The 144,179-nt window shown below is 46.4% G+C and overlaps 1 protein-coding gene, 1 long non-coding RNA gene and 1 pseudogene across 2 annotated transcripts; 2 read left to right on the top strand and 1 right to left on the bottom strand.

Moving 5' to 3' along the window:
- Window positions 1-10,709: 10,709 nt before the first annotated feature.
- Window positions 10,710-78,766, bottom strand: oprl1 (opiate receptor-like 1). Its single transcript, XM_040009768.1, has 6 exons — window positions 78,630-78,766; window positions 68,978-69,198; window positions 29,394-29,481; window positions 29,079-29,261; window positions 28,530-28,614; window positions 10,710-12,813 (listed from the first exon to the last, which is right to left on the bottom strand). Exons 2-6 carry the CDS (start codon window positions 69,163-69,165, stop codon window positions 12,266-12,268), a joined length of 1,092 nt encoding a protein of 363 aa, XP_039865702.1. The 5' UTR covers window positions 69,166-69,198; window positions 78,630-78,766; the 3' UTR covers window positions 10,710-12,265.
- On the top strand, window positions 38,701-41,420 carry LOC120720147. Its single transcript, XR_005692817.1, has 3 exons — window positions 38,701-38,712; window positions 40,140-40,317; window positions 40,870-41,420. It is a non-coding gene; the product is annotated as an uncharacterized LOC120720147 (long non-coding RNA).
- Window positions 78,767-116,857: 38,091 nt separating the features above from the next.
- On the top strand, window positions 116,858-117,956 carry LOC120720150 (annotated as a pseudogene).
- The last annotated feature ends 26,223 nt before the right edge of the window (window positions 117,957-144,179 follow it).

A 144,179-nucleotide genomic window follows, 5' to 3' on the forward strand; every position in this document is an offset into this window, starting at 1 on the left:
GATCTCCCTGTTGGAGCTCAGTCTGGGGGGAGTTATTTTTTCTCCTTATCTTTCCTCATGTGGTGCATTTTCCATTGTTATACCTCTCTGACCTGTCTTCCCCATGTGATGTTTGTGTAATGTATGTATGGTCGGAGGGTAAGATGGCGTCGCCATTGCGTGCAATAGGTCGGCAGCCTTAACATATTAGTCCAAATCCTGGGACTAATAAAGGTATATCTTATCTTATCTTAACACCTCAGAGTTCGTTCTGCTGCTTCGGTCACATCATCGTAAACACTCGTGTCCCAGTGCCACTGGCACTGCTTTGGATCACGAGCTGTTCCACGCCTTCTCCATACTTTTCTCTTGATCTTGGCCTCATCTGTCCAAAGAATGTTTTCCCAGAGCTGTGCCGGCGTTTTTAGATGTTCGTAGCCGATCGAGCCTTTCTATTCTCGGGGCTTATGAATGGTTGCACCCTGCAGTGAACCCTCTGTGCTTTCTGTCATACAGTCTGCTCTTTATGCTGCACTTGGGTATCGACACGCCTTCCTCCTGGAGAGTGTTGTTCCCTTGGCTGACGTTGTGAAGAGGTTTCTCTGCACCGTGATTCTGCGAGCATCCACCACCGTTGTCTTCCATGGACGTCCAGGTCTTTTTGCCTTGCTGAGTTCACCAGTGCTCGCTTTCTTTCTCAGGGTGATTTTGTCACTCCTAATATTGCAGCAATTTCTCAGATGGTTTGTCTTTGTTTGTTTCAGAGCTGCTTTGACTGCAGGATGACTGTTCACAGCAAAATCTTACAAATGCAAGAACCAAACATCAAATCAAATCTTTAATCTTCTTCACTGATGATGACATGACGAAGGAATTGCCCACACCATCAAACTGCCTTTCAGTCGATTGTCCAATTACTTTTGGTCCCTTTAAATAGAGGGTGGCACATGTTAAAGAGCGGAAACTTTTAAATCCTTCAAGTTTCAAGTTGTATTGTCATGTATAGATAAACAGTGTAGCCACGTTTACCCATAATGAAATTCATTAGTGCTCCTCAGCTTTACATGAGCATATAGAAGTGTGCAGTTCAATTATGAAGACAATAACAGAAAATTGCAGCAATAATAATGATAAAGAGAAAAAAGACAAAAAGTATTGAATATTTAGAGAATTTAAGACTAGTATTCATAGTTTGTGCAAGAGTATTTATTATTTTTCATCCAGTTTGAATGTAGATACCCTCGAATGACAGCTGAGAGTGTGCACATGTATATGGAGCTAACAGAGAGACAGGGTGGAGAGGAGGAAACCTCAGCTGGTCTAACAACACTCACAGCAGAGGCTGCTCCTCCTACGATGCCTGAGCACATCTGGCACATCACCAAAGACCTCAATCATTTTTACGGAGCCTTGTGTGGAAGCTGCAATGTTCAGACACCACCGGGGTCATCATGAGGGCCCGTGGCACACACCCACAGCACCACCTGTTCACACCCCTGTCCTCAGGCGAACACTGTCTGAATCACAGACAAAAAAAGAGCCTCAAACAGCTTCACAGGCCATCAGACTCCCGAATCAGAGACTCCCGAATTCTCCTGAACATCAGGACCATTACGGCTGCTGTGCAAATACTAGGTCACTTCTCCCAGTGGGGACAAAACGGCCCACTGGAGACATAATCCTCAGACATCAGAAAGTCATTCTTTCATGAGCTTTGCACTGGGTGGCAGTGCTTACGGAAGATGCATTGTTTGAGTGTCATAATAAGTCAGTGAGACACCCTGATGTCCCTGCGGATGCCTCGGTCTCAGGCCCTGTTGGTTTACAGTAAATATTTGCAGACGTGTGCTGCAGAGGAATGAACAGACTGAAGGCCAGCAGATGATTTGGTCCATTATTGAAAGCCCACACACAGAAACATAATCAGGCGGTAGCAGAAATGTCATTTGGGTAAAGGTCAGCAGGCTTTTTCCTCGGCGGCAGCTCTTTGTCTCTTTTCATCTCGTTGTTCTGACTGCACACCAATGAAGACCCTCATTAAGATTCCCCGTGTAGCGATCAAACAGAGGAAACAGTGCTCACTCGGCAGCTCCACCCACACTGGGATGGATTCATTGTGAGAAACAGACATGAAGCTCTGTGCAGGTATCTGCTGCTGGTTTCTCTCTGAATGCTGATGAAGGTAATGCTCAAGCCCGTTCCTCCTCACGCTGACCCTCCACCTGCCTGGAAATGATGTTGGTGTAATTGTTGTGCACTTATTATCTGGTGGTGTCAGGCTGCGGTTTCCATTATGGATGGTTTTTGATCTGTGCTGGCAAACACACACACACGACAGACCGGCAGGACCCAGGGTTCAAAGACTTCCAAGACACAACAAGATTTTTAAAGAAGAGTTTAAAACACAAGGAAACCAGGAAGGTGAAGACAGGCGAGACAATCCTTCACAGGAAAGGAAAACAGAAATGTGTGCTTAGACACTGGGAATCGTGACAATGTGTTCACCTTCCTCATCTGCCTTTGTCGTTGCAGCATGTGTCATCGTCTAAAAGGATGTGTCTCCTGATTGGATGCATGAGGGTGGTGGGCGGGGCGCATGGCGGCGTCCTCCCACAGATTTGTGCTCAGGATTCTTTGAGCGTCTCCTGCGTTCAGCCTGTGATTATATGAAAGACACAGATTGAACCTTTCCACAGTGTCTGCAGCAGCAGTGCTGCGACGTTCGACACACACCGAGGACGCTGAAAGGTTCGTCACTGTCTCATCATAAAGTCATGGCTGGCAGCGTTTCACACGATCCTCCATCGTGCTGTCACGGCGTGGATAAGAAAAGACTTCCTGCCCCAGAGTCGCTCCCCCGCTGCAGTGATTGAATGAGGCTGTTACTGAGTGGACGTCCGTGTCATAAATCAGTGGCGAGTACACAGTGCTGCTGGCTCACAAAGGCCCATCTCAGTCACTGATCCGTCCAAGGCTTATTTCTGGTTTGTAAACTGATTCATGGGACTAATTTTATTTTAAAGGTTCAAACTCGAGCAGAGCAGCCACACAAAACTGCAGCTTCTTCAGCCCGTAGGCACGAACCACGTCAGGGCCTGGTGCTGTCCAACTCTTCATGCTGGAGACACTTTAATGTTTGCCTCAGTGATGCTGATCAGATCCTGTTGGTCTGGTCTTAGCTCCACTAGCCCCTGAGCATTGCTGTTTTCTGCTGCGTCTTTCCCCATATGCTCTTCCAGTATTCCTCCACCTGCGGTCTTGGTGGGGCTGTTCTCACGTTGTTCCCGTGTCACTAAGAGTACATGTGGATGGTTCAGTGCAGAACATCCTGTTCATCTTTGTGCAGTGGCTCCCGGCTTGCTGTCCTGTCCCTGCTCTGGTTCCTGATGTGATCTCAGTTCAATAAATCACCTTTAGCTGTCGTCAGTCGTTGGAGTCTGCTCCGTGGACCCTGACAATGCTCTTCTGATTCCACTGTACTACAGTCTATTAATCAATTCATTTATTTTAAGATCAAAGAAAATTAATCAGCAAAATGTTTTGATAATCAATGAGCCATCTTCCAATTTAACAAATGCACGATGTTAGGACCTTTCCAGGAGAACACAGGAAGGATCAGATCTGAAACTTGGGTTCAAAAACCGAATGAACAACTTTTCAGTGTGTGCAGGACGGATGATCGTCCTTTAACATCCAGTCATTTGGCACACGACAGTCACTCACTTATACACCCGCCAGCACAAACGTGCTCATCAGCCTTCAGCTCCGGAGCGACACAGACTCCTGGGTGAGAAATGCTGAAGGCCAAGAAAGAGGCCAAGCGGATCATCATGGCCTTGCCATATTGGTCCATTTGATTGGCCTTTATTATAATTATGTATTTATTTTATTTTATTTTCAGTTGTTACAGACGGGACAGACATGACTGGGAGAAAGAATTTAAGAAAGAGACAGAGAGAAAGAACAACAGAGGGGAGAAGAGAGTGAGAAAGGGGGAAGAAAACAAACAAAAACAAACAAAAGTAGCAGAGACATATTTTAATAAGAAGCCACCTTCTCAGGGTTGGACTCGTCTTTGTGGTTCTGGTCATATCCACCCATCAGCAGGCAAATAGGTGAGGAGGTCAAAGGTCTTAGCTGACTTAGTCACAGAGTCAAAAACTGTCAGCCTCTTTGACCTCTCTGAAGGTCAGAGGTCAGCATGTCATGGAAGCAGATAAATATGATGGAACTTAAGCCTGGGGGGAGGGGCACAGCTTGTGTGAGCTGATAACGACCTTTAGTTCACACTTATCGGCACGACCTTCCCCCATCAGGTCCATCGGCTCTCAGCCACTCGCTTGGTAACGTTAGGCTGCTTTTCTCAGCTAATGTTAGCTTGTGTTGCTAACTGCTGATGCTGGGAGCCGAAGGAGGCACCGAGGTCCAAAGAGCTCAACCAGAGGAATCGGCCCATGGGTTGTTAGAGGGATGCTGGGATTGTCACTGTTTAACTGCAGAGAGTTTTTCGCTGCAGCATCTTTGACCTTCCTCCACGTGAGCAGAGCACAGCGGAGCAGCCTGCACATACATGCTGGATATACGAACTCTTTTCACCTAAGAGGCATATGCACTATGCGTAACCTAAGCAGCGGGTCGATGAAAGCAGATGCAGGTCAGAGTGCAGATAGGATGAGGGTGAAAGACGAGCTGAGTGGTCTGAGGGCAGGAAGAAGAAGATGAAAGGAAGCACACATGCACACACACAGACGTCACACTCTGCATAGGTGAAGTGACGTCTGAAACAGATTCTTTAACACGTGCCTGACGTTTCCTTTGGCGTTTATCTCTCCTCAGCGGCAAGCTGGAAATCAGAGATCAGTGAATTTATCAGCAGAGTGAAATCTCTCCGATTCCACGTTTTTCCTTTCTGTTTGGAAACCAGAGTGGGATCAATAATGCGATTTATTTTTCTGTGAGTGTTTCCAGCAGTGTGACACGAGCACGGATCAGCGACTGCTCCGACACGAAGGTGACGAACGCTCTGAGAGAGGCTGCCGCTCGTGCACACGGAGGCCGTCGTGCTTGGTGACCTGCTGCTGCTCGCTGCGCCTGCCACACTACAACAATGTGTGAAAGAGAAGTCTTTTGTAGTTCATGTATATTCAGCTCCAGTGAAATCATTTAACACAGTGCAGTGGGCTGAATATAAACCCAGCACAGACATTCTGGAAGTTTGTATTTGGATGATTTCCTTGTTGTAACGATGCTTCTTGGCAATAAATCTCACAATGTTGGAAAGGCTATTTATTCCCCCATAAAAGGCGGCACATTTGTAAGAAAAAAATGGGCTGTGCATGACAAACTTGCCAAATCTTCTCTGCCAACAGCTTTTTCTGCTACTGCTAATCGAGTGCAGCATTATTTGGAGTGAGCCCCAGTTTCCTTTTCAGATAGAAGGCCAAGTTTCATATAACGATGTCAGAGACAGGCTGTGAAGTAGAGGACACCACAAGAAGACCGTTTCCTGAGCAGCCTTTAGTGCAAAGAAACTGTTACATCAAAGAAATCATTCAAACACAACTTCCTTTGCTCTTTGAGCCACGTTTATAAGTTACGGTGATAAAGGAAGAAGGGAAAACTCTGCACGTCCATTTGCTGGGCAGACCTTTTGCTTTGAAAACATGTCCGATGTGTTTCTATTAACATTTCCCACTGCTGGATTATGGAGGTGTTTGGGGGAAGGGCTCCTTGCTACTCCAGTGAGGTCCTCATCACCTGCCAGTGTGCAGCGATGAAGGCCGAGAGTTCACGCTCTAAGCATTTACTGACGAGCTGAATAAGAAAGGAGTGCACGCCGTAGGCTCGGAGCTCATCCAGCTAACTTCAGTTTCAACTTGCTGTTCTCACTGATATCAAAGTGTTGCACTTCTTAGCAGGCTATGTTGCCATGGTAACTGTTGCTTTGGAGCAGGTTATGCTCCTGATAGGAAATCAGCGGGGATGAAATCACTGCTGACTGACCAATTAGATCTCTGGAAAACAGCAGACGCTCAGACAGTCACAGGGTCTGAAGGTTCGTCTTTATCTGGAGAGCCAGGAGTACCATTCAGAGAGAGCTGGAGACTGCTGCAATCACAGCATTGTAAGAGGGTGTAACGTTATCCTTCTTCTATCCTGGATCGCCCCGAGTCTTCCCAGCTTTGACAAATGTCCTGGGGTACCTGCATTTACTCAGAGCCTCTCTGATATGTAAATGTAGTGTTTGTAACGTGGGGAAACCTGAGAGACAAGATGTTTAACCCACCGAGAACACGGTGTCCAGATGAATAGGATTTCCTTACCTGGATGAGCAACTTTTATCTTCCTTTAGAAAATGTTGTCAGTATATGTCCATGTTTCTGATTGGTCAGAGGCTGCAAACTCTGTTATGTCAGTGTGCCATAGCTGGACTGATAAACCAAGTTGATAACAACCTTTATGTGACCTGTTAGCCTCACTGATGATGTCTGACAAGCCAGATAAACAGAAGATATCCTGGATAAATATATGGATATGTTGAAGTGGACTGAGATGAAAGGAACTGGCCCCAACAAACACGAGGCGTTCATTATTGAATGAAACTGAACTGAGATCAGCAGCTGCCTGTTTAAATCTGAACCTGCACTGTGACTGCTTCCTGAATGATGAGCTGACAGAATGATGATCTCAGACCGACTTAATCATCATATCTTTATTCATTTAATAAGCACTGAAAATATACAGTTTAAAATTCAAGCTGAAGCAGAAGGTCTGTCTGCACTGACGACAAGCGAGCGAGCGTAAAGTTCGGTCTGTGAGTGCAGAACGCTAATATGGCTGCAGCCTGGGTCACATGACTCAAACCGCTCCAACGTATTTACGATATGACCAAATATGTGCGATTAAAGCACAGGATCGTCATCATCAGGACGTTTTTCCTCCAGCTGTGTCGTGTGAGCGGCGTGGGGCGGTGTGGGTCAGTCACTCGGGTGCTGAGCTAAGTGCAGTCCACAGTAAAACACAGAGTACATTTATAGATATCTATCTATCTATATATATATATATATATAACAGACTCTGCCCACCCCACACATTAGAAAGAGTAACAACAGAAAAAACAGAAACACCAATGAAACACTTTTTTCCTCTGTTCATAAAGATATAGAAGAACAACAGCAACACGTTAGTTTTCTCTTTGTCAGGTCAAACATTCATGTGGTCTGTAAATGTAAACTAACACGAACCGTTACAGCTGGTGACGAAGAACAACCAGAGAGGTCACATGATCGTGTTTTACACGTTCAAACAGAAAGCTGTACACGCTCCTCTCTACGTGCTACGAAAGAACGGCGAACAGGAGGAGAACGTCACGGACAAAGAGCTCACGGCAGCGTTAAAGCTCCAGAAACGGAGCCCTCGATGCTCCTACACACAGTCTGCTAGGTTTGTACGAAAGGTGACCTGTGCTCAGAAACCACCTGAGAGCAGCACACGTCCACGGAGAATGCTTTCAACCACGCCTGAGACAGACTTTTACGCCGATGACTCTGGGTCCTGCTTTGGACCTCCAAACCAGCCTTCAGCTGGAAGGAGTCCTGGAGGTGCTACTGCATTACAGTCACACTGATGCAGCGTGTTAAATACACTTCACATTCTGATTCATGCCGTGGACCTGACTTCATGATGGAGATGTTTGGAAAACAGCAAACAAACTCGCTTCAGTTTGAGCTGTGGGTGGAGGTCACAGACTACCTTCATCAGTCCAGAGTAGCAGGTATACATCCACCTGTGGCTGAAGGCACCGCTGCAACCGTTCTCTGAAGGCTGATCAGTGTTCTGCATCGGCACCGGGGCCACGAAGGCAGACATGAAGCCTCATTTCTTGTCATACCAGAAGACACTTTTATCCAGTTTACTGATGACCTGAATCGTGCTGCTTAAAACCAGACAGCTTTGTTGACATAAAGGAGTTTGACAGATGGCTCCCTGAGCCCGGATGTGCGAGAAGTTTCTTCTTGTTAAAAGGGAGGTTTTCCTTCCCACGGTTACCAAGTGCCTGCTCAGAGGCAGTCGTCTGATTGTTGTTGCTGTTGTTGTGATTTCGAAATGAATATTTGTGAGTAAACCGGTGTACCGTGTGTGCATCACAAACATTATTATAAGTTTCATTGTATATTATGTATTTGGATGATATGGGGCAGGAATTACTGTTTTTCCATCACGTCTGGTTTTATCATGTGATCTGAGACAGTGAATCCAGATGCACAGGGCTCAATAATGAATGTAATACTACATATTGTGTAGAACTGGAAATTTTTCATAAATATTAAGTATTAGTACTAAATATGTGATTTAAATGTACTGAAAAAAAATCTAAACTGGATTGAGATCCACATATTTTCAGTTTCTTACACTGGTTTCAGGATCGACCTGTCATACAAATAAGAAAAGATATTCGTCTCCCTTCAGATGAGAGATTGGCCATTTCTGAAGAGGTCATATCTTCCGTGAGAACGAGTGCTGTCCACAGACTGTTTCAGAGTACAGGTCTGAACTAGTATAACTAAGAGCAAAGCACCATAAAACACATTGAATCCAGCCAGAGAGCGAGGTTTAGTGACAGACTTCACTTCGTATTTAAGGCAATGTAAGTTAATTGAAATGTTTCTCTCATAACGAAAGCAAAAGTAAACCAACAGAAGCAATTAAGGTGCTGCTAAGAGTGGCTGCAGCTAACGAAACCAGGCAAAACCAAACTGTCATAATCGTTCTGAAAAACCTGTCTATGAAAAGCGCTTAATAAATAAACTTTACTTTACTTTACTTAAACAGACCTGTTTCAGTCTTAACGAAACGAGCAAACCCAACTTCATAGAGAGACACAAATATAAAAGCAAAGAGGATACTGAGCCGCGAACAGAACACGCAAGTTCTCAAAGGCCGCACAGTTTACAGAACAACCAGCATCCAGCTAAACGTAGAACCCATCTCATACAGATGAGTCTCAACGTCTGTGATTCATCCTTGCACTTCTGTTAGATAAACTTCAGGAGACCAAGGACTCTTTAATCAGATTTAGTGACAGCGAATAGAAATGAAAGTTCGATTTAAAGCATCACAGTAACACTGATCAGAGTACAAACACCAACCGATGAGCGTTTCATAGGGTTTGTTCTGTTTTTGTCAGTGGTACCTGAACGTCACACCAACATGCTCTGTGCAGTCCAGTGCTGTCTGAAACTGTGCAGGATGGTAGGAATGCTCATGTGTTCCTGTTTCACAGCTAGTTTCCTCTTTAAGAGACCAAGAAGAAAGAGAGAGAGAGCCCCTTTGTCCCTTGGATTGGGGTCGGGGCACTGCAACCCTGTCCCCATGCTCCGCCCCTGTGGGGCTGGTAACACCCCCATTGTTTAAAGACCCACAGTTCAACTCTCCCGAACCCGACCTGCCTCTATATCCAAAAACCTGACAGCAGTGGCAGTTCAGTGTCCAGAGGTGGAATTTCCTGAACATCTGGGGTCATCTGACCCCTGTCAGGCCCACTCTGATTGCACCTGTGAGGTGTTTGAAGAGGACTGCTTTTGTGAGGGGGCGCTATTTTATGGCTTCAGTAAAACTACGTTTTCCCGTTTCCACCTCGGTCCGTATGTACAAGGACGGCTGTAGCTCCAAGTCTGAAAAATGAAGACAGCGCTGAAGTACCTCAAACCTGCATTGCCTTTAAAGTCCAGCAGGGGTTGACTGTTTGGTCTATAAAAGTCTATGTGAAAATGAACATCTTGTTCAGTTGATCTCTGAGCTCAGTGAACTCTTTAGTGATGAGTTTATGGTCTCAGTCGCTACTCAGGTCTGACTAGATAAAGCACAATGTTCGTTTTGGGAATAGCGGCCCCAGTAGAGTCACAAAGAACCGGGACATCGGGGTTGGGCTGCTACTCTGAGTGACCAGTGTACCTGGTGTTCAGAGTCAGATCCAACCCTCGCTCATCACTTCGTCTCAGAATGATGAAAGATAATGAAAAGTCAAGATTGATCTTCACATCATCCATCTTTTATATTAAATCTGTGACCAGTGGCACAGGGTTAGATTTACTGAGCTGCAGAACTCAGGGGCACACACAAACGTTTACAGGGATCATTTTCAGTGTTTATGAAACCGAACCTTTACCTTTTAACTTTTGTCCTTGTGTTGTCAGGTATCATATGCCTAACCCTTAGAGATTGAAGTCGTTGTTGCCGATTACCCTCATTAACCCTACACTAGCAAAACATGTCATTAAAAAAAATGTTCCTCTAAGTCTTGGCTGAAGACAAGGAAATAATTCAACTTATAAACATTTGTAAGCAAAAACCTTTTTTCTTTTTTCTAAAACACAGGGTAAGGGTAGCAGTCAGGGGCAGGGTAGGAGTCGAGGGCAGGTTAGCAGTCGGGGGCAGGGTAGCAGTCGGGGGCAGGGTAGGAGTCGAGGGCAGGTTAGCAGTCGGGGGCAGGGTAGCAGTCGGGGGCAGGGTAGGAGTCAGGGCAGGGTAGGAGTCGGGGGCAGGGTAGCAGTCGGGGGCAGGGTAGGAGTCAGGGCAGGGTAGGAGTCGGGGGCAGGGTAGCAGTCGGGGGCAGGGTAGGAGTCGGGGGCAAGGTAGCAGTCGGGGGCAGGGTAGGAGTCGAGGTCAGGGTAGGAGTCGGGGGCAGGGTAGCAGTCGGGGGCAGGGTAGCAGTCGGGGGCAGGGTAGGAGATGTTGTCAGGGCAGGAGTCGGGGGCAGGGTAGGAGTCGGGGTCAGGGATGGAGTCGGGGGCAGGGCAGGAGTTGGGGTCAGGGATGGAGTCAGGGGCAGGCCAGGAGTTGGGGTCAGGATTGAGATTATTTAGACCTCACACTGTTAAAGTGTTGAAACAGTATTCACAGATGCTCAGGTAAGGCTGTTTATGTCCCACTTCAAGTGTGAGCTGCAGTTTTGAGTCTTTAACCTCAGATCAAACAGGTATGTATTTCACTTTGTATCTGCCAGTAAAAGTCCATCTGAAAGGCAGCGTTGTCTGAACGCTGAATCTCAGTTGTTGTGATTTTTTCCATCGGGAGCCAAACAAAGTCATTTTGTCAAAGCTGCTGGTGAGTCTGTTACACACATGTTGTCCTTTGGTTTCCAACTCCCGATTTTCATCACAAAGGCTCACGAGTCTGGTGGACACATTTTAACCTAAACCACAGTCAACAATCCTAAACCAAAATGATTTTTAGCGCCTAAACACTGAACAAAATGAACAAATGGCATCTCCGAACACAAAAGGTCATTAAACCTCGACGCGTTTCTCCACCACAGATCCCAAACAACACCTTATCTAACTGTGAGATACATCTGGCAACACGGTGCAGTGTAAACCCCCAACCCCCCCGCACACAAGCACCATGTAGAAAGTCAAAGGAAACGTGTCCTTCCATGGGTGTCTTAGGTTTGTTGAGTCTCAGCTGAGAATGTCGCTCAAATAAGAAATGACATTCACCTGACCCCCATATTTAACAGAATCTGGTCTTGCTCTTTTACTTCTACAAGCTGCAGATTTCACATCAGTCCAGTCACACTTCTGGCCCAGTAAAGTGCTGGCAGCAGCATATTACATTATGTGGCCTCCATTTACCAAAACCATCACAGCAAAAATGTCCTAGTTCTCCAGACTGAAAGCATTTCACACTTTAGGAATGATCTGCTCCTTCTCTGCATGTCTTCGTGGTCCACAGAGTTTCCGATGTTCTATTTATTTATTGTAAAAGCATCAGAGTTTCTGATTTGGCATCGGCAGCTCCTGTTAAACTCCTCCTGATTTTCATACATTCACTTCACCTCCTGCCTTCTCGTCACAGAGTCATCTCTCCAGGGACGCCACAGATCCAGTTTCTTTTCACAAGGCTGTTGTTTTGGAGCTCGAATGAATATTCATCACCTCTCTTGAAGCTGGATGAGAGTTTTTCCAGAGGCATTTTAGTATTTTATGTGTCTGTCTTATCGCATAAAATTTCAAAACACGAGTCTGGGCATCGGACATCTCTGCTACTCTTCACTCTAAACTTGTCCCCACATCCCCTCTTTCCATCCCTAAATCCTTTTCCTTTCAAACTCATCCTCCTTGTCGCCCTCCCCCCCGCCCCAGGCCAGTCTCCTCGTTGGGGGGCGGGAGGGCTCGTGCCGCTAGAGAGCTGTAATCTGAGTCAATTCTGTGTTGGAGTTCCCAGTTCCATGGGTCTCTCCCCTCTGTGGGGGGTCCACCCCCACCAAGGGGAGCTCCACGCCTAGTCATGCTGGATTCGGCGTCCCTCCCCCTAGCCCCCCGCCATCTCCGGCTTTGCAGCTGTAGGCAGCTGCCACCTCCCTGGCGATGCTCCTCATCCTGCCAGACTGCTGGGGGTCGAGGCGGAATGGAGACGGGTGACAGAACTCTCGGAAGCAGCGCTTGAAGTTTTCATCGAGGAAGGCGTAGAGCACGGGATTCAAGCTGCTGTTGACGTAGCCTAGCGCGATGCAGAAGTGCATGAGGACCACTGTGAATAGGCTACTCAGGTTGAAGCCCAGAAACTGAGCCAGGACCATGATTTGGATCGGGGTCCAACACACCACAAATGCCGCCACCACGACCAGAACCATCCTGGTGATGCGCCGCAGGTTTCGGTCCTTTTCCTTGGAGCCAGACAGGATGCGGACGCTGCGCAGGCGTTTGACCATCAGGCTGTAGCAGATGCTGATGATGGCCACAGGGATGAGGAAGGAGAAGACGAAGACACAGGTACCAAAGACGGGATCCCAGTGGCTCTTTGGCTCGGGCAGAGCCACTATGCACTCCAAACCTACAAGTTCAAAAGAGAAATAAAGAAGAAGTATTAAATACGGGAGAAAAAGGGGGAGGGCAGGGGGAGATGTAGGTTGGTCGTTGTATGTGTTGTTGGCATGAATGTCAAGGACAGCGGCTAATGTTCTATTAAAGGTGGAATATGTTAGTGTGACGAGTTACACTTTCAAACAGAGAAGTACGCGGCAGGGTTTGTTTTGAATAACGTGATTTTATGAGTTCACAGTGAGAGATCTGCTCTTGCTCTTGACGAAGGCGGTCGCACTTTTCTCCTCTCCTCCTCCTCCTCTCCCTTAGCTTCCCTGCTTAGCCTCTTATGTCCTTGTCTAGTCTCGTGTTTTTTGTATTACTTTCCCTGGAACACTCTCTCACAGTCTGTTCTCTAAAACCTAAAAGAGAATTATGGATTGGATCAACTGGTCCCTCAACACCCCTTCTCAACGAGAAGTCTGGGCTCGGGTGAGCCTGAGTGCTGAAGATATCTACCTATTCGGAACCATGGTAACAGGGTTCTGGCTGATCGGAGCTGGCTTGGCCCTGACTTATCGAAGAATTAAGGAAGCGGAACCGGCTGTTCAAACCCCCACAAGGCTGTCCGCTGGGATTGAAATGATGGGACGAGGCGTGAGTTTCTCAAAATGGGCTCATTGAGTGCAGCATGGAGAAGATCTTGGAGAACGCACGGCTGCCGTGAATACTCAGAACAAGACCTCTGAGTGAAAAACTGGATTACATCTGGAGGGGCTAGCTCGAACAACAACTTTGAGCGCAAATTCGATCACATCTTGGGGGAGTGCACTGCGGTCGTGAGTTCTCAGAACCTGCTCTTTGAGCAAAAAGAACGACAACATCACGGAACGTAAGTTTGGATAACATCATAGAAAGCTCACGGCTCTCCAACGGGAGATTGAGAGACCAGTGTTGGACTGTAGAACTGCTTTGAAATTCATATGAGTTGTTCGCACTAAAGTAAAAACCATCATCACTTCATGCGGAGACCCTCTCGGCTGGAGCCGAACAACAACACCCTGATAACGACTGTGTTTAGTCTGTTCTTCCCATTCCATGCAAGGCCACCTGGGTTGGCTGGAAGACTGTTTACTTAGCCTGGCAGGGCGAAGGACACTGTGTCAGCTGAACTCTGGACACACACACACACACACATATACACTGATATGCACACACTCATCCCCCCTCCAAACGCCTTCGACGCTTATTCCCCTCCGATGCTGACGGTGGATCAAGGAGACCAGCGCACGCAGGCCTGGATGTGCTGTCTACATCGGCTGTCTCTCACCCTTTACCCACCCCTGTTGCTTGTCATGTGTTTCTTTGGTGTATTAAGAGTTTTTTTCATGTGCAGAGGTGTTTTTTCTGTTCTCAAACTGATCTCCCTGTTGGAGCTCAGTCTGGGGGGAGTTATTTTTTTCTCCTTATCTTTCCTCATGTGGTGCATTTTCCATTGTTATACCTCTCTGACCTGTCTTCCCCATGTGATGTTTGTGTAATGTATGTATGGTCAGAAGGGTAAGTCGGCGCTGGCAAAGGTCGGCAGCCTTAACCCAATTTCCTTCGGGGTCAACCTTCAGGATCAATAAAGTTTTATTGAATTGAATTGAATTGAATTGAATTGACGTCGAGTGTATGGCAGCGCTTTGTCCTCATGAGTTCCTGGTGGAGAATCGTGTGTGTTAGACTGCTTTTGATTGGATGTATGCTCCAGTTTTAGTTCAAGAATCCACAGTCCTGCACTCAGAGAGGAGTAAACCTCCAGCTACTCATTTGCAATGCAGCCGGCAGGATGGAAGAGAACCTACAGGGAACAACATTCCTGATATCTGCATATTAATGTGATTATTAAAAATGCTAATTAGTATGCTAATAACAGAAACAGGCACATAAAAGCGAAAAGAAAAATGGGAGGTGCAAAGGATACAAGGTATGAATGTATGAATGAGCAGTGACAGGAGAGTGAGCTGGTTTAATCAGTTTAATCATAATACAGTCTGCAGCTGGAGAAGGCAGACAGGAAGATAAATGTGTCTGAGCCCATGGAGAGATAAGAAAGTAATGACTGCAGAGTTATGCCACAACCCAACGGAGGAGACACCAGAAGGAAAAAGAACAAAAGTTCACCGCAAACACCTGAAAATCCAAAACCAACACACTTCCAAATCAAACACAGGCATGTCAGTGGGACATCACAGCGAGAAACAGCCACGGTTCACAACTGCACCTTAAAACAGCTCCGACCTTCTTCAGCAGGTCGGATACCTGATTGCAGCGCACCCTCATCAGTTCACCTTCATCACCTGCATTCACTAAATAACTGAAAACTGCACCTTAAAGACTCAGCTTAGACCTGAGCTCACATACTAGTCTTTTAAGTCCAGCACTGAGAACGATGACCACAGCTCATCCTTCATTTGGAGGAAGAGCCCAAACTCACAAAGATCGGAAAAAATTCCTTCCAGAAACGCAATGTTTCATACCGGAATCGAGTCATGTGACCCCAGTTACCAATCAACCTCGATTAACTGACCTGTCCATTAAATAAAGGTCCACCTTCATCCTCCACCCTCCCTCCTCCACACATGTGCAAACCATCTCAGCCTCTCTGAGCTGTTCCTCTGATGGACTCGTCCTACTCGCACCCTGTGAAGGTCTTTACTGAGATTAAGATGCTCAGACCAAAGTGGACACGGTCATGTTCATCTAGAACTTTGACAGGGTTTAGTGTTAAAGTGCTGGGAGGAGTCAGGGGCAGCACCTGACTCTGTTCCTGCTCAGACGAGCTCCGAGCCTGCCATCGATTCGCCAAAGACGCCACAAACGGGCCTAAAAATGATTGATTACCTGTTGGCAGGTAAGTTTGCTGACATTAGCTGGATTTGATGTTTTATTAATATGCTTGAAGAATGCAGATTACAGGCAAATCTTTTTATTCCTGAGGCCTGTGTGCAGGAGCACGAGCCACGGCCGAGCTCTGCACCAATCAGACGGGTCCTAATCCAACAAGTGTGTTTGTAATGAATTAAGAGCATTTTACAGTCCGCGGAGACTTCACACTAATTACAGCCTACTTTTAACTACAGGGTCAGCACTTTGTTTCTAATTCCTAACCATTTTCACACTGCACAGTTAGCAGAAACACTTCCTGTCATCAATAATTCAGCCATCCCTGAGAAAATGTCCTAAGAAAAAGTCACAGCAAACTCTGCAGAGCCATGACAGCGATTCAGCAGCGAGAGCAATAACCACACACACTTCCAAATATGTCCCACTGCAGCCTCTGCTTAACCGTCTACATGATGTTAAAGCTGTTAACACAGAGTTTTCTCACCCTAAACAAAAACCAGATTGAACTGATTGTTTTTGGAGGCCACGCCCCTTTGGATGAGCTAACTCAGAGCCTCGGTCCTCTCGGTTGTCATCATTCTTAGACTGTTAGAAACCTCAGAGTGTCTTTAGTCGGATCTTTAAATGAGAGAACCAAGCTGTGAAAAACAGTTTTCATCAGTTCGGTGAAATTGCCAAAGCGATGTCTCATCTTCCTCCTAAAGACCTGGACAAACGTATCGATCACCACTAGACTGGACTACTGCAGTTCTCTCTGTTTGGGTCTCCAACACTCGTCTCTCCGTCGCCTGCAGTTAGTCCCAAATGTTGCTGCACGTCTTTTAACAGGTGTTAGAAGACAAACTTACACCGGCTCCCTGTCCATTATCGTGTCGGTTTTAAGATTTTTAAAGTGTTAAACGGTGGCAACCTCCTCCACATATTTAACCTCAAAACAGCACTGAGATCATCCAACAGATGCTCTTAGTACAGCCGAGGTTAAAGCGTGGAGGAGATCGGGCCTGGACTCTGGAGTAACTTGATATTCGTACTTCAGAGTCTGTGTTTAAAATCCCGTCTTAAAAGTCACTGTTTTATGTTCAGTTTGACTACTATCAGGTTTTTTATCAATCTGCTTCTTCATTTCTAAACCCGACGTGAATGTGTCTCAGTAAAAATGAAGCGCTGCATTGAGCAGAGGAGAGCACTGATCACCTACACAGGTGTGTGAGTTCTGCACACAGGAAAAGGTTTAAACGACGGAGGGTCAAAGTTCATTCACACTGGAAGACCATAAATTAATGACCACGTCCTCACGCCCGAGGACAGTGCAGCCTTAGAGACCCACGACTGGGGCACTACATAGGGATGATTTCCCATCATGCCCACATCTGTGGGTCTCCCAGATGTGTGTGTCAGTTACTAAGACAATGTGCCAACAGTAGTGCAGAACAAGCCGAGCGTGCTCAGAGGTCATGTGACGGTGGACAGGTCTACTTTTCGGTCTGTGATTGGTGGAAATCAGAGACACCGCTGCAGTGTGTCGCAGTTCTGGAAAAGGCCAGCCTGCACTCACTTAGTAACGGCTCTTTGTTACTAAGTGACTGATCTTTGGACACGTCTCACATTTTTAAATGTGACGTAGTGGGTTGACCCCGCCCACCCCAGTTTGGACCTGGTGTATTTTATCTTATCTTTAAGTTCAAGAGACGGAGACAGAAGAGAGGGTCTGCGTCTGCTCGAGCGTTCACCCATCAGTGCATCACACAACAGTCTCAGCACTCTATGTCGCTAACAAGACTATGGAGATTTTTAAGCCTATTTAATGCTGAGTTTAAACACACCACTCTAGCTCCACCCACAAACCACCCTACAATCTCGTTCACGTGACCTCTTCTGTTTCTGTCGGCAGCGCCTCACGTCTGATCCTGATTCTTTCACTATTTCTGTCAGTTTTAATTTAAGAGATATATTGATATCGTCGTGACAACCTCTGATTGTCTCTCGCTCAGAGTGAAAAAGCCTTCCTTGCGCGTTCCCTCATCGCTTTCTCCTTTCTTTGTTACACAGTATGGGACCTGTAGCTTTGCTGTGATTGGCTCTTGATGTGCTGCCACCTGAACACGCGAGAGCAGTTAAATTCCCACCTGTGCAGCTCGGTCCAAACCTCCGCGTGTCGATGTTTGACAGATGGAAGCTTGCAGACAGAAAACCCAAGAAGCCTGATCACTGTTCAGTCTTTGGTCCAAACCTGCCACGTGTTAGGACTCAGATAATTCCACGTCATCCCAGTTTTTCTCCTTTAGTGCCGTAAAAAAGCAAAAGTCAGGTTAAACTATCAAAGTGGAAAGCTGTGATCTTCATAGAGAGCAGCATCAGTGTCAGGTCTGAAGATCCAGATGTTGCGATCTGTTTGTCTCTCTACTCTGTACCAGATACAGATCTGCAGGTAGCACGTCCTCAGTAAACCCTCCCCACTGGTCACGTTGGGTCTGTAACATCATCACACAGTCACTTCTATTTATGCTCGCTGTTAAGGTGCTGCAGTATTCTCCTGAACCACAGGTGTCGCCATTCAGTCACAACCGCAGCCAATACTTGCTCAAGTTTTCTCGTCTTTCATCGGGACCGTGGTCCTCCTCAGGAGACGAACAAATGTGCCGTGATGTTTCGTATCATCCATGTCATAAAAACTTGTTGGTTGGTTTCCGGAAAACAAAGCCACGCAGAAGCACCTCTGCCAAAATCCTATCTGATGGCCACCAGATGGCGATAAGTCTTCCTGTAGAAGTGTATGTGAAACAGAACCTCCGTAATGAGTGCTGATGACTTCACGCTCAGTCATCATGGATTGGCGGTATGAAACTGCATGCTGATTGGCTAACACCGTGTTGCTCTTTTCGTATCTGAACCAAGATGGTGGCAGCAGTAAAACATCACAAACCAGCGGGGCATGTCACTGAAGCTCCACCCACCTTTCTGTGTTTGTGGATAGTGCGATAACTCCACCCTCTGAAGAGTCTGCAGCACCTGTCGCCGTGTTGTTTTGGACAGATCGGTCTGACAGCAGGGAGCTGCTGATTCTGGCCTCCATCCTGCCGCCCTGTCCTTGTGCAAGGCTTTTGACCCCAATTACTGTGAGCAGCGAGCTGTGACGGCGCCTGCAGCCGTCAGCTTTGAGGCTGCTCGACCCTCTGTTTGTTTGGAGGAGACACAGCGAAGCTCCAAGAGCAGGTCAACGAGGTGGAATTAAACAGGAAGAAGGAGAGCAGATGGAGAAGGAGGATGGGAACGAAGATGTGAGACAGGAGGAGTTTGAAATTAAATGCAGCAGGGGATAAAGACAAAGATCTAAACTGGAAGTAAAACTAAACAGATGAGAATAAAGAAGAATAAACTCACGAGAGATGAAAGAGAGACGGGAAGGAGAAATGTTTAGTGATTGAAGCTGACAGGTGAGGAAGAGGATGAAAATAGGACTAAAACAAATCAGAGCAAAGCTGAACAGAGGAGGAGAAACAGGCAATGAAGAGGAGAAGGAGGCAGCAGAGGAGGCGGTGCAGATGTAGCTCAGACTAATAAAAGCGATGATGGGATTAGGCCGTCGCTGCAGGCCGATCAATAAGGAGCTGCCGCACTCCGGATCTCTCTGCTGGAGCGCATCGCTCCATTCAGCAGCTAATAAGTGTGCTGCGTGCGGCCACGTGTCCCAACGATTAGTTCAGCGCAGAAATAAATGTCAGAAAAGTTCCAGCATCGATTCGAATCAGCGAGTCACGGCGAACAAAGAGAGCGGCATGCACAGAAACTGTTTTAAGGATGGATTTTATGAGGCTGAACACCTTTCATCAGCTCACCCTGCAAACACGCCAAAACCAACTGCAGAAAAATCCATTTTTTGGGGGGAGGGGCAACCTCCCTCTCACCTGTGACCACGAGCTTTGGGCAGCGACCACAAGAACAAAACGGAAGATATGAGCAGCAGAGTTGAGCGTGGGCTCAGAGCTTCTTAGCCGTCGTTCCTCATGGCGGCTACAGGCTGACCTGGTGTCAGCTGACACACCTGGTCAGGATCAGCTGACTCATAGAGAACAGCAGAGTCCACCAATTGCAGTCATTGTCTGACACGCCGCTTTGTCGTTTGATCTCTGGGAGCAGAAATCCTGAATGGGGACAACATGTTATCGACATGGAGCACAAACAGGAAGTGAAAGACACACAGGTGAGTACAGGTGAGCCGAAAGAGTCTGTGTGAGTCTGTGTTGGTCTGTGTGAGTCTGTGTGTCTGTGTGAGTCTGTGTTGGTCTGTGTGAGTCTGTGTGTCTGTGTGAGTCTGTGTGTCTGTGTGAGTCTGTGTTGGTCTGTGTTGGTCTGTGTGAGTCTGTGTTTGTCTGTGTGAGTCTGTGTGTCTGTGTGAGTCTGTGTTGGTCTCTGTGAGTCTGTGTGAGTCTGTGTTGGTCTGTGTGAGTCTGTGTTGGTCTGTGTGAGTCTGTGTGTCTGTGTGAGTCTGTGTGAGTCTGTGTTGGTCTGTGTGAGTCTGTGTGAGTCTGTGTGTCTGTGTGAGTCTGTGTTGGTCTGTGTGAGTCTGTGTGTCTGTGTGAGTCTGTGTTGGTCTGTGTTGGTCTGTGTGAGTCTGTGTTTGTCTGTGTGAGTCTGTGTGTCTGTGTGAGTCTGTGTTGGTCTCTGTGAGTCTGTGTGAGTCTGTGTTAGTCTGTGTGGGTCTGTGTTTGTCTGTGTGAGTCTGTGTTGGTCTGTGTTGGTCTCTGTGAGTCTGTGTTGGTCTTTGTGAGTCTGTGTTTGTCTGTGTGAGTCTGTGTTGGTCTGTGTGAGTCTGTGTGAGTCTGTGTTGGTCTCTGTGAGTCTGTGTTGGTCTGTGTGAGTCTGTGTGAGTCTGTGTTGGTCTGTGTGGGTCTGTGTTGGTCTGTGTGAGTCTGTGTGGGTCTGTGTTGGTCTGTGTTGGTCTCTGTGAGTCTGTGTTGGTCTGTGTGAGTCTGTGTTGGTCTGTGTGAGTCTGTGTTGGTCTGTGTTTATCTGTGTGAGTCTGTGTTGGTCTGTGTGAGTCTCTGTGAGTCTGTGTTTGTCTGTGTGAGTCTGTGAGTCTGTGTTGGTCTGTGTGAGTCTGTGTGAGTGTGTGTGTTGGTCTGTGTTGGTCTGTGTGAGTCTGTGTGAGTCTGTGTTTGTCTGTGTGAGTCTGTGTTGGTCTGTGTGAGTCTGTGTGAGTCTGTGTTGGTCTGTGTGAGTCTGTGTGAGTCTCTGTGTCTGTGTGAGTCTGTGTGTCTGTGTGAGTCTCTGTGAGTCTGTGTTGGTCTGTGTGAGTCTCTGTGTTGGTCTGTGTTGGTCTGTGTGAGTCTGTGTTGGTCTGTGTGAGTCTGTGTTGGTCTGTGTGAGTCTGTGTTGGTCTGTGTGAGTCTGTGTTGGTCTGTGTTGGTCTCTGTGAGTCTGTGTTGGTCTCTGTGAGTCTGTGTTGGTCTGTGTGAGTCTGTGTTGGTGTTTGTGAGTCTGTGTTGGTCTGTGTTGGTCTCTGTGAGTCTGTGTTGGTCTGTGTGAGTCTGTGTTGGTCTGTGTGAGTCTGTGTTGGTCTGTGTGAGTCTGTGTGTGTCTGTGTTGGTCTGTGTGAGTCTGTGTTGGTCTGTGTTGGTCTCTGTGAGTCTGTGTTGGTCGGTGTGAGTCTGTGTTGGTCTGTGTTGGTCTGTGTGAGTCTGTGTTGGTCGGTGTGAGTCTGTGTTGGTCTGTGTTGGTCTCTGTGAGTCTGTGTTGTCTGTGTGAGTCTGTTTTGGTCTGTGTTTATCTGTGTGAGTCTGTGTTGGTCGGTGTGAGTCTGTGTTGGTCTGTGTTGGTCTGTGTGAGTCTGTGTTGGTCTGTGTGAGTCTGTGTTGGTCTGTGTTGGTCTGTGTTGGTCTGTGTGAGTCTGTGTTGGTCTGTGTTGGTCTGTGTGAGTCTGTGTTGGTCTGTGTGAGTCTGTGTTGGTCTGTGTTTGTCTGTGTGAGTCTGTGTTGGTCTGTGTGAGTCTCTGTGAGTCTGTGTTTGTCTGTGTGAGTCTGTGAGTCTGTGTTGGTCTGTGTTGGTCTGTGTGAGTCTGTGTGTGTGTGTGTTGGTCTGTGTTGGTCTGTGTGAGTCTGTGTGAGTCTGTGTTTGTCTGTGTGAGTCTGTGTTGGTCTGTGTGAGTCTGTGTGAGTCTGTGTTGGTCTGTGTGGGTCTGTGTTGGTCTGTGTTGGTCTGTGTGAGTCTGTGTTGGTCTGTGTGAGTCTGTGTTTGTCTGTGTGAGTCTGTGTTGGTCGGTGTGAGTCTGTGTTGGTCTGTGTGAGTCTGTGTGAGTCTGTGTTGGTCTGTGTGAGTCTGTGTTGGTCTGTGTTGGTCTGTGTGAGTCTGTGTTGGTCTGTGTGAGTCTGTGTTGGTCTGTGTTGGTCTCTGTGAGTCTGTGTTGGTCTGTGTGAGTCTGTGTTGGTCTGTGTTTATCTGTGTGAGTCTGTGTTGGTCGGTGTGAGTCTGTGTTGGTCTGTGTTGGTCTCTGAGTCTGTGTTGGTCGGTGTGAGTCTGTGTTGGTCTGTGTGAGTCTGTGTTGGTCTGTGTTGGTCTCTGTGAGTCTGTGTTTATCTGTGTGAGTCTGTGTTGGTCTGTGTGAGTCTGTGTGAGTCTGTGTGTCTGTGTGAGTCTGTGTGTCTGTGTGAGTCTGTGTTGGTCTGTGTTGGTCTGTGTTGGTCTGTGTGAGTGTGTGTGTTGGTCTGTGTGAGTCTGTGTGAGTCTCTGTGTCTGTGTGAGTCTCTGTGTCTGTGTAAGTCTCTGTGAGTCTGTGTTGGTCTGTGTGAGTCTCTGTGTTGGTCTGTGTTGGTCTCTGTGAGTCTGTGTTGGTCTCTGTGAGTCTGTGTTGGTCTGTGTGAGTCTGTGTTGGTGTTTGTGAGTCTGTGTTGGTCGGTGTGAGTATGTGTTTGTCTGTGTTGGTCTGTGTGAGTCTGTGTTGGTCTGTGTGAGTCTGTGTGAGTCTGTGTTGGTCTGTGTGAGTCTGTGTTGGTCTGTGTGAGTCTGTGTTGGTCTGTGTTGGTCTCTGTGAGTCTGTGTTGGTCTCTGTGAGTCTGTGTTGGTCTCTGTGAGTCTGTGTTGGTCTGTGTTGGTCTCTGTGAGTCTGTGTTGGTCTCTGTGAGTCTGTGTTGGTCTGTGTTGGTCTCTGTGAGTCTGTGTTGGTCTGTGTGAGTCTGTGTTGGTCTCTGTGAGTCTGTGTTGGTCTGTGTTGGTCTCTGTGAGTCTGTGTTGGTCTCTGTGAGTCTGTGTTGGTCTGTGTTGGTCTCTGTGAGTCTGTGTTGTCTGTGTGAGTCTGTTTTGGTCTGTGTGAGTCTGTGTTGGTCGGTGTGAGTCTGTGTGTCTGTGTTGGTCTCTGTGGGTCTGTGTGGGTCTGTGTTGGTCTGTGTGGGTTTGTGTGAGTCTGTGTTGGTCTGTGCTGGTCTGTGTGGGTCTGCGTTCAGGGTTGGTGTGTAGATGCCTTTAGATGGAGAAAAGCTTCTTTTTGTGCGTGCGACTGAACTGAGCAGCATTCTCTGGATATTTTGACCTTTTTAGGAGACAAACGTTTATGTTTGAGCTTCAGCTCCACTCTTCACTCTCACACAGGCCTGCAGGGTTGTTCATTTATATGAGTTCATAAATATGAACGCGTGTGACTTACATCACCAGATATGAGTGCCTGAGTGGGCTCAGAGTGCAGAGAAGGAGCAGGTGGAGGCATTTAGCAGAAACCGCCGGGTCTATATGGAGAGGAATGAAGAGCAGCATCTGAGAGCAGATGTGGCAAACACGTAAAGTTTCCAACCGTTTCATACCTTTGAACATCTGGAGCAGAAACAAGGCTTCATGTCCTGGTTTGTGATTCAAAGCCAGGACCTGCTGACAAGAACAGAAAGCATGACGACGATGTTTTAACTGTGCTACAGGCTGCTTCAGCGGCGGCCCGTTGGCGCTCTGCTGTAAATGGGTAAATGGAGTCTGTGCACCAATAAGAGCAGAGCTCTGTCCTCTAGCACGTGCTCAGTGGCTCTTGTTGCACTTTTTCAGCTCATTTGCAGAATCTGTTCACACCCCAGTCACCTTTCTCACTCACTATGTGTTAATAGTCCTCTCTGCATTGAATCATACCTGTTATTAATCTCTGTCTCTCTTCCACAGCATGTCTTTATCCTGTCTTCCTTCTCTCACCCCAGCTGGTCGCAGCAGATGGCCCCGCCCTGAACCGGAGGTTTCTTCCTGTTAAAAGGGAGTTTTTCCTTCCCACTGTCGCCAAAGTGCTGCTCATAGGGGGTCATATGACTGTTGGGTTTTTCTCTGTATCTATGAAGCACCTTGAGGCGACTGCTGTTGTGATTTGGTGCTATATAAATAAAATTGAATTGAATCGCTCACGCTCAGCCAGAGCCTCTGATCAGAATTCCTGCCATCAGACTGGGATTTCCTTTAAAGCTTTCCAACGAGCTGTTTTAGAGTTCACACAATAAACATAAATAAAGTAAATGCTCATTCAACACTTTCTGCATTTGTTTGGATGTTTGCAAGACTCAGAGGTAACTCATCAGCCCAGTAACCAATCAACCTGCGGTTTGAATTCATGTCATTTTAATCTAAACCGTCGCCTGTTTCTAAGACTGTCTCACAAGTTTTTATGATGAAACAAATCAACAGGAATCATTAGCCCGACACATCAACCCTCCAGAACTTCCAGAACTTCTCTTCTTGCACACATGAATGAGCAAATATGTCATGAACTGTGTGTGGAGCAGGCAGGATTGGACCCAAATGTCAGGCAGGACTTGACACAAACACACAACTTTATTGTTGGAACGTCAAAGAAAAACAAAACTAACCTAAATGAAGACAGAAACCTAAACAGCAGTGACGTTTGTAGGTTACTGAAGTTGGGCTAGCTGGTATATAATGATGTGCTACGTGGTAGCTAGCGACACAGCTATGTTAGCATAACATAAACACAGTGAAGCTGGAGGATGAACGCTAACACTTTTCCACTCGATAAAAGTTAACGTGAGGGATTCTGGTGGTCAGGGACAAATGCAATCGCATAGCAGGATGCTACACGGGCCAAACTTCAGTCAGGAGAAAAACTGAGATAATCCATCCACAATACGAGGTTAGTCATTAACAGTGTTGGGCAAGTTACTTTGAAAAAGTAATTAATTATAGTTACTAGTTACTAGAGGGCCCGGTGGCGCCAGTGTCCGGCAGCCTCGCCTCTGTCAGTGCGCCCCAGGGTGGCTGTTGCTACAAGGTAGCTTGCCATTACCAGTGTGTGAATGGGTGGATGACTGGATGTGTAAAGCGCTTTGGGGTCCTTAGGGACGAGTAAAGTGCTTTACAAATACAGGCCATTTATTCCCATTAGTGGTCATTAATATACTGCAACAACACAGGAACAGAGCAGCTGTGAGAGAATTCAACATTATTGAATCAATGGTACAGAAGTGGAGGAAGCGCAGTTTTTGGCTTTCCCCATATTCCAAAACGTGCTTCGTCTGTTCACTGTTACTGTCGCGCAACATAATTTGCAGATGATGTTCTTTAACCCTAACCCCTAATGCTTTTGACCAAAACAAACAAACCATCAATATGCGCTATCGTGGTAGAGCGGTACAGTCAAAATCTCTACTGTTGGCCAATTTCATACCGTTTCTACTGCCCACCCCTACTTAGACATAAACCATAATACAAAATGACATCAAAACAGTGGGTCAACTGACCCAGGACATGACAAAATATGAGACTAGATTCAAAATAATTGTGTTCATGTCCAGAAAAACAAATAAATTCAGTTTCATGAACATTTTAAAACCTTTGCTGAAGGCTCCCTACAGAGAGCATGTCAGATGTCACCAAACGAGCCGTGTTAGTGATTAAAGTCCGTCTGAGCCTCACCAGTGCCCAATATTTGCAATTTGTTGCTTGTGCTTTTGGGAGGGGATCAGAGCTCTTCTGACAGATCCTGCGATGGCCGATATGTTGGAGTGCTGTTGTGTGCTCCAGGTCTTTACGCCAGACGATGAATAATGATGAGAATTTCCATCGAAGCTAAGCAGCCAGTAAAAACGCCAAACGCTGAAGGACAAAGTGAGGTAAATGCCACTGAAGCACATTATTAATGACGAGCAGCAGAGAGCAGGTTAAAGAGCACAGACATGCTCAGCATCAACAAAGAGGATTCAGAGTACGTCCTGGGAACGAGCGCAGTGGGTTTCATAATTACGGATGTTTGTGCACAGACTTCAGAGAGAGACACAGCCAAGCAAAAACAGCTGAGAAAAGTGAAACAAAGTTTGTTTTACCAGCCCAGTCGGGCCTTCACACCAGGTCAGCACTCATCAACACTCCAGTCACGAGGAAACGGCAAGCCTGATAACATCCCGCTTTGCTCGGCCATTCGCTGTGTGAAGACTCACCTCAGCAGTCCTGAGACGTCTCACGCAGAGACACCAATTTGAGTTGACTCTAACGCGCCTGCAGTTGATCTGCAGCCACGCCTCAGCTTTTAATGGAATAAAATGGCCTGCATTTGTATAGCGCTTTACACTACATCCAGTCATCCACCCATTCACACACACATTCACACACTGGTGATGGCAGCTGAAGCAAAGCCGCGCACGTGGCTTCCCGCAGTGCTGCAACGAAGCAGGTTTATGGTCTCGCTCCCAGCGCGTCATAGGTGGATGCTCTATTGACGATGGCAAGCCGCGCTGACCCAGACAGACCTAAAGCAGCACGCGGCCACATGTTCCTGATGGAGTGAGTTCTAATGCTGAACACAGCGTTCAACTCCCTTCTTGGAAAGTTTAACACGTCTGCAGACAGGCTGCACTGATCTGCACACCTTGTTGCTCAGAGTCTAACAGGTTCCTCCTCTGGGAGTGATCGCTGATAAGTCTGTGCTGATTGGTTGAGGGTAAACTCTTCAGAGATGCTGCTGAATCTTCTTGCAGCCTGGTGAGCATCAAAAACTTGCTCCTGCTCGATGTGTAAATAGCAGGGCCGTGCACCAGCTTCCTTCTTCTTATCCAAAGTGAAGTTGTACTGGCAACAGGGTAGGCTGGGCTCCTCCCGTGCAGTATTTTCCACTATCCAGGTTTTTCCAGCCAGACAAGGCAGAGATGAGGTCTCTCCAGTGAGTTCTGGGTCTGCTTAGTAAACTTCTAAGAGGAGGCGTCCAAGAGGCCTTCCTGAGCACCCGCCTCCCTTTGAAGGGGCGCAGTAATGGCTCTGGCACCTTTATCCTCAGTCTGCTGGTGTCCTGCCAGAGCTCGCGGTGACGTTAGGACCACAGTCTGCCTGAAAAGCTACTCCTGTCTTCAATGTTACCTATTATACTATTACAGTGATCATCTGAGGATGAAATTATTATATAACTTGGTGAATTTTAAGAGTTTAGGTATAAAAACTTAGTGGAATCTGATTTTTCCCCTGTGACTGTGAAAAGCAACCACAAAGCTCCGTGGGCTTCCCGGCTGACAAACCTGTGATTAATGAGTTTACCCCGAGATGCAGGGCTGTGGTGCAGAGCTGCTGCTGCAGTGCATTCATGAATAAAACACGATGCAGCGTCTTTCGTGATCTGCACCGGTACGGCGACACTGACCTGCACGTGTGCAGGCTCCTTTTAAATGAAAGCCTCGTGTCACGGACTTTAGTTCTGCATTATTTGCTTTATTATTCAGTCAAAGTGGTGATAAAGACATGCTAACATTGGTTAACAGCATTAGTCAGACAGCGCGCAGTGACAGCAGTAAGGAGCAGATACTGATCATACCCTCTCTGCAGGCAGCAGTGTGTAAAGCTGCACGTTACTGTATTTAATTAGGGTTTCATCTTTATGGAAGCATCTGAAGGTGCAGTCTGTGCAGGGACGCTCTGTGTTGAAGGTTCAGATCAGCGCACGGCCATGTCTCGCTGCGAAGTACAGCCTTCTAATTCAGCCTCTGCCTCACTTCAGGTTCTTCTTTGTTCCGCCCACTAACGTGTCCTCAGGAGAGATAAGAGACTGAGGATCTTTACTGAGAGTACCAATCACTACATGAGGCACATAAAGTTCCTCCTGACTGATCCACACACCCTCCTCGAGGCTTCCTCCATCTTATCCTTTTGGTCCTGAGGTCGAGCGGTGACTCAACAGCTTCACTTCGGCACTCGGCCCTCGCTCCAAGGAGGCGGGACATGCTTAGGGTAATAGCTAACCCGATCGTGCCTCAAGAGTTGGCAGTTTGTCTTGTAATCAGAAGGTTGCCGGTTCGAGCCCCAATCTCGGTCGCTGTGTCCTTGGGCAAGACACTTCACCCGTTGCCTGCTGGTGGTGGTCAGAGGGCCCGGTGGCGCCAGTGTCCGGCAGCCTCGCCTCTGTCAGTGCGCCCCAGGGTGGCTGTTGCTACAAGGTAGCTGCCATCACCAGTGTGTGAATGTGTGGATGACTGGATGTGTAAAGCGCTTTGGGGTCCTTAGGGACGAGTAAAGTGCTATACAAATACATTATAACAGCAGTCTGCATGTTCTAGCGTTAAAGTCTGTCTATCTGCTGTAAGCAGGAAACAGACATCACAGAGTCAGAGCTTCTCACTGGAACAGAGAGGAGTGAGGGCGCTGTGCTACAGCGTTAACAGCCATGTTTCACTCGTCGTTGTCATTAGGATTAAATTCCCCTACAGCCCGAAGCTGTGATTAAATTCAATGCCCTACGGTGCAGGCAGATGAAGTGCTCGTGGGAACAGGTCGCTGCAGCTGATGATGATAATGGTTTTATGTAGACGTGGAGCTGTGCTACACGTCAGATCTGCAGCCTGTGGTCCTCGGTGACACTGAGATGTGTGTGTGTGTGTGCGCGCGTGTGTGCGCGTGGCGTACTGTTCTCGTGCTCTTCCACATTTCCAAGGAACGTCGCTGGAACTCCGAAGGCGGACGCCAGCACCCACACACAGATGTTCACCACCTGAACACATGAAGACATGAACAGTTTAATGTTTTTAAGACTTCCACATCATCACTTTTACACAAATTAAGAGTCATACACGGAAATTAAAATTTGAAAACAAATTTGTCAGATGGATCAATAAACTCTCCATTTCCAGAAAACTGGAATTTTATATTTCAGCCTTTAAGGGGTTTACAGCCAATCAGGGCTTTATATTTTAAGGTCCTGATACGTCTATAAAAAGAGTCAAAATAACGTAGAAAACCTCTGAAAAGTTCTTTAAACCTGCATTCTACACAATGACCAGCAGGAGGCAACTCCTCTGGCTGAAGACAGCTTATTGTCAGAAAGGTCAGGGAAGCTGCTCACTGGTTCATAACGTTTCACTAATTTAGACTAAACGAACGCAAAGTTTCCCTCTGATAGGAGCGAGACGGTGATGTCACAGCGGCGGCTTTTTATGACGGCAGGATAAAACGTACCTTGGCCTTGTGAGGAGTCCTCATGTCCAGCGCTTTGACAGGGTGGCACACAGCCACGTACCTGTCCATGCTCATCACAGTCAGCGTGAAGGTACTGGTGAACATGTTGTAGTAGTCGATGGACACCATCACTTTGCACAGAGTGTTCCCGAAAGGCCAGAAGCCCAGATACAAATCAGTGCCCTGGAAACATCCAGAAAGCAGAGTCTGAGCGTGAATCACACAACTTATCCTGCTCAGGGTCACAGAGCCGGAGCTCCTAAAGGAACAGGTGGTTAACCTACAGAGTTTGCACGCGTGCAGATGATGTCGTACCTGGAAAGGTAGCGTAGCCAGAAAGAGCGAGTCGGCCAGTGCCAGGTTAAAGATGTAGATGTTGGTGGCTGTTTTCATCTTGGTGTACCTGAGCAAGAAGAATCAGTTCAGTCAGACACACAAACACACACCTCAGTGAAGCACCTGACAACAGCAGATAACCACCGGCCCCGCTGACCACTCTCAGTTCATCACTGTCACCAACCAATCAAAATCAAGAAGGGGAGGGACTTGTGGCAAATTTGTAAAACCATTTTTTTTAGTTTGTTTGATTTTTATTGTGGCAGATGAGGAGGAGCACTCGTTCCAGCTGTTCAGCAACCAGACTGCAGGAGGCACGCGTAGCGCTGTGACCTCCCACGGAGGCCGCGTGAACACGAGCTTCAGCTCGGACCCTCGCATGACGACGTTTCAATGCGACATTTTCAAACTTGAACCGTCACGTGACGCACTTTAGTCACGTGTGTGATTTTAGAGACAGCAGGAGGCGCTGTCAACACAGCCACGCCTAGAAGACAGGTTTGTAACCTAGCAACCCGTCTGAGCCTGTAAGCAGCGCCCGCGGTAAGCCTGAGCCGAGCCTAAATCTAAAACCAGGTCTAAGGCGGCCGATGAAGAAGCAGTCGGGTGAGGGGCAAGCTCTGCTTTTTTAACCTTAATTTAGGAACCACGGGGAGGATGGCAGACATCTGGGGTGTAGAAGGAAACACAAACAGAAGCACGCAGCGGAGAGTCATGTGACCTGCGTCTTATCTGAGCGCATCGGCTGCTGCAACTTTGAACCAAGTGTAGAAAACGCAGTGCAGTCAAACCTCCTCCCTGCCCCCAGCCGGTTTCACCCTCGCTCTCTCTCCTCAGCACACCCCCTTCTTTCTTCCACTCTTCCTCTCGTCTCCTCCTCTGCCTCCTTTCCTCTTCAGTCCTCTTATTATTTCTCCAGCTTCGGTTTTATGTTCCTCGTTTCCTTTACATCCCAACATCTGTGTCTTTCACTCTTTTATGCTTTCGTGCCTCTCGTTGCCTCCCTCTGATGTATCCCTGCTGTACTCAGCCCTCTGACTCCGTCTCCACCTGCAGCTCACAGGAAGCCGCCTTTATCGAGTTAAAATCAGGTCTTAAAGGTCGAAACTGAGAGATGAAGATTCATAGAGAGCGGCTGAGAGAGGCAAAGGAGCGGCGACGTTCAGCCGTCACAATATTAATCCAGGGAAATCTTAATTTCTATTTATGTGCTTCTGGATTATTTCACTCTAAAAAAATGAATTTACTGCTCCACTTAAACACCTGCAGCCTCCGCAGCCAGAGAGGTGGAGGAAGCAGCTGCAGGTGCGTCAGGCAGGAGGTCAAACTTCCTGTTTTTGACTCTCATCATGGTCACGTTTGGTCTGCTATTATCATTATCATTTATTTTCTCTTCCACCTTTCCACTCTTGCTGCTCTTCACTGCTCCACCTCCCAGCTCCAATCAGCTGCTTTCATCTCTCGCCCGGTTCTTTCCTTCCTTCGGTTCTTCCTTTCTGTCTTTCCTTGCTGCCTCCTTCCCTGTGCATGCTGGAGTCTTGCCGGGAGCTCGGGAGTCTTCACACAGAATATTTTATGGTGTTCAGCTGAGCTCTCCGCCCATTTTCACATCGGGACCACATCTCCCCTCCTCTCCACCTCCACCTCCTCTCTCTTCTGTTGCTCTGTTGCTGTAGTTAAAAAACCCTGAAATGCTGATTATGAGTTCAGTGCTCGTGGGCACAAAGGAAGAGGAGAGTGACCGGTGAGGCCGGAGCTCAGAGAAGCGTCAGGCAGTCGTGTCTTCTCTCAAACACACACGAACATTTTTACAGCGTTTGCACCGAGTTTCATCAGCTCTGCTGCTTTGATGATTTACCGCAGGATTGTGTGCTTCACTGCAAAAGCACGCCGACAGTAAGAAACACAAGTACTGAAGACAAACGAGTCCTTCGTGCAGCGGATGCTTAAAGAGCGTCCCAAGACAAGATCCTCAGGAAGAAACAGATCCATCCTCTGCGTGCTGCACAGAAATGATTCTTCATGAAAACCCTTCAGAATCAGGATGAAGGACAAAGATCATCATTCAGTCAATCTGCCTGTCAGCAACACAACAAACTGCATCTCTCCATCACAGCTGGAAACTGACCAGAATTCCTCCCGGTTTCTCTTCATTTCTTTTGGTGCGTACATCTGAAGGTACCGGAGGTCTGTAAAGGGATCCAAGCCCGACCCCTGAGGACGTCTCCGATGTGTTTAACAGTAATCCTGCTAACGTCATGGTCCCGCGTCTGCCTGCCGGCCCTGCAAGGCTACATGTGTTTTTGATTACGCTCTCCCTCTTTCTCTTGCCACTCCGCCTGGGTGGAGCTTACTGCTCCCGCCCTTGGCCCACACACCTGTTGGCCTGCATTTAAGGCTGGGACGCAGACAGTCTCATCGCTGGATGATTGTGCGAGTGAGTGAGCCTTCAGTGAAGTTTTATTGTGTTAATCTGTGATTCTGTGTAACCGATGTCTCTTGTGTGTAGTTTTCCCGGACCTGTGACCTACCGCCATGTGGACGTGTGTTAGTTGGAGTGTGAAGAAGAGAGCGAGTGTGAGAGCTTCCCCTACCTGGATTTCCACCACCGTATATATTCTGCACCTGGTGACTGTGTAAATAAACTGTGGAACTGAACCCTGCTCTGCGCTTGAGTCCCTGCCATCGCTTGTGACAACACAGCGACACACAGTCAGGTCAAATAAAGACCTGAAGAGGGCAAACACGAACCCCGCGACCTCAGTCGCTATCATTCATGACTGCTAATCTCTCACATCTAATTCGTCTATATGATACCGAAAAACGGTGAAAAGCTGTGACATTTCCACGAACCTGTCTTCAGTCCAAAAGCGTGACCCTGCTTTACGTGAAGCCTGTGCAGCAGCAAACGTGCAGCAGCCTCCTCGCCATGACGGCGCCCTTCTCCTGCCTCTCTGAGGTCCAGCTGAAGCTTCTGTGTGATAAATGAAGTGCTCACACAGACACTGCTGCTGTGTGTATCCCTCATAATCCTGAAACGAACACTTGATCCTGTTAGCGTTCTCTGTGCGTCTGCACTTAAGGAATCTCCAAAACAAGCATGAAATATTTAAGCATCCATCACAGAGGCTTTACTGCCTCACGCCTCCTCTCAGCTAATTCCTCAGCTCTCACTCTAATTGTCTCCTCACCACTTCTGTGCTCCTCGGAGCCAAGCTAATCCAGCACGCCGCCTCACAGCTCCGACCGCGGAGGTCGCTCAGGGCGGGTTGGATTCCTGCTGCACGCCCATCCACCACCCCAAACTCCTGACTGGAGGTGGAGTTTGGATGCAAACTAGAGAAATGCATTTAAATAAACGATCTGACACTTCTGTTAGGAAATTACCTCATTTGTGCTTTATCGATGATTACACATCTGTGTTGTTTAAACTTCTCCCCAACTCTTTAACCGGTCACGTCCTGTTTGTGCCACTTTGTTTACTCGGCAGCTTTTCTTCGTCTCGACTACTGGGCAGAGGGAGGTCCGTGGTACTGACCTTCAACCGTTTAATACATTTTGAACATTTATAATGTGAGTTTGTGTATCTTCTGTGAAAAAAACCCACCACACTTCTGCTGTGGAGGGCTGGTGACCCACCTTCTTTCTCTACGACAGCTACGAGCACAGGCAGAGGCTCTCTCAGCTTTCTGCAGACGATGTGTCTGCAATGGTTTATCCAGTGATCCAGATCAGCATTCAGCCGAGAGTGAAGCACCACAGATGAGAACTAACACCTCCAATCATGGTGACGGCTCCATCACAGTTCATGAAAAAGGGGTCAGGAGGAGTGGGCGAGTTCAGGTATCTCAGGTTAATGAGCGAGAGGAAAGAGAGGTGTCTGCTTAGACCACTGAGGCAGAAGATGGATGAGAAAGTGCCAACTCAGGGTGGGATCACACCTGAACGCTTCCTTGTAAACATTCAAACCTTCTCTTAGGCTACACTAATCCGAATACATTTGAAAACAGCGTTTTCATCTAAAAACGCTCCACACTATTGTTTTCAATCGTTTCCAAACACTTGTTCATCCACAATGAAACGGTCGAAAACGTTGCAGTCCTGCGCATGCGTACAACGCAAGAAGATTCGACCTGCCTCATTTCTGTCTGCCGCTTATTTACTTTCCGGCTCGTTGAAACGTCGCGGCAGAAAATTGAGGAAAAGCACCGAGTTTGTTAAATGGACTAACAATGAGGTGGAGTTGTTGCTGCGAGTAACACAAAAGTACAAAGTTGCAAAAGCGAGTGAGAATTAAAGAATTTGACAAAGAGCTGTCTGCAGCACGTACAGACTGATGTTAATCTTTAATAGGGCTGTCAAACAAAACAACTGCTGTGTAATGCCATCTTAGTTTAATTGGTCACATGACTGCCTCACATGATAAAATGTGTTATTGTTTCCATTTCAAAAGTATCTGCTTTCCTTGACCGAAAACGCCGTCTCAGTGTGGACGGAAGACATGGCCTTATCCAGATGGTGGGGGGGTACACCTGGACAGGTCACCAGCAGCAGACACAGAAAACCATTCACCTCTATGAATAATGTATGATAATGTTTTTTAAATGTCACTGAATGAAACTGTGGCCTCAGTGCTGTGATTGATGACAGTCTTTCCTTTAAGTCACCAGCTATTAAACTGAGGCTGAAGTTCATCATGTTTCTCTTTCACTTCAACAAAGACTGGTTGCTGCCACTTTTTGACCTTTCCTGGATCGCGGTGACATCATTTACACGAAAGCCTATTTCTGGTTGACTGCCCTCTGATTTATCAGAGTACATGTCACACAGTTTGGGGACAGAGTGCACTCTCAGGACATCATCACGTTCGTCGTTCCATCGGTTCGTGCAGAGCTCAGGAAGAAGGCGTTGTCCTTCTCTGCTCCGTCTTCATGGAATACGTTACAGAAGGACCTGAAGCTCCTCGATTTCACAGACTTCCAACGACGTACAAATGTTTTTGTGAAAAACTTGTCTTTGATACGACTGTGTACATTTTATTGTTGTCTGTTTGTGTGGAACAGGTCTCTCCGGTACATGACACACTGAGTCTCAATGGGACTCAGTTAAGCTAACCCCATTAAGTGCATGTGTTTGGACAGTGGGAGGAGCCTGGTGTACCTGAAGAGAACATAAACTCCACCCAGAAAGCCAAGATGGAGGACGACCAACAGTACTAACCACTGCGGTTAAACCACGTGGTTAGTACGTGGCTGCTCATTGTTGTACTAATAATAAAGGAGACTTCTTCTGCGGTGCCATCGGAGACAGAAAACATCACGCAGCCATAAAGCTGATGGAAGTGTGACGAGCATCCTGCCTTCTGCTCTATTAATAATTCACGTCGAGTCGAATTAGAGCAGCTGGAATAATTCAAACCTCTGTGTTTTTGTTGGTTTCCTCTCTTTGATTGCTCGGTTCTCTCTCGCTGCTCACCTTCATATTTCCTCTTCACCTTTCCCCTTTATTTGCATGAGCCCATTATCTTATAATTAATAAATGCAATTAGACCTGTGAACCTTTCAGCAGACACACTCGCAGCAGATAATGAAATGTGCTGCTGCGCGGCGAATAAATGACGACGATGATCGGATCTGCACACAGAAGATGGAGCCCGACCTGTCGTGGTGCGAGGCGCTCTTCCTGTAGATGTCCCTGCGGTGGTTCAGCTGGAGGACGAGGCTTTGCCCGAAGCTCCGATTCAAAGCCTCGGCCAGCTGAGGTTTGATGGTACTCAACCCCAGTCTGCTTCACCTCCACTCCCATCATGAGTCACGAGTGCACGCAGACATGAAGGGCTGCAGTGAGTCATCGAGCAATTCCAATAATTCAATTAAAAAACACAAATTCTTTGCTTCGTTTAACACGCGACTCTGTAGAGCTACTGTCACCGTGGAAACGTGAGCGTTTCACAGACTGACCTGCAGAGAAATGTTTTCAGGAGCAGTGCACGCATGAAACGATTACGCCCACGCACACTGGCGCGTTAGCATGGAGGCAAAGAGGCGGAGCATCCCCATGACGCTTAGCTCAGGTTCCTGTGACCAACATTAAACCTTCACTGTGGTAAATCTAGCAGGAGTCAGCAAACTGTGCCGTGAAAAAAAGCAAACTCTGTGGCTCCGCCTCTAAGGTTGGCTGATAGTAAACACTTTCCAACCGACGACAGGCGATATATTCACACAGGTGACTTTTTGATGGGCGGGGCGATGTAATCGTGCACGGACTGATTTGTGCGTTTAAAATTTATACATTTTGTTTGGAGGGAATTTTTGACCTTTTTTTCTTGTTTGTTTCCGTAGTAATGTAGATACTTACTGGATTATTTATTTATTTATTTGAGATGTGAAAAACATAAAAAAAACCCTCTGATTTAAAGTTATGTTCGCCCGAAGATACATTTTGATTTTTAACTGAATTTTTGTTGAATTGTGTATTTGTTCTTTGGTTGAGTGTGTAAGACAAACACAGTTAGAGTGGAAATAAGAAGCCAGTTTCTCTTTGCCTCCCTCCACATCACTGTGGGTTTTTATCCAAATCAAATGCAGCCCTAATTTCATCATGTAAAGGCACCGTCTAGACCTCAGACTCAGCAACACTCTGACCCAGTGACAGTCAGCAACAACACTTGGACCTAATGATAGTCGGACCTTCATCATGTTTGCTTCCTGTTTCTGAAACTTGCTTCTGGGCAGGAGGACATCAAAGCTTTCTGACTGAAGGCTGAGCAGCTGATGGCCCGAGCTCTGCTGATGATGAGTGGCCAGTGAAGCAGCAGCAATGTATGACAGGACGATTCAAAGTGATTTGATGTTTGAACAAGTAAAGGTAAACGGAAACAATGAACGGTTTGATGGTGCTTGTTCTTCGAAGGCTGTCCTCGTCTCTGTGGTTCTCTCAGACTTCATTTCTCTCTCTGCTTCCTCTGATGATTCTTTAATCCACTGAGCCGTTTGGCTTCAAATATTAATAATCACTGAATTATTCACACTACCACTGTGTGTGTGTGTGTGTGTGTGAGGAAACCACAGAGACTGAAACGCTCTTGGAGAAACTTTGATTCTAAGTGTTTTGTGAGTTTTTCTCTCTGCTCTCAGCCGCTCAGACTCCACCAGCAGGTGTTCCAGTTATCAGTCATGGATGTGATTACATATGATCACAAATCATTCTTCCAATACTCACATGTTATGCTCCACTTCTGTTTCCTTTGGATAAAAGTAAGGAAAGAAAGCAGCACTCTTACATTTATCTTCTATTGACAAACTCAGGGTTACGGACTAGAGGAGGGTGTGGTTAACATCCACCTGCTTCTAAAGAAAGGAGACCTGTCAACGGTACAGCCTCCCCGTCACCCCAAGTGCTGGCCTGGTGGTGTCACCCACCCGGTGGTGTCACCTGGTGCTGACTTGGTGGTGTCACTCGGTGGTGTCACCCGGTGGTGTCACCTGGTGCTGACTTGGTGGTGTCACTCGGTGCTGACACCCGGTGGTGTCACCTGGTGCTGACTTGGTGGTGTCACTCGGTGGTGTCACCCGGTGGTGTCACGCGGTGGTGTTACCCACCTGGTGGTGTTACCCACCTGGTGGTGTTACTTTGACACGTTGTGACTCACCCGGTTGTGACACCCACCCGGTGCTGAGTCGGTGGTGTCACCCACCCGGTGGTGTCACCCACCTGGTGGTGTTACTTTGACACGTTGTGACTCACCCGGTTGTGACACCCACCCGGTGCTGAGTCGGTGGTGTCACCCACCTGGTGGTGTTACTTTGACACGTTGTGACTCACCCGGTTGTGACACTCACCCGGTGCTGACTCTGTGGTGTCACCCCGGTGCTGAGTCGGTGGTGACACCACCGGGTGGGTGACACTACCCGGTGGTGTCACCCGGTTACAGCACATTCTGTTGCATTTGTGCCGATGGCTCCGTGCCGACGAGCCGCTCTCACACATTGTGCCGTGTGCTGAAGCAAGCCTGAGGCTGATCCACGATCACAGGAACAAAGTGCTCACGTTCAGAGGAGTTTACAGGAGGTAACGCTGCGTCCGAGAAGCAGCTGCATAAACAGCACTGTGCAGTCTCTGCTTTAATAACACAGCTCATAAAGACGCATTTATCTGCGCCCTGACTCACTCGAAGCTTTTTTATATGCCTGTGTATCTTCAGAGGAAAGAGCTGTTGAAGGAAAGCCTCTCTCAGCGACAATCACAGCCTAATTCACTGCTGGCAGCTGCTGCAGAGGTTCGCAGTATTATCATCCCTCTTCTCGGGTCACAGCATCACCAGCCATGTTCTCAAAGAAAGCCATGCAAAGCATCTACAATTATCTCCACCCTGCTGGATGGAGAGAGAGGGATTACTGAAGCACGTCCCACAGCAGAGGAAGGCTTTTCCTTGTACTCTGAGGATTACACTGCTCCTTTTGAGACTTTAGGACCTCTCCCACTCATTTCTACACAGCTGCTCTCTGCGCAAAACACTAATAGTATTAGACCAAGCAGCCAGCGTGCATCACAGTGACATAAAACAGATGCCTTTAATGCCTCTCAACACTCTCTGCTTGTAGCAGCACAAACATTTTATCCATCCTCACAATGTTCCCGATGGATTCAGCGATCCCAGGTCGTATACGGCCTCTCCACAGACCTCTGGATCTGCTCCTGTTGGCCTGTCCAGAAGAACACATGTGTCCTCTCAGGGTGGAGGAGCTCCTGCCTGAGCCAGGACACCCGTCAGAGGAAACTCCTTCCTGTCACTCTCATTCCTTCTGCCCTGCCCACAGCTGTGCTCACAGCACAGGGGTGAATGAAGTCGGCTCAGTAACTCCACAGCTGAAGGCCACAACCTGCTGAGGCCAGCAGCTGCATCGCGTGCAGGAAATGAGGAGGAGACGGGCTCCTCGCAAATCCTGCAATACTATAGATTTTAATATGGAAACTTCTTCACACGAGTTTACCTGTGAAACCCGCGTCTGAGCTCAGAAGCGAGGTGAGTAGTGATGTGTCGGTCGCGAACGAAACGGCTCTTAGAGCCGGGTCTTTGAAGTGAACGACGCGAGCCGGCTCCTTATTGGGAGCCATGGTTTGTTTTCTTTCTCTCGCCCTCTCTCTCTCTCTCTCTCGCACTTTTTTCCCTTTTATTATTGTTAATAATAAATTAATTAAAGCAACAAAACAACCTGAAGAGCTGGTTGGGTCTTTTTAGTGAGCTGAGCCGAAAGAGCCGGTTCTCTAAAAAGAGCCGGAAATCCCATCACTAGAGGTGAGTGTGGCGTGGCTCCAGAGGTCCTGCCATTTTTAAAAATGTCCACTCACCCGTGAACTCCACAGTGGTGATGGGAATTCTGGCTCTTTTTAGAGAACCGGCTCTTTCAGCTCCCAACCGGCTCTTCAGGTTGTTTTGTTGCTTTAATTAATGTATTATCAACAACAATATAAAATTATGCACAAAAGGAATTACTACAGGGGGTGCAGAATTATTAGGCAAGTTGTATTTTTGAGGAATAATTTTATTATTGAACAACAACCATGTTCTCAGTGAACCCAAAAAACTCTTTAATATCAAAGCTGAATGTTTTTGGAAGTAGTTTCTAGTTTGTTTTTAGTTTTAGCTATTTTAGGGGGATATCTGTGTGTGCAGGTGACTATTACTGTGCATAATTATTAGGCAACTTAACAAAAAACAAATATATACCCATTTCAATTATTTATTTTTACCAGTGAAACCAATATAACATCTCCACATTCACAAATATACATTTCTGACATTCAAAAACAAAACAAAAACAAATCAGCGACCAATATAGCCACCTTTCTTTGCAAGGACACTCAAAAGCCTGCCATCCATGGATTCTGTCAGTGTTTTGATCTGTTCACCATCAACATTGCGTGCAGCAGCAACCACAGCCTCCCAGACACTGTTCAGAGAGGTGTACTGTTTTCCCTCCTTGTAAATCTCACATTTGATGATGGACCACAGGTTCTCAATGGGGTTCAGATCAGGTGAACAAGGAGGCCATGTCATTAGTTTTTCTTCTTTTATACCCTTTCTTGCCAGCCACGCTGTGGAGTACTTGGACGCGTGTGATGGAGCATTGTCCTGCATGAAAATCATGTTTTTCTTGAAGGATGCAGACTTCTTCCTGTACCACTGCTTGAAGAAGGTGTCTTCCAGAAACTGGCAGTAGGACTGGGAGTTGAGCTTGACTCCATCCTCAACCCGAAAAGGCCCCACAAGCTCATCTTTGATGATACCAGCCCAAACCAGTACTCCACCTCCACCTTGCTGGCGTCTGAGTCGGACTGGAGCTCTCTGCCCTTTACCAATCCAGCCACGGGCCCATCCATCTGGCCCATCAAGACTCACTCTCATTTCATGAGTCCATAAAACCTTAGAAAAACCAGTTGTAACCCAGTGTTAAAAACGGGATTAAAAGTATAAATATTCATACTCTCACAATGGGAATAAATATTGATAAAAACAAAGTTAATTATAATAAATACTGATAAAAAGCATGTAAACATAAGTTTAATATGTACATATGTATATGTAATGTATAAATGGTGTGGGGGCAGGACTTAGTCCTGTAGAGTGTGTTTGTCAGATCCACTGAGCGACCAATCATTGGCCGGTCTGACCCTCCCCCAGTCTGTGCGCTGCTCAGACACCTGTGTGCCTTCATGTGCCAGTCAGATACGCCAGAGACACAGACGGTGAAAGATCAGTTTACCCGTGCTGCGAAGAAGCTAGCTGGATAGTGAAAGTCCCTTTTTTTCGGCGAGAATAATAAGAGTGATACTGTATTCCAGAGGCCGTGAGCCAACGTGAGCACTGTGAAGCCCCGTGTAGCATTTGTTGCTTCGCATGGTAAGTCCCAGGCAGTACACGTGCGCTAGCATAGCATGCTACTGCCGCTAGCTCTGATGCTAACTTCCGTTAGCCATTTTGCAATGAAAGTGCCTTTTCCGAGGCTAAAGCAATTAGCACTGAGTCTGCTGCACTTCATACGAGATGTTCTTTAAAGGTTTATGTCACATTACTGTGGTATTGATGTATAATGTATGGTTTTGTGCGATGTTGTTATGTTAGCACATGTTCCCTTCTCTCATGGTGCTAATTATAGTTCTGCACACTAAGTATTAGCAATGTGAAATTAAGTGCCTTCACCTGCACTTTACTTAGCTGAAACTTGATAAGTCTCAAGCCAATGTGTATTTTTAATGCACTGCTGAGCTATTTTGTATTATTTTAAATGTGTGTTTCCTATGCACTTTTTCCCTTTGAAATGAGAATAATTTGTTGTACAACATAGAATATTTTGAAAGAAATTTAGAAGCACTACAAGCAACCAGTAGTAATAATAAGTTACAGGCATGATAGCTTAAATGTTGAACTACTGTGTTCTGGCCTGGTCCCCAGGTCAGGTTTTTTTCCTTTGCTTATTTGGATTGGATTGGTTTTGAGGACCTGAGAAGAATCGAGGATCCCTTTTCCAGTACTGGATGGCGAGCCCAGCCCAAAGAGCCGGATGAACTGGTAGATTGTAACCCGACTGGTTACACACACACTGAGTGACTATTGAACATTGAAAGACTGAAATTGACTTTAAAAAAGACACAAAGACAATATATCCTTAGGTCGACCATTTGTGGGGTTTATTTTATTTTGTTTTCAAGAAGCGCGCTCTACTTTTGTTAAATGTGCACAACTTTAATAATTGTTAATAAATGCAATTGTGTTTTCTACACCTACTGTGTACAAGTCCTCTGTTGTCATACACCCTTGGCTCCTACGAATCTAGAACCTGTCTGATCTGGTCCATATTTCCCTTCTGTCCTCGTACTGTGGTTAAAGGTAATTATACTGCCGTACTACAGGCAAAGAAGGCAAGAAGTAGCACTAACAGGTCTAGTATTGCACCACCAGTGTTACACAGTCTTGAGATATTTCTTGGCCCAGTCTTGACGTTTCAGCTTGTGTGTCTTGTTCAGTGGTGGTCGTCTTTCAGCCTTTCTTACCTTGGCCATGTCTCTGAGTATTGCACACCTTGTGCTTTTGGGCACTCCAGTGATGTTGCAGCTCTGAAATATGGCCAAACTGGTGGCAAGTGGCATCTTGGCAGCTGCACGCTTGACTTTTCTCAGTTCATGGGCAGTTATTTTGCGCCTTGGTTTTTCCACACGCTTCTTGCGACCCTGTTGACTATTTTGAATGAAACGCTTGATTGTTCGATGATCACGCTTCAGAAGCTTTGCAATTTTGAGACTGCTGCATCTCTCTGCAAGATATCTCACTACTTTTGACTTTTCTGAGCCTGTCAAGTCCTTCTTTTGACCCATTTTGCCAAAGGAAAGGAAGTTGCCTAATAATTATGCACACCTGATATAGGGTGTTGATGTCATTAGACCACACCCCTTCTCATTACAGAGATGCACATCACCTAATATGCTTAATTGGTAGTAGGCTTTCGAGCCTATACAGCTTGGAGTAAGACAACATGCATGAAGAGGATGATGTGGACAAAATACTCATTTGCCTAATAATTCTGCACTCCCTGTAATGTAAAAAAAAATTGGTTTTATTTATATATGTTTATATATAAATATATATGCGGTGGCCCCTAGAGACAAAGCACGTGCAAACTAAAACACATTGCTAGCGTTAAGTGAACTTCAAAACAGCAGCATGTGCAGCATGCTGAAGCAGTGTGTCTTCTGTCTGCCATCAGGCGTCAAACTGCAGCTCTTAGTGCACATTTATACCGTGGACACATCACTACACGCAGACAGTCCACTGTTATAACAGTTCATGTGACCACAGTTAGTCTCACTGAGTATTTATCACAGTTGTGTCTTTGTTTAATGTGGTGAAAATTGTACTTTTTAACAATAATATGGAGACTTCACATTCAGCACGTTCTGGTAAAAGTGGGACGTTCTTCCAGCGCCGACGCCTGAGCAACAAAGTTGGACGAACCCTGAATCACCGTTCATTACCATCGTCTTTTTTCAAATGAAATTCATCTCTCTCACTCCCACAAAATGTGCAAGCTGCAATGGGCGCCATGTTCAGAAGAAAGCTAGGGTGTTCTGTTAACCACGCCCCCACAAATGTGGCATCACCAGAAAGGCCAAACAGATGCTCGACGTACAGGTCTCAGACTGGTGGATAAGAGAGAACAAGAGGCCCTGAACGTAACGTTTTACTAACCGAACAAGAGGCGGTGAAAGGAAAATGATCCCGAGCTGAACCTGCAAGACGCAGACCAGAGGAAATGCCAGCAGACTCTGAGACACACACACGTCCCAGCTGATAGAGTGTGAGAAGAGGTCCTTATCTCTGATCGTGATGATGTCGTCACTAAGCTAACGTTGTTAACTCACAGGGAATATGACGTGTTTACTTACACAGAGAAAAAAGAGTAATCAGACTTCTTCAGACGGTCTGACTCCTGTTTCTGTTGCAGATGAGCAAAGCTGCTAATATTCCTGATGCACACAGTATCGCAAACACTGGCTGCTCTGAGGTGTTGTGTAGCTTTTCTGCCTGCAGAGGTGCAAACGGTAATTTTGGTTCATTTCCATTCAGACTTGGTTGTTTCCCATGAGCACGATGAGCTCAGACTCCATCTGTCAAACGTCTGTTCTGTCTGATCAGAGCTGGTTTTTTTCACGTTCAGCCGTGAGTTCCACCGCTCGAGGGCCGGATATTTGACCTCATCAGTTTAATGCCTGTCTGGTAGACACAGGCTGTCCTCTCTAGGGTTTAAAACAACGATGTTCACATCAGGGTTGGAGATGTGTACTTTTGCTTTGCATCACCATTGGCAGCAGCAGCCCTGAAAGCTGCACCGCAAAGGTTATTCTGCTTTGACAAGATGAGAACAGGCCGTCTCTGCTCATTATCAGTACCACAGTGGAGGACGACAGAGCGACTCGAGCAGGCCGAAGGACGGGAAAATGCACAAAGTGTTTCTGTGCAAAACAAAACGCTCTTCGTAAAGAGAATTTCTCCTTGAAGAAGCATTTACCCTTTGCACACACACAAAGTCTAAAAGACCTGAAAGCATCTGTGTCGGAGGCAGGCATCAAACACATCACGACATCAGTCCACAGAAGGTGGAAAAGCTTCGGTGATGAGATTCTCACAGACCACAATCCAACACACATGGCTCGGGCAGAAAATCAGCGGGTTAATGATCCATCAGGGTTAAACCATCTGCTCCCTTCACACTTCTCCTCAGAAAAACATAAAGGAACGAACTGAAAACTGCAGAATTTATTTTAAAATCGAGTTCACACAACGATATCAGCATTACAGCAGCAGCACGAACAGCTCAACATGCTTTCAACATCTTTCGCCTGCAGGTTCTAAATTCATCCGTCAGCAGACCTGAATCTGCTCACCCTGTTTAACATGTCAAAGGCAGGCACAGAGCACATGTGCTTCCCTCTGCAGAGGCTGCAGAAGGTAATTCAGCTGCAAATTAGCCACAAATCACAGGCTGAGAGGATGTGCTTTAACCTTTTAATGTGTCCTCGAGTCAGCGTGTTACGCAACAACAAATTTAAGAAGTCATTTACCTGTTTCATTGCTGCTTTTATCCAGAGAGCATGCAGACTTAATGGCAGTCTTTTAAGAGCCACTCAGGAAATTAAAACTACGACGATGACAACCTGAGGACTCACCTGCCACTAAAGGAGACGCAGGTGAAGTCGGCTACGCGGCGAGCGCTTCAGCATAACTGCCAACCATGAAACAGCAACAGTGGAGCGAGGGCGCCGAATGATTTACATCATCTCACCGAACACATGGAAGGTCGACCAAACCGTACGCGAGTTTGTGACGGTTTCAGACCTCACCGTGTTTGTTGCATCATGCGATTATAAACTTGACAGAAACCGACTGCATGCTGCCCTCTGACCAATCCGGCCTGCGTCCTTCACCACATCTGTGATGTCATCACGAAGGTAGCCATTTCCAGAAAAGCACGCAAGCTGAGACTCGAAGCCGTGTGACTGTTAGTGACACTGGTCCTGCGCAACGCAACCTCTTTAGTTTACTGCCAGAAACCTCTGGCAGAAGGCGGGACAAAGACACAGCGTGTCTGCAAAAACAACAACAAAAAAGATCTGCGCTGTGTCACATGAAGCCAGAACAGGGCGGAGCCTGTGGAGTGGGAGGCAGCTGTGGACTTCAACATGCGTCTTTCCTCCCGTTTCCTCACAGCTCAAAGGCTTCCTGTGCTTAGTCCTGACCCGAGCATGCACTCACAGTTGCATCTGCAGGAGTCGTCAACAGACCTGTATGAAGACCTGCAGACACGTGCAGAGCGCAGAGATGTGACGACGTGCGTTTGTCAGAGCCTCACAGCAGCGCTCACTCTGTACCTGCACCCTGAATAATGGATGCTTAAATGTGGAAAAGGAAGTGCTGTGCGTGCTCGGACAGCCGACAGCTCTGCCATCACGCCGCCGGCCTCAGCATGGCCGACTGATGACAAACGCCGTCATAAAACCAGCTGACAGAGCTCATCCCTCCTCTTTGGAGCTGCAGATGAGGAGCAGCTTCACTCGTGTTCCTTCATTCAGGTCCAGCTGAGCACTCAGATTAGCTTCATCCTTTTCTTCAGATTTTACTCCTCTGTCCTTTCTTCAGAGAGTCCTAGAAGTGATTTAGGAGCTGGGAAAAACTTAGCATAGATATGCTTTTATCCATGATGTTTCCAGGAGACTACAAACTGCAGCGGTTCAATTACAGAGTCAGAGGGTGGAAGGAAATCCCACAATTGGCTCAGTTCGTGTATTTATTAGGTCTGAATAAACAGAAGTGAGAGGCGACCTGCACAGCAGCAGCGCTCGGGCATCGAGTTTACTCATGCTTTGTGTTTGGAGGAAAGTTCAGCTTGGCTGTCGGTCCTGTTAGCATGTATGTGGTAAACAGCACCTGTCTAACAGTTTGAAGGATCACAACATTAATTACAAGTGTTTAATAAAGAGAAGCCAGCTGCCCCCCCCAGAGCCGCCCGCAGCTTCTTCTTTGACCCGATCGTACGCTCGTCCATCACAGATGAAATCCTACCGCCTGCTGCCCGCTGCACTTGTATGATTCCCAAAGCAGGAAGACAAACAGAAAGCAGGTGAGTGTGTTTGCCTCACAGACTGCCTTTGTGCGAGCTGGCCGTGCGTCTAAACCAAACGTTGCCATCTCCTCTCCAAGATCATTGTCAAGAGGGCGCGGCCGTCATCATGTGTGAAATTAGTTTGGATGGGATTCGATGGGGCTCTGTGGGCACATTCAAAGCTGCTCTAATTAGCATGTGGAGCAGCAGAGGAGATAACCGAGGCTGAGCAGGAAACCGTCGGATGCACATTTACTGCGCGTCCTGCAGACTCGGGGACTGATCTGTGCTGTTGGGATTTACGAAAGCCAGTCACAGGCGAGGGCACGTCTGACTGCGAATGTGGGAGCTTCTGTTATTTCAGTGAATCCCAGAAACGCCTGTTCACCACCCTGTTACCCTCAGCCGTCTCTCTGGGGGACTGCAGCGCTGGGTGTAGTAACACGTTCTGGCGTAGCTCAGGCCCAGACTTCCGAGTGGATTTACGGATGTAAAATCGAGGCTACTTTAATCTGGAGAGCACAGTCGGAGACTCTTCATTCCCTCCATCAGATCCTGTGATGAATCATCTCACACCTCCCTCCTCTTATTGTAGTTCTTTGCTCCTCTTCATCATTCCTTCACCATCCTCCAGTCTCAGCCCTGCTTTCTGGTTCATGCTTTAGTCCTTCTTCATCATCAACGCGTTTCTTCATCAAAACAATCAAATTTATTGATCAGTGCACACAGGCAAGAATCGATCGAGGTCTCCTCGATTTAAAGGGCCAGCACTCCAACTGTGGAGGCCGGAGTCCTACAGTAAACCCACCACTCTGCTGCCTTAGTTTTAGGTAAGCAGCAGCACCGTCCTCGGTTACCAGGTGAGCGGCCTCGGCGCCGAGCTGTAGCTTTCGTTGTTGGGGCTGAAACAGGGCAGTGTTTTCTTCTGCATGTGCTGCGAGCTGTGCCGTGACAGAAATCACGTACCCGACAAATAGATCCCATTTTCAGGTTTGTCCACGATGCCGGAGGATCCGCCCGACACTCTTCCTCTTTTTAAATACAAATTGATTTCATAATAGCTTTCTTGATAAACATCACAGTGCTCTTCTTCTTCCTCTCGTCTTCCTCTTCACATCACCCTCCACCTGTCCCTTAACTTTTCTGTTTCTGTTTTTTTCTTCAGTAAGTGCTGTAAATGCAGGTTTTAGAGGCACATCACTCATTTTTACCTCTAAATGGCATAGAGCTCTTCATGCTCCTCTTCTTCCCCCCTCCCTCCCGCCTCCACCCACTCTCCTCCTTAATTAACAATTCAATTCCCAGCATGCTTCATGGGCACATTCCTCCTTTCTCAGCCCATCTTTTCATTTTCCTCTCTGACTGCTATCTAGATATGAATCCACATTTGCTCTGCTGTTCATGGGGCTCACACACACACATACGAGAGGATAACCTGCTGGCCAAAAACCTCGTCTGTGCTTTATTAACAACAGCTCAGCTGTGAACATATCCTGTGCTGCTCTTTGTTAACACTGCACATGATTTATTTTAGGGATCTATGCGATTCTTTGATGGCTGCAATCAATACAACAATAAGTCCCAGAAAAGCCATGTGTGATGACACCAAGTTAAATACAGCTTATTAAAAAAGAGGAATATTTATGACCTGCAGCCTGTGATGGAACAGAAACAGAGCTCAATAACAGTCAAATTACTGCGCTCGTTTAGAAGCTGCTGCGATGCGTTCACTGTACGCTCACACATAATGGGTTTGCTTTCTGCAGTCTTCTCTGCCTCTCACACCAACTGCTTTTAAGCACACACTCACACACACACCATTAATTATTAATTAATCAGCTCGTTTTCATTCAGCAACAGAGCCGACGCGCACACGTAGGTGAGGAGGAGAAAGATAGAACAGACTATGTCTGTGAAGGTTCTCAGTCATCCAGGTCATCGTAGCCAAAGGAGCTTGCAAAGAAAAGCGTCTGGACTTCTTTAAGTTGCTTGAAGACGAAGAGAACGGCAACCTCAACATCGAAGTTTACCAGAAGCCCACACACACGGACCAGTACCTCCTCTTTGACTCCCATCACCCTCTGGAACACAAACTTGGAGTAATTAGGACCCTACACCACCGGGCAGAACATGTTCCCTCTAAGCCTGAAGGAAAAAAGAAGGAACACACACATGTAAAGGAAGCACTCAAAACGTGCGGCTATCCTAAATGGGCGTTCATAAAGTCAGCAAAGAGGCACAGAAAAGAAGATCAGACACCAGCGAGGGAGGATAAGAAGGACAGACGCAACAACATTGTCATCCCCTATGTAGCCGGTGTATCAGAGAAACTCAGGAGAGTTTTCTCCAAGCATGACATCCTGGTGCATTTCAGACCCAGCAACACACTCAGACAAAAACTGGTTCACCCGAAAGACAAAACGCCAAAACACAGACTTAACAATGTGGTGTTTGCTGTACAGTGCAGCGAGGAATGCCCAGACCTCTACATCGGAGAGACCAAACAGCCACTACACAAGCGCATGGCAAAACACAGAAGAGCCACCTTCACAGGACAAGACTCAGCTGTCCATCTGCATCTTAAGGATAAAGGACACTCTTTCGAGGATGCCAATGTTCACATTTTGGACAGAGAGGACAGATGGTTTGAAAGAGGAGTGAAAGAAGCATCTATGTCCACTGTGAGCGACCATCTTTGAACAGAGGCGGTGGTTTACGACACCAACTGTCTGCCATCTCCAGTTTTGAGATCCTTCCCAGACGCCTTAACACCCACTCACATCCTGGGCCATCTGACCTCAGGAATTCGCATGATAAGGTGGGGCCAGGTTTCACAATGAACTCACCCGAAACTCTGGCTGATTGGGACCCACACCCAGTTTCACACCTTGGCTCAGGCGATTAGAGGATCATCAGGGGGTCCTTTTGTCCCTCTGTGGGGGGACACTCCCACTGGGTTTATATCTGGGACTCTCCACCATTTGACCTTAGAACTGAAGAAGCTTCTCGGATGAGAGGTGAAACGTCTTTTCTTTGCAAGCTCCTTTGACAATAGAACAGACTAAACGTTTCAGAAGTGCACACTACCTTTATTTTTACTGAACAAAGGGAAAACAAATGCAAACTGCATCCAGGGCAAAAACATCTGCATTACACTGCTAACATCTGCAAGACAGCATACTAACGCTAAACTAGTCAAGAATGTTAAAGCTGAGTGTGCAGACTCCAGCCCAGCAGCCAGAGCCTGAACTCCAACAGGTAACAAACTGAAGAGCAGTTAGGCTCTTTCTACCTGTTCATGTTTCTATAGCAGCATCACCTTGACGACCGTAAATACTGCGAGAACATTCATGTGTGTCGTCATTAGGGACAGCGACTTGTGTTGGTGTGTGTGTGAAAGTAGCCTCAGGTTTATATGTTAATTGTAATTATGTAACAGTGTTTCAGGTCATTTTACACAGTGGTGCCACAAATTACTCCCTTTGGCAAGTAATTAAGTAACATATTTTTAATAAAAGTAATGTGTAATAGATTACTTATTTTGAGTAATGACACCACCACACTTTCACAGCCTCTCTCTCTTCAGGATTAATTTCTCTTTCTCACCGTTCTCGTCAAACAAACGGCTCAGCTGTCAGACTCCTGAACTCTGCCTCCTGACATCTGACCCACGTTAAACTCATGGACTGAACATACACACACCCACAATGGACAACTGTACCCTCAAACACACAATAATAACATGGACTGAACCACCACTCACAACCACCAGCACTTTATATAGCGTCTGTAGAAACTATCTACACCCTCACTTATCTTACCTGCACTACTGTATAGCTCTGTGTAAATAATCATTCTGTACATACGATAATTTTTAATCCTACAACTGTTTACAACTTGCATAGTTCCCATTTCTGTATAGCTGTATATCTCAGATTTCTGTAAAGTTATTTATTTCATATTCTGTATAGTTTTTCATATTTATATTCTGTACATAGCTTGTACTCACTACAGCCTGTACATACTTATAGTTATACAATATTCACAACATACTTCATACCGTGTACATTATAACATACCATAATAGACCCATTTCTGTAATATACTCACATATCTATATTATTGCTAATATATATTGTAATATATCTATATCACTAAAGCACTTCTGGATGGATGCAAACTGCATTTCGTTGCCCTGTACCTGTGCATGTGCAATGACAATAAAGTTGAATTCTATTCTATTCTAAACACGCTACTGCAGGTCTGACCCAAAAGCCGCACAATTAACTCAGCTTATCCTCCTCTGCCTCCTCCTCTGCCTCCTCCTCCTCTGCCTCCTCCTCCTCTGCCTTGCTCTGTCGTCTTTGCTTCCTTCAGGATTACACTGCATGGGAGTGACAGACACACAAACACAGTGATGGGACTTTAATGGATTGTGGTGTTTTAAAATTGCTCTCAGTACCGCAGTTCTGCAGAGAAACTTGAAATGAGGTGGACCTGTGAGGGTGTTTCAGACTCAAACGTGTGACGAAGGCTTTATTTGAACAATATTCGGACCAAATCGAGGCTCTTTGGGTTTTTTAAGGTCGCGCCATATCAGTTCGGCTGTGACGCTTAGAGCCTGCGATGGCGCCACTCAGCATGTTGCGCTCACAGAAGTTGAAAAAAAAAAATCACAGCTGTCCATTCACACTCCATCTGTCCGCACATTGCTTCCTACTGTAATGCAAATGAAGCACTCCCCGGTCAGAAATCATGCCGGCCCTGCATTGTTAGGAATCAGGAGCAGGTCCTGCAGATGTGGGGCCATGTTTGGGCAGAGCCGAGCACAAATTGGCCGTGCTGATGGTAAATGGCCTGGCTCTGCTTCACCATCTGAGGTCCTCATTAAGGGAAATGCCTCGCAGAGGTCCAGAGTGGGGATGATTGCACACGTCATTAACCAGCCAACACCATGCAGTTTGTGTGTGTGTGCGCGCCTGTGAGTGTGTGTTTTTGAGTCTGTGTGCGTGCAGAGACAATCTCGTGGCGTCGAGAGGAAATGATATGACTGAGCCAAGCTGCATGTTCAACACCAGGCGAGCCACCTGCGTTTGGCTAGACGCTGCCACCTTCTCACTTCAGCCTCCATGCCTGCTCAAACTATGAACTCGTTTCTCCACAGATGAAAGAAAACAGCGCCCTTTAGAACAGCACGCAGCAACACTACATATGAGCGGGCGTAGGGAGGTTTGGGGTCTTCACTCATCCCCGTTCTGTTAACCGTCGGGGCTGGGGGGCTGGGAGGAGGTGCTGGCCGTCGGATTGGGGTCTGGGATGCGGGGCCTCCCTGCTACTGCAGATAAGGAGGTGGTCTGCTTTCCTCCACCCCAGAGAGAAGGGTTACATCTCCTGGGTCCGGGTACGGTTTGCCCCTCTGGGGGCGGGGGTACCTGGACCTGGGGTATAGAGTATGTTTGGGGAGTGTGACTGTCTGTGCAGTGTCTATTTGTGTCTGTCTCCAAGTCGGGTGAGTGCCGAGTGTTTGGTTGTGTATATGGGGTGGGAATGCACGTTTGTGTCTGCATGCGCCTGTTCGTCTGTGTCTATATGTCAGGTTGGGTCTTAGACTCAACCTCTCTGGGAACATCTCAGGCCCTCCAAAGTACGGAGGTCTATCTCCCCTCACCACACTCCCTGCCGGTGGCTGATGCCCTCAGACGTTGGTGTGTTGGTGGTTCTTGGTGTCTGGGGCTGGGCGCTCATGTATGTACTGACTCACTCCTGGTGGCCGATTGGCGGGGCCTGGCGCCTGTGGGCCGGCTGGGACCCTTCCTGGGGGTGGGGTGCCAGCCCGGTCCTCTCTGGCACAGCTGGCTGCCGGCAGAGCCCGCGGGCACGCCACTGCAGCCCCCTCTGGCCTCTGCTCCGTGGCTGCTGGGTGACCTCTCGTTTGGGGCTCTCCTCAGCTCTTCCCAGGAGGTTGGCACGGTTCCCCCCCTTTGGTGGTCCTCCTCGGGTCCTTGTACTCTGGGGCCTCTGGATGTCTGGAACCTGGATCTCCTCCATACCTGCTTCATACCCTGGGGGACGGGGCTATGGCTCCCCACACCCTCTAGCAGATCATTACATGAAGGAACCTTTTAAATACAAGCGTGCTGATCCACACAGGTGTGCACACAGGTGTACACAGACACAAACTACACCTTTCTTGGCTGCTACCTCAAAGCACATTGTGCGCTGTCTATCTTACGTTACTGTTAGCTAGTTTATTGTGATGGTGCTGTTTTTTTTATTATGTTGCTCTTTTTTGTTTGTTTTCTCTTCTGTTTTTTTTCCCTCCATACAGGTGATCCAGGTGTTTTGTTTGTGTTTCTTTCTTTCTTCCCCCCTTTCTCACCGTCTCTTCTCCCCTCTATTTTTCTTTCTCTCACTCTCTTTCATTCTTTCTCCCTGTCCTATCCCCCAGTCATGTTAATGGCTGGTTGAGCCAATCTTAGCAGCAACAAGTGCAATCAAGCATTTGTGATAACTGGCAATGAGCCTGTTTCAGCACCATAGAGGAAGATCGGCCCACTCTTCTTTGCAGAATTGTTGTGTGTGTTTTGGATCATTGTCCTGCTGCAGAACCCAACCGTGCTTCAACTCGAACAGATGGCCGGACATTCTCCTTCAGGGTGTTTTGGTAGACGGTAAAATTCATGGTTCCATTTACCACAGCAAGTCTTCCAAATCATGAGGCAGCAAAACAGCCCCAGACCATCACTCTACTACCAACACACTTTACTGCTGGTATGATGTTGCTTTTCAGAAAGCCTGTGTCCTATTACATGTGGCTGGGACACACACCATTACAAGTTCAACATTTGTCTCGTCAGTCCACAGAGTACTTTCCCTAAAGTCTTGGAGCTCATCGAGACCATTCCAGGCAGACTCTTTGTTCCTTCTGCTCAGCAGTGGTTTTCTCCTTGAACCACGGACCCCATTGTTGCCCAGTCTCTTTCTTGTGGTGGAGTCATGAACACCAACCTTGACTGAGGCAAGTGAGGCCTGCGGTCCTTTGGATGTTGTTCTGGGGTCTTTTGTGACCCCTTGGGGTTATTTTGGTCAGCCGGGCATTCTTAACCCTATTTCACTCACATGTGCTGCACCAGTAATGTCATGTGACGATAAAAGTGATTAGATTTGATTATTTTGTTTGTCTTTTGTTTATCTCAGTTTTTCCTCCTTAATAATAAACACCTTCATCTAAAAACTATATTTTGTGTTTAATTGTGTTATCTTTGTCTAATGTTTAAGTTTGTTTGATGATCTGAAACATTTAAATGTGACAAACATAGAAAAAAATAGAAAATCAAGAAGGGTACAAACACTTTTTCACACACCTGTATCATCAGGTGACCCTGAATCCTCCCTTAGTTATGCTGCAATAAACATAGGCTGTTTTCCTTTCCAGTCACCTTCTTCACTCCCTATGTATTAACAGACCTCTCTGAATTGAATCATATCTGTTATTAATCTCTGTCTCTCTTCCACAGCATGTCTTTATCCTGTCTTCCTTCTCTCACCCCAACCAATCACAGCAGATGGCCCCGCCCCTCCCTGAGCCTGGTTCTGCTGGAGGTTTCTTCCTGTTAAAAGGGAGTTTTTCCTTCCCACTGTCGCCAAAGTGCTGCTCATAGGGGGTCATATGATTGTTGGGTTTTTCTCTGTATCTATTATTGTACGATCTACTGCACAATATAAAGCGCCTTGAGGCGACTGTTGTTGTCATGGCTGTGTGAAGGTAGGCAGGAATGGTGGACCCAAGAGCTGGACTTGCAGAGGCAAAGTGAACTCAAAACATGCGGCGTTATTGTAGGGCAGCAGACAGAACAGAAAACTAGCTAAACTGGGAAAGAAAAAAATAACAGGCAGGCTGGCAAATAGAACACACAGTGAAGTATGAGGGACAACGCGACAACGAGCTGGGGCAGACACTAAATACAAGAGGTGACAGGACTGAGAGGAAACAGCTGGGAGACACGAACGAGACAAGGAGAGCACAAAACTGAAGGCACTGACATAAGGCACAGACCTACAAAGTAAAACAGGAAGTACACGACAGACACAGCGATCCAGACGAGACACAGAACTTAACAGATGCCGACTCATGAGCAGACATAATAACATCATGGACAGACAGAGGGAACAGAGAGAAGTGGGACCAGGGCAGCACAGAAGCCTAACAAATGGCAAATCATAATGGAAAACACAATCAGAATAAACAAGAACATAAAATACGATAAAACAACACAAAACCCTGAGTCGTCAGACTCAGGACCACGACAGTTGTCATTTGGCACTGTATAAATAAAATTGAAATTGAATTAAAAGTCGGGTCCATGCCAGGAAACCAACAAATTTAAACTTAACCAAGAGTGGTCACATATCCAGCCAGAAGATCTGATGGAGATAAACAGGCCAACAAATGGGGAGAGTCATGATAAATCCAACAGAAAACAAACCAACTACTGAGAAGGACTGCACTTTGCATCTTTCAAAATAAACCACAAAGTATCGAACGGTCACAGGAGGCACCCAAAGACAGACGGATTCATCCCCGAATCTCAGATAACGACCGTCGTTTGTTCTTCAGAGCTCTCTGTTCAGATCCAGCTCATTAAATGAACATGAAGAAAAAACGGGAGCAGACAGATGATGAAGATAATCAGAGATGAAAGCATAAAAACAGATAATGAGGGACACAAGCAGAAGAAAGGACCGAGGGCTTCTCCTGCCTCTCCTCGTCCTTTTCTTCTCACTTCTTCAGCTGCTCCGTGATTGAAATGTTCGGCTGATTGGCTGTTCAAAGCCACTCTTCTTCTTCTTTCACAGTGAGAGATGAGCACAAAGTGCACAGATACCAGACATGAAGCAGAGGGAAGAAGAACCAGAGGAAATTAATATTTAACATAAACACAAACATAAAACTAACCTGATGGTACTTCAATTAAAAGCCAGCGTAAAAGAGTGACACCGTATAGACTCTGAAGTACGTATATCAAGTTACTCCAGAGTCCAGGCCCGATCTCCTCTACGCTTTAACCTCGGCTGTACTAAGAGCATCTGTTGGATGATCTCAGTGCTGTTTTGAGGTTAAATATGTGGAGGAGGTTGCCACAGTTTAACACTTTAAAAATCTTAAAACCGACACGATAATGGACAGGGAGCCGGTGTAAGTTTGTCTTCTAACACCAGTTAAAAGACGTGCAGCAACATTTGGGACTAACTGCAGGCGACGGAGAGACGAGTGTTGGAGACCCAAACAGAGAGAACTGCAGTAGTCCAGTCTAGTGGTGATCGATACGTTTGTCCAGGTCTTTAGGAGGAAGATGAGACATCGCTTTGGCAATTTCACCGAACTGATGAAAACTGTTTTTCACAGCTTGGTTCTCTCATTTAAAGATCTGACTAAAGACACTATGAGGTTTCTAACAGTCTGAGAATGATGACAACCGAGAGGACCGAGGCTCTGAGTTAGCTCATCCAAAGGGGCGTGGCCTCCAAAAACAATCAGTTCAGTCTGGATTTTGTTTAGGGTGAGAAAACTCTGTGTTAACAGCTTTAACATCATGTAGACGGTTAAGCAGAGGCTGCAGTGGGACAGAGACGTCCAGTTTCAAGGGGAAGTACATTTGGATGTCATCAGCATAACATTGTTTCCTGAAAATAGATCCCAAAGACAGCATGTATAAGGAGAAGAGACTTGGACTGAAAACAGACCCCTGTGTCACACCACAACTAACAGGGGCAGAGGAAGAGGAGTGTTTCCCAGAAACAGACCTCTGTGACGGCTATGAGTTAAACCATGATAAAACTGAGCCTCTGAGACCAACAACGTGTTCAAGTCTGGATGAAAAATGTTCTGATCAAAGGTGGCAGTCAAATCTAAAAGGACTAAAACAGCAGAACAACCCGAGTCGACAGTTAAAAGAAGAAGATTAAAAAGCGTTGTCTCAGCACTGTGACGAGATTCAAAACCAGACCGGAACACTTCACGAACGCTTTGAGGGTCTAAAAATCTCTGAAGGTGCTTAAACACAACTATTTGGACATATAACAGAGTTTAGAGGCCGGCCTGTAGTTAGAATTTGGATCTTTGTTTTTAATAATGGGCTGCACAACTGCATGTTTGAAAGCAGCTGGTACACAACCCGATGACAAGGAAGCATTTAATAAAAATGAAACACTAGGCCCAATAACATGAAGAGCGTTCTTTCGGCTCCCAACCGGCTCTTCAGGTTGTTTTGTTGCTTTAATTAATATATTATCGACAACAATATAAAATTATGCACAAAAGTAATTACGAATGTAAAAAAAAACGGGGTTTTAATTATATATGTTTATATATAAATATATGCGGTGGCCCCTAGGGACAAAGCACGTGCAAACTCCAAAACACATTTCTAGCATTAACTGACCTTCCAAAACAGAGCTACTAGATCACTTAAATTACACAATTGAAAGCATGTGTGTATTGTTTGTGTATTTATACAAAAGCACTCATATATATTTAAATAATTTAAAAAAATGTTCATTTACCTGTTACTGCCACACACCAAATCCAGTCGTTGGTACTTCCTGGCTTGTGTAGCCACTCGGTAACAAAAGCTCAACACTGCCCCCTAGCATCCTGGAGCACTTCTGTTGTGTTTTGTACGTGTTTTGGAGTTTGTACGTGTTTTTTCCTCTAGGGGCCACCGTAAATATACTTTTATTTACTCACTCCACATAAAATGTATTAAATAAATCATATGATACAAAAAACAAAAGCTTTAAAAGCTTTTCACAAAGTGCAGAGGAAGCCTCCATAGGAACGGTGGCAAAGGGGTTAATCACACAATGAGAAATACTCAAAAAAACTCGGGGTTTGTGACTGATGACGCTGGACAGAAAAGCAAATTTTGCAGCTCTAACAGTGGTCTATAGTAGGACGCCCAAAGACACCTGGAGTTTGTCCTTTTTCTACTTTGTCTCTGCACGTCGACATTTGCATCAGAGAGCACGAGTGGTTTCATGCAGCCAAGGGTGACGTGAAGATTTAGCGTTTAGTCCTGACATCAGCGACAGAGTACCAGAGCATGTAGAGTTAAAAAGGTCAGCCGGACCTTCAACAGGCACGCTGAGGTCGGCATCGTAGAGGACAGAGTTCGGAAAAGTGGAGGCAAAGTGAATTTCTCATAAATGAAAAAACACTGGAGTGTCAAAGTTTAAAGATAGGCACATGCTAGGTCTCTCTAAAAACACAGTATCAATACACACTGTGCTAAGTCATTACTTTGTTTCTGCCAAACGTGCTGACACACTGCTCATTACATGAGTGTCATTTATAGGTTAAAAGTTTTGGTAACACTGTTGCTTCACAGCACTCGAGTCCAACCTCACAACTTTCAATGTGCACAATGTAACAAAAGCCCTGACGTAAATATAGCCCAGTACAGCCACTGCACCCCTTTCTTTCACTCAACCTGAGCTCAGTCTCCACCTCTTTGCTGTCCCTGTGTGTAAACAGACTCCGCCTCCACTGCTTGGAGGCGTGGGCTTGATGTGGTCAGACTTTTGATTCGCATGTACTGCAGGTATGTGTTCAGTCGAAACACTCGTGTTTACATCGTTTGAAACATCGGCGTGCATTAAACGAAGCATCGATGCACAAAGAATCTGAGTAGACAAATCTAATCTAATCTAATAGTTCGAGTTACTTGATGAACGGTTGCGGCCCTGGTTCAGTCTTTTCCCTCTCAGCAGGGGAGCTTCAGCCGCTCACCTGGCTCTCCTCCTCTGTTAGACGTGCACAGGTTATACCTTCAGGTGATTTCTCTTCAGTGTTTCCTCTCACTGCGGCCTCACATTTGCATTATTGTATAGTTTCGTGTTCCCAAGCGCACTGCGGGCTCCTGTAGCTGGTTAGGTTTAGACTTCAGCGTGTTGGAACAAGCGTGCAAAGCCTGGTTAATGGGAACAGATCCAGGACGATAAAACATTTTGTTTGATTTAGGAGACTTCTGGCCAAAAGAACGCTGGCAATAAAAAAGCTGAGCCAGAGTGAGCGCAGCATGGATGACTGATGAGCTTTGGTTGAAGTGCAGACGTGGAGCATCAGTCATGTGTCCTGTGGCTCAGTTTAACCTCATCACTGCTCTCCTATAAAAGAAATACCTCCAGAGCGCCCAGGCCGGCCTGCAGACGTCAGACTCTGAGGGGAAAACAGTGAGCGTGAAGCCAAACAGCTTCTGTCCCTCTGAGAGTCAGTCGGTCAGAACCAAGCCTCCTCCACAAAAACAGACAGCACTGATGGTCTGGACGCCTCAGCGGTGGCGTTTAGCCGTCACCATCTTGTTTTCCTGGCACCACTAGTAACTATATGTTATCAGCTGATGCTAACTACCTATGTTATCAGACTGTATGGGAGCATCGCACAGACTCAGACACCTGGAAATCAGTATCATCCAATCAAAACAATAGAATTTTACTAATTAAACCTGGAGCTCCACCTTGTTGGATGCTCTGTTAATGCAGTGACCTCACAGCAGCCATGTTATTGGTCACATGATCCAGCTCAGCATAGCAGACAGCTAGCAGCTACATCTGCCTGTGTCACCATCCACCTGTCAGTCAAAGAGGCAGCACCCAATTATTGCAAACAGGTGAGATCTAAAACCATCATCCCTCCACACATGTGCTATGAAGGGCCAGAATACTAACGGAGACAGTTTATTTCTGCAGGTGTAAAGATGAACGACCCACCTCTTCCTCCCACAGTACAAGAATAATAATTCACACTGTCCTGTCACCTGGACATTTGACACGGAGACCATCAATAACAGGTTCATGCAAAGCTCCAGTTAATAACACAGACAGGTTATACACATCAGGCTTTGCTGGGAGCCCAGTAAAACTGAGGGTGAAGAAAGGACGGCCGTCTGAGTTTAAAAACATGTAATGTTTATTATAAACTGACACACACAGACACAGACGTCTCCTTCCTCTTCAGCTGTCTTTCTGTCATTTACTCTGGAAACCTGTGAGCCGGTGTTAGACGGGCAGACAGGAACACTGACAGCGTTTTCAGTGCTGTGTGTTTCGTCTGCAGTCAGTACTGTGTTACTGCTGCTGAGAACCACGAACACTCAGTTTACAGTGTTTCTGATCATGCAGGTGAGAACAGAGGCAGGGACCTGCTGCTGTTTAATAATCAGCTGTGCACAGCAGCTGAAGAAGAGTCTGGCCTGCTCCTCGCACAGTATGATACTGATCATGACCGTACGGACACAGTCATGGACACGGTCACTGACACGGACACAGTCACGGACACAGTCACGGACAGTCACTGACACAGTCACGGACACGGTCACTGACACGGTCACTGTCACCGACACAGTCACCGACACGGTCACCGACACAGTCACGGACACGGTCACTGACACAGTCACGGACACGGTCACTGACACGGTCACAGTCACCGTCACCGACACGGTCACCGACACAGTCATGGACACAGTCACCGACAGTCACCGACAGTCATGGACAGTCACGGACACAGTCACGGACACGGTCACTGACACGGTCACAGTCATGGACAGTCATAAGGACACAGTCATGGACACAGTCACCGACACAGTCACCGACACAGTCACGGACAATCACGTCAGTGAGCAAGCAGGCAGCAGTACCTGCTGCACACCTGACGTCTGAACCGTAGCACCAACTTTATCGAACATTCAAACACAACAGAGCGATTTCTTATTCAAGGTGAATTAATTCATGTGCACTGATTATTCTCTAAGAGGAAAACATCACAGCCACCAAAAAACACACTGCTTATCTTAGCTTAGAAAGTTCATTACTTTTAGCAATTAATCAGCATAGAAATCGCAAATCTTTACATTTCTATAGAAGCAGTGCAGTGAGTCCAGGTTAGAGCGCATCACACTGGCACTTTGAAACTGGTCGGTCGAGGTTTTGTAAGTGCCGGAACTCCTCCCAGCGTCTCTGCTTTATCTGTCACACCTGAACAGAGACACGCAAGTTTCTCTGCAGCAGCCAATCAAAGGCGTCACTGTGATGTCACTTCACACAGCAGCAAGTTAGTAATTCAAATCAAACTTCTGAGAAAGCAAACCACTGGCCTGTCTTTTCTAGCCTGAATCCCCCCTCCCCTCTGGACATTAGAGGAACTGCAGCTTATGGTGCTTCAGTGTTTTTCAGTGAATCCAAATAAAAAAGTGGAATGAATAAACAGATTTCATGAACAAAGGTAGATTACAGAGCCTACGTGTCCTTCATTGTGTGGAGGAGAGCAAGCCATCCTGTAATGCAGCATTACAGATTTCCTAAACTTTCCTCTTTGTGCTTTTTCCTGTTTCAGTCTATTTTCTGTAAAAACTTCAAAAAAACAGCCGTGAGCTTGACCTCCACCTCCACACACACCACCATCCCACTGCTGCACAGACTTTCCCTCAGATGATTGAAAACACAGACAAAGTGTTGGTTTTGACCTTTGTGATGATAACGGTGAATGTAATCTGACAGAATGAAGCGCCGACTAATGGAGGTCAGACTCGACACAATGCGTGTGAATGCGTTTTCGTTTTTCTACGACTCAACGCAGAAAATCACACTTGGACCATCTGTGTGTAATTATCTATTCAGTCGGCTCCAAGCCTCCGAGCCAAAGCACGAACGTTTGATGTCTCTCTCCCTGCACGGACACTTTTGGATGTTATCCACAAACCACCAACCGACAGACACCTGCAGCCTGAAACCTTTCCAATCGTGGCTCATGATGAGTCTTTCTTCATTTGAATCACCTTTTCTTAGCTCACATTGTTTAATGGGTTTCCGTGAAGATGCTTAAACAGTTGTTAACACTGTTACAGATTGCATCGTCTGATCATTGCAGATGTACGAACCTCTGCTGGGCATCAGGTCAGCTGAGAGAGCAACAATTATTCTCCATACCTGAGGCGACACATGCTGTGTAGGCGGTTACAACTAGCCCGCTAACTTCCTCTGTGTTGGCTGGTACTGCAGAAAGTGAGCTCCTCATCTTTGCTCTGTGCCAGTGGAGGATTTACTGATGGATGGTTTCGCAGGAAGTTTGTATGGACTGTTGATACACAGACATTTTCAGAGCTTCAGGATTAACTGGACAAGAAGCAGATAACAGAAACGGTGTTGAACTGTTCAGCTTGTATTTGGCTGCCCATGACCACACTCAGCATGGAAACCAGAAGACCGTCCGAACAACACACACACACACACACACACACACATCGCAAGAGGTCCAAAGAGATGTAAGTAATGGAGGCCATCATTAGGCTGAAAACAAAAATAAGCCAATCAGAGCGGAGAAAGTTTAAAAGTGTCCAGATCATTGTTAAAAAGACGGGCCGCACTGAGCCAACCACAGAAGATATGATGTGCATCTGAGTGAAGTCAGCTCTCACTCATACAGCAGCTGGACCTGTAGCTAGCAACACACTGTGCACACACTCAGACTGTGTGTTTGCTGGAGTTTGCTGAGCTAACAGAGACATCCTTGCTCACTAAGACTGGCTGTAGGGACATGGAACATCACTTCTCTGTTGGGAAAGGAGCCAAAGTTACTGCAGACCATAGAAGACGGCCAAGAAAACAAACTTCACAGCAGCTAACTAGGTCAGAGACAGCCGGATCACTGTAAACATCTACGATCCAGAGTCGCCTTCATAGATGGAGATACAGAGCGTTTACAACCAAGTGCAAACCTCTGGTTACACTCCAGGACGGAACGCCTTGCAGAGGCTCGAGGAACCGAGGGGATGTTAAAAGGGAGTTTTTCCTTCCCACTGTTGCCAAAGTGCTTGCTCATAGGGGGTCATATGATTGTTGTGTTTTTCTCTTTTTCTATGAAGCGCCTTGAGGCGACTTATGTTGTGATTTGGCGCTATATAAATAAAATTGAATTGAATTGAATTGGATGAACGACCCTACACGACCGTCTCACATACAGGTGTGTTCAACAAGCGCAAAAGGATACAAGGTTCCAGTTATGATCTGGGAATCACTTCGAAGCCTGACTACGTGTTCATCTGGGCGGTCTGGATCCATCAGCGCAGCTCAAACTGCAGACTGGGACTAATCAGAGTCTGTGGTACCAAAGGCTCAGTTCACCACAGCAGACGAGCTGACAGACTGACCGCATGCTTTGTAAAGCTGGCTGGTAAATTCTTTCCACTTACACAAACGAAGGAGATCCACGATCCATTAGAATAGAATAGGATAGAATAAAATAGAATAGCCCTTTATTGTCTTTGTACATGTTACAGCATAATTATGGGTGCTCCACACCAACTGTGCAAGAATAAATAACTAACAGTAGAAATACACACGAAACAACAAAGAACAAAGGACCTGGTCTGAGTAGCCCTCACTCACATATGGACCCTACTCAGACCGTGCCTCAGGTTGGTGGGCGTGGGGGTGGGGGGTAGTGTTTGGGGGAAGAAGCCCTAACACCTGTGAGACAGGAGGATGTAGCGATGGCCTCCAGGGGTAATCCGGGTTGGTGTTAATGACCTCTGTGCAGTACCAAACACCATAGCATGCTCTCCTCCACCCTGTGAGGATTCTCTCCTGTAAGTTTTCTGGAAATAAAACTGCAGTCTTGTAAAGTCTGACTGCAGACTGAGTAACGGCAGCGTTGTGTCTGGGCTCAAAGGAAAAGCAGCAGCAGGCTGACTCTTTGCACATAGTTAGGCTGGTGAGCCTCAATCCTCCATTACTGCAGGATCACTGTTAACGTTGCTGTAATTTGATGTATAAATAAAATTGAACTGAACTGTCTTTAAACCTGAAACAATACTGAAATACTTTGATTACATGAAATGTGTTCTGTCATCACACCCACTAGAGTAAAGCTCCCACAGACACTGAAAACATCTCATTATGTTCCTTTGAACACATCGTCCTGCGTTCAGGGTGCTGTCAGAGTGAAAACATGTCACAGCACTCCCCCGGAGCAGCTCCGTCACCATGAAGGCAGCACACACACACGTGCTGGAAATGACTCTACATGAAGTTATTGGAATAAATGTTTGAGAACGAGGAGCGAGGTTCTGTTCATGGTTATCAGACCAGCCCGAGCGATTCTCTGCCTGTGGCGCTCAGTCACTGCTGTCATGGCATTTAGCGATTTTCTACACTTTTTCTTACGTCTCGTCTCATGTTCAGCCGTAACGCACAGCAGCACGTTTGAAGGAAACCAGATGGCTCATACCACCTGTCAGCACGCGGATGATGTGAGGGGACCACCGACTCCTCTGTGTACCAAAGTGAAAGAAAAGACTCAAACTGCTGCAACGGTCAGAGCGCAGAGCTGAGCCAACAAAACGACCGTCCAGCTGGAGCTACAGGACTGCAGAAGCACTGCTTCTAAATGATGGTTTCACTTTTCATGAATAAACAGTGACATAGTGCTTCTTTTACCTGATTATAAGAATAGGCATCGTTTTAAGTGACAAATTTCAGTGTGGTGTCCTTCATCGTCTTTGTTAGTTTTGTGTCTAATGGTCAGCTTTCGTCTGAAAGCACGCCGCAATCTGGAGCTCTGATAGGAGGTTTGGTGCTTCTGGGTCACCTGACACCTGCGAAGCCCGTTCCTTCCTTCAGACCGACAGTCCTCTCATCGTTTGAGTTTTCCTCCGAGGAGCATCACCACGCTTACGTCTCTGAAGTGATGCAGCGGGCCGACAATGTCCTCGCTGTACAACACAGATCGGCCTGTTGTTATGGAAACAGGCTTCTTTTTTCCTACTAAAATCCCTTCGGGTAACACACAAGTAAAGAATAAAAGTGTTTGGTGTGAACACAGCTCCAGCCTGTCATCGCCAGGCTCCCTCTGCTCTCTGTCTGCAGGCAGGACGCCTTCCCTGCGGTCCTCTGCCTTTTCAGGCTGTGCAGCCAGCAGATGCTCGCAGGAATCTCTGCTCGTGGCCAAAAACACGTCTGACGCTGGAGTTAAAGCTCTGTTTCCACCTTTGTCTGACAGCGCAGAGGGCTCAAAACAAAAAGCACCGTTTCCCGACAGACACAAAAGCTCATTTAATGCTGCTCGACGGCTCTTCCTCTGTGCCTTTTATCCTTTTATGTTTTTGTTTACAAGGAAGAGCTAAATTAGATGCCGCTGGCTGCTTCCATCTGTCATTAACCCCACCATTTAAATGATCAAATGTTAGCTTTTTCTTCCACCTCCTTGCCATTAAAAAGGTTGCTGTTGGAGCAAACCTCCACCTCTCTGTTACATCTGCATATCACATATTCCTCACACAGTTTGAGGTTTTCTCTGACTCTGATCAGAGACAGATCCTTAAGTAGAGCAACCTTGGTTTATTTGCTACTGCCAGAGGACAAGGATCAGCACCAGACCTGATGACAGACAAATAAATATTCAGCGGATGAGTTTGGATGTCCTTGAGTTGGTAAAAGGCAGCACAGGGCTGCTGCTCTTATTTCTGTAGTGTTCATGTGCACACCACGCCATCAAAACCCAGAAGACCTCAAATTCAGTATATTCAGCGTTCAGACAGGAAGCCTTAACTGTTCTGATTTTTTAAATATTTCTAAAATGAACAGGGAGCCAATGACGAGAGGTTATTTACAGGAATGATGTCATTCGAGCATCGAGCCTTATCAGCAGACTGTGCTTTCACTGATATCCAATCAGCTTGAGCCTGGTTTCCTGAGACACACTGTGTCCTTTATACAAACAGACGGACATCTGAGGCCGTTAACGCTCGGACAGGAGACAATATCAATGGCTGCCATGTGAGTTTTATAAAAAGATTCCATGTTGGTCCTCCTTTCTTCTCGAGGTGTTCCAGCAAAAACACTCCTCATTGAACTCGCTGCTCACTGACGTTTCATGTTCACAAAGTATTAATATTTCTCTAACAAAGTCCTTTCTGCTCGTCTCTGACCCACGGGGTGAGGCCCAGTAACCTCCTGGAGTTCATGCACACATGACTAACTTTGTTACCTCAAGGTCAAAGTGAAGACTGGCTTTTAATTTCAAAATAAATCTTCACTTTTAATGCATATTGTGGAAGGTCCAAAACTAATCATGCAGATATTGGATTTATAGAGGCGTGCATATTTTATGAATATGCCAACATAGCATCCATTTTCTAAAGCTATCTGGGTCAGGGCAGCAGTCAAAGCACAGACCTCCCTCTCTCCGGGTACCTACTCCACCTCTTCCCAAGTCATCTGATATAATAGTGTGCTCAGGATATGCCCTGGGGCTCCTCACAGTAAAACATCCCTGAAACACTTCCTGGTCAGATGCCTGAACCACCTCTGCTGGCTCCTGTCAATGTGGAGGAGTAGTGGCTCCACTTTGAGCTTGAGCTCCTCACCCCATCTCTGACCTAGACTACCAGCAGAGGAAGCTCACGCCTGCAGTTTCTACCATCAGCTAATTCTTCAGACACTACCCACAGGAAAGGGTGGGAATGCAGGTCAACTGGAAAAGCAATCTTTCACACTCGGCTTTCACACACAGCTCTTTGGAGAAGAGTGCCTGGTTAAAGAACACCACAGGGTTGTTGCTGTAGACCAGGGGTGTCAAACTCCAGCCCTCGAGGGCCGTTGTTCTGGACCTTTTACATGTGTCCCTGCTGCAACACACCTGGTTACAATTAGTAGGTCATTAGCAAGACCTGACTGCATACTGAGGTGCCAAACCCTACCCATACACGAGTAAACTTGGAAAAATGTAACTAAATGTAAGTGTTCTGAAAAAAAAGAGTACTTTTATTGGACCATGCTGATTGTGAGCTGCTGTAACATGAATGAAATGGCAGCCACCTCGGCATGCAGTCAGGTCTTGCTGAAGCAGCAGGGACACATGGAAAAGTTTCAGGACACCGGCCCTCGAGGACACTCCTGCTGTAGAAGATCAGTGCTCTGCAGGTCAGGCAGCAGTCAACCCTCGCTTAGTAGAACTGGCTTTAGGGATGTGCATGAGGTCCCCAGTAGATCTAATTGGAACCAGTCTTCTGGAGAGGACATGGACTATCCAGAAGACTGGTTCCACTCTGGAGTTACCCTCGGAGAGTATCCCTATGGCTCTGTGTCAGTATGTCGGGGTTTTCCCACAGTGGATGAGAGGATGGCCTTTGTTCAGAGTGCCCAGACTTCTTGGAGTCCCTGAGTGGGTCCTGGAAAAAGCCCCATAAGGCAATGGCACCAGGACACTCAGGTGAAGATAGGAGCAGAGCTGATCACCACCTGGTGGTGACACTTGGTACAAAGGCATCACCTCCAACCAGCTGCAGGCTGGTTGTGCTGGACATTTCTTCCTGCTAAGAGGGAGTTTTTCCCTCCTCACTGTCACCGAGTGTTTACTCACAGGGGCTCATATAATTGTTGTTTTTTCTGTACTACTGTAGGGTCTGTAAACAAAAATAAGCTGTGATAAGCTCTTGATATATAAATAAAACTGAAGTGGATGTGATTGTTTGTCATTGTTGTCCATTGTTGGTTTTTCACTGCTGCATTTTGTATTTGTTGTGTTTAAATCTGTTGCAGGCAGAGAGGGTACAAATCCACAGTTTGGAGGTGTCTCTAGTAAACCACCTCTTTGTGTTTTCAGTACTGATGTCGGTTCTGCCTTTGGAGCTTCGATTTCCTTTATCTGTAGCGGTGGGGTTGCTCCAGCTGATGGAATCCATCTGTCTCTCTCTGTTTGGGAATAAATAACAAAGGGAGCAACACACAGTACAAATCCCCCTGACCCCCCACCCACACACCCACAGCCGCCCTGTTTCAAAAACCTACCGTTCATCAGCGGGAGACTGTGGACCATTGGCTGGTCAAACTGCTCAGTTAGGTTATAGAGTAGGTTTGAGAGTAATGGTCTTTTAGCTTAATACAGAACAGTAACCCTCATCAGTCTTGTTTGGGAGTGATGAACTCTTCTCACCGATGCCATAAACCGGGCACGGATGCCAAACGACATCTCGAGCATAAACGAGCAATGCGACTGATGCTCCAGGCAGAAAACGAGCCGGAGGATCGGAACGTCTCTGCACATGCCTTAAACAATGTCGAAGGTATGAACTGCCACCACCTCAAGGGAGACAACAGAAACTAAGGCTACGTCCACACGTACACGGGTTTTCCGTTTCCGTTTTAAAAAATAATACCGTCCACACGTAAACGCAGAAAAGAAGGAAAACGCTGCTAGGAACATGCCAAAGCAACAGGTGGCGATATATTCCTAACCGTGTAGAAATGTTGGCCAATCAGAAGTCTAGAAGCCTCGGTGGGAAATAGTAAACAAGGATGGGGCATAGAAGCAGAACCGAGTTGTATGTGTGGAGGGACAGTAACTGTGTGTGTATATGTAAGCATTTAAACACTGCAGAGAGTACAAGTAACAGTAACAGTATTGTAGAAATTCATTTTACCGAAACAACAACGTGGCGCACAGTGTGACCTCAAAAAAGGCGCACATCTTTGACGCTGCGTTTTCTCCGTTTTCTCCGTTTTCTCCGTTTTTCTCGTCCACACGTAAATGCAAAAACTGAGTTTTCAAAAATATCCACCCTGGCCGGAGTTTTTAAAAATCTCAGTTTTCAGTGACCAAAAACGCCGTTTACGTGTGGACGGAAGGTGCAAACGCATAGAAAAATCTGCGTTTTCAAAAATACCTGGGTACGTGTGGACGTAGCCCAAGTTTTGCTGTTTTTATCTTCACTGCAGATCCAATGAGCCCCCTGAAATGTTGTCCATTTCCTGGATCAGGTGCTGCTACACGTCCTCCAGTGAAACCAGTGTAAGGAAAAGCATGTGGGAGCACAACACCAGAGGACTGGGATCCACGTCTGTTTACACCAGCAACCTAAAAGATTACTGATCCACAAAGAACTCCTCCAATGCTAACCCGTCCTCAGTATCAGAGCACCACCTTCAGGGGAAGCAGGGACAGCAGGTCCAAACCTGGACCAGAGCGGGACTGTACGTGGATCATCTCCAGGCAGGAGTGGAAGAAACTACCCGCAGTGGTGCTTTACAGCATTTACAGCCTGCTCATTATTAATGTTTTGTAATTCATCTTATTTTCAATTACATGAAATTATTTTTCAAATGTTTTGTTTTTCCTCGTGTTTGAAACGTGAAACGCATGACAGGAAACTCTGTGGTAAATAACCCGGATTATTTTCTCTCATCAATTACACAACTTCATACATGAGTGCTGCTTTGCTGCAGGGTAAACTTGCACACACACATCAGAAACACAAACAAACAGCAGCTGCCCGGTGGGCAGATACGCCAACCGTCAGAACGTCTGTGAGTCCACCTACGCCACATTCAGTCAAATCACACACACACACAGTGCATGCTGATAGTGCAGATTAGGGCTGGGAGCGATATGGCCTAAAATCCATATCGCGGTATAATTTCAAGCACGTGCGGTAACAATATATATCGCGATATATTCCTTTCTTCTGTCTAATGTAAGGCACACTTTTAAAATCCTTTAATTTTCTCAAAAATCGAGAGTGTGCCTTATGTATGAATTCTGGTTGTGCTTACTGACCTCGAACCGATTTGGGCAGAAATCTGTTAAAAATGTTTTGGTACAACTTTGGTAAGCCACTGCTTGATGGATTGTCAGAACATTACGGCTGCCGTAGTGAGGAGCTTCGCGGAGTAATCTGGGTCCAAAACTCCATCTGCTTCAGGTCCCAAAGTCAAACGAACACTGAGAGTTAAAAACGGTCTAAATTCTTTCATCTTTAATAAAATCATCAGCGTTGCTGCTTTATCGGGTGTAACAATTAAGTTTAACATCCATGAAAACAGAATTTATTAAATTTAACGGAGTTAGACGTTAACAGGAAGTTAGCTCGCTAGCTTCCACCTAAACATTTCATACCATGTTCTGACTGAGAGATTTTTGAAACTAATTCAAACGTACAGCTCTGCTACCACTTCCAACATAAATGAAGACAGAAAACTAAACAGCAGTGGCGTTTGTAGGGTTACTGAAGTTGGACTAGCTGGTATATAATGTTGTGCTATGTGATTGCTAGTGACACAGCTATGTTTTAGCTTATCTGCGCAGCTTTGTAGGACTCGGGTCCAAAAGTTTCTCAAAAGTACGAAGGACTCCAGCTCAGAAAGGATGAAAGAGATTTTATTAAATAATTGTTAAAACTGAAAATGAATAAAACATCTCCCAGCCAGCACACTGATGAATAACCCTCGAGGACAACCTTTTCTTTGTTGAAGCTGAATTATTTCTGTCAAAGCATCAGATCATAGAAGAAGTATCTGACTGCACTGCTATAGAGTCATATCCACCACAGCTTCAGTGTGAGGAGGTGTGTATCTTACCTTATGATGACATACATGACGAGGAAGTTTCCCACCAGACCAATGATGCACACGATCATGTAGACGACCACGATGGTAACCTTCACCCCCATTGGCAGGTAGTCGGTGTCATTTTGAGGGTAACTGAAGTTGTTCAGAAACAATGATAAATTGTACGGCGGCAGCGCGAAGTCTTCAGGGTAGTCCATGTTTAGCTGAGATCGAAGAAATTTTTACGCTCACTGTAAAGGAAAAAAGAAATGTGGTTAAACACTGTAACATACAAAAATGTGACGGAGCATTTTTACGAGCTCTCACTTCTTAAGTTTACTCAAAAACGCCAAAACAATCATTAAAAAAATGTGTTTGCCGGTCCTGTACAAAGGTTTGTAGTTACTGATTTATAAAATCAATAGATCAATCGCCCCATTTTAATTTGATTTCGAAGTGGGGTGACACGTGTGGTTGGAAAAAGACATTGATTGGCCATTTCAACCAGTTGTGTACACTAAAAAGTGTATTGTTCCTCCGCCCACTCTATCGAGGATGCAGCAGGTGGTGCCAAGGATCCCAGAGAAAATGGCCTGTATTTGTATAGCGCTTTACACAACCAGTCATCCACACATTCACACACTGATGATGGCAGCCACATTGCAGCCACAGCCACCCTGGGGCGCACTGACAGAGGCGAGAACAGGTGTCTGCGTCACAAAATAAATGCACGTTTTTACGCAGGAATCTAGTGGATCTATCAACATACTGCCTTCCTGCAAAAGAGCACCATCGCTGGCCTAGATTCTGGTCTCAGTGGAGATTAAAGGTAAGAAATACTTTCCAATGTTTACTTTAAGTCAGTGTTTTGTTTGTTATGGAGCAAATTGGCTAAGATTTCAAACTGAGCTTCATTATTTTATTTCACTTTAATGTTTTGCTCTATCCGTTGATAGACGTGAAAATAAACGTTTATTACAGTCATGTGACCCCCTATGAGCAAGCACTTTGGCGACAGTGGGAAGGAAAAACTCCCTTTTAACAAGAAGAAACCTCCAGCAGAAACAGGCTCAGGGAGGGGCGGGACCATCTGCTGCGAGCCGGGTGAGAGAACATGAAGGCACTGAAATGTGAGAAAGGGCGTGGCAGCAAGGCAAAGATGGATAAACCAGAGGGCGGAGACATCGATCTTTCTGGATCAGTGCAGTGGCAAGAGAAAGCAGAGGTTTCTACTGCAGTTCTACAGGAGAACGGGTTTCTGCATTTACGGGAAAAGTCGATGTTGTTCTGTAGTGTTTAAAAACCCATGCACCCACGCAGACATCCTGTCTTCTCCACAACGTCCCCCCTGTTGAAACAGCTCACCTCGGAGGGTCCAGCAGGGGAAGCGGTCTTACTCAGCCGGCTCCTTTTGAAGTCTGCCACTTAAGGCACAAACAAAGATGATCCTCAGCAGAGAGTTTCTGGGCTAATTAGCACGATTCATCTCAACTTTTATCCTCATCAGATGATGATGATGACGTATGGTCCTTGATCCCACCTCTAAGTGATCTAACAGCAGGTATGTGGTAAGCAGCGATTACTTAGAGCGCCACCAGACTGACTTTGCCTCGCATCTGTCAGTGCGCCCCAGGGCAGCTGTGGCTACAATGTAGCTTGCTATCGCCAGTGTGTGAATGTGTGTGTGAATGGGTGAATGACTGAATGTAGTGTAAAGCGCTTTGGGGTCCTATGGACTAGAAAAGCGCTATACAAATGCAGGCCATTTACCATTTACTTTGAGCTGTTGAGCTGAGCACAGGGCATTCGCTGCTTCATCAAACTGAGACTGCAGCGACGCAGCTGCAGGCCTAAAGGTCTGAGGCTGCAACATGGAGAGCCGCTCCGCCTGGTCTGGGAGAAAAATCGCTGATGGCGGCCTTTGGTGCTGAGCAGTGAGTCACTACATGTAACGGAAATATACCTGCATGCACACGGACAGCTGAAACACCCACTTGGGCTTCAAACCTCGCGGCGCTGTGGAGCACAGCGATAGGGGACCTCTGTTAACTGCCTTCATACTGACTTTCTAATATGATCCTAATATGACAACAATTACCTCCAAATGTATGTTTGAATCTTCAGCGACAGGCTGTTCAACCCACAGCTGAACATCACACTGCTGCAATACAATCTGTTACTTATCAAGAATGTAGGTTTATATGCAAATCAATCTCTATAAGAAAAAACTATCAAATGATCAAAGTGAGTTTAAGGCTCTCCATAATTCAGTTTGAATTTGTCCTGCTGTGTTGTGTTGCAGCCTTTATGGTGATCATGAATGACATCTATGAGCCAGTCCACAGGAAGCCTGAATGACAGAGGACTCATCTGTGCAGCAACGAGACCAAAGATCAGTGAAAGTGAGTGTTTTATAAAGTATGAGCCAGCTCTTTGTCCACATGTGAGTTTGCTTTAACATTTGTGATGAGGTCAAGTAACACAGGATGATACTGTTTTAGTCCACCATCACATTATGACTGTTAGGATGGGTGCAGAGGAGGGCACAAATCTGCATGTGTGCAACAATGAAAACAGGAAATACGACACAATCATGTAACAAGGTTGGAGGGAAAAAAGACCAAGTATACACAAGAATGTGTATGAAACACTAAAAACCTAAAAACCTTGGAAATAGGAACCATCTTATCTTAATGACCTTGTAGTACCATATCACCCTATTAGAGCACTTCGCTCTCGCTCTGCAGGCCTACTTGTTGTTCCTAGAGTATTTAAAAGTAGAATGGGAGGCAGAGCCTTCAGTTTTCAGGCCCCTCTTCTGTGGAACCAGCTTCCAGTTTGGATTCGGGAGACAGACACTATCTCTACTTTTAAGATCAGGCTTCAAACTTTCCTTTTTGCTAAAGCATATAGTTAGTGCTGGACCAGGTGGGTCACCAGGTCCAGCCCTAACTATATGCTCCCTTAGTTATGCTGCAATAGACAGAGGCTGCCGGGGGTTTCCCATGATGCATTGAGTTTTTCCTTTCCAGTCACCTTTCTCACTCTCTAAGGCTACGTTCACACTGCAGGTCTTGATGCTCAATTCCAATTTTTTAATCAAATCCGATTTTTTTGTCTGCTTGTTCACACTACAAATAAAATGCGACAGCAAACGCGCTCTAGTGTGAACGCTCAAAGCGGCTGCATGCGCAAAAGAAGACGTCACACACGACGTGCTCTGTTTAGACCCAGAGCAAACAGTGTTGTTTGACTGATGGCCCTTAATATAAAGACTTCGGACTTTACGTTTCCCAATTTTTGCTTTAAGTTATTTTGTTATTTACATAATAATGTAGATAACCTAATAATGATCCTTATTGCTGTTTTAGAGGAGCGGAGCTTCAAAGGATAGCTGCAGATTTCTGTCAGAATCTGCAGATTATACAGTACAAATAAAATGTTCACGTTGTCTTCCCAGCAGTTTCACTGACATCTACACTGGATGGACAGGAAGCGTTCACGATGTCTTCTCCGGCGCTGATAATTGGCGTCTGTCTTGTGTCAGTGACGTAAAAGACGGATTTAATGCGACATGACCATCAAACAGCAGTTGCTTTCTAAAACATCGGATATGTATCGGATTCAGTACCACATACGAAAGTGACCCAGGTCGGATTTGAAAATATTGGATTTGTGCCGTTCACACTGTCACACCATGATCGGATATGGGTCGCATAGCGTCAAAAAAGTCGGATTTGATGCGCTTTCGCCTGCAGTGTGAACGTAGCCTATGTGTTAACAGACCTCTCTGCACTGAATCATACCTGTTATTAATCTCTGTCTCTCTTCCACAGCATGTCTTTATCCTGTCTTCCTTCTCTCACCCCAACCAATCACAGCAGATGGCCCCGCCCCTCCCTGAGCCTGGTTCTGCTGGAGGTTTCTTCCTGTTAAAAGGGAGTTTTTCCTTCCCACTGTCACCAAAGTGCTTGCTCATAGGGGGTCATATGATTGTTGGGTTTGTCTCTGTATCTATTATTGTACGATCTACTGTACAATATAAAGCGCCTTGAGGCGACTGTTGTTGTGATTTGACGCTGTATAAATAAGGCTACGTCCACACGTACACGGGTATTTTTGAAAACAGAGATTTTCCGTTTTCATTTTTTTAAATCCCGTCCACATGTAAACGCTAAAAATGAAATGTTGGCCAATCAGAAGTCTAGAAGCCTGGCAGGGAAAGACTAAACAGGGTTTTGTACCCTCACAAAACATGAAGTACTTCTGAAAGTTTGTGTTTTTCTGGAAAGGCAGATAATTCTGTGTTACTTCTCAGGTGCCTTCATCATTTCCAACGTTAATAACTTAAGACAGTAGTTTGGACTCACAACTTAGGAATGAACAAAGTGCATACAGCATGCATAAATTTAAACTAAAAAGTTAATCTATTCAAAAACGACGCGGGGATTTGGGTTGTGTCTGTTGAATGAAAGCTCACTCTGACGCCTCTGTCTGTGTAAATGGAGGGACAGTAGGTGTGTAAAAACTGCAGACAGTCAGATTAACAGCAACAGTGTTTTGTCTCTATCCACCATTGTAGAAATCTCATGTAAACAATAACGTGGCGCACAGCGTGAAGTCAAAAACGGCGCACACCTTTGAGGTTGCGTGAATATATCTGTTTTCCTCGTCCACACGTAAACGCAAAATCTGTGTTTTCAAAAATACCGTGTACATGTGAGCGTAGCCTAAAGCTGAATTGAAATGAAAACGCACACAGAGGACACAAGATTCTGTATACATGTAAGATGCAGGAAGGAGGAGCTGAAGCTGATAATCACAAGAAAAGAAAAACAAAAACAGAAATGACAGAAACCAACAAACCAAAAGCACACAGGTCCTGAAAATCCAACAGAGCTGTGTGCTGTGGAGGTAACAGGAAGGACCGGAGGACGCCACCAGACACATCCTGGACTCAGAAGGCCTCATCGTCTGCTCTGACACAGGCTGCGATCCAACACACACATATAGAGAGAGCTGGGATGTGTGTGTGGGGCGTAAACACAGTGTCCACCATAATAAAGCAACACGTGTGTTACACGTCCACCGTGGCGTTACTGTACAGGCTGCTTCACCGCAACACGCCGGCATGCAGTTGCAGCAGCAATACATCACACTGCCGCCATAAAGCGGCGCCTACCTCTGCATACTCATGAATATTCATCGAATCCCAGCAGCAGCAACTCGCCGCGGCTCCCCGAGGGTCCTGCCAGCCTTCATATACGGGCCTCCGTCTGCAGAGCGTGTGTGCCATAGCTGTGATTAATAAGCAGTTAAAGTTGCAGTCCGCAGTGTGTCCATGTAAGGCTGCGATGCCACACTGGGTGGGCCACTCTGTGCCACAAACAGCACGAGTGAGCACATCGAGGAGCTGTAATGAAAGGAACGAGGCACTGAACACATCCATGTATGTGGTACTTATTTAAAACAGGAGCTAACTGGTGGAGATGTGGATGGTGGTCCGGTTCCATCAGCAAACCGAGCTCCACGGGAATGAGAATCGAGAAGGAGTGGCGGTTCAGTCTTAGGCTGCTCCAGACTGCATGCCAGATATCTTTGGGCAGGACACTAAGCCTGAGTTGATTTCAGATGCTAGATCAAATGTTAGATAAAAAAGCACTTGTACAAAGTGCTTTGACTGCTTAGGTAAAGCAGAAATATACGTCCATGTACCATTAGCTAACATTGGCACACGGCTTGGTCCAGTTTTAGAAAGCTTCAGTTTACAGCGAATAATGAGAAGGTCACTGCACCTTTAAATCTTGATTCCTTTCAGTCCACTTTTAGTGCATAAGAGCCCAGTGTTTTTTTCATGCCTCTGTATGTTTATTTGGAGAAAGTGAGGCCCGAGACTAAATATGACGGGAAAGCTCGAAGAAGGACGGGTGGATTGTGAAAATGTAAACAGACAGAAGAGGGCAGCTTCCTCTAAATCTCAGAGGAAACAGGTAACACAAACAGCTGTTAATACGTCCAAACAGGTGAGGCAAACTGTGGAGGAAGAGGAGACGCACCCCTGCAGAACACACAAAGAGCTGCGGTCCTTCAGCAATGAGCCGGCACGTGTGCGCCACACAGGCTGATATCCAGCTGCAGATCTGCTGCTTTCCTTTAAAGGTCTGCAGGCGGGGAGCGTGCTCGCGCAGACGTACAGCTGCACGCAGAGACGGCAGGTCTACGGCTGCTGAGCAGGTCCGACTGCAAACACGCCGTTCAGTTACTGTTTGGATCCGAGCGATGATTCATTACTCCACACATCTCTGCACCGCCGTGTGCTAAACATGCTTCATCTTCATCAGCATTAAAGCCTCAGCTCATCCCATCCAGCAAAGAGGCACAGATGACACTGAACAACAGCTTCTCTGAATTCAGAGGAGTGATCCAAACGCTCCGAGGAGCTTAAAAGTTTGGCCCGTCTCCAGTTCAGGAATATCTCGTTGTGCACCTCTGGACAGTTTCCGATTTTTTCAGACCTCTCAGAGGATTTACTGTAGTCTGTGTGCTCATCCCTCTGTGGTGTGCTGGGATCAGTTTTCATGTTCAGAAAGTGGACGAAAAGGTTTCCTGCACTCGCTTCGTGCTGTTACAGGAAAACACCCGATGGGATTTGTGGCGCGCTGCCTTCAGGTTCCAGAGGGGATCCTTCACCTAACATTTAGTTTAAGATGTAAAATCTCAGCGTTCAGACTGACATGGAGAGCTCTGCCATCTCATGTAACCATGGTGATGGAGTCATGTGGTCCACAGACTGAGCTTGGTCTGTGTTCAGTCACTGAACGCTGCATTAATTCTAAGTTTGTGGTTAATCTCAGACGTGGCTGCTTTAACTGCACAGGACCAGGACCCCTGACCTGAGTTTATGTCCATGTGAGGGTTTTCATTCTAAAAAGCTTTAAAAGAAAACCAGCAGGACTGCTTTGAGTTTCTTAATCCAGTCTTAAGTTATGACGTATGAATCCTGGTCCAAACTATCCATCCATCCATTTCCTTCCGCTTATCCGGGGCCGGGTCACAGGGGCAGCAGCCCAAGCAGAGAAGCCCAGACCTCCCTCTCCCCAGCCACCTCCTCCAGCTTATCCGAGGGAATGCCAAGGCGTTCCTTGGTCTACCGTTCCAGGGTTACCGGGGCCCCACCCTGGAGCCAGGCCCGGGGAGGGTGCCCGAGGGACGAGGTCTGGTGGCTGGGCCTTAGTCCATGGGGCCCGGCCGGGCACAGCCTGAAAAAGGGACATGGGCCCATCTTCCTGCAGGCCCACCACCCGCAGGACGCACCGTAGGGGTCAGGCGCAATGTGAGTCAGGCGGCGGCCAGGAGTGGGTCCAAACTGCTCTGCGTTTATTAAGGCTGTTGTGCTTTTAACATGTTTTAATGTTTTGTAAGTTGTTCTATTTAATCTCCACAAGCCCCTAAAAACAGTCAGTGATTACTGTCTGTCATGGTCCTGGGCCATGTTGGCCCAGTATTCTTAGTTTTTGTGTGTTTTGTATTTTGTTCCCTATTTATGCCTTGGTTCCTAGGTTATTTAGTTAAGATGTTCCTTATTTGGTTACCTCCTGTGTGCCCCTGTGTATCTGTGAGCCCTCATCTCTCCTTGTGTTTTATTCCATGTTTTCCCCAGCCCGTTATGTCTGTGTTCTCCCCGTGCTCTCTCTCCTCCTGTCTGAACCTCCGTGTACTTCCTGTTTTACTTTGACAGTCTCTCGTCAGTATGCGTCATGTTGTGTTCACTCCTGCCCTGTCTCGTTATGGTTATCTGTGTCAGCTGTGTCCCCCGTGTGTTCTCACTTCCCTCGTTAACCCTCTGTGTATTTCTGTCTGCGTCTCCCTCAGTTCGGTGTCGCGTTCTCCCTCATGCTGTGTGGATCTCCCTGTGTGTTCTTAGTTTGTTGTTCCCAGTTTAGATTAGTTTAGTTTGTCTGTTTTTTCCCTGCCAGCAAATAAAGCTGTGTTTTGAGTTCACCTCCCCGAGTCTGTGAGTCCTGCATTTTGGGTCCAACTCCTGCCTGCCGCACAGCGATTCATGACACTGTCGGCCTCTCTCAGTTTTTATTACCACTGTTTATTTTAAAGCTCAGTTTTTAAGACCCTCCACTGTAACTACACATCATTATATACCAGCTAGCCCAACTTCAGTAACCCACAAACGTCACTGCTGTTTAGTTTTCTGTCTTCATTTATGTTGGAAGTGATAGCAGAGCTGTACGTTTGAATTTTTCAGAAATCTCTCAGTCAGAACATGCTATATCATGTTTAGGTGGAAGCTAGCGAGCTAACTTCCTGCTAACTTCTAACTCTGTTAAATATAATAAATCCTGTTTTCATGGATGCCTGGACGTTAAACTTCATTGTTACACCTGGTAAAGCAGCAACGCTGACCATTTTATTAAAGAATGGTGCCGCAGTGTTCGTTTGACTTTGGGACCTGAAGCGGAATTTGGACCCAGACGTGGTTAATGACGTCAGACTTAAAGACCGGATACGTTTCATCCCAGAGAGTCCCAGATTTAAGCCCTGTTGGGACTCCTCTCTTTGGGACGTGGATCAAGCTGCGCCTCATCACATGAGCCAAGGTGTGAAAACAGGTGTTGGTCACTATCAGCAGAGGTTTCAGGTGAACCCATTGTGACGGCTTGCCTCACCCTATCATGTGACCTAATGAGGTCAGCTGACACAAGATGTGAGGGGGTTTGAGGCACCTGGGAAGGATTACATATGGCTGGTGTCGTAAGCCCCGCCCTCTGTCCAGTCACTGGAGTACCATGACCTGAATGATTGGGAACCTAAACGTCGTTGATTCAAAGCATTTATTTATTGAACTACCTTTCACTGAACGCCAAACTTTAGTCCAAACAGACGTCAAAGTTCAGCTTTATGAAACTGATGTGAGAGCAGACTGACTGCTTTAAGATGAAAATAGGACTTTTACTTTGAAAATCAATGTTTACAGAGCTCGTTTCCTTCAGGATTTCTCTCTTAAACAGCTGCAACGAGTTCGTGCATGCCTTCCTCAGGTCTGAACACGATGCTAGCTAACATTACTGCCATCATCGTTTTATTTCTCTTATTTCATCAAACGCAGCCGCTCTCTGCGCAGGATCGACTGACACGATTAAACTGAAGTCACTTCCTGTTTTTAACCTTGACTGATTACTGCAGGTACTTTCAGTTTATTGACTGGTTTTGTTTTTAATTTTCTAGAAATGGGGTCTCAAAGTCAGGCGGTGACCCCCTAATGGGCCCTGGAGGTACTGCAGGAGGGCACTGTGATGACCACGTGACCATGTGTGTTCTCTGTGATAGGCTGGACTGAACATGAGCACGTGAAGAGCAGAAGGGCGGAAGTTTGGAAGGACCGGTCCAAAGTCCGGGACTGCAGCTGTGCAGAAACCCGCCCAGCTTCAGCGCACGCACGTGGACGAGCCGAGCACCCAAATGCAGCACCGGGACAGGCCCGTCACGGGTCCGAGTGTACCTTAACGCGCGACACACCGTGCGCGCGTGCACGCACGCATACACCTTAGAACCACTGCGTCGCGCACGCGCGGTGTTCGCTGACATGCACACGAAACAAAGACGGACACGCGCATCACGCACATGTCGGCGAGTACACGGATGACTGCAGCAGGCTGCGCGCACTCACCTCCAAGTTGTTGTTCGTCTCCGCGTCGATGCGCGCTCACGGCTCCGGTCCTCCGAGCTGAGTCCGAGCTCCGGCAGCGCGAACACTCTGAACCGAACCTCCAGAACCTCCAGGATCCACGCGGATCCACGCGAACTGCAGCGGGACAAAGAGCCGAGACAGAAGCTTCACCTCCAGCATCCGCGGCACCAACAAGAGGAGGAGGAGGAGGAGGAGAGGAGGAGGGGTCTGAGAGATGAAGATACTGCCTCTCTCTGTGATCGATCAGGGTGTGATTACCCCCCAACACAGACACACAAACAGACACATACACACGGATTTCTTTTGCACATTTGAAACACCAGTAAAATCTGTGTGTGAGTGTGTGTCTGTCTGTGAGTGTGTGTGCGTGAGTGTGTCTGTGTGTCTGTCTGTCTGTGTGTGTGTGTGTCTGTCTGTCTGTCTGTGTGTGTGTGTGTGTCTGTCTGTCTGTGTGTGTGTGTGTGTGTGCGTGAGTGTGTCTGTGTGTGTGTGTGTCAGTGTGTGTGCGTGAGTGTGTCTGTGTGTGTGTCAGTGTGTGTGTGTGTGTGTGTCTGTCTGTCTGTGTGTGTGTGTCTGTCTGTGTGTGTGTGTGTGTGTGTGTGTGTTCTGTCTGTCTGTGTGTGTCTGTCTGTCTGTGTGTGTGTGTGTCTGTCTGTGTGTGTGTGTGTCTGTCTGTATGTGTGTGTGTCTGTCTGTGTGTGTGTGTGTGTGTGTGTGTGTGTGTGTGTGTGTGTGTGTGTGTCTGTCTGTCTGTGTGTGTGTGTCTGTGTGTGGCTGTGTGTGTGTCTGTCTGTATGTGTGTGTGTGTGTGTGTCTGTGTGTGTGTGTCTGTCTGTATGTGTGTGTGTGTGTGTGTGTCTGTGTGTGTGTGTCTGTCTGTGTGTGTGTGTGTCTGTCTGTATGTGTGTGTGTCCTGAGCTCGTGGTTTTCCTGCTGTTCCTAAACTCCTGTCTGACTGTATTCCTGCTTCTATGTCACAATGTTTGGGAAAATTCAACTGTGGAAGTCTGAAGGTCCACAGTCGTCCACATGATGATGAGATCACATGATCAGATCACATGATCAGAGCAGCTCCTCAGTGCTGCTGGTGCTTGTAACAGTTTTGTTGTTGCTCAGCGGTGACCCGGACACGTCAGGCTGATCGTTTGATTGTAGAACGGTTCGGATGTCGTGTTAAAGCACAAACACACAGCATCCCTGTGACAGCCGTGCTGCGTCGCATTAAAAGCACGTTATTTTCAGAAATTAACGAATCTTTATTAAAGCCCAGAATGGCAATGTTAATCATACGAAATCATGCTGCAGATTCTGAGAGGCAGCTTTTCCACGGAGGTGTCACAGGAAGCTTGCACTTTCCTGTGACCTGTGGGGGGGTGCAAGGCTGGGGTGGGGGCCTGGTGTTTCTGTTCCAAGGCCCAGATAAGTTGCCACAGTGGCGTATGACGGCTACCTGGTTACCGCCCTGCAAACGCTGCCCCTAAGTACAGCCGACGAGGGAATGCCGATCGAGCGATCTACTTTCCATCGAAAGACGGCACACCACGCCATCACTGAAGGACACAGAAAACTGATCAACAGCGACAGCTACATGAAGTCATCAGCACAGGAAGGAGGGCCAGAGTCAGATTCTTCTCAGTAACTACATGTCGAGAGTCTCTGATAAGTGGAGACAAAAGCCGTCATGTGACAGGAAGAAGATGCTGAAAATGGAGCAAACTTCAGCCTGCAGCCTGAGGGCGGCGATTAATCTGCTCTTGCTGGTGCGATTACTCCTGATCTTCAGCTCCACACTGGGAGGGATTCTTCTCTGAAGCCCTCACATGGCTGCAGTTTTAAAACCTAAACGTTCACAGGAAGCCAGTTATCGAATTGCTAAATTAACCCAGCGTTTAATCTGCATGAAGGGGCGGGGCTGGCAGCCTCTGAACACGGGGCCTTTCACAGATCATGTGATTTTTCTTCCACAGGAAATGAGCCCTGAGTGTCACCCACTCCAAAGGCACAGGGTGATTAAAATCTATAGAGGTAGAAGATAAAAGACAAAATGCATCATTGTTGTAAAAAGCATGAGAAACTACATGGTGATTTTAGCACAGAGCCGTAAAACACAGACACAGTTTGTGTCTGAGCGCGCTCAGTGCTGCTGTTTGTTTCTAAGGCGACGCACATTTCATTTATTTATTTATTTATTCCACACATGGTTCAACAGTGTTTCATTTCCTTCATACAAATCCTCCTTCCCACATCAGAGGCTTTAAACTGGATCCATGTAGCCTGATGAAGGAGGCGTGGGAATCAGAGCAGAGGGAATGAATGTGATTGGCTGAACAGGTATCCAGGTGTTTGAAGCAGTGTGACAGACTCCGCAGCAGAGCTGAGGAGAACAACGTTTAGACAGGAGAGGCTCATTAATACACGGATATTACCGTGAGCGTGCGACGCACAGCCCCCGCCTCATTCAGCTGCACGTCTGAAACATCCCCCCAGCAGAGAATCTCCTGAAAACATGTTGCAATAAAGGAATCAGTGAACTCCAGACCAGTGAAACTTCTCTCAGCTGCAAACTCGCTGCTGTTTAAGAGACTGACAGCAAAGATTAAACACAAAAACACAATTCAAAGTGTATATGAGGCAGTGTAGGTGTGTTACGGTCCTGAGTGTGATGACTCAGTGTTTTTGTGTTAACGTGTTTCTGTCTTCTGCTGAGATTTCTAGTTCTTAGTTTTTGGTTCCCATGTTCTCGCTGTTTCAAAGGCAGTCATGTCTCAGGGTGAGGTCTGAGTCCGTGTCTTTGCATGTGTGTCGTGTTTCCTGTTTTACTTTGAAGGTTTGTGTCTTATGTCAGTGTATTCTGTTTTGCTTCCTCCCTGTCTCATCATGTGCAGTTAGGTTCAGTTGTGTCTCCCCCCACGTGCCATTTCCTCGTTTCCCTCTGTGTATATTTACTGTGTGTTGTCCTTTGCCCTTCGTCATGCCCCGTGTCACCCCTCCTCTCGGTCTCCTCACGCTTCCAGGTTTTCAGGTCTCTAGTTCCAGGTTCGTGTTCGGTTTTAGGTTCTGATCGCTCCACGCCAGTCATTTCCTGTTTTGTTCGTATGTCACAACTGTAAATAAAAGCTCAGTCTCAGCAAAGTCGGTGCCTGCACTTGGGTCCTTTCTCTCATCTGTTCACCAGTATAGGGACTAACGCGTTATTAAGTAATGCATTACAGTAACTACGTTATTATTGTGGTAATGAGCACGGTAACTAGTTATTATGCCAAAATCAGGAACGTGTTAATTGTTACTGGGATTTAGATAGGGTCGCGCTAAACAACAGCAGCACGTTTAAGCATGATCAGCTGTTGTTAGAATTTATTTAATATTAATTTCTAGTATCAGCTGATGTTTGCTGGAGCCACAGCTGTAAAGCTGCTGGTCATGATGTCGGTTTGGATATGTGGTGAGAGGGAAACATGAAGATGAAACCAGGAGATGTCCTTACTGGATCATCAGAGCTGAACAGGTGATGGAGAAACAGGTTTACCTTTTAGGTGACATGAATGAGTTGAAGTTATGAACTGTTTCTGAGAGACAAATAACACCAGGATCCTTTTTTTACAGCTGACAGCTGGTAACTGTGCAGGGGCGGGTCTAGCAAAGCTTTGCCAGGGGGGCAGGTAGGGCATTAACAGGGAGAGGGGGGCACAAAGACATACTTTTCTTTCTTATTCTCATTTAAAATGTTTCTCTTTTAAAAACTAATTATCTGAATCTTACAACAAACGATAGATTGATGCATATACAGTGGGGCAAAAAAGTATTTAGTCAGCCACCGATTGTGCAAGTTCCCCCACTTAAAATGATGACAGAGGTCAGTAATTTGCACCAGAGGTACACTTCAACTGTGAGAGACAGAATGTGAAAAAAAAATCCATGAATTCACATGGTAGGATTTGTAAAGAATTTATTCGTAAATCAGGGTGGAAAATAAGTATTTGGTCACCTCAAACAAGGAAAATCTCTGGCTCTCACAGACCTGTAACGTCTTCTGTAAGAAGCTTTTCTGTCCCCCACTCGTTACCTGTATGAATGGCACCTGTTTGAACTCATCATCTGTATAAAAGACACCTGTCCACAGCCTCAAACAGTCAGACTCCAAACTCCGCCATGGCCAAGACCAAAGAGCTTTCGAAGGACACCAGGAAAAGTATTGTAGACCTGCACCAGACTGGGAAGAGTGAATCTACAATAGGCAAGCAGCTTGGTGTGAAAAAAATCAACTGTGGGAGCAATCATCAGAAAATGGAAGACATACAAGACCACTGATAATCTCCCTCGATCTGGGGCTCCACGCAAGATCTCATCCCGTGGGGTCAAAATGATCATGAGAACGGTGAGCAAAGATCCCAGAACCACACGGGGGGACCTGGTGAATGACCTGCAGAGAGCTGGGACCAAAGTAACAAAGGTCACCATCAGTAACACACTACAACGGCAGGGAATCAAATCCCGCAGTGCCAGACGTGTTCCGCTGCTGAAGCCAGTGCATGTCCAGGCCCGTCTGAAGTTTGCCAGAGAGCACATGGATGATACAGCAGAGGATTGGGAGAATGTCATGTGGTCAGATGAAACCAAAGTAGAACTTTTTGGTATAAACTCAACTCGTCGTGTTTGGAGGAAGAAGAATACCGAGTTGCATCCCAAGAACACCATACCTACTGTGAAGCATGGGGGTGGAAACATCATGCTATGGGGCTGTTTTTCTGCCAAGGGGACAGGACGACTGATCCGTGTTAAGGACAGAATGAATGGGGCCATGTATCGTGAGATTTTGAGCCAAAACCTCCTTCCATCAGTGAGAACTTTGAAGATGAAACGAGGCTGGGTCTTCCAACATGACAATGATCCAAAACACACCGCCCGGGCAACAAAGGAGTGGCTCTGTAAGAAGCATTTGAAAGTCCTGGAGTGGCCTAGCCAGTCTCCAGACCTCAACCCCATAGAAAATCTGTGGCGGGAGTTGAAAGTCCGTGTTGCTCGGCGACAGCCCCAAAACATCACTGCTCTCGAGAAGATCTGCATGGAGGAATGGGCCAAAATACCAGCTACTGTGTGTGCAAACCTGGTAAAGACCTATAGTAAACGTTTGACCTCTGTTATTGCCAACAAAGGTTATGTTACAAAGTATTGAGTTGTATTTTTGTTACTGACCAAATACTTATTTTCCACCCTGATTTACGAATAAATTCTTTACAAATCCTACCATGTGGATTCATGGATTTTTTTTTTTTCACATTCTGTCTCTCACAGTTGAAGTGTACCTCTGGTGCAAATTACTGACCTCTGTCATCATTTTAGGTGGGGGAACTTGCACAATCGGTGGCTGACTAAATACTTTTTTGCCCCACTGTATACCATCAAAACAGTGTACATCACTGTCACAGCAGCGTTTGTTTTCATTCAAAGGCTTTATGACTTTTCCTATAATGGCGGGACGGTCTCTAGTCAAAATGCCCGGGACGATTTTTTGACTCAGTCCAGCCCTGTATGCAGCTCATCTGCAGTCTGGTGTTACCTACATCTTCCTATTCAGAAGGCAGAATTTCCGAGTTCTGAGTACAATCAAAGCACCACGACTGCAGTTTTTGTGTTGGATGTAAAAGGCGCACATGACGCAGTGACGCAGGCTAGAATCATGGCAGCAGTCAACGACAGTCCAGGCGTGGGATTTCTCTCGTGGAAATATTCACATTATCTTTTCCTTTCTATTGGTAGGTGGCACAGTGCACTTGTGGAAAGTTAGCAAGCTAGAAGACTGGCAGTCTGGCTGGGTATCCAGTTACGGAAGCAACACATTAACAAGAGAATTCTGAGTAAAACCAAAGTTACTTTCCCTAGTAACTAGTTACTTTGAAAGTAACGAGTAACTTGAAGTAACTGAGTTACTTTTGATAGAACTAACTAGTAATGTAACTAAGTTACTATAAAGTAACTTACCCAGCACTGCTCTTCACACTTCGCAGCCTTGACAGTGTAATAGAGACCAAGGGTTCCATTACCTCGTTTGCATTGTTAGTAATTGATCGGGAATTTAAAAAAAGTATAATAAAGAAAACACACATTAGTTCTTATGAATTCTCTAAATTGACAGCTTGTAAAGGTAGTGATGTGACGTTCTGTATCGAGGCTTCGAAGCTTGTGTCGAGTAATGGAGGGGGTGTTTCCGCGATGCGCATATCGAGGCTTGCTTCATTTATGGGAGGAGCTGAAAATGATGACGTCCGAAGCCTCGCTGCCCGGCTGTACCACGTGACTGGTTCATGAAGTGGTTCGAACTTTGCTGCGAGCTATGACAGAAATATAAACCCCTCAGACTTCATTCAAAAATGTAGGTGTTTGATGGAGAGTTGCGGTTAGTGAGAGTTTGGAGAGAGTTTTGAGGTTTATGAGAGTGAGGAGAGAAAGTCAGGAGAGAATGGAGCCAGCTAAGAAGAGGAGGATGTCCTCCCCTGTGTGGGAACATTTTGATCTTATTCCTCCCAACAAAGTATGTAAATTTCTACAGAAGATGTATTTTCACAATACTGATGGTGCAATACAATTTATGTTAAGCTGTCTGTACTTTTGTACAAGGTGAAGTGTTTGCTATGTGGAGCTGGGATATAACAACAACACCTCATCCACGCTTAGGCACTACGGAGCTTTGCATGAGAATAGGGGGAACACAGATTGTGGAGCAAGACCAGGTGAGCCATCAAATGCAATGATAATATAGCATGCAGTAATGTTACTAAATGATATAACAATATTATACAACTGTTATAAGTTACGTGTGTGATATTTATATTTGTGCTTTGTCTTTATTGTCTTTCCTCAGGAGAACAATCTCAAATAGATGAAGACCTGGTTAGCATGGTGATTGAGGACTCCCAGCCATTTAGCATTGTGGAGGACAAAGGATTTAAAAGATTTGTTAAATCATTAAATCCTAGCTATGTTCTCCCCACTAAAAAGGTCATAAAAGCAGTGAAAATGTAGTTTTTACAGAATAAAATGTGAACAGGCAGGACTGAGGCCTCAGTGTGTGGCTGTCCATACCTCAACGTTACAAAAGCACAACCACTGTCCACACCTCACAGTAAATGATCATTTCCATTTTAAGCATTTCCAAATGATCATTTTCCATACTGCCAGTATAAATATACACAGTATACTGCATCACTATAATATAGATGTTTTACACACTCCTTTTGTTGTTGACATTTACAGGCTGTGTGCAAAAGGCCACACTCTTCAAATTCATGCCAACTAATATTTTTACGTCCTGTAGGTGTCCTACTAGAGCAAATGAAGCTTCAAGACGCTTTGCACTGGGGTGAACCAATTGGATGAAAAGCTTCAGTGCTTCATGAAGCTTCATCTGCCCATCACTATGTAAAGGTGAAGAGATAAGGGGACTGGCCATCCTACCTGTGTCAGATAAGAGCCGAAGTTAGAGCTGCTTACATTTAATCATTTGTCGGTAACCTAAACATATGTTATGTTCTGGACATTTTCCAGTCTGGTTTCCGCAAATTGCACTCTACTGAAACCGCTTTGCTTAAAGTGTCTAGTGACATTCTGATGGCAGCAGACTCTGGAGAGCACACTGTTCTGGTTATGTTGGATCTCAGCTCTGCTTTTGATACTGTTGATCACAGCATCATGATAAATAGGCTGAAGGACTTGTTTGGGATTACTGGTGTTGTTTTAAAATGGTTTATGTCGTATCTATCTGAGAGATCCTTTACTGTCTGTATAAATCATGTGCTGTCGGAAACATCAGTTCTACCTTCTGGGGTACCTCAAGGATCTGGTTTAGGTCCTATTCTCTTTTTGCTGTATATACTCCCTCTAGGCCACATTATCAGACGTTACAATAATATTTCTTATCATCTCTATGCTGATGACATTCAGTTGTACTGTTCTTTCAAAGCTTCTGAGTTGTATAAATTGTCTTGTTTAAATAATTGTCTGTCAGAAATCAAACAATGGTTAAATGACAGTTTCCTCCAGTTAAATGCAGATAAAACAGAAACTTTGATTATTGCACCTGATCACATGCTCTCAGAAATTAGGCAGCATATCAGTTTTTTAGACCCTTCATTTCAGTCGAGTCTCAGAAACGTAGGTGTTATATTTGACAGTTCAATGTCTCTTGAGAAACACTTGTGTCTGGGGGTGGGCGTCCGGGTACACACCGGCTCACTCCTTGGCGGCCGCTTATCGGGGCCTGGAGCCTGGGGCTCGCTCGGGCCACTTCGGAGGTGGGGTGCCCCCGGCCTCTCGGCCTGGGGCTCGGTCACTCAGGCACAGCTGGCTGCCGGCGGAGCTCACGGGCGCGTCACTGCAACTCCCCCTGGCTTCTGCTCCGCGGCTGCTGAGTGAGCCCTCATCTGGGACTCTCCTCAGCTCTTACTGGGACAGTGGCGCGGCTGCCCCTCTGTTGGTCTTCCTTGGTCTCTTGTGTTCTGGGGGCCTCTGGATGTCTGGAGTCTTGATCTCCTCCATACCTGCTTCATGCCCTGGAGGACGGGGCTGTGGCTCCCCACACTCCCTAGCAGCGTTACATGGAGAAACCTTTGGAATGCAAGCATGCTGATCCACACAGGTATGCACACAGGTGTACACACGGGTATTCACAGACGCGGACTACAGCTTTCTTGGCTGCTGCCTCAAAGCACATTGTGCGCTGTCTATCTTGCGTGCTGCACAATATCGTTTATTATTTAGTATCTACTGATATCTACTGCTAGCTAGTTTATTGTGATGGTGCCGTTTTTTTTTATTTATTATGTTGCTCTTTGTTGTTTGCTATCTCTTCTGTTTTTTTTCTCCATACAGGTGACCCAGGAGTTTTGTTCATTTTTTTTTTTTTTCTTCTTTCTCCCTGTCCTATCCTCCAGTCATGTCTGTCCCGTTTGTAGCAACTGAAAATAAAATAAATTCATAATTATAATAAAGGTCAATCAAATGGACCAATATGGCAAGGCCATGATGATCCACTTGGTAAAATAAATCCGCTTGGCATCTTTCTTGGCCTTAAGACAACAATTCTGATGGCTATAGATCCAAACGGGACACAAAAAAAAAAAAAAAAAAAAAAAAAAGAGAAACACTCTAAACAACTTGTCCGGAACTGTTTTTATCATCTAAGAAACATTTCTAAACTCAGACTGCTGGTGTCAAAGGCAGAACTTGAGATGATTATTCATGCTTTTATCTCTTCTCGTTTGGATTATTGTAACGGTCTTTTTACGTGTCTCAACAAATCAGCTCTGGATCGCCTTCAGTCTGTACAGAATGCAGCGGCAAGACTTTTAACTGGTACAAACAAGAGGTCACACATTACTCCAGTTTTGGCTTCTCTTCATTGGTTGCCTGTAAATTTTAGGGTTCATTTTAAAATTTTAGTTGTAACTTTTAGAGCTCTGCACGGTGAAGCTCCCCAGTATATCTCTGACCTGCTGAAACCTCATGCTTCATCCCGAGCACTCAGGTCTTCAAGTCAGAGGCTACTGGTGGTCCCACGTACTAGGTTTAAAACACGTGGGGATCGGGCTTTTCAGGCACTGGCACCTAGGCTGTGGAACTCTCTGCTGTTGTCTTTACGCTGTCTAGACTCTGACTCCTTTAAAAAGCAGCTGAAGACATTTTTATACAAACGGGCTTTTAATTAATTTTAACTTGTATATCTGATCTTATTGTAAAGCACTTTGTGATTTTTATCTGTGAAATGTGCTATATAAATAAATTTTACTTAACATATGTGAAAAGACAAAAAAAAAATAAAAAAATCCTCAAATCCTTCCAAACAGGTTCCCCTCTTTTAAAAACTGAAATAAGGCCTTATAACTTTTACTTACCGATTCCTTTCGCAACAAATCAACCAGATCCAGTTTGATTTTTAGGTTACTAAGATTTTGAATCAAATGTCTCCTCTCAACCTGATATCTCGGACACTGCAACATGACATGTTCCACAGTTTCCTCTACCCCACAGTAATCACATTTTCCGGTACTATGTCCTGGTTGCTTCTTGCAGGGTGTGAAGCAAAAGAGTGGAAGCAGCTCAATCACCTGCTGATGAGTTCCTGGAGCAGACCAGTGTGCCAGGGGAGTGTGGTTAAGAAGGGCTTTAATTTAGATAGTAATGGTTGAAGCTGATGTTAATAATGTGTTTATAGTATGTGTTGGAAATATGTATATGTTTGTTATGTGCTCTAATGTTATTGTATGTTTGTTTGTGTGGAGGGTTATGTTTTCATTTTGAGTAGTTAACCCCCATACCTGGGCTAGTCCGGATGCTCACCTGAATGGTAGAGTATAAAGGAAGCCATTTTGTTTTTAGTGGGTTGTTGGTGTTTGTGCTGTTAACATGTGCCTTCTTTAATAAAGTGCCAGTCCATGGATATATTTTATTCCAGTCTCACGTCATATTATTGGAAGGAACCTATGACCGCCAGCCAAAACTAACAAGTGGTGTCAGGACTGCTGCCTCTAATGAATGAGGTAAACATGATGATGAGAAGTGGAAAGAAAAATGACTTTAATGAGCTGGCAGAGGATGGTGAAGGTGCTACAGCTGATGCAGTGGCTAAACCAGGAGCTAAACCAGGCGATAGACTGGATGAACTGACAGATCTGGTTGATGCAGTCTCAAGCAACAAGAGACCAGAGAATGGACAAAGAATCAGCCCAACAGGAGCAAAGATGGAAAAGTATGCAACACCAGTTTCAGCAAATTCAACCTCAAGTGAAAATGAGGAGGGAGGTGAACCTGATGGGGGCCTGGTCTGACTGGTCAGCAGATGTGGTCTCTGCCAAGACAGGAACCATTTCACCAGAGAGATCCCAAGTTGTTGCCACTCACTCCAGATGATGACATTGAGCATTTTCTCACGACCTTTGAGAGAATGGCTCAAGTCTGCCATCGGCCTGGAGAAGAATGGGCTGTTCGACTCGTACCTCTGCTCACAGGTAAAGCACGCAGTGCTTATGTGCATATGGACATTGCTGATTCGGAAGTCTATGATAAAGTAAAGGATGCCATTCTTGCTCAATATGAAATAACTGCTGACACATACAGAAGAAGGTTTCGAGCCCTGGATATTCACCCAGGTGAAACTCCAAGAGAACTTGGTGTGCGATTAAGCGATATGTTTTACAAATGAAAAATCTACAGTGAAAGACATTTCTGAACTGATGATCTTGGAGCAGTTTCTGAGGATTGTCCACCCAGATCTGGAGGTGTGGATCAGGGAACGTGCCCCCAAATCTGCAGAGGAGGCTTCACAGCTAGCGGAAATCTTCATCTCTGCCAGAACAGGATCGAGAGGAACCACCTTTGGCCGGGACAGCTTCATGACTGGACAAAGTAAGTCTGATGGGGGTGTAAGGAGTGGTGGTATAGGCCAGAGTAGAGGTTGTCCTGCAAGCAAACATTTTGTTTCTGGTAAAAGTAAGAACACTAAAAAGTCACATTCAGGTTCAAAATCAGATGTTAGATGTTATCACTGTAACCAGATCGGCCACACTCAGTATACCTTCACAGCAACAACACAAAGTAGGCCATCCTTTTTGTGCTCAGCCCCCAGACCCACTTTGCCAGGTCCTGATCATGAAGCAGTAAGAACAGCACCTGTACCTGTTAATAGTCAGCGTGAAGAAGCACTCTTAGATACAGGGAGCTTTCAGTCAGTGGTTTTGGCTAGTTTAGTACCAAGAGAGCTATGGAGTGACACAAGGACTAAAATAAGCTGTGTACATGGTGATGAGAAGGATTATCGCATGGCTGAGGCGTATTTCACTGTAGGTGGCCAGACATTTCTCCTGCCAGTGGCTTTAGCACCCAGACTACCAAATGCAGTGATATTGGGCTTAGATATATCTACACTGCTAGATTTGGTGTCTAATGAAGTTCCTGGACATTTGAATGCATTTCATGTACAGGGTGGGCCATTTATATGGATACACCGTAATAACATGGGAATGGTTGGTGATATTAAAGTCCTGTTTGCGGCACATCAGTATATGTGAGGGGGCAAACTCCTCAAGATGGGTGGTGACCATGGTGGCCATTTAGAAGTCGGCCATCTTGGATACAACTTTTGTTTTTTCAATAGGAAGAGGGCCATGTGACACATCAAACTTATTGGTAATGTCACAAGAAAAACAATGGTGTGCTTGGTTTCAACGTAACTTTATTCTTTCATGAGTTATTTACAAGTTTCTGACCACTTATAAAATGTGTTCAATGTGCTGCCCATTGTGTTGGATTGTCAATGCAACCCTCTTCTCCCACTCTTCACACACTGATAGCAACACCGCAGGAGAAATGCCAGCACAGGCATCCAGTATCCGTAGTTTCAGGTGCTCCACATCTCGTATCTTCACACCATAGACAATTGCCTTCAGATGACCCCAAAGATAAAAGTCTAAGGGGGTCAGATCGGGAGACCTTGGGGGCCATTCAACTGACCCACGACGACCAATCCACTTTCCAGGAAACTGTTCATCTAGGAATGCTCGGACCTGCACCCATAATGTGGTGGTGCACCATCTTGCTGGAAAAACTCAGGGAACGTGCCAGCTTCAGTGCATAAAGAGGGAAACACATCATCATGTAGCAGTTTCAAATATCCAGTGGCCTTGAGGTTTCCATTGATGAAGAATGGACCCACTATCGTTGTTCCCCATATACCACACCAAACCATCACTTTTGTTGTTCCAACAGCCTTGGAGGGATCCATCCAATGTGGGTTAGTGTCAGACCAATAGCGGTGGTTTTGTTTGTTCACCATTCACATAAAAGTTTGCCTCATCACTGAATAAAATCTTCTGCGTGAACTGAGGGTCCTGTTCCAATTTTTGTTTTGCCCATTCTGCAGATTCTGTGCACCGATCTGGGTCATCCTCGTTGAGATGCTGCAGTAGCTGGAGTTTGTAAGGGTGCCATTTGTGAGTAGCTAATATCCGCCGAAGGGATGTTCGACTAATGCCACTCTCCAGTGACATGCGGTGAGTGCTACGCTGTGGGCTCTTGCTGAATAAAGCTAGGACAGCCACTGATGTTTCTTCATTAGTGACAGTTTTCTTGCGTCCACATTTTGGCAAATCCAACACTGAACCAGTTTCACGAAACTTAGCAAGCAGACCATTCCCATTTTATTACGGTGTATCCATATAAATGGCCCACCCTGTAGATCAGGACCACAACTTACAGAAGCAAGAAATTATTCTGCAGGCACAGCCAGAAAGTGCAATCTCCAGTTTGATCACCACAAGAGCTCAGAGTGCAAATGACCTGTTGAAATAGCTACCTTTCTATGATGAAGAATTGGAAGTAAGCCCAGCAAAACCAGCTAAATCTCGAGCGCAAAGACGAAGAGACAAATTTAGGGGTTCATCCAGGTTAGAGGTTGTAGACCAGAGTCCCAACTAGGGCTGGGCAAAACGAATATTTTCCTAGTCGATGAATCTAGCGATTAATTTTTCGATGCATCGATGAATCTAACGATTCATTATTCAATCCGATTCTATTTTGATTTGATTATCGATTATTTTCCCATTATTTGACTTGTATAGCAATTTCATATTTACTAATTTATGTATCTCAATGAAAAACACAAATTTCTTCATTTGAACACTTAATAATAAAAAAATTGCAAAATAAAGTTGTAGTAGTAGTACAATCTTATATTAGAGATAGCATTTAATAAGAAATGAAATGTGCAAACATATATAAAATTAAGGAAAAGTTAACAATGCATTTAAAATAAATAGCAGCAATGGTGTCTTTAAACAAACAAAATGTAATTTTGTTTTCTGCAAAAAAATGCTCTTCATTCACAAAATAAAATCCATTTTGTTGCAGTTTCTCAAGTTTCTGTGTGTGTGAGTTCTATCATCAATCATGCGCTGGTGCATAGCCGTCGTGCTTTTATGATAGGCCATTTCCACCTTACAAAGCTGTCAAACGACTGAATCACTTCCATACTGTAGAACTGTGTGTTCGGGTGAAGTGATTTAAGTTGACTGCGGCTGCCTCACTCATGTTGCCGCTACTCACTACCGCCATGTCTGTTTTGAAAGTGACGCATCGACGCACATTTTTTTACGTCGACGTATTTTACGCGTCGTCCCAGCCGTAGTCCCAACCTCACTCTGGAACTTGATATCCCACCAGATATCTCTTCACTTCAGCGGGCAGATCCAACATTAAAATCCTGGTTTGATAAGGTGTCTGAGGTTGATGGACAGGTGCAAGGGAAAGTAGATGTGTTGGCAGCTGCAACCTATGTGCTGAGAAATGGTGTCCTTTATGAGTGTAAAGGCAAGACTGAAGCCATAGCATTACCACAGGCACTAAGACACAAAGTCATGGAACTTGGTCATTCTGTACCTTGGGCAGGCCATCTTGGTTTTCAGAAATCTCTACATAGGGTTGCAAGCCGTTTTGTGTAGCCTGGCATGTACACTCAAGTACAGCAGTTTTGTACCTGCAGGATTACTAACTCTGAGCTGTTTCTGGACCCAACGGCTCATTTTGGTTTTCTGCTTTTTCGCCTTGCATCACATTTTGTCCTTTGTTCCCATCTACTCCCTCGAAGTCCTTTGACCTGCCCTCAGGCTCTCGGTGCCCCTCTTAAAGTCTTTACCACTGAGTGAAATTAATCGCGGTGCAAAATAAGGCTGATATCTGAGGGGTGTCGTGTATCACATATCACAGCAGCATTACTGGAGATATTTCAGCAGCAGTGAGTCACTCAGTGTCTGCTCTGTAGTTCAGCACTATGTGTCCAGTTTGCAGCTAAACTCCGAAGAAGTGTACATGTGGTGTGCTGTGACAGTCTTAAGACAGGATGATGATCTTTATTAGGTGAGAACATCAGAGGACAAAGTGCTCCTGTGGACTGATTTCTAATGGCAGTAAGGATGCGTAAACAGGAAACATGGAAAAACTCTTTCTGTCTTTGAATACAAAGAAGAGGAGGAGGCTCAGGAGGAGGTGCTGTGCTCCTGCCATGGACGTAGGGATCACTGACACTGTGTCTATATAGTTTAGAAGACTGTGATGGCTGAAATACTCTGGTAATGTTAGTGTTTACATTGTGCTGCAAAGCGTGATGACAGCACAGAGCCTGTTTGGTTATGGCTCTGTATGCTGTATGAATGATTTTCTGTTGTTTTTGAGTGACCTGACAGCGAGGATGGATGTCTCCGTCGCTTTAAAAGACAGAGCTGCAGTTTAGTATGCAGTAAAGTTTTTAACCGTCTAATGAGGTCACATACGACAGCACTGTAGTTTCTCTCAGCACCTCTCATTCCTGAAGTAATCTCAGTCCAGGTGTTACCTGGAGCAATGGAGCTGGTTCATCTGGATGATACACACAGGAACTAGATCTGTTTTCATTTTTTATTCTCTTCTAATCTCCAGCACTAAGTCTCTGCGGCTAAAAGCACTTTACATAATAACCGGAGACACAAAAGACATTCGAGAGTTTTGTTTTTCTGAACCCCACTGTAGCCCTGACCTTTCTGCACGAACTGTAAATACAGAGAAAGGCGTCATCATCGCAGGTTTGGAAGCCTCGAGCTGATTTGATGCCTGACTGAGACTCCAACAGGTGCTGCATGCTTACCTGTCGAGCAGAAGGTAACCTGCTCTAAATCCAGTCTCTAAAAATAAAAAAACATTCACATCTTAAAAGTGAAGCCAATACAGACATGTCTGCTTTCTCTCTAGAGTCCATGAGAAAATGAGCCTGCTGGTCAACTGATCTGGTCTGACTGGTCCCATTAGAGCCACAGAGGAACAGGAAGCGGGGCAATGTGAGGCTACCTTCGTTTGTCACGTTAGTCTGTGGATGTTTAGCCTTGATTCTGATTGTGTAGAATAGTTTGAGCAGTTTCCTTGTTTGTTCTCACAGCTGAATGCATTTTAATATGTTCATCACCATATCCACACATTAGGGCTTCAGCAGGAGGGGAACGCGTCACAGTTCACAGTCTGCCTCAGCCTCATTTTGTGTTATCGGATTCACATTGTTCCTGTGATACGGGGGTCTTTAAATACACTTTGAATGAGAAAATAGCACAGTGAGTCAGCAGCACATCACCAGGGAGAAGCTCCACTGCTAAAACCCTCTGGTTCAATCAGTGACAGCGCTGAGAGCGAGTCATTCATCCATGTGCTCGACACGTATGCTCTAAAGAGTCTGTCAGTTACTCCGTAATATAGTTCACAGCAGCCATGTCAGGTACACTGTGAAAGATCCACGACAGACCAACCGTGGTTTCATGCTTTTGCTGTTTACACTGTCACGGCTGCAGCTTTTCAGTTGCCAGCCGAACACACCAACAACAACAACATTATTCAGGACCCCGTGCAGACTTTAGGCTGGCGAGGCATGATTGCGGATGCCGTGCAGGTGTGTTCGCCTCCCTTGCAGCATTACGCCCCACACAGGAGGGGGAGGGAATCAGCTCTGACCATCAGCACCCCCAGTCCCTGGCCCAGCGACAGGGAGGTGTTGGTTTCGGTGGCTGCCCGCACATCCAGCGGCGGCGGTGACAAGGTGGGTCCGGGTCCCCCGAGCTGGTCCAGGGGCCACCTGTGTGGCAATTAAACAATACTGCGCAAGTACAGCTGGTTTAAAGTGTTTCAAGCAGAAATGATTTTCTCTCTATAAAGGACTGCACCTGCCCACCACCTGTTTGACCTGCTGCCTGCAGACTCACTAACAGCTTCTTCCCCCCCACCAATCCGAGCCATGGTCTGAGTAACCTCCATCACTCAGGTCACTCAACCATGGACTCAATCCTCACACCAAGTCAACGTGTCCTCTAATGTGTTTCTATGTATTCCTGCTGTCTACTATTTATATTCTTTTCTGCACAGTTGGTGTGGCTCACCCACAATATCGTTGTACATGTAGAGTGACAGTAAAGAGTGACAGACCAACACAGAGAGACTGAGGAGGAGCTTCTTCCCGCAGGCGATACGGTCTCTCAATCACACCACCACACAGTACTGACCCACACATACAGTTCTTACACACACTGGACATTCTGGACATTGTTTTCACTTCATTACTTAAATCACGCTGCTGTTATTGTGTATATGCTGCTGTTATTGTGTATATATTTATTTATATTTCTTCATACATTCTTATGTAGTTCTATATTGTGTATTTTGTTGTACAGTTATTTTATTTTCAACTTTAATTTATATATTTTATCTTATTCTCCCAGTTAAATTTACCCTTCATTCTAATTTGTGTTGTACAGTTATTTCATTTTTAACCTTAATCTATATTTTATTCCTTCCTAGTTAAATTTACCCTTTTTAATTTTTCATATTTATTTCCTATCTTATTCATAGCCTTTTCTTTTTTTGTTTTCTTTAGGTCACGAGCAGTTGTCCAAGCATTTCACTACATATCATACTGTGTATGACTGTGTACGTGACAAATAAAATTTGAATTTGAATTTGAATTTAAAGGGCTATTGTCAAGGTCTGCTGTGTAACAGGCAGGATAGGACCCAAATGCATGAACTAAAAGAGTCAGCTTTATGTTGGTGGTAAACAACTTTGAATACAAAACAAACCAGGAACTGTGAACTAGGAAACAGCTAAGAACACGGAGGGAAAAACACAGCATGGTGAGGGTACGACACAACAAAGGGCAAAGGAAAACACAGGACTTAAATACACAAGGGTGTAAGGAGGGAATCGGAAACACAGCTGGGATTAATCTGACATAATGAGACAAAACTAGATACACTGAGACAGAGAGGCTGGGCGCTGTTAGAGTTGGAATTATTGTTTTTATTATTTTTTTATATACACTATGCAGTGTGCTGATAAACGTGCTGGCGCTCCGTGTCTGAGGGTCAAAGGTTTCGTCCGGCGCTATGTCTGGATTTGGGGGTGGCTCAGTGTTTCACACTTGGTCATGGTCTCATGGTTTAACTGATGAACATCGTGCTGTCAGGTCAGTTTGTTGATCATTCATGTGCAAATTGTCATGACATTGATCAACAACCACTGTTCAAAGTGGGACCTTTTGGGGATGAATGGCATTGGTCTCAGCACAGAGCCCTGTGGAACTCCATAAATGACTTTGGTGAGTAAAGAAGACTTTTCATTTGTATGTGGACTCTATCAGACAGAATCCACACCAGCACAGCACGTTCTGTCTAACAAGAATTAATTTTCATCTGCATATTGAAGTGTTTTGAATGTATCCAGCGAGACGGAGATAAGTCCACTGTCTTAGGCTCTGAGTCACGTACAGCTCATTTACGAGTCACTCTTTAGATGCTGGGAGGTGAATGTTTCATCATTTCCTGGGCTAGTAATGCCAGTAGGCAGTCTTGTGTTAAGGCGGCATGACACCACGGGAGACGGACAAATATGGAACAAAGAAAGAAGAGAAATAAAACGTAAACATGGGGAAAGCTGCAACATTATTATTATTATTATTATTAGTAGTAGTAGTAGTAGTAGTAGTGTGACATCTTTGGCTCATTTCTGTTGACTGTGTGTGATTATTTTTGGTTATTTATTAATACCCACAGTTTTTTCCTTCTATTGGCAGAAAAAAAGATTAATTATTTTGTTTATTAATTTTCTGTGATGTTGTGATGCAAAGATTAATATTAAACCATATGTGGGTTTCATTAGATTTACAATGAAAACTACTTTACATTGTTTGTAACTGGTTGCTAAAGTCATTTTGTGTAGTATGACATGGATCATTTTTAAAGGACAGACACAGTGGGGAGTGGAGGGCATGCCCCAGGATGTGTCTCTGCTGCCTTGCAGCTCACACTGGGGTGGTTTACACATGAACTTGAAGCAGCCGTGACACTTCCATATTTGAGGCCGTGGTTTGGGAACCAGAGCGTTGCTGGATCGAGTGTTAGACTGACAGACAAAATGGGCTAACATCCGATCACTGGTTGTAAATGTCTGTAAAACTGCCCTCTGTTGACAGTTTATTAGGTACAGTTGTCCAGGACTAATCGTAATAAACAGCAGACCTGTCTCCTAAGCCCAGCATGTGTTTCTATTGTGTTGTTCAACCTGCTTGTATTACTGGTGGTATTTTAATACTAATACTGCGATACCGTGGAACTGCTCCACGTAAACTTTCAGCGGACTCGGGCAGGATAGGAAATCTTTGTTCCTCCTCTTGGTTACCCTGAGCAACAGGATGTCCTGTTTTGGTCAGATGAAGCCGAATCAGTGCATGGTGGTGAAATGCAGCTGACCCTCGGCGCATCCCGTTGCTGCCTCATTATGCTGTCATAAGAGCTGTTCGTCTGAGTCGGCCGCAGGGCAGCTCGGAGGAAGGCTGCCTCATTACTTCAGCTGTCACTGCTCAGCATGCAACAGCCTCCGTGATTGGAGCAACAGGTACATGAATTCTGACTGATCGCTGTAGTGAGCATGATTATTGCAGCTCTCTGCATGCTGCCACGTTCACATACAATAACAGTAAAAGTGGAATGCTGTAACATTACGGATTTTATCTATAAATATTTTTCTTTTAAATTTAATCCTCCAAACTTTAATGACCCGTTAAAGTTTTGTATTGATTGGTGTCAGCCCGGTGTGTCATGGTCCTGGGTCATGTGACCCAGTGTGTCTGAGTTTCATGTTATTTTGTTATTTCATCTGTATTCCAGTTTCTTTTCAGTTATCTAGATATTCGGTCAGGCCTAGTTTGCAGTTTAGTTCATGGTTTATCAGGTTCCCCTTGTGCCATGTCTACGTCTCAATGTTTCCTGTTTTATTTTGAAAGAGTCCAGTGTTCTGTGTTCATTGTATTTAGTTTCACTTCCCCTGTCCTGTCATTAGGTTCGTGTGTGTCAGCCGTGCTCCCATGTGTGGCCACTTCCCTTGATCATCCCTTATGTGTATTTAGTCTCTGTGTTTCATTCAGTCTGTCGCGTCGTCTGTGTAACCTTCCCAGTTATGTCTCGTCATAGTCATCACGGTTCTCATAGTCACAGTCATAGTATTAGTTTACATCACAGTTTCATAGTCTCGTATAGCGTTCAGTGTCATAGGATTTCATAGTCTGTTTTCCAGTTTAGTTGTCTTGCCTGCACTCGTCTTAGCTTTTGTTTTGCCTTCTGTCATCAGCCATAATAAAGGCTCGCCTTTTGTTAAGTCATATCGCGTCTCCTTGCCTATGTCTGCTCTTGGGCCCTGCTCTAACTAACACAACGGCGCACCTCGCTGTGACACGGTGTCGTTCAGCAGCAGCATACGACACGTCTGTCACTCTACGCTCGTCACATGGTCGCTTGTAAACGACCCCTTGGCTTCACATTTAAACACATTTGGTAAGCATCCCTACGTCCTGCTGGGAACGAGCTGTCGTCTGTGCAGGCTCCTTCATTTTGCAGAATTCTGTCTAAACACGACCAACCACGGCTTCTCCTCAAGACAGAGCAATTTATGCACAGGAGACGTGAGAGGAGCCATGTTTATCTGAACGGTGAATTACACATGGTTCTTCCAATCCAGCTGAAACTCAAATGAAGAAAGGTTGAGTAGACATTGCACACCTTCACAAGTGCCATCTAGGACACTACTGCATATATAGATGAATCTATAGGCAGATAAATAACTAGAATGTAACATCCAAAAGTAAAACCAAATGTAAAAAATGTCCATTTATAAATAACTCAAATTCTACACTCGAAAGGGAGTGGGGAGTGTGGCAGAGCAGATTATCTGCTACTCGGTAGGTTGGTGGTTCTATCCCCGACTGCTCCGGTCTGCAAGCCAAATATCTTTGGGCAAGACACTGACCCCAAGTTGCTCTCCAAGGCATCTGTCAGAGTATGAATGTTAGAAAGCACTGCAAAAAAGTGCTGGTGTGAATAGTGAAACAGGCAAGTTGTATAAGTACTTTGAGTACTCACATTGAGTAAAGTACTATATAAGAACCAGTCCATGTATGTTGCTACCCCTCATTGCTGTCTAAGGAATAATTTAAGTATACGTGCACATTCATTCCTGACCATTCCCATGCAAACAAATCAAATTACACACACCTGTAGCCATAGATTCACTCACACCTGCACACTCTTTATAAAGGAGAGGAGTGATGAGCTAAGACTCACTACATGGTTAATGAGACTTGCCTTCCCTGGATTGCTGCCTCCTTTCTGCTCTGACCAGCAGAAACCTCACACAGAGGCGAGTCTGAAACATCAGTGTCACAGCTGATCAGCTGTGTCTTGGAGACACGGATGCCGACAGGTACAGACTGCCAACAGGTGAGACATCGGAGCTTTATCTGATTAGATGATGTGGAGCAGCAAGGAGCTCCACCGAGGGCTGAGCTATCTCCAATCCTGCTCACTGTTTACAGCTTGAATATGAGAACAGCTTACTGAATGATGAGCTGCTGTTTCTTCTCTAACAGGTGTAAGTTCAATCTTCAGGCGAAGCGACGTGTTTTTGGTCAAGGTACAAGATCCCATCCTCAGGCTGAATGCTGGGTGTTAAATGGACGACAGCTGCTTCGTCTGATGTGTTTCCACTCCATTAGTCTGGCTGAGGAAGTGTTTCAGCCACAGGGCGCCTGAGAGCGATCTCGTCTGTCAGTGTCAGTCTCTCAGCTCAACAGGCGACAAGCGCTGCAGCAATAACACAACTGAATCCTGCTGATCCCTGCTAGAGGCCGTGGACCATCAATACCAACAATCACATGAGATTTAGTGTCAGATGACCAGTTTAACCAGTTTAAGTGGTGTTTATACACCTCTCTGCATTTAATCAGTACTTATTAGTAATCTCTGGCTCTTATCCACGGTGTGTCCTTGTCCTGTCGTCCTCCCCTCACCCCTACCGGTCACTGTAGATGGCTGCTTCTCCCTGAGCCTGGTTCTCCAGGAGGTTTCTTCCTGTTAAAAAGCTTGAACATGGAGTGAACTTTGAAAGGTCAATTGAAAAACTTGAAGCACGAGTTAAAATATTGTCTATAAGGTCATACGATTCTTGGAGTTTTCTCAGTATTATTGTAGGAGCTTTACTTTACATTATAAAGCACCTTTAGGCAACTGTTGTTGTGATTTGGCGCCATAAAAATAAAACCAAAGCACTTAGGCTGGTGCTGGTGTGAATGGTGAAACAGGCAAGTATAAGTACTGAGTACTCAGAAAAGTAGAAGAACTTGCCATGATTGGTGTAATGCTGATTCTTCTTAGTCTGACTCATTTCATCCACACCATGGGGACCCTGTCCACGAACATCTGCTGCTCGGTGGTGAGGTTACACTTTTTTCTTTTGCAATGCTCAGAAATGATTATCGAAGATAATTGCTTTGGGCCAGCACAGAGTCCTTTCATCTGCTTCAGGAAATAAAGACAAAAAGAGGAACAGATCAGCATCTCTGCGGCTGATTACTCCAATAAACCACCTGCTGAGTGTACAATGCCTTTAATGCCGGTCTCATCTAACTAACCGTTTAAAATCACCTCAGTGTTGGTTTGAGCTTAACTTTTGCTCAGTGTGCACAGAGTTACCTCTCTAACCTTTCCAGCTCGACTCTGCAAAACGTCGGAGCAGACCTGAAGGTGTCTTTGGATGTTTGAGATCGTTAAAAAATCATTTCTACCTGTACACCAGAAATATGGTTGAGATTAAAGACTTTCACCTCTGCTGATTCCTCCTTTGGCTCGAACGGGTCTAAAAAGCTTTGCATCACAAAAAGGTCAAAGTTGATTTTTCAGACATACACGACATAAGAGAAGTTCACAGACAACCAGCTGAGATGAAGTGATTGGAGAGCTACCAGTGAGGTGAAGCAGGAAGTTCACAAACACAGAAATGACAAAGGAAAGAAGAAGGTGAAGTCAAGCCTTCAGAACAACAGTTAAAATCAACACTGGGTTCATTTGCTGCGGATATCACTGAGGCATTATGGGTATTTGAGTGCATTTTCGTCAAACTGGCAGATAAAATGTGTTCACTGCACACATGTATACTGTCCAGTAAACGTAACTGGTTTACTGGTACTGTCTATTTACACACAGTAAGAGGCTGTTAGCTCCCTCAGCTCAGTGTGCAGCGCTGCAGTCTGGATTCACTGCAGTGACGTACGTTTGCTTCTGAATAATTAATGGAAGACAGAAACTGAACGACAGCAGGAAACCGATGAGGGGAGCTCTGAAAACTGGTCAGCTTAAAATAAAGATGGTGGGTGGGTGGCAGAGACTTTCTGGTACGTTCACTCTGTTCCCTGTCTCCATCTGAAGTCACATCTTAGTTTCCTCATTGCTTTTGTGCTGAGGTCAAACGTGTCAGAGTGGATTTCTTTCTTCTTCCACTGCATGTTAAAGAAATGTGCTATTTTTCTGGAAACAGCTGGCGGCTCACACTGAGCAATGTGAAGACGCTGCTAAACGGTCTCTCTGCTTAACTGGTGTTTGACATTAAAACTGTCACCAGACTGAAACACGCTGCAGGAAAATCACCGAAATAGATCAGCAGTGAAAGACGAGGCAGAAGCTTTGTGAGGACGAGTGAGGACATACATCAGAGGGCTGGTGCCTCGTTCAATGATCACCACGAGGCAACATCCAAAGTGACCTCACCCGTATTCCTCTTGTCCGATAATCACACAAGCTTTTAAACTTAGATCGTCTGTGGTGCTTCCAGTTTAACCCAGCAACGGTTCCCTGTGCCCAATCCGCTCGTCTGCTGACGCCGACTCTGCAGGCAGCTGATGGGTTTCATGAATTCCTGTCTCATTCACAGGTCATTGTTAGTGATTGCTAATACATCACAAAGCTAACATCATCATCAGGTAATAGCTGACAGTCATCAGATTGTTTCTGAGAAGAAAGGTTTGCTTCTGTCCTCTGAAAGCATTTCAACTATAACCTGAAACCACAGAAAGTGACTGCTGCCTGCAGACTGTTGATTCCCGTGTGCAGATATGTAACAGAGGTCTTACAGACCTGCAGAGGTGGTTGTTTCATCTGCCTGTGTGTTTGCTGTGAGACATAATATTGGACCCACTGTGCTGCATCATTTAATCAGATAAAACTCTTCCAACTTCTTGCAGTCTGCACATGTCTACATCCTGCACCTGTCTGCACCTGTCTGTGATGAGCCCGTTCTCACTCCCGAGGCGTAACATCCCGACGTTTTGTCACGTCCCGCGGCGTTCCTGAAGAACGCGAAAGGTGACCTTCCACGTTCTTGTGGTACGCACCGGGTAATGGATTAAATCCAGTGGAATTACGCTCCCGCGGTAATAGACGTTCAAACCCTGTATTGCAGCCCTAAACATAACCTTATCCCTAAGCCTAACCATAACCTTATTCCTAACCTTAACCACAACCTTATGCCTAACCTTAACCACCACTTTAATGACGTGAAATAGTGTTTTCCCAAAGCGATTTTAAGGAAAAGAGCAAACATGTGTAGACTGCATCCAAACGGTTCTCATATGTCCTCAGTTTTCCAATGTCGTGATGTAGGAACGTGTTGGTAAAGTAAAGATCAAGATGGCGCCGAGTATGGCAGCCTTGTCACGAGCTCCCCCAAGCAACAGCTTTTTTCTGTGTTTAATTTTACTTTTCCTTCATTTTTTCGCGAGTAGCACATGTCTCCTTGTGTACGACCGACAAACCTTACTGGACATAAAAGACGGTCTTTCTTATAACTTTCCGGAGTTCAAGTTTTGCAACACGGACGCTCCGTTTGCAGACCCCCCATTCATCTCACCTGAGACGCCTTTGTTCTCTGGCCCTGGAGGCCGCAAACGCCGACGCAGAGGGAGAAGATCTGGCGTTCTGGTTCCACTGAGACGGCGCACTAACAGACCACTGTTACCCAGTTTATTACTGGCTAATGTGCAGTCTCTGGAGAACAAGCTGTGCGAGCTTCGGGCACGGATCTCATTCCAGCGAGAGATGCGGGACTGCTGCGTGATCTGCCTCACAGAAACCTGGCTATCGGACAAAGTACCGGACTCCGCAATACAACTACCGGGGTTCTCCGTGCATCGCGAGGACAGGTCACAGGACCTTACTGGGAAAAGCAGAGGCGGTGGTGTGTGTTTCATGATCAACAACAGCTGGTGTGATTATGCGAACGTGCACCCGGTCAAATCCTTCTGCTCACCGGACCTGGAGTACCTGATGATTAAGTGCCGGCCATTCTGGCTACCGAGGGAATTTACAGCAGTGATTATTACGGCTGTTTACATTCCCCCACAAGCCGACACTGACCGAGCACTCAGGGAACTGTACAGCGCGATCAGCAGCGAGGAAACCGCACACCCAGAGGCGGCGTTTATCACGACCGGGGACTTTAATAAGGGAAACCTGAAGAAAGTCTCACCCAAACTCCACCAACACATCCATTTTAACACGCGTGGAGATCAGCTACTCGACCACTGCTACACCTCTTTCCGGGATGCGTACAAAGCCCTCCCCCGCGCCCCATTCGGCCAATCAGATCACCGCTCCATCCTGCTCCTGCCCGCCTACAGGCAGAAGCTGAAACAGGAAGCTCCAACCCGGAGGGCGGTGCACTGTTGGACGGACCAATCGGAGTCTGCGCTGCGGGACTGTTTTGATCACGCGGACTGGGAAATGTTTCACGTGGCTGCTAGGGACATTGATGAATACACAGACTCAGTCTGTGGATTTATCAGGAAATGCGTGGAAGATGTCGTCCCATCCAGAACAGTTAAATCCTTCCCAAATCAAAAACCCTGGATTAACGGAGATGTTCGCGCGGCACTGGCGGCACGGAGCACCGCCTTTGCCTCCGCGAACACATCGGACTACAAACACGCACATTACCAACTCCGGAAGACGATCAAAGCAGCCAAACGTGAGTACAGGGACAGGGTGGAGCAACAGTTTGACAACCCTCGGAGCATGTGGCAGGGACTAAACACGATCACAGACTTTAGAGGGAAAACCAGCACACCACAGACCACGGCCTCTCTGTGTGAGGATCTAAACGTATTCTACGCTAGATTCGACACAGCGAACACCATGAGACCGGACAGTGTGCGCACCGCGGATGACGTCAGTGCGTACACTGTGTCTGAGGAGGATGTGCGGAAGTGCTTCAGGAAGGTGAACGCACGCAAAGCTACTGGTCCGGACGGGATTCCCGGCCGCGTCCTCAAGTCATGCGCGGCTCAGCTGGCTGGAGTGTTCACGCACATCTTCAACCTTTCCCTCTCTCTGTCTGTAGTCCCAGCCTGCTTCAAAATGGCCACCATCGTCCCTGTACCCAAATCCTCCACCATCTCCTCATTGAACGACTGGCGACCTGTAGCCCTGACCCCCATCGTAAGCAAATGCTTCGAGAAGCTGGTCAGGGACTTCATCTGCTCTGCACTACCCGACTCACTGGACCCTCTACAGTTCGCATACCGCCACAACAGGTCCACTGATGATGCCATAGCCCTGACACTACACACTGCCCTGTCACACCTGGAGAAGAGAGACACGTATGTGAGGATGCTGTTTGTAGATTACAGCTCAGCATTCAACACCATCGTTCCCTCGAAGCTGGACAGGAAACTGCAGGATCTAGGACTGAGCAGCTCCCTTTGCAGCTGGATCCTTAGCTTCCTGTCTGACAGACGCCAGGTGGTCAGACTGGGCAGCATCACCTCATCCCCCATCACACTGAACACTGGTGCTCCACAGGGGTGTGTACTGAGCCCTCTCCTGTACTCACTCTACACCTACGACTGCACAGCCACTAACAACTCCAACATCATCGTGAAGTTTGCGGACGACACTACAGTGGTGGGTCTTATCACCAATGGTGATGAGACGGCTTATAGGGAGGAGGTCAGCGCCCTGACCCACTGGTGTCAAGACAACCATCTCACCCTCAACGTCGCAAAGACAAAGGAGTTGATAGTGGACTTCCGGAGGTGCAGAGAAGTACACACTCCCATCACCATCAACGGCGCTGCTGTAGAGAGAGTGAGCAGCTTCCGGTTCCTTGGAGTACATCTGGCTGAGGATCTTACGTGGTCAGTACACACAAACAAAACAGTGAAGAAGGCGCAGCAGCGCCTCTTCTTTCTCAGGAGACTGAAAAGATTCGGCATGAGCCCCCGCATCCTCAGGACCTTCTATCACTGTGCCATTGAGAGCATCCTCACTGGATGCATCACCACCTGGTATGGCAACAGCACCGCCTACAACTGCAAAGCTCTCCAGCGAGTAGTGCGGTGCTCTGAACGGATAATTGGAGGTGAGCTTCCCTCCCTCCAAGACATCTACAGGAAGCGGTGCCTGAGGAAAGCAGGGAGGATCATCAAGGACTCCAGTCACCCCAGCCATAAACTGTTCAGACTGCTTCCATCAGGAAGGAGGTTCTGCAGCATCCGGTCCCGTACCAGCAGACTGAGAGACAGCTTCTTCCACCAGGCCATCAGACTGCTGAACACGTCATAGACACCTCAGCTTCACTACTGGAACTTCAACATTATGCACTCCATACTGTACAGTAACGCCACTGTTTTGCACATGTCTCAACTCTGTATATTTTTATATATTTTATTTATTGTTTACTCTATTTAATTTGTAAAATATGTGTACACACACACACACACACACACACACACACACACACACACGTAGAAAAATATTTAGTATACACATCCAGAAATGCATATACTATTATATATTGTACATATATTTATTAGTTTCAGATGTAGCCATTCTTGTATTTTGCTTGTTTACATTATTGTATTTTGCACAACTCTGTTGCTTGTGAAGCTCGCACACAAGAATTTCACTCACATGTGCTGTACCAATGTACCTGCACATGTGATGTGACAATAAAAGTGATTTGATTTGATTTGATTTGATGTAGGAACGTGTTGGTGCCCGAAAACGTATGTTGACGATTTGTCACCTAGCGTAAAATGTTACGCTTTGGGAGTGAGAATGTGTTGCTGTGATCTGTCTGTGATCTGTCTGCACCTGTCTGTGATCTGTCTGCACCTGTCTGTGATCTGTCTGCGATCTGTCAATGACATTGGAGATGATGGAGGTATGACCCCCCTGTAGCATCTGTCTCAGTACCAGCAGCTGTATCATGTTTAATTCACTGGAGGAGATGTTTTAACCTGTGTTCTCATGTGAAATCAATCTCTAAGTGCAGCAGGTCAGGATGAAGCTCTGATGTTAAATGGTCATCTTTTCCATTAAAGGATGGAAGAATTTGTGAACATGCGTTATGGAATTTCATTAAATTACACAAGGCAGACTGTGTGTTGGGTCTGTGTTTCCACAAGCCCCGCTAGTTTAGAGACTTATTCCTCATGAAGAACACAAGACATAAGAGAACACCTTCAACCGTTTTTTCACTCGCTAACGAGGAAGTTTTGGGTCAGAACCAGCTCTTGGAGCTCACGCTCCTCACCTGACTCCAGCCCAAATCCTTCAAAGAGCAGCTTCCTCGCAGCTATTTATTGACAAACTGTTACAATGTCTCCGTGCCTGCCCGTCGGGCTCCACAAGGATACATGTGTTGTTTGGTTCTCTCTCTCTCTCTGTCTCTGTCTCTTCCTACACCAAAAGCTTTCACTGGAGAAATTGATAAATGCGCTGGTTTCCTTACTCAATGTGCCCTTCAGTTTTGCCAGCAACCACAAGCCTTTTCTACTGATGGTGCGAATATTGTCCAGTTACTCCAAGATCGTGCTCTGACCTGGGCACAAGCTGTGCTTCAAGCAGATCCGGACATCACTTTCACTGACTTTCTTGTTAAGTTTAAAGGTGTGTTTGACAGAAAGGGCACAACTGCCACTCGCGCTCAAACAAGGTAAACGAAGCATGGCTGATTTTTCTATTGATTTTTCTACTTTGGCCGAACAGACGAAATGGGGGGAAGAGGCCCTTAAGAGTGCATTACTTACTAATGTTAATGAGGAAATAAAGAATGAACTGATGCTTTGTGAACTACCTTCCTCCCGAGATGCGCTTTTGGCTCTGTGTATTCGGGTGGACGACCAAGTGTGCGCACACCGGAGCGCACGCACACGTTCGGGGCATGAACCGCTGGATTTCTGTGGGACCTCTACTGCAGCCTGTGGGCCGTGTGACGCTGACACCTGGGTTGAGGAAGAACCCATGCAGCTTGGGCGCTCACGGCTGTTGCCCGCGGAGCGCCAGCACCGCCTTGCCACTGGTGAGTGCGTTTATTGCAGCCATAAGGGGCACTCTGTCTCTTCCTGCCCGACACTGGCAAAAGGGCGCGCTCACCAGTAATCAAGAGGGTGCTGGTGGGCGATCTGTCGAGTGAAAGCGCTCTCCCCAGACTTCTCTTACCGGCTAAACTACGCGTTCAGACTGTTTCTCACTCTTTCTCGGTGCTCATTGACTCTGGGGCTGAGCAGAACTTTATTGACACCTCGCTTGCCGACAAACTAAACATCGCTTCCACAACCCACATATTGACTGGGAGAAAGGTGACATACTGGGTTGGAGCGTGAACTGCCTCCAGGCTGCGGCTTCACCCGTTCTGCCCACGGCCTCGCCGTCCGACGCCCCAGACCCCTGCGGGTTTATCATGATCTGCGGGATGTTTTTTGTAAGGATCGTGCGCGGTCCCTTCCCCCCCACCGCCCGTACGATTGTGCCATTGATCTTCTTCCTGGAGCTCCGCTGCCGTCTAGCCGCCTGTACAGCCTCTCCCAGCGAGAGGGATGCTATGGAGCGTTACATAACGGAGTCGCTAGCGGCGGGCTTGGTTCGCCCCTCCTCTTCACACCAGCCTATCAATTAATGAAAGACCAAGACAGACTTTTAATTCATTTGAAAGCCTGATGCTTAACATTGTCCACCCCAGCTGTGAAACTCAGAAACCAGTCTTACTTGTTATCATCTATCGTCCACCTGGGCCTTACACAGAGTTTCTGTCTGATTTCTCAGACTTTATATCTAATTTAGTTCTGAGCTCAGATAAAATAATTATTGTGGGTGATTTTAACATCCATGTAGATGCTAAAAATGACAGCCTCAACATGGCATTTAATCTGTTATTAGACTCAATTGGCTTCTCTCAAAATGTAAAAGAACCCACCCACCACTTTAATCACACTCTAGATCTTGTTTTAACATATGGCGTAGAAACTGAACATTTAACAGTGTTTCCTGAAAACCCTCTCCTGTCTGATCATTTCCTGATAACATTTACTTTTACAATAATTGATTACACAGTGGTGAAGAGTAGACTTTATCAAAGTAGATGTCTTTCTGAAAGTGCTGTAACTAAGTTTAAGAATATAATCCACCCACTGTTATCATCTCCAATGCCCTGTACCAACATAGAGCAGAGCAGCTATCTGAACGCTACCCCAACAGAGGTCGATTATCTTGTTAATCATTTCACCTCCTCACTACGTACGACTCTGGATACTGTAGCTCCTGTGAAAACTAAGGCCTCAAATCAGAAGTACCTGACTCCGTGGTATAATTCTCAAACACGTACCCTAAAGCAGATGACTCGTAATCTGGAGAGGAAATGGCGTGTCACAAATTTAGAGGATCATCATTTAGCCTGGAGAAATAGTCTGCTGCTTTATAAGAAAGCCCTCCGCAAAGCCAGAACATCCTACTATTCATCACTGATTGAAGTAAATAAGAACAACCCCAGGTTTCTCTTCAGCACTGTAGCCAGGCTGACAAAAAGTCAGAGCTCTTTTGAGCCAACCATCCCTTTAACGTTAACTAGTAATGACTTCATGAACTTCTTCACAAATAAAATTTTTATCATTAGAGAAAAAATTACCAGTAATCATCCCACAGATGTAATATTATCTACAGCTACTCTTAGTACTATTGATGTTAAGTTAGACTCTTTTTCTCCAATTGATCTTTCTGAGTTAACTTCAGTAATTACTTCCTCCAAACCATCAACCTGTCTTTTAGACCCCATTCCTACAAAACTGCTCAAAGAAGTCCTGCCATTAATTAATTCTTCGATCTTAAATATGATCAACCTATCTCTAATGATCGGCTATGTAGCACAGGCCTTCAAGCTGGCTGTAGTTAAACCTTTACTCAAAAAGCCATCTCTAGACCCAGCAGTCTTAGCTAATTATAGGCCAATCTCCAACCTTCCTTTCATATCAAAAATCCTTGAAAGAGTAGTTGTCAAACAGCTAACAGATCATCTGCAGAGGAATGGTTTATTTGAAGAGTTTCAGTCAGGTTTCAGAGCTCAGCACAGCACAGAAACAGCTTTAGTGAAGGTTACAAATGATCTTCTTATGGCCTCTGACAGTGGACTCATCTCTGTGCTTGTCCTGCTAGACCTCAGTGCAGCGTTCGATACTGTCGACCATAATATCCTATTAGAGCGATTAGAACATGCTGTAGGTATTACAGGTACTGCGCTGCAGTGGTTTGTATCATATCTATCTAATAGACTCCAGTTTGTGCATGTAAATGGAGAGTCCTCTTCACACACCGAGGTTAATTATGGAGTTCCACAGGGTTCAGTGCTAGGACCAATTCTGTTTACATTATACATGCTTCCCTTAGGCAGTATCATTAGAAGACATAGCATACATTTCCACTGCTATGCAGATGACACCCAGCTCTATCTGTCCATGAAGCCAGATGACACACACCAATTAATTAAACTGCAGGAATGTCTTAAAGACATAAAGACCTGGATGGCCGCTAACTTTCTGCTTCTTAATTCAGATAAAACTGAGGTTATTGTACTCGGCCCTGAAAATCTTAGAATTATGGTATCTAACCAGATTCTTACTCTGGATGGCATTACCTTGGCCTCCAGTAACGCGGTGAGGAACCTTGGAGTCATTTTTGACCAGGACATGTCCTTCAACGCACATATTAAACAAATATGTAAGACTGCTTTCTTCCATTTGCGCAACATCTCTAAAATTAGAAATATCCTGTCTCAGAGTGACGCTGAAAAACTAGTTCATGCATTTATTGGGGCGACCGTGGCTCAGGGGGTTGGGAATCGCATCTGTAACCGGAAGGTCGCCGGTTCGATCCCTGGGCTCTCTGTCCTGGTCGTTGTGTCCTTGGGCAAGACACTTTACCCTACTTGCCTACTGGTGTTGGCCAGAGGGGCCGATGGCGCGATATGGCAGCCTCGCTTCTGTCAGTCTGCCCCAGGGCAGCTGTGGCTACAACTGTAGCTGCCTCCACCAGTGTATGAATGTGAGAGTGAATGAATAGTGGTATTGTAAAGCGCTTTGGGTGCCTTGAAAAGCGCTATATAAATCCAATCCATTATTATTATCATTATTATTACTTCCAGGCTGGACTACTGTAATTCATTATTATCAGGATGTCCAAAAAACTCGCTGAAAAGCCTTCAACTAATCCAAAATGCTGCAGCAAGAGTCCTGACAGGGACTAGAAAGAGAGAGCATATTTCTCCTGTTTTGGCTTCCCTTCATTGGCTTCCTGTTAAATCCAGAATTGAATTCAAAATCCTGCTCCTCACATACAAGGTCTTAAATAATCAGGCCCCATCTTATCTTAATGACCTTGTAGTACCATATCACCCTATTAGAGCGCTTCGCTCTCGCTCTGCAGGCCTACTTGTTGTTCCTAGAGTATTTAAAAGTAGAATGGGAGGCAGAGCCTTCAGTTTTCAGGCCCCTCTTCTGTGGAACCAGCTTCCAGTTTGGATTCGGGAGACAGACACTATCTCTACTTTTAAGATTAGGCTTAAAACTTTCCTTTTTGCTAAAGCATATAGTTAGGGCTGGACCAGGTGACCCTGAATCCTCCCTTAGTTATGCTGCAATAGACGTAGGCTGCCGGGGGATTCCCATGATGCATTGAGTTTTTCCTTTCCAGTCACCTTTCTCACTCACTATGTATTAATAGACCTCTCTGCATTGAATCATATCTGTTATTAACCTCTGTCTCTCTTCCACAGCATGTCTTTATCCTGTCTTCCTTCTCTCACCCCAACCGGTCGCAGCAGATGGCCGCCCCTCCCTGAGCCTGGTTCTGCCGGAGGTTTCTTCCTGTTAAAAGGGAGTTTTTCCTTCCCACTGTCGCCAAAGTGCTTGCTCATAGGGGGTCATATGATTGTTGGGTTTTTCTCTGTATCTATGAAGCGCCTTGAGGCGACTTTTGTTGTGATTTGGCGCTATATAAATAAAATTGAATTGAATTGAATTCCCCTGTCGCAGCTGGGGTTTTTTGTGGATAAGAAGGATGGTTCGCTGCGGCCGTGTATTGACTCTTGGGGCCTTAACCAGATCACTATTAAAAACAAGTACCCTTTGCTGTTGCTTTCCTCAGCCTTTGAACTGCTTCAGGGTGTGACTATCTTTACCAAGCTGGATCTGCGCAACGCTTACCACCTGGTGCGCATCAGAGAGGGGGATGAGTGGAAGACCGCGTTCAATACGCATCGGGGACACTTTGAGTATCTCGTGATGCCGTTTGGGCTGACCAACGCCCCCGCAGTGTTTCAGGCGATGGTTAATGATGTCCTTCGTGATTTTGTTAACCGTTGTCTGTTTGTGTACTTAGATGACATCCTGATCTTTCCTAAGACTCTCGAGGAAGACCTCCTGGAAAACCGGCTCTTTGTGAAGGGGGAGAAGTGCGACGTTCATGTGACTTCAGTGAGTTTTTTGGGCCACATCATCAAGAAGGGGGACTTGCGGACTGATCCGGAGAAGGTGCGGGCAGTGGTGGAATGGCCTGCACCTAGCGGGGCTAGGGGAGGGTCTGTGCTGACGGACGTGGGTTACTGACCTGGTAGCCTGGCTGCCCCTGGGTGGGTCCGGGATGGGCGTGAGGTTCTGGGGGCGCTCCGTCTCTGGGCTGGGGCCCTGGCCGGGCCTCGGGGGCTTGGGTCCTGGTTGGTGTGTTGCTGGGGTTGTGGGTGGGTGGGTGCATGGGGGCCCAGCCCTGGCGCAGGGTGCCGCCGGTGCGTCGAGCCACCTGGGGGGCTCTTCAACTGGTGGGGGAGATTGTCACATCTTGCAGGAGCTCTCCTCTCATCAGGAACTCTCTGCAGGAGGGGGAGATACAGGAGAGGTGGAGGAAGATCTCAGCCTGGGCGTCTATTGTCTTATGTATTCTGGAAGATGAGTGGATGGTGGGGTGGGTGCAGTTTTCTCTGTGGTGGGGTTGGGTGAACTGTCCCGGGCTCTGTGGGGCCGGGGGGCGCTGCTGCACTGGGCCCCGGTCTGGATGGGCCTGGGCCCCCTTCCCCTGGCGGGTCGCGGAGTATGGGGGTGCCTACTGGGGTCAGCTGGGGAGCTGGCCCCAGGGAGGGGTCACTTGCCCCTCCCTTCCTTCCCTCCCCATCTCCAGCTGCCTCCCTCTTCCCGCTCCACCACAACCACCCACACATGCAGGGCCTTGGAGTAGGGGTATGTCACCAGGGTGCAGAGGAGGCACCCTGGTGCCCCGCCCCTCTGTCCCCTTCTGGCTGCCTCTGCCTCAATTTTATCCCACAACTTAGACATTCACATTACTCACACTCTCATTACACATACATATAGGATCTTGGGGGTGGGCACGATACACGGAATCCAAGTTACCATCAGGGTGTACACCTCACCCCTGGCGTCATTGCCCACCTCTCAATGTTAAATACACATAGACACTGAGGGCTATCGGGAGGGGCTATGCGCTTACCTGCTGCTCTCTGGCAGGTAGCTCCATGCCCTCCTGGGTTTTAAATGCACCTTAGAACACACATGCATCAACACTACAATGAGCGGGTGGAGGGAGGTTTGGAGTCTTCTCTCACCCCCATTCTCTGCGACCTGCTGGAGCGGGGGGGCTAGGAGGAGGAGTTGGCCGTCCGACTGCGGTCTGGAGTGTGGGGCCTCCCTGCTGCTGCGGAGTCGGGGCGGTCTGCCTCTCCCCACCCCAGGGAAAAGGGTAACACCACCTGGGTCTGGGTGCAGTTCCCCCCTCCAGGGGCAAGGGTACCTAGACCCGGTTCGTAGAGTACGCTTGGGGAGTGTGATCGTGTGTACAGCGTCTCTTTATGTCTGTCTCCACGTTGGTTGAGTGTGGAGTATGTGCATATGAGAGCATGAGGGTGGGAATGGATGTTTGTATCTGTGTGTGCCTGTATGTCTGTGTCTATATGTCAGGTTGGGTATCAGACGCCACCTCTCTGGGGACATCTCAGGCCCTCCAAGGTTTGGAGGCCTATCTCCACCCACCACCACTTCCCCTGCCAGTGGCGGACTCCCTCAGACATCGGTGCGTTGGTGGTTCTTTGTGTCCGGGGATGGGCGTCCAGTTACACACCGGCTCACTCCTTGGCGGCCGCTTATCGGGGCCTGGAGCCTGGGGCTCGCTCGGGCCACTTCAGGGGTGGGGTGCCCCCGGCCTCTCGGCCTGGGGCTCGGTCACTCAGGCGCAGCTGGCTGCCGGCGGAGCTCACGGGCGCGTCACTGCAACTCCCCCTGGCTTCTGCTCCGCGGCTGCTGAGTGACTCCTCATCTGGGACTCTCCTCAGCTCTTTCTGGGACAGTGGCGCGGCTGCCCCTCTGTTGGTCTTCCTTGGTCTCTTGTGTTCTGGGGGCCTCTGGATGTCTGGAGTTTTGATCTCCTCCATACCTGCTTCATGCCCTGGAGGACGGGGCTGTGGCCCCCCCACACCCTCTAGCAGATCATTACATGAAGGAACCTTTTAAAAACAAGCGCGTCCATGCTCACAGGTGTACACACGGGTGATCACACCCACAAACTACACCCTTTTTGGCTCCTACCTCAAAGCACACTGTGTTCTGTTGATCTTATGTGCTGCACAATAATGTTTAATATTTAGTATTTACTGTCATATTCCCATATATCATTGTGATGTTGTTTATTCTATTACTCTTGTTCTCTTCTGCTTGTTTTCTTTTTTCTTTCTCAACAGGTGATCCAGGTGATCGATATATGCTTTTTTTTTTTCTGCCCATTCTGTTGGTTTTTGTCTTTTGCCCTTCTCCCCCGTCCCTCTTCTCAGCTGTTTCTCTTTCCCTCTTTCTTTCTCCCCTTCTTTCCTCCAGTCAAGTCTGTCCCGTATTCAGCAAGTGAAAATAAAATAAACAATAAAAAAGTGAATCAAATGGACCATTATGGCAAGGCTGGGATGGTCAATTTGGTAAAGTAAATCCGTTGGGCATCTTTCTTTGCCTTTAGACAACAATTCTGATGGCAAAAGAGCCAAACGGGACAGGCAAAAAAAAAAAAAAAAAAAAAAAAAAAAAAAAAAAAGGAATGGCCTGCACCTCCTGATCGCTGCCAATTGCAATGTTTTTTTGGGATTTGCTAACTTTTACAGACAGTTCATTCGCGATTTCAGCAGGATCGCTCTTCCTTTTACTGAACCTCTCCCAAAGTTCCCTTCCAGTGGGATCCTGCCGCTCAGCGAGCCTTCGCCCTGCTCAAGGAGAGATTCACCACTGCACCCATATTCCGGCAACCGGACCTTACACAGCAGTTTGTTGTGGAGGTGGACGTGTCGGACTCCAGGGTGGGGGCGGTCCTGTCTCAACTGAAGGACGGTAAGCTGCACCCGTGTGCCTTTTATTCTCGCCGTCTCTCTCCAGCAGAATGTAACTATGACATCGAGGACCGGGAGCTTCTGGCCGTCAAGCTGGCCCTGGAGGAGTGGAGACATTGGTTGGAGGGAGCAGCACAATCATTCATCGTCTGGACGGATCACAAGAATCTGGAGTACTTGTGCTCAGCTAGACGTCTCAACTCCCGGCAAGCCAGGTGGGCGCTGTTTTTCTCTCGTTTTGACTTCACTATCACCTACAGGCCAGGATCATGGAACGTAAAGCCAGACGCCCTGTCCAGGCAATTCTCCATCACTGGGGAGGACTCGGACCCCGAGCCTGTCCTCCCGGCCGCCTGTGTGATTGGAGCCATCTCTTGGGAGATCGAGAGCCTCATCCAGGAGGCGCAGGAGACCGAACCGGATCCTGGAACCGGATCCTGGAACCGGCCCGCCTGGTCGCCTCTTTCAGCCGTCCACTCTCAGGTTCTCCAGTGGGCTCACACCGCCCGTTTTTCATGCCATCCTGGGGTCCTCCGCACTTTATCCTTCCTCCGACGCTACTTCTGGTGGCCCGCTATGGCTAAGGATGCCAAGGAGTATGTGTCAGCCTGTTCGACCTGCGCCCGACCATTTATTGGCCCTTTTCCCATCTACGGCATTGTGAACCCTGTGTCCGTCCGCCTCAAACTGCCGCGCAACATGCGCATTCACAACGTCTTTCATGTGTCTCAGGTCAAGCCAGTGCTCTCCAGCCCGTTGTGAACGTGTGTGTGTGTGTGTGTGTATGTGAGAGAGTGTGTGTGCATGCATGTGAGAATGTGTGTGTCTCTCTGTATGCATGTGTCTCTGTATGCATGACCTCCTGCTCACCAAAAGAATCATAAAAGCAGGAAGCAACATCACAAGAAACAGATCTTCCAGATAGGATGTATCTGCAATAAAACCTCCCCCAGCACAGAGTGGCTGGAGAGGTGGTCAGAGACAAAGGAATGGCTTTGATCCTACTGCTTGAACCAAGACTGTACAAATTTAAGAAACACAATGACAACATTCAACAATTAGACTTAAGACTGTGTGTACAGTGTAAAATGGTAAAAGTCCATGTTTGACTATATTATGATGGTTTTACATTTGATAGCATTAAATATTCCCCAGTGAGTGCAGGTACACTTCAGTCAGAGAGCATCTTTCCTGCCATGAAATCAGCATCACAGTCTCTCTGGTGACTCACAAACTCGCAGAGCTCAGATTCCTGATTTGTACTGGACATGTTAAGAGAAAAGAGAGGAAGAACGACCACCACCACCCTCCCCAGTCCAGACTCAACGACCTCCATCACACCTTTCACCCCCCTTTCCTCATCCCTGAAACTCAGAATACACACTCAGGATGTGAGCCGACTATTTCAGAAACAGAAGCTCAGGAAAGCCCCCAGACCAGACGGTGTTTCACCCTCCTGCCTCAAATCCTGTGCTGAACAGCTGGCTCCCATCTTTACCTGCATCTTCAACAGATCCCTGGAGCTGTGTGAAGTTCCTTTATGCTTCAAACGCTCCACCATCATCCCGGTCCCCAAGAAACCCACCATCGCAGGACTGAATGACTACAGACCTGTCGCCCTGACGTCTGTGGTCATGAAATCTTTTGAAAGACTGGTGTTAGCCCATCTGAAGGACCACCAGCTGGACCCTCTGCAGTTTGCCTACCGGGCAAACAAGTTGGTGGATGATGCAGTGAACATGGGGCTGCATTACATCCTGCAACACCTCAACCACCCGGGAACTTATGCCAGGGTCCTGTTTGTGGACTTTAATTCGGCTTTTAACACCATCGAGCCTGAACTTCTCTCCTCCATCTTATCGGTGACAAGAGGCCCGTGAAGGACCTGAACCCCGCCTCTGAAAAGCGACGAGCAGAAGATGATCGAGAGGGGAATGGAGAGCTGCGCCTTCAAGTCTTTGCTGGCCTGTGTGGGAGGGTTCGTCCTTGGAGGAGCTTTCGGTATTTTCACAGCTGGAATTGATACTAATGTTGGCATCGACCCCAAACACCCTTTGAGAACTCCAACAGCACGAGAGGTTCTAAAAGACATGGGCCAGAGGGGGATGTCCTGTGCCAAGAACTTTGCCATTGTGGGCGCCATGTTCTCCTGTACAGAGTGCATCATAGAATCACACAGAGGCAAATCTGACTGGAAGAATGCTGTGTACAGTGGCTGTGTGACTGGAGGAGCTATTGGCTTTCGCGCTGGTCTGAAGGCTGGTGTTCTGGGATGTGGAGGCTTTGCTGCATTCTCTGCTGCTATTGAATATTACTTGCGGTGAAGCTCTATGGGGTGGCTCGATGGACAAAAACATAAATATTACACACGTGGACCAGAGAAAGAAGACTTGCGCTGTGAGCTTGCTAACCGTGATGTTTCCCTGCACATCAAGGGTGGCTCAGCACCCCACAGTGTTATTGCCATCACCTGGCCAACAACACTCACAAGTGATCCAACAAAATAGCCATATTCCCCACAACACTAAAGGTCACAGCACAAAACACTCACCTCACAAGGATCTCATTAGCATCCATCAACACTGACATATGCACACACATGGTGTACACACAATGCCAACTTTAAAACAGCCTACCTGCCTCAGCTACAGACCATAATCATGAATGGTCTCAAACCTCCTACCAAGTTTGGTGCCACTGATTTACTATGTGCAACTCCCAGCCTAAAACACTGAAAACAACAAAACCCTAACTTTACCTACCCTAGTCTTCAGTGGTGTACCAGGCTCGAGGCAACTTTAAATGCAAACTCAAGAGCAGGCAGCAGACCAGAGATATAGTCTCCTACCAAACTCTGAAACGTACCCCCACCCAGGATAGCCACCAAACACAACAAATTAAAACAACAAAGCAAAACAACAAACAAGTGCTTCGCTGGAAGGGCAGCGCAGCCACCCAGCTGAAACACACTTACTAAAGGGAGTTTGCTCAATTACAGTGAACACCATCACTCACCCACTTAAAAGCAAAACAAACTGACATTCAGTCTCCACTAAAATGTCCAAATATCCCGGACGAGCCGCCACTTATGTTACAACCCGGCTCAAAAGCCGCAACATAAAAACGGAGATGAATAGCAGAGTGTTAGTGTGAAGAGGCTTTATCTTAAAACGGAAAACCAGGTTGGCTAAAATGGCTGATGCCACCAAGGCAAAGACAAGTGAACTCTCTGGACGCTTGCCTCAGGTATGCTTTTATCCACACCTGACTAGGTGTGGCCAATTAGCACCAGCTGAACACACTGAGCAGATTAGAGGCTGCAGAGGGACGTAACACTCTCCCAGCTCAGCGTGTCACCAGCTACCTGTCAGTGGATCACCAGCTTCCTGACAGACAGGAAGCAGTAAGTGGAGCTGGGGGAGATCACCTCTGAAACTCGGTCCCTCAGTATTGGTGCCCCTCAAGGATGTGTCCTCTCACCACTACTGTTCTCCCTCTACACTAACGACTGCACCTCCAAGAACTCGGCTGTTAAACTTTTAAAGTTTGCAGATGACACCACTGTCATTGGCCTCATTCAGGATGGTGATGAGTCTGCATACCGGCAGGAAGTTGAGCGGCTGGTACTCTGGTGCAGTCAGCACAATCTGGAGCTGAACACTCTTAAGACTGTAGAGATGACAGTGGACTTCAGGAGACATCCCTCAACTCTGCTCCCCCTCACCATATCAGACAGCCCTGTGTCGACTGTGAAGATCTTCAAGTTCCTGGGTACAACCATCTCCCAGGACCTGAAGTGGGAGACCAACATCAACTCCATCCTCAAAAAGACCCAGCAGAGGATGTACTTCCTGAGACAACTGGGGAAGTACAGTCTTCCACAGGAGCTGCTGATCCAGTTCTACACTGCGGTCATTGAGTCTGTCCTGTGCCCCTCCATCACAGTCTGGTATGGTGCAGCCACTAAACAGGACGCGCAGACTGCAGCGGACTGTACGGGCAGCAGAGAAGATCGTCAGCACCCCCCTGCCCTCCATACAGGACCTGCACATCTGAAGAACCAGGAACCAGGCAGGGAAAATCATCACAGACCCCTCACACCCTGGACACAGACTCTTTGACCTGCTGCCCTCTGGCAGACGGTACAGAAGCCTGCAGACCAGGACCACCCGACACAGGAACAGTTTCTTTCCCCTCGCCATCTCCCTCTTGTGGGACGATCGTGGCTCAAGAGTTGGGAGTTCACCTTGTAATCGGAAGGTTGTCGGTTCGAGCCCCGGCTCGGACAGTCTCGGTCGTTGTGTCCTTGGGCAAGACACTTCACCCGTTGCCTACTGGTGGTGGTCAGAGGGCCCGGTGGTGCCAGTGTCCGGCAGCCTCGCCTCTGTCAGTGCGCCCCAGGGTGGCTGTGGCTACAATGTAGCTGCCATCACCAGTGTGTGGATGTATGTGTGAATGGGTGGATGACTGGATATGTAAAGCGTTTTGGGGTCCTTAGGGACTAGTAAAGCGCTATATAAATACAGGCCTTTTATTCCTAAACAGTTGAACTGTCACACTGCTCCCACTGCCAGACTGCAACTGCACCTTATGTACATTCTGTAGTATTCATTCCACCTCATTTCATTTCTGTCGTCCTGTAGTTTATGTATATAAGATCTAGATTGGATATTTATGGTTGGTTTACACAGCTTGTGTATGTTTGTGTATGCATGTGTAGCTGTATATATCCACACGTGTGTGTGTGTGTGTGGGTGAATTGTGTTGCTTACATTGTTGAGATATACATTGCTGTGCTTGAGAGTCACCATCTACTGGAACCAAATTCCTTGTATGTGTCTGTGCATATACATGGCCAATAAACGCGATTCTGATTCTGAAGAAGCAGAAATGGCTTTGGAAGAAGATATTCCAGGATTCCAACTTGAGACGAGGGAGTTTGTTTATGTCAAACATCAACGAGAACAACAAGGACTCAGTCTGTTGAAGCCACTTGTACCTTCGTGTGTTCGTGCTGGAAAACTATTAAAGACATAAGAGATATGATTTTCCACATAGAAAACTGACTGAACTCTGGCTTCTGCTGAGAGAAAAATCACACAGCTGATTTGTTATAGCTGCAATCAAAGCAGGAGGATGATGAGGAAGAGCTCATACAGGAGGAGTGTTTTTGAGAGAGGAAGATGGACGAGAGGACAACAGGAGAGCTTTTGATTATTACTGCGTCTTAGATGGGATTATTTTGAAGTGGAAGGGAGATGTGTGTTTGCCTGTCCCCACGAGTCAAAGTGTCACAGAAATGAAAGCAGAAGAAAGATATTAGAAAATGATTTCCTGCTGCTAAAGCCAGATGGGTCTGTGCCGCTCAGAAAGAAGAAACAGGTTGGCGCTACTGGCAGCTGCTGTCATTTACACTGTGAGTCGGAGAGCTATCCAATTTCCTGAGATGAGTTCAGCCAGTCGCTGAAAGAGTGTAAAAATATCTGTGTCCATAAAGTCACACTCAGGAAGTGATAACCACACAGCAACGGGACTCCTCCTAAAATTAGGCTGAAGTCCGAGGACACGTAAAAACTCCTCGTGTTTCAGAAATCTGTTGTGTGAGCGTTTGTGTGCAGAGATCCGTCGAGTCCTCCCAGGTTTGAGGCATCGATCACTGGTGACATTTTCCTCCGGTGAGAACGCCACACAGGAACTTATAAATCAGTTTTATTCAGTTCAGTCTGAGTCTCCGGTGACGTGTTTGTACCTTAACCCTGTAAGGCCTAACGTATCACATTTCATACGTGAGTGTTGGAGACTTTTATTTAGCAGGCTGATTGTGTTTCCTCTGAAGAACTGCATAATACAGCTTCAGCAACAAACCTGGATAATAAAGGACTGACCTGAACAGGCTCCTCGATTCAGAGATGGTCTTTCCCTTTTCACGAGGAGGGGCCTAAGGGTACATCTGTTGCCATCTTACCATGCTGTGATTGCAGCCATTCCCCAACTCTCTGTGAATGGGACTCATGGTCTTTGATCAGTGGGCTTTGGTCAGTGGTTGTTGATCAATGGTCATGAGAATTTGCATAATTACGATTAAGGAACTGACCTCCCAGCCCATTGTTCCTTCAGTGGGCTGGTTTCAGTCATTATGCAAATTTACTGAGACTGAAGAAGTCACTTGGATGAGTGACGAAATGTTTCTCCAAAAAAACGCTGCGTCCAGATGAACAGAATCAACTTTTTGAGATTTACTTACCTGGATGATTGAGAATGCATCAAGACGACGTAATGACATGCATCGTGGTAAATGAACACGTTATGAGTGGAGGATGAGGACGAGAGGGGACCCAGGAGTCTACAGCAGCATGAAGCATGTTCTGAATGAAGCTTCAGCCCAGATCAAATAAATAATATTTGTTTCAGTCACTTTTCAGCAGCACTCTGAGTCAGCCTGCCACAAAAGGAAAGGTGAAGCGAGGCCGGAGACAGTGAGGCAGAACAATAATCACTCATACAGGGGAAGATGTGAGATAGAGACATAACGAGGTAGAAACTGACCCGGGACTCTTCGCTGATTGTTTAAGACAGCTGTAAACATCTGTGTGCTTCGCTTTGCCTCCCCGTCACCTCTCCTTCCCCGTCTGACAGTTCAATTCAATTCAATTCAATTCAATTTTATTTATACAGCGCCAAATCACAACAACAGTCGCCTCAAGGTGCTTTATATTGTGCAGTAGATCGTACAATAATAGATACAGAGAAAAACCCAACAATCATATGACCCCCTATGAGCAAGCACTTTGGCGACAGTGGGAAGGAAAAACTCCCTTTTAACAGGAAGAAACCTCCAGCAGAACCAGGCTCAGGGAGGGGCGGGGCCATCTGCTGTGATTGGTTGGGGTGAGAGAAGGAAGACAGGATAAAAGACAGTGAAGACGAGCTGGACTGCCCCCCCTCTTCCTCCTCCACAGGCTGCAGTGCAGCTGGAAATGGGAGAAACAGAGAGGAAGCTGGGTAATCATGGTTGTAAATGAAGGAGCCGGGGTTACGTATTCAGTGCCTCTCATGAGTTTTCCTGATACACCGGCTACATAGGGGAAGACAATGTTGTTGCGTCTGTCTTTCTTATCCTCCCTCGCTGGTGTCTGATCTTCTTTTCTGTGCCTCTTTGCTGACTTTAAGAACGCCCATTTAGGATAGCCGCACGTTTTGAGTGCTTCCTTTACATACTCAGGAGAGTTTTCTCCAAGCATGACATCCCGGTGCATTTCAGACCCAGCAACACGCTCAGACACAAACTGGTTCACCCGAAAGACAAAACGCCAAAACACAGACTTAACAATGTGGTGTATGCTGTACAGTGCAGCGAGGAATGCCCAGACCTCTACATTGGAGAGACCAAACAGCCACTACACAAGCGCATGGCACAACACAGAAGAGCCACCTCCACAGGACAAGACTCAGCAGTTCATCTGCATCTTAAGGATAAAGGACACTCTTTCGAGGATGCGAATGTTCACATTTTGGACAGAGAAGACAGATGGTTTGAAAGAGGAGTGAAAGAAGCTTCTATGTCCACTGTGAGCGACCATCTTTGAACAGAGGCGGTGGTTTATGACACCAACTCTCTGCCATCTATAATCCAGTTTTGAGATCCCTCCCCAGACGCCTTAACGCCCACTCACATCCTGAGTCTGATCTCAGGAATTCGCATGATAAGGTGGGGGCAGGTTTCACAATGAACTCACCCGAAACTCTGGCTGATTGGGACCCACACCCAATTTCACACCTTGGGTCAGGCGATTAGAGGATCATCAGGGGGTCCTTTTGTCCCTCTGTGGGGGGTTACTCCCACTAGGTTTATATCTTGGACTCTCCACCATTTGACCTTAGAACTGAAGAAGCTTCTCGGATGAGAGGTGAAACGTCTTCAAGTAACTTAAAGATGTCCAGACGCTTTACTTTGCAAGCTCCTTTGACTACGATGACCTGGATAACTGAGAACCTTCACAGACATCAGTACACCAACCTTCATTAATGTAGAAGCAGACTCCACCACCCTTTGTTTTCCCTGAGAGCTCTGTTTCGCGGTCCGCCCGGTGAAGTTGGAAGCCCGGCAGATTTAAGACAGCGTCTGGGACTCGCTCACTGAGCCAGGTTTCAGTGAAGCAGAGGGCAGCAGAGCGTGCAAAGTCCTTGTTAGTCCGGTTTAAGAGCAGTAATTCGTCCACTTTGTTTGGAAGAGAGCGGAGATTCGCGAGGTGAATGGAGGGGAGTGCCGTGTGGAATCCTCGCCGACGTAGTTTCACCAGCGCACCAGCGCGACTCCCCCGTCTACGTCTTCTCCAGGAGCCACAGAGAGCTGCTGCGCCTCCAACTAAAATCTCCAAAAAACTTTCCGGGTTTGTGAAAAATGGATAAGAACTATAGTGAGACGACTGCCTGATGTTTAGCAGTTGATCTCTGGAGAAAGTGATGTGGTCTGAGTGACCAAAAGTGCAGAAAATAAACAGAAACAAGAAAAGTGCGAGAGAGTGCAGTACCGAGGCTGCCATCCGCGGCGCCATCTTGGATATTTATTATTGCAATAATGCTAAGTTCTTGTGCTATTATTTAGATTGGGTTTTGCTGTGTTCAGTCTAGTTTTCGGAGCTGTTTGTGATTAGAAATAGCGGCTACGGGATGGTGGTTACTGGCTTCGCTCTCTAACAATGAAAGCTTTCCTCCTGCTGCTGCTGTATTGTTGTTTTGAGGAGAACCAGTGTGAACTCCCTCGAGAACAAACAGACAAAGACGTCTGCAAATAAACACACCAATCTGCCAACACGACACAAAACACACCCACACAAAGCTCTGCCTGTTGCTTTGGTCTGTGATGCTAATCACAGTTTTCAGCACGAGGGGGTGGAGAAGAAGACGGCAGGAGAGGAGGAAGAGAGGAGGCAGTGAGAGGAGAAGAAAGGAGAAAATGAGTGATGATAAGGTAACTCTTACCTCCTCAAAATGATCTGTGTGTATTTCTAAAGCGGTGATCCAGCCATGGTGTGGTAGTGATGGTTGCCAGAGTGAAGGAACGTGTGTGAATGGACTGAGCTCTAATTTGGCACTCACGTGTGATCAGAGGTGACTCCTGTGTGGGATAGTCTGCATGTTAATCAGTGTTGCCTCCCTGAGGAAGACGGGAAGGAGGAACACCAAAACCCTTTTTCTTTTTTAAAGTACCCACTTGGATCGGCTCGACGCCACTGCAGACCACACGACTTGGTCGGTCCGATGAAGAGCCTTCCAGACCGCTGCTACATGTTGTAGCTGTTCTCTGTCACTGGGGGGCAGCGTCACAGACGTGTTTGAGCTGTTGGCACTGCTTTAAGCTGAGCATGCAGACTGTCTGAGCTTCCAGTAGTTTTTTCACATTTCTTGCTCTTGTTGTGAGCTCAACTTTCAACCAATCAGGGTGCTACCTACGCATCGCTGTGATCCCCATCAGGCTTTGACAGCTGCATAGCAACATGTCTGTGTAGGCTGCACATCCAAAAAGTGTGCTGCAGAGTAAACTAAGCTGGAATTCACCAGTCAGACTGTAGCAGTCACAATGGTGTGGTGTCCCTTTAAGACACCCAAGTCGAGGGTTGATGGTGTCATCAGTTTGTGCCACTGCTCTCTCTCTCTCTGGGATTATGAGGACACGTGCCTGCACGCTTGTGCTTAACGAGGGACGGATTTATGTTTTCTTCTCCAGACCTTTTTTTTGTTTTGTTTGCAACGCTTGGGTTGTATGAACGCTGGGCGTTATGTTGTTGAGCCGCAGCCGTTCAGCCGGGCTTTTATATGGTTGTTGAAGAAGGCGTATTAAAGAACCACCGTGGATTGCCGATACCAGCGAGAGTGTGTGTTCTTCCGACTAGCCTGCTAGGTGTTTTGCCGCCTCCTCTCAACCACGCAACACAACCCAACGTTACAAGACCAAACTTGTCAAACATGACCAAAGTCTGCTTTTTTACTTTAAACGAGACTGTGAGGCTGTCTCAAAGGCTTGATGCTGTTTATCTGGACGTAGCATTTCCAGGGGAAGAACAAGAAAGCTCCAGGAAAGAAGGACAACCACTGCCTAAGTGAAAACCTGTAGTGATCCCGTACGTGTCGGGAGTATCAAGTGAGACACGTTTTTTCTAAACACCGGGTCTCTGTGGCTTTTAGACCCCAAAACACGCTGCGCCAAAAATTGGTCCACCCCGAGGATCGGATGCCCCAACACAAACAGAGTAACATAGTGTACGCTTTTAAGTGCAGGAGGATTGCCAGGATTTATACATCGGGAAAACCAAACAACCTCTGGCTACAACACAGAAGAGCCACCTCGTCAGGCCAGGACTCTGCAGTCTATTCTATTCAATTCAATTCAATTCAATTCAATTCAATTTCTTTATTGTCCCGCAAGGGGAAATTAGTTTAGCAGCAGGAGGATAAAAATAAACAGAACAATACTATAAAATAATAATAACAATAATAATGATAGAAAGTTCAAGGACAATTATTTGCCATTAAGGAGACAAGACGCAGTAGGGATAAAAGAGACCTGGAGTCTTTTAGTCCTCCTCGGAGGTATTCTAAAAAGGCGGCCGGAAGGCACCAACTCAAACTCACTGTGAAGTGGATGGTTCACACAGTTAATAATAGAATGAGCCTTTCTAAGCACATTTCTATTGTAAATGGCCAAAAGTTCATCTTGCCAGCGCCCTGAAATTTTGCTAGCAGTTTTTACCAGAAATCCCAACCGATTCTTATTCTTCACCGTCAGGTTACCAAACCAGGCAGCGATACAAAAAGACATCACAGATTCGATAAAACTTCTATAAAACAAGGACAACATCTCAGATGAGACATTAAAAGATCTCATTTTCCTTAAAAAGAACAGTCTTTGTTGAACTTTTTTAGTAGTGGCATCAGCATGAGATTCAAAACACAGTTTATGGTCGAGTACCACACCTAGATATTTATAACTCTCAACGATCCCAACATCGGCAGTTTTAATGATAGTGGGTGATGAGCTATAAGAGGACTTCCTAAAATGTCTTTAGTTTTTGACACATTAAGTGAAAGGAAGGACTCATCACACCAATTCACAAAATCATCTACAACCTGTCCATGGCCTGACTCGTCCCCCACTAGAAGACTGACGATCACTGTGTCGTCAGCAAACTTCAGGATGTGTCTGTTTGTGAAATTGCTGCGACACTCATTCGTGTACAGAATGAACAGAAGGGGAGAGAGGCAACAACCCTGGGGTGATCCAGTAGAGGAGGAGAGCACATCAGAAAAGACATGATTTACCCTCACACATTGTGACCTATTAGTCAGAAAGTCTGTCACCCAGCCGACCAGACTAGTGTCAAGCTTGAAATGATTGTAAAGCCTGTCAGCAAGTAAGAGGGGTTGGATTGTATTAAATGCAGATGAAAAGTCAGCAAATAATAATCTTGCATGGGTGTGGGGGGCCTCAAGATGCTTATACAAGAGATGCAGGAGTGTGACAGCAGCATCCTCCACACCTCTCCCTGCTCTATAGGCAAACTGGAAGGGGTCAAGATGGTGTTCAACCTGCATTAAAATCTCCTTCTTAATTATCTTCTCAAATGTCTTCATCACTAAAGAAGTCAGAGCCACAGGCCTAAAATTATTCAGTGCCTTAGGAGAACTGCCCTTAGCAACAGGAACAATGATCGCATGTTTCCAAATCTTAGGTACTGTCTGTAGCTCTAAAGAAAGTGAGAAGATATAGTGAAAAATCCCACTCAGCTGATCAGCACAAGTTCTCAGTACCTGTCCACAGATGTTGTCAGGTCCAGGACTCTTGCTTTTGGTGTGTCTAAAAAGATTAGCTACCCCTGTCTCATCAATACAAATAGATGGGGGAGTGATAGTCTTTTCCCTCAGTGTGCTGGTCTGCCTAGAACAGTCAAAGTTCTCAAAACGAAGGTAAAAACTGTTAAGACTGTCTGCCAGATGTTTGTCAGAGGTAAACCCCTCTAAGGTAATGCTACTTTTACCTTTCGTCTGTAGCCCTGCCATTGTTTTCATACCAAGCCAAGCTCTTTTGAGGTTGTTACTGCTGAGTTCTGCCTCAATCTTATTTCTGTACCTCATCTTGGCGATCTTTATTGCAGCCCTCACCTCCTTCCTCAATATTCTCACAGTGGGAACGTCTCCCTCGTTAAAAGCAATTTTCCTTTTAAGAATCAGATCCTTAATATCTTTAGAGAGCCACGGTTTGTTATTAGGGAAAGTCTTAAATTCTCTGACTGGAACCACAGAGTCTTTGCAAAAAGAGATGTAGCTACACACCACATCAGTGAGTTCATCCAAATCAGAAGTGCTCTCTTGAAACAAGGACCAGTCAGTGCAATCAAAACACCCCTGAAGGGCAACACAACTGTCTTTTGTCCAGACATTAGTCTGCTTCACACAGGCCTTCTCCCTCCTAATCACAGATCTGTAAGCAGGGAGGAGGTGAATAACATTGTGATCCGAAGAACCTAGCGCAGGTCCGGCCACAGACTTATATGCCCCCTTAATTGGTCCATAACACAAATCCAGCATTTTGTTATTCCTTGTAGGACAAGTGACATATTGAAAGAAATTGTTCAGTGATTTCTTAAGATTACAATTGTTAAAATCACCAAGAATAAAATTAGGAGCATCCGGTGAGAGAGTCTGCAGATTGTGTACCACTTTAAAAATGGCATCGGCAGCAACTTTAACGTCAGCCTTAGGATGAATGTAAACAACAGTGACAAAGATTTGAGGGAACTCCCTCGGTAAGTAAAAAGGCCTGACAGATACTGAAAGGATCTCGATGTCAGGAAGACACAACCGCTCCTGCACAGTAAAATTATTACGCCAGCCCTGGTTGATATACAAACAAACCCCTCCTCTGTGAGATTTGCGTGTTACTCCACAGTTCCGATCCAATCTGACAGGGGTCCCAAAGCCGCTGATTCGCAGTGAAGTGTCACTGTCCATATCGGTCAGCCATGTCTCGTTAAGCGCCATCAGACAAGCCTCCCTGTATTCCCGTAGATGAAGCAGATTTCCTTGTAATTCATCCGTTTTGTTCCTAAGAGATTGGACATTGTAGAAGGCAGAGGAACACGATTCTTCCTCCGAAGTTTTCTTACAAGCTGACACACGCCGCCTTTCTTTCCGCGTTTTTTCAAGCGGCGGGGCTTTCCAAAATTAGTCTTTGACCGGGAAAATAAATCCTCACCAAGATTCACATCTGTCCGAGCATTAGAAGAGTTGTACATAGACAAACAGGACCACCGTAATACAAGTAGTTCCTCGCGTGTATAAGTGATTGTCAGTGAGAGTGAATGACTCCAGGTGAATATCGCCAACAACAATAAAACTAAGGTGTAGAAGATCTCCATCTCGGCAAAAAGTTAAAACCACGGTTAAGAACAGAGTTAAAACAAAGTTAAAAACAAAAAAGAAAAAGAGAAAGAAAACGCCAATAAACACCTGCTGCAGGTCGCCACAAGAGCAGCGCCCTCTCCCTTCCCTCTCTTCCCATTCACACCTACAGGCCAGTGGACACTCTTTCAGTGATGAGGATGTAACATCCTGGACAGGGAGGAACGCTGGTTTGAGGGCGGAGTCAAGGAGGCCATTTACATGAAAAGGGAAAGACCATCTCTGAATGGAGGAGGGGCCTAAGGGTACATCTGTCACCATCTTACAATGCTGTGATTGCAGCCGTTCCCCAACTCTCTGTGAATGGTACTCATGGACATTGATCAGTGGTCATGACAATTTGCATATTAATGATCATGTAACTGATGATGATTGATCATGCATTAAGACTCTATGAAGGCTGGGCCTTTTCAAGAAATGATAATGAAGTAATGAGAAAGAGCTACAAACAACCATAACTGTCAAAGGACCACAGCTGAGACTCTTTATTATTTACAACAATTTGATATGTGTGCACTGGCAAGCTGAAGATTTCTGTTGAAGTCATTTGTCTGCAGAGAGGGGCCCACATCCAGGTACCTGCATAGGGCCTCACCTGTTTGTGCAGCGATGCTGTGAAGAGGCCTTTATGGAGACAAGAAAGCTCAGCGACACCTAAGAATGTATATTTTTGTGCCAACGGGACCACATAAGGAAAAATTAAAAGCTACTCTTTGTTTCATAATAATGAAACAGGAAACAGAAGGAAAATGATGAAGACAGGTGAGAGAGACAGAAGTAGAAAAGCTCAAAGCAGGAACAGAGAGGAAAGGTGAGCTGGATACCGCTGGGCCATGACTGTAAGGCACCAAACTATGTAAGAACCCTTAAAAACCTCGTATTGGTCCCTGTTTAAGAAGCGGGTGGAGGCGTGTTTCATCTTTAGGGCAATCACTTCCTTTGCCTCACTGGAAAGGTGTTTTCATTAGCTGCTTAGGCAATCCTAGGCTAACACTCATAGTTCACACTGCAGACTGCAGACGGAGCACCTACAGAGCCTCCACCTCATGACTGCTGCCTCTCCATCCCCCAGCAGCCTTCACTCACTGTGTTACATGCACTGTTGAAACACTGGGCTTGTTTTGTGCCAGCAACAAGAAGACATATGAGTCATGAGCTCTTCCCATCCTGCACAAATCTGATCACGACCTCCAGCCTCCATCAAGGAAGAAGAACTGGTCTGGTCAAGGATGAGAGAAAGGACCATCCTGACACATCTGTGTGGGGGGTGTTTGGTGATGCTCACGAGGAGGGCATCACCAGTCTCCCTCAAAGCTTTATGGACTATGAAGCTTCTCCAACAAAAACCCTTGATCACTCCTGATGTCGAGGCTCTTCGCAAATAAACCAGGGAAGCTTTTAGGTCAGGCAGTGAGGAGGAGCTGAGGAGGAAAATCGGGTCCAGGAGGAACATGTCAGAGCCTACTGCACCACCCTCCCCTGCAGCTGAGCCAGGGACCACACCTCCGCCACAGTCACACTCTGTTTTCCTGCCCTCTTTCCACAGCCGTCACCTCCTCCCGCCTCCGAACTAAGAGTGGGCTGATACTGCCGATGAAAAACCAGCACTCACTTCATCACTTCTGACCAATATTATGTGAAACAAACTTCATGCCTACTTTTATTTTTCTCACTTCCTCTTTTTAATCATGTTGCACTGCTCAGTGTTTCCTTTTTGTATTTCAGTGTGGATTTATTAATGCTGCTGTTTATGAGCTGCACAGCAGGGAGATTAAAGGCTGATCTTAAAGATCCTTTCACGCATACCTCTCCATGGCTCATTTAACTCTGAACCATCATTTCACTGAATGGTTCTCCAAACAGGAGACACCGACGGCTGTGAAAAGCTTTTATTCTGCACTTCCCTATTCTCTGTGGTCTGTCGGGCTGTCATTGGTTGGGTCAAAGGTCAAACTCACTGAGCTTTAACTGTGGGATGTTTTAGTCCATCTGCTTCTTATTCGGTGAGTGAGAAACTATTGTCCTGTTTTCTCTCAGTGGAATTTGTTTGAGCACATCGTTGCTGCAGATATCAGCCTGCTGCAGGAGGCCACGCTTCCACACTCCTGAGAGTGCTGCGCTGAACTCCCTGTGCAGTGACAGGAGTTGTTTTACATCAGGGCTAATTAGCCGGATATGAAGAAGCAGGCAGACAAATCCGATCAGCGAGCTCTCCTGAGCTTTAAAGGTTTATCGGGTTTCAGAGTGAGAGCCACCGACGGGAGAATGGGGAGAGGAAGAAAGACAAAGATAATGAGCAGCAGGAATGCATTTTGGATTATTAGAAGAATCGCTCATGCTTTTCTGGACATTATGATTCCTTTCATTTTTGCTAATAATGAAACAGCAGCAGTTAAGTGAACTGCAGCCATTCTGCTACTGTGTGTGTGTGTTGTTTCAGTGCTCATCGGACTGATTTCATTCACTGCTGAATCAGAGAAACTGTGAGTGAATGAAGAGCTTCTGATTGTTGCGTCTGCAGTCTCTTCCTGTGTATGATGACCAAGAACTAGCTTAGCACTAATAATCCCCCAGAGGATGCAGACTAGTCACAGAGGTTCATCTCATCATTCGTTGAACTTTAACAAAGTTCACTTCAGTCACCATAAACCTCTTCCGGAGGCTTTTCATGAGCTACTTCTCACAGCTGCACGTCACCACTTTTGAAGCAGGTTTTTCTGTTTTTGCTTTTCAGCTCATACATCATGAGAAGTCCTCCTTTAATCGCTGATATCAGGGCTGCACTCATTATTACACAGACTCAACATCCTAAAGTTTATTTCACAAATGAAATGAATGACATTTGTGTTCCTATCATACCCTCAATTACACAGTTACACAAGCTAAGGTGCAGTGTTGGGGCTGAGGATCATAGGTCCATAGGTGCCTTAGAAGGGCCGTATACTACGACTGCAAGAATTATATGTTTACAACAGTGATTTTAAAAAAGCAAAGAAAATTAAAAATGAAGTTAGTTTAAAACAGTGAGGACACACACACACAGACACACACTGTATTTCTTTTATTGTTCACACATGAAGACACAGTAAAGTTAAAACCAGCCAAAGAGACATCAGAGTGGTCGTCACGGTGATGCTGCTATAGAAACATGAACAGGTAGAAAGAGCCTGACTGCTCATCAGCTTGTTACCTGTTGGAGTTCAGGCTCTGGCTGCTGGACTGGAGTCTGCACACTCAGCTTTAACATCACTCTGGGTTCTTGGCTAGCTTAGTGTTAGCATGCTGTCTGTACAGATGTTAGCAGTGTAATACAGATGTTTCTGTCCTGGCCTGGTTTGCCTTAGTGAGAACTTCTCTGAGTAACTATAATGTTATAACTGATTTTAGCACAGTACTATGTGTTACAGGCATGGCCCCTTAAGGATGAAGCATCATGGGAAATGTATTTCGAGTAGAATATGTGGGACTGCCCCTCCCGTTGTGTGTGTGTGTGAGCGTGAGGGAGAGAGTCGGAAAAAGAGGTTCGAGTAGCTACTGAGGAAAACGGCAAAGGAAAGCATAAAAGCATAATAACTCCCACAGGAGCCAAGGGGTGTGTCTGCGGTGCCCATTGTAAATAAGCTGTTAAGAGTCATCTGTACACGGTCTTCGCGCCTCTGAAGTAATAAAGTTTCGGTGAAGCAGCTTTCCAGTGCCCCTCTCTGTCTCTTCACTAGCAAAGTTGGCCTGCACAGTAAGCTAGTTACCAGCTACAAGCCAGTCACAGAACCCGACGTATTAGCCAGAGGTCTCTTTGCTATGGAGCCACAGACCTGGCTGAGGTAACACATGTTACATTACTGTGTTACTGAAAACTGTAATGCGATTACAGTAATACACTGCTGCACCCACACATTACACCCAACACTGCTGAAATGTAAAGCAGTGCCTCGAATGGCAGGAGTCACATAATGCAGCCAGGAGTCGAGCGTCAGCAAAGCTTCAGCAGGTATGGAGGTGACTTTAATGGACCGGGTGATTAAGAGATGTAAACCAAGCAAACAGGTGTGTTTGCGTGAACCAGGTGAGCGGCATGGTGAGACAGGTATCAGCATGTTGGCGAGGCCTCCTGAAAGTATCAAACAGTGAGTTTGATACTTTCATTGGGTTCTGTTTCTGCCATCAGGACTCTATCTGTATGATGTTTCAGCTTCACGTTTGCACTGACGTCTGTGCGGCTTTATAAAACACGCGTCTTCAGACACGAGGGAAAGGCAGACCTGAGGGTGATTCACCGATGAGTCAGAGTGGTGCACTGAGGGAGATGACTGTGACTTATTGTCTTTGGTTGAGTGTCCGATGGAGGCTCTCTCCCAGCATGGCTAACAGGATTTGTGAGTGCGGTGGTACAGCTCAGTAAACAAAGAAATCATCCACTCCTCCGCACTAACAAGGAGAGCTAACAAGTCCCCATAGACCCCAACCCCGTTCACCTTGTAGCTCCTGAAGGCAACAGGCAAATCATTTAGTGATCCAATCTCCTTAATTCCCACCAAGACTGAAAAAAAAACTGCAATGAAAACGATCATTATTAAAAAGATAATGATCCAATTCAGCGCATCATATTGAATGAAGAATCAAATGATGGTTACATTAACGTCCACTGGAAGGAAAACTGGAGTTTTCATAGCTTTAAATTTTTAAATTTTTTTTAAATTTTGAGTCTGTGAAGAGAGGAATGTTGTTCCTGTCTGATAGAGGATTCTAGCAGCACCATGAAGCCTTTCCAGATGTTCCATAGGCTCTCATAGCCCCACCCTCCTCTGAGCACTGATAAGAAGCCGGGCTCTTCTCCCTCTTCTCTTTAGTTTGAGGTGTCCATGTTTGGATGCGTCTGACCTCAGATCAGTCTTAAAGGATACGGCACTGTTTCTCCATCGTGGTCACGCATGGGTTCTCCTCCACGTGATGGAGCTGTAACCTGCACGTGTGCACTGCACGCCGAGCCGCTCGCAGACTCGGGTTTCTGGACGCGTTCCTGAGCCCGTGCACTGATTTATCACAGAGTGGCGTTTGAAGGTTATCGTCCTTGTCCCCGCGCAAGGAGATTCCTCCAGGTCCTCTGAGTATGCTGATGATGTCATGTTCACAGTGAGGATCCAGTTTCTGCAGGTTGGTGAAGCTCTGCGTCTCTAAAGCTACGTTCACACTGCAGGTCTTGATGCTCAATTCCGATTTTTTGATCAAATCCGATTTTTTTGTCTGCTTGTTCACACTACAAATAAAATGTGACAGCAAACGCACTCTAGTGTGAACACTCAAAGCGGCTGCATGCGCAAAAGAAGACGTCATACACAACGCGCTCTGTTTAGACCCAGACCAAACAGTATTGTTTGACTGATTCAGACTTTACGTTTCCCAGTTTTTTGCTTTAAGCTATAAAGTTATTTTGTTATTTACATTTGGCCTAATAATGATCCTTATTGCTGTTTTAGAGGAGAGGTGCTTCGAAGGATAGCTGCAGATTTCTGTCAGAATCTGCAGATTATACAGTACAAATAAAATGTTCATGTTGTCTTCCCAACAGTTTCACTGACATCTACACTGGATGGCCAGGAAGCATTCACGATGTCTTCTCCGGCGCTGATAATCGGCGTCTGTCTTGTGTCAGTGACGTAAAAGACGGATTTAATGCGACATGACCGTTCAAACAACAGTCGCTTTCTGAAACATCAGATATGTATCGGATTCATTACCACATACGAAAGTGGCCCAGGTCAGATTTGAAAATATCGAATTTGTGCCGTTCACACTGTCACACCATGATCGGATATGGGTCGCATAGCGTCAAAAAAGTCGGATTTGATGCGCTTTCGCCTGCAGTGTGAACGTAGCTTTAGATGTTCTTTTTCATATCTGTACACGTCTGTACCTGTGAGTAGATATGTGTACTTGTGGGTACATGTCTGTACCTGTGAGAACCTGTGAGAACCTGTGTGTGCCTGTGTGTACCTGTGTGTACCTGTGAGAACCTGTGTGTACCTGTGAGAACCTGTGTGTACCTGTGCGTACCTGTGCGTACCTGTGTGTACCTGTGAGAATCTGTGTGTACCTGTGCGTACCTGTGCGTACCTGTGTGTACCTGTGCGTACCTGTGTGTACCTGTGAGAACCTGTGTGTACCTGTGTGTACCTGTGAGAACCTGTGTGTACCTGTGAGAACCTGTGTTCACCTGCTCTGTGATAGATGGAGGATTCTTTGAGGTTTCATTCAGAGTTTTATTTTTGTGTCTTACTCTGTGTCTCGAGTCTCCCTCTGTTTTCTCTGTATGTCTCCCTGGCATTCACTTCCTGTTTTATTTTGGTAAGTTCCTTTATGTGTGGCTGTGGCACAGGTTTCTCTGGTCAGGTTTGTTTCTGAGGACAGTAAAAGACTTTTCTCCACACGATCATGTTTTTCTAAAGTGTTTGAGAACACACACACATACACACACACACACGCACGCACACACACGCACGCGCACACACGCACACGCACACACACACACACACACACAGTGGTGTGTTGCCTGGAAACAGGTGACCTTGTGTTACCTGTCACAGCTTGTGGCTCTGACACGGACTGAGTCAGTGTGTTTGTTGTTCTTTAATTGTGTTCTCAGTTTATATGTACTCCATCCATCCTGTCCCTCTGGTCCAATCAGAGGGACAGGATGATCCAAACGCAGGACTATGGAGCAGCGTGTTTGCCCTGTCAAGTTAATGTTCTGTGATGAGTGTGTCGACCACACATAAAGCAACACTCTGACGTTCCTCATGCTTCTGACTCATTTAGCAGGCGTGACGACCTCACTGTGTAAATAAGAGTGAAAAATTAAAGTAGACGTATTTGATTCCTACATCATCTGAACAGTCTGTGGAAGCAGAGCAGCAGGATGTGAGGGCCCAGGTGAGTGACAGGTGAACTCAGCGAGGTGTCTGAATTTAAATGTGTGCACAAATGCATCTCGCAGGCACGTGTGTGTGTGTGTGTGTGCCTGTGTGTGCGTGTGTGCGTGTGTGTGCGTGTGTGCCGGTGTGTGTGTGTGTGTGTGTGCACGAGCGCGTGCATGCGTGTGTGTGTGTGAGCACAGCCAATTTGCTGATAACTGGCACCGTCTCGTAGGACTAGTGTGTAACTATGGCAACAGCTGGAGAAGGCAGTGGTTGGTGGTGATGGAGCAGCAGCTTCTCTCCAGCTGTTTATGGCTGTTAAGATAACAGCGAGTTTAATCATTCACACCTTGGCTTTGATTTGGTTTCTGTTTTTTATTCAGAATTTTATAAAATGAGTCAATTAGCCTGAGCGAATGAAAAAAGAGCAAAAATAAATGAAATCTACTGAAGTCTGATCCCAGTCCTGTAAGTACTGGATCAAGTATCTCATAAACAGTAAAAGGTCAATAATAAAAGATGCGACAATAAAACACAAGATTAAACAACACATCACATCATCAGACTGACAAACTGCTCCCAGATTTAATCTAATTTAGTCGATTGAATCGATTTCTGTTGCAGATACTCTATTTTTTTCTTCATCAGCTGGTTAAAAACTGTTGTGCTGGATGTGCCGCTTAGAGTCGGGCAGGAAAAACAACTTAGATTACATAAATGTTCAAATAAAACGACTATCTGAAATCAGAGTTTCTCCTTTTTTATTTTTCAGTTCAACCCAGCTTCATCTAAACAGCATCAAATCACAAAAACAGGTGATCTATAGAGTAAGGTGAACTCATCGGGTCGACGTCTCTACGAGACAGAGTCCCCCGGTTTGTGAAGGTCCATGAAAAGGTTTGGGTCGACGAGCTGCACCTGACAAACTGACCCAATCACATGACCTCTGTGATGGCGGGGATAAATGTTAGTGAGGGTTTCTACTGCGGTCGCTGCTGATGAATTATTTTGGACTTAGTAAAATAAAACAGGAGATTGAAAAGTCCAAAACAGGTACAAATACAAGGAAAACAGGCTTGATGCTACATGTCATGCACATTTTGTGTTGGAGATATCCTGCTTCTCTTTCTCCGACCTAAGTCTGACATTCAACACATATCAGCTGAGGGCGGAGGAGGGGGAGGGGGGCTGAGAAATAATGATTGGGGGTGGGGACAAAAGAGGAGGAAGGGCACCGAAGATAACAGCGAGTTTAATCATTCACACCTTTCAGACAGAAAGTCTGTGGGTGTCTTTAGGAGGACCAAAAATCGTCATGCCACAATACTCATGGGGACCAAACGGCGGTCCTCATAAATCTGAAGGTGCAAAATGTTGTTTTAGGGAAAGGGGTACAATTAGGTCATGGTTAGGCTCAGGGTAAGGGTGACCTCTGTGATGGAGGCCACAGGTGGTAGATAGAGGTAACTCGATGTCCTCACTAAGATGTGAAGATGTGTGTGTTATATCAAGGTCTTAAACGGTGTCCTCTCTCTCCTTTAAAACTGAGTAAACTTCAGCATTTGAGGTTAATAAGCAACCATGGTTAGCAACTAATGATGTCAATCATCAGCAAATGAACATCAGTTTCACTGAAATCTCGGAAAATTTTATATCATGGAAAGTTTTATTTAAAGTAGTGACAGACACTCGATATTATAGTCAGAACTTCGTGTTTACACCTAAGTGCTCCAATCAGCTAATCATCAGATTGAATCCTGAGGTTGACGATAGCTTGAGAGCAGCCAGAGAGGTCGCTTTTTTACTGCCTTAAAGGTTTTGCTGTGAAGTCCACATCACGCTGCTGATGGTTTAGTGTTCACAGTGCCGTGTGCTTCCTTTTCCTCACAGAAGCTTCAGGTCCTCACCTGATGCCCTGCTGGATTGTCAGGGTTGTCACATCCAACCAGCCCTGCAATACGCTACATGCTTTCAGAAAGGGTGTAGTGATATATTCGTCCACACTTCAGAGGGTGGGTTGGATTTGGATGGATGTGTGTCTGTGCAGTTTCTGTCTGTGTGTGTGTGGCTCTGCCAGGCTCTCAGGGATCTGGAGCTCAGTCATCGGCTCGCACTAGGGTGGCTGGCCTCTGGTGGGGTCGGCTGCCTGCTGCCTCTGGTCCCCTGGTTCTCCCATCCTTGGCTTTCGAAGCTTGGTCCACGGCCTCCGTCTTCATTGTCACACACAGACACACACATGCACGCACAAACACACATGCACACACACGCACACAGACACACAGCAAAATTGCTTAATTTGTTTGTGTACCTGTTTTGTCTTCTTTATCTACTGATCAGAAGGTTGTTGGTTCGATCAAGTCTGCAAGCCAAATAACCCAAAGTCGCTCTGTGACGCATCCATCAGAGTGTGAAGTTGTGTGAATGTTTTATAAAGCGTAGTGAGCCCCCCGGGAAAGTAGAAAAGCACTCTAAGAATGAGTCCATTTACTGTGTATCGCTTGTGTTTGCTGTGTTACAGACCTAGCAGTCAGAGACCCAGCGTGTCAGTTTACTTTATCCTTGACTTTCCCTCCACCCGACTTTGTTTCTTTTGCCAGCCTGGCCTTCACCCACTGTCCACTCCAGCATAATGTCTACACAGACAATAATGTGAGTGATAAAATAAAATAAACAGAAACATGAACAAAAGGAGCCCACAGAGAGTCTACTGTGCTCCTCTTAGGAAAGCAAATATATTTGGTATAACAAAGCATTCAGAATTTAAATCAGCATTTCACTAGCTGGTCCCACGCCCTCATTTTAGGATTGATAGCGTTTTAGTAGGTAAAAGTGAATACTTGGACATGAATTGGGCTGCGGTTTGGGAAGGCCTCGAAGGGGACTGGCGACGGCTCCCGGGCCGGGCAGATCCCCAAAGAAGGCATCCCCTAGAAGCAGTAATAACTGTGCGATACGAAGGTCGAAGACGTCAGTGGAATAGTTTCATTTTTGAGTCTACTTATTTAAACAGCACGGAGCCACAGTCACCAACCTTGAGACACTGCAATGATGTCTAGAGGAAAACCCAACAATCATATGACCCCCTATGAGCAAGAACTTTGGTGACAGTGGGAAGGAAAAACTCCCTTTTAACAGGAAGAAACCTCCGGCAGAACCAGGCTCAGGGAGGGGCGGGGCCATCTGCTGCGACCGGTTGGGGAGAGAGAAGGAGAAGAGAACGAAGACAAGCGCATGGAGAGCGAACGTCGCTCCGTGGTGTGGAGTGGATGAACTTGAACGATTTGGAAGGAATGGCAGGAGAAGAGATCAAAGGAAGTTGCAAACAACGGAACCTCAATGGATGAATGAGGGGAACCCTCGATCGGTTAGCAACGTGGCTCAACTTTTGAGCTGAAGCTCTGACATTTAAGATTTGAGGGCTTGGCGGCTCGAAAAGCTTATGAGCTTTTCTTTGAGTAGAAGATGGAGAGGGGGTGCTTAGCTGGTAAATTACTTTGGATAAGGTAGCTATAACGCCTGAGCTGATTACTGAATTAACAGAAGTGACAGCAGCAGCTTGGGAAGAGTTGATGGATTGAGAGACTGATTAGAGGAAAATAATGTCTATATTAATAACCCCCAAAATTGTCAGAGAGCAGAGCGCGAGTCCACTGGATTTCGTGGGAGATGATAAGCCATTCAGGTGTCGTCAGAACCGTGAGTTGACTTAGAGAGCGGTCTCGAATGATTGTGTCGAGGGTGGATCCCTGATGATGCTAGTGAAAGCATGTGAGAAGTGAAGGGACGCCGTGAAGAATTATGCGCACAACGCAGTTTGGATGTCGTAAAAGGAGCGATAGAGGACAGAACCGGTGTCGACGTTTGCTGCAGAGTTTAGCAGATCAGGGGTTGGGAACCTGGCAAGTCGGTGGCGAAGCATGCATTTGCCACGGAGGGAAGGAATACTGGCAACTCTGAGCCCCTTTTTTTTGTTAACTATGCTGAGAAACTGGAAACCCGATGGTCGAAAAGCTTGCTAATGGAGGAGAAAGGAACCTGGAAACTCAGTGCCAAGGTTTGCGCAGAAATTTGCAAAGATGGATGAGTGGCCGAGAACCTGGCAACTCTGTGCCAACGTTTGCTGCAGGATTTTGTGAAGGAGGGATGGGTGGCTGAGAATCTGGCAACTCGGCCAACGTTTGCTGCGGAGTTTAGCAGAGGAGGGACGAGTGGCTGCGAACCTAACAACCTGGTGCCGACAGTTGCCGCGGAGTTTAGCAGAGGAGGGACGAGTGGCCAAGAACCTGGCAACCTGACGTTTGCTGCGGCGTTTAGCAGAGGAGGGATGAGTGGCTGCAAACGTGGCAACTTGGTGCCGACGTTTGACGTGGAGTTTAGCGGATGAGAGGCTGGGAACCTGGCAACTCGGTGCCAACGTTTGCTGTAGAATTTTGCGAAGGAGGGATTGGTGGCTGAGAACCTGGCAACTCGGTGCCAAGGTCGCTGCAGAATTTTGCGAAGGAGGGATTGGTGGCTGAGAACCTGGCAACTCGGTGCCAAGGTCGCTGCAGAATTTTGCGAAGGAGGGATTGGTGGCTGAGGACCTGGCAACTCGGTGCCAACGTTTGCTGCAGAGTTCAGCAGATGAGAGGTTGGGAACCTGGCAACTCAGTGCCGAAGCATACTACATATTGCCCCTGATGGATAAACTTGCTCAAGGATTTCGTGAAAGGAAGTATGGAAACATCATGACGGTGAAGAACAATAGAGAGTATGGAACTAGCGACAGATTTCCAGTTTGCTTTAAATAGTGTTAGTAGGAAGCAACACAGAGCTGAGCTTCCCCCTGCTACCTGGCGATGGCAGGTGGGTGGACCTACGCTGTAGCTTTTGTTGTTGGAGTCGCTATTTGTTTGGAAGCGTGGGTCCGTCGGCTTTTCGGCTAACTCACCCGGCCTGTGACCCGTTTCGGAGCAACATGAGAGGAGCTGTGAGTTCTGCTGGCGGGCGACCTCGCTGGTTTTCACTGAAGTAGCGGGCGGCCGGAGTTACTTCATGACTGGATTTAGCGGAGATAAGATGACTGGATGGATGGACGTAGCAGGCCGTATGTTGGGTGGCGAGCCAGGAGCTCGTCAGCATTTGTTGTTTGAAAGCGCCGCCGTGACGTTTGGTGTGTTTCTGGGATTGCCGGAGGAAAAGCGATGGATGTAGAGCTTGAGTAGTTGTACGTCTGATGCGCTGACGGACGAGAGGGTGATCGTAGCGAACGGAAGGGTGAGTAAAATTACAGCACTCCTGAGAGATGAGCTTTGTTTAAGGTAATCGCCGAGAACGGACCCTGTTTCCACGTAAACGAGAATGAACAGTTTGCAAAACTGGGGGAACCTATATAGGTGGCAACCGGAAGGAGCGTGTTTGGAGGCGTGGTCCAACTCCTGAAATTCAGATACATAAGCTGTGTCCCAGAATGTCGGCTACATCATCCGGAGGCCGCATTTGAAGGCCGATTACGTCACAGCCAGGCGACAAAGGCTGTCCCAATTCGTCGACTCCTTCAAATGCGGCCGACAAATGCGTCCTTCATTTCCCCGAATTTGAAGGATGGGTCGGGTGTGTCCTTCATGGCCCACCATATCCCAGAATTCATAGCGCGGCCCAGCCAAACTCCAGTTTCCAACAATGGCGGCCGCTACTGAGTTTTAAAATCACTCTTATTAATCTTTCTGGGTTACAAAATAAACTTTTAACATATATTAAGGGGAGAAAGTAGCTGTGTAAATTACAAATATCTGCTTGGTTTATCAAGACATCGCATATTTGCAAAAGTGTGCGCCGACGTTTTCGGAGACGTCTGTTACCCACCAGCTCGATAGCAAGCCGGGGGGTTCAATGGTCACTCGAGCCGGCGAGAGCAGCGGACTCCCGGCTTCATCGTTTTCTGACCCCCACTCTTTCGCTAATCAGGTTAAACATGATATATAAGTCACTCGGATAACTTAAAAATGTAATTGTTTGCCTTTTTTTCGGTGTTTTATTTGTTCCAGAGTAGATCGGTTTGGCTGATATCAAAGTTATTAGATTATTAGATTAAATAAAACTTTATTAATCCATCAGGTGGGTTCCTCTGGGATTTTCACACAGCTGAATAAAAGTTAAACAGAAAACTGATTAAACAGAAGTGTGAGACGGTCGACAACTTACGCCAGTGTCCTGTTATATTTTAGATAGCAAGGAGCAGACGGCCGAGTTTATTAAACTCCACCGACACAGCGTTGACGCAAATCTGAAGGCTAGAACGTCCCATTTCACAGCCTCGCACTTCCGGCCTTCTCGGTCTTTGAAGGACCCGGCCCACGTAGACCACGAAGTCCGGGATAAGACCGGGTCCTCCGAAGGATGCAGCCGACGTTTTGGGACACAGCTATAATCTTCGAATAAAGATATGTTTTTTTAATGCAGCACAGGGATGAGGGCAGCATTAAGCTACAACAGGTGTTTTCAACATAGATATGTCAATTGTGATAAGTTATCACTGTTCTTCGACATATTACATGCACTCAGGAAGAAGCTGCACAACTACATGACTGAGCCATAAATATGTGAAGGTGGTGGGAGTATACAAGTGTTACTTCTTCCCACTGCTTTATGAGCACCTGTTGTACTAGAGGACAGTATTGTCCTTCCTGTATATATGCTCTGTTTTGTATATATGTATACATATGCTCAAAATAAATGATTAAACAATCAGTTCAGACCCAGATTCTCCAACCTACAACTGCTGGACAGGACAGGTTTAGAAAAGGGTTATTTATCCTCAGTAAAAGGTGTATTTCTCTCAGCAGTATTGATCTTTACATGGGTGCCGTCTGTATGTCGGAATATTGAATCAGAGCATGTGGGTGGAGAGGTACAGGTGGTCATGGTCAGCCACACAAATTAGAGCAGTAAAAAGGCTGACAGCCCACACAGAAAGCTTTTATTGGACCACCATGTCAAAGAGAACACAAATGCTTCTGTTTTAATCAATTAACAGCACCAGAGTGACGGCATAAAAGCAGCCATCAGAAATAACTCATAGGAAATGGTCAGGAAAAGTTTCTCACAGGCCCTCTGAGCACAGACAAGTCACACTGTTACATCAAGACATAAAGGCAGCAGTCCAGCAAACAAAAGGCAAGCCTTTATCCATCCATCCATCCATCCATCCATCATCCATCCACCATCCATCCATCCATCCATCCATCCATCCATCATTCATCCATCCATTCATGCATGCATGCATCCATCCATCCATCCATCCATCATCCATCCACCATCCATCCATCCATCATTCATCCATCCATTCATGCATCCATCCATCCATCCATCAATCCATCATCCATCCATTCACCATCCATCCATCATTCATCCATCCATTCATCCATCCATTCATGCATCCATCCATACATCCATCCATAAATCCATCATCCATCCATCCATCCATCCATCATCCATCCATCATCCATCCATCCATCCATCCATCCATCATCCATCCATCCATCCGTACATACATACATACAAAAAATCCATCATCCATACATCCATCAATTCATCCATCCATCCATCATCCATCATCCATCATCTTTGATCCATCCATCTGTCATCCATCCTCCATCCATACATCCATCCACCATCCATCCATTCATGCATCCATCCATCATCCATCCATCCATCATCTTTGATCCATCCATCCACCATCCATCCATCCATCCATACATAAATCCATCATCCATACATCCATCAATTCATCCATCTGTCCATCATCCATCCATCATCTTTGATCCATCCATCTGTCCATCCATCCATCCATCCATCCATCCACTCATGCATCCATCCATCATCCATCCATCCATCCATCCATCCATCATCTTTGATCCATCCATCCACCATCCATCCATCCATCCATCCATACATAAATCCATCATCCATACATCCATCAATTCATCCATCTGTCCATCATCCATCCATCCTCCATCCATCATCCATCCATCATCTTTGATCCATCCATCCATCCATCCACTCATGCATCCATCCATCATCCATCCATCCATCCATCCATCCATCCATCCATCCATCCATCATCTTTGATCCATCCTCCATCCATCCATCATCCATCATCCATCCATCATCTTTGAGCCATCCACCCATCCATCCATCCATCCATCCATACATACATACAAAAAATCCATCATCCATACATCCATCAATTCATCCATCCATCCATCATCCATCATCTTTGATCCATCCATCTGTCATCCATCCTCCATCCATCCATCCATCCACCATACATCCATTCATGCATCCATACATCATCCATACATCATCCATCCTCCATCCATCATCCATCCATCCATCCATACATAAATCCATCATCCATACATCCATCAATTCATCCATCTGTCCATCATCCATCCATCCTCCATCCATCATCAATCCATCATCTTTGATCCATCCATCTGTCCATCCATCCATCCATCCACTCATGCATCCATCCATCCATCATCCATCCATCATCCATCCATCCATCCATCCATCCATCATCTTTGATCCATCCTCCATCCATCCA

Source organism: Simochromis diagramma, unplaced genomic scaffold (assembly GCF_900408965.1).
Source record: "Simochromis diagramma unplaced genomic scaffold, fSimDia1.1 OVJJ01000561.1, whole genome shotgun sequence".
NCBI classification, from domain to species: domain Eukaryota; kingdom Metazoa; phylum Chordata; class Actinopteri; order Cichliformes; family Cichlidae; genus Simochromis; species Simochromis diagramma.

Coding starts and splice junctions, on each gene's coding strand:
- oprl1 (XM_040009768.1), bottom strand. CDS start 69,165: ATGGACTACCCTGAAGACTTCGCGCTGCCGCCGTACAATTTATCATTG. Junction 29,262..29,393: donor TGGCTACGCTACCTTTCCAG/GTACGACATCAT, acceptor GGATGTTTCCAG/GGCACTGATTTGTATCTGGG. Junction 12,814..28,529: donor TGTGGAAGAGCACGAGAACA/GTACGCCACGCG, acceptor TTGAACTTGTAG/GTTTGGAGTGCATAGTGGCT.